The sequence below is a fragment of the Clinocottus analis genome, unplaced genomic scaffold (assembly GCF_023055335.1).
Source record: "Clinocottus analis isolate CAN_PGR_092001 unplaced genomic scaffold, fCliAna1.0.p SCAF_14, whole genome shotgun sequence".
Taxonomy (NCBI): Eukaryota; Metazoa; Chordata; class Actinopteri; order Perciformes; family Cottidae; genus Clinocottus; species Clinocottus analis.
The window spans coordinates 16,143,570-16,287,748 of record NW_027175865.1 but is presented as its reverse complement, the minus strand read 5'-3'; the positions used below and the strand labels follow the sequence as shown (position 1 = coordinate 16,287,748).

Genomic DNA, 144,179 nt, shown 5'->3' with positions numbered 1-144,179 from the left:
AAAGAAGCAGCCTGTGTATATTGTGACCTTATTCCAGCTGTTTTTATTTGTCCAGTACAGCTGTGTCCATCTTCATTCTCTGCCTGCTGAGATGACCTTTATCACATTTTTGGGAAGTTCAAGTCTGACATTCACATGCACAGAAATCCATAAATACTGATTACCAGAAAAACATCGCTGACTAATAATCATTTTTTAGCATTTATTTCGGGTGACCGAGCAACAGCGCCGCGGTGAAACCTCGCAGCTCTCCAACACGTTGAGTTGTGTTTTACTGGCTTTGACATTTTGAAAGAACGATGCATCGAATGCAGCCACAGCAAAGTCCAAGACCTCACCATGGAGTCAACTTATTGTCATTGCACATAGAACAAGCACTGTGACATTGATATGTAGTTTGCATCTATCCAGAGTGCAAAAGAAGCAGTGAAGGTGTTTGTGTTGTGTTGCTGTCACCGTGCTGCAGAGTTAAGGTTGACAGCTGAGTGACAGAAGCTACATGTGGACCTTCTTGAGTTTCCTCTGAAAGAAGAGACGCTGGTGTGTCTTCTTGATCAGGGCTGAGGTGTTAAGGCTCCCCGAGTTCATCATTCTGTGGTTTTTCTGATCCACTGGGAGCGAACCAGTGAAGCCACAGCACCACTAATGTACTGCTGGGAACTCATTATCCACCTGGGAACCTGAATCAGTCAGTAACACTCGTGCTTCTCCAACCTCTCTGGAGTCCCACAGGCTCCAGAGCAGCAGCTAATAAATACAGTACGAGTGGTGTAAGCTGTCACTGCGGGCTCTTCCTCCACCCCCTCCATGGTGGACCACACGTGAACTGGGTGGTGAGGAGATGCCGGGGGAAGATTAGCCTTGTCGAAAGGCTAAAATGCCTTCAGGGGAGAAGGAGGAAGGTTTCATTTGTATTTTAAAAAGGTTTATCCGTGAGCAAAAAGGAGACCAGCCTCCTATAACAACCGGTGAAATGAGTGTTAGGAAAATGTACTCCACACCGGGTGCTAAAGATATTGATCAGGACATTTATTTAGGGAAGGAGACGGAGTCAGACAGACGTTAGGCTGAACTAGTCGCATATCCTCACACTCTGCTCTTCAAACAAGCGGAAAGTTGCCCCTTAAACACTTTCATCACACAATCAGAAGCTCTCATGGCGTCTTGCACCTGCTGTAAACATCCTGCCATCGTCCCCGAGACGAGTTTAAAACCATGAGAGCAACAATGATGACACAGCAGATCGCTCGACTCCCAGACTGAATTTTGTATAACGCAAAGTTCACACCAGAGTCATAAGGATAACTCGTACGGCACAGGCCATGAAACGTCACATATGATCATTAAACTAAACATATGACTATTAATATAACAATAAAACAGTATATGATTAAGAGGAAATACGTTTTTCTTCCAACAGAGAGCATGAGTGTGTAACGAGGACGAGATGATATTCACACTGACCACAAACCTTACACCAGGAATTCACTTTGTTTTGTAAAGCCCAAAATCACAAATACACATTTGTCTCCAGAGGCTTTACAATCTGTACACAAGACATCAGGACCTCACATCGGATCAGGAACAACTCCCCAAATAAAGATAGTAAAACCCTTTCACAGGAAAAAAAAAGGGAAGAAACCTTCATAGAGCAACAGAGGAGGATCTCTCTCCCCGGATGGACAGAAGCATCAGATGTCATGTGACCAGAATGAAGTAATACATACAAGACAATTAAATGTACTTTCAGAAACACATAGCTTCGTTCATCCATGGAAACGCACCAGAAAATGACAAATATCTCCTTTTTTTCTGGATCTCGTGACCTTTCCCCTGAAGGTCACATGAGCAGCTCAGTGATAAAAACACAGCGTTCCCGCTCGTTGTGAGTTCACATGTGTGAATAATACATCTGTGAATCCACACAGGTCACCAAACAACGCAAACAAATGCCAAAGTCGTTCCCTCCACGCTTATTCATTTGTTCATTTATTGGATTTGATTAAGAATAGCTGTGTGAAAGTGAGTTTGCTGGCTTTCAAAAGTTAGAAATTGAAGGCAGCGGAGTGCAACGATGGAGCGGGATTGTCTCGTCGATGTGAGTGTGTGTCGGCACACGGTTCAGTCTGCATGAACTCACTTCACATCTTCTGCACATCGTTCAGTGACCCTCATGACGGCCTTCTCCGGTAAAGATGACTTGATTTCATAAGCCTAAATTACAAAGCAGAGCAGCAATTACAAGTGTCTTTGTTTCACTTATCGAAGCTCAGATTCACCTGTACACACACCACTTCTACACACACATAGGTACACTCTAGAGGTCTGGCACAGACAAGCTGGAAGTGTAAGAAATGGAGCTGAACCATCTACAGACGGCTCTTTGTTAGCGTTTCATTTGCTTCTTGAATCATCGACTGATTGCCAGTACTCGAGTATTTCCCTCAAGCTCCTTTCACGCGTTACATTACTTGATGGTTTGAGTAATTAGTTGTCTCGCGGATTATGAGACGGCATCAATATTGGAGACAAAATAGGTGGGACAGAAGACGGTTTTGGGAAGAAACTTAGTTTGGGTTGGAGATGAAGAAAAAGAAAAGTCGGCCTGTACTGTGAGTGAGTTTTGCGGGTCTCTTTTGCGTGGTGTCAAGACGCCGAGAGCCAGCAGGCTGAGGCCGTGGGAGCGAGACCCGGCTGAGATGCTGGTCCCTACAGGTCTCATGATTAGATCTGGGTTTCCTGGATAGAGTCTTTTCCCTTTGACCTTCTCTGCTTCGTAAATGTGAATGCATGGGTGCTTTTTTGTGTGACGTCATTCCCACTGCGGGTCGTGCCAGCGATGGGCAGCCTCCATGTACGTACATTACATTTACACTTCCATCCATTATCAACCGCTTATCCTCATTAGGGGCGCTGGAGCCGATCCCAGCTGTCAAGGGGCGAAGGCAGCGTACACCCTGGACACACTGAGTATAATGCCAGTTCATCACAGGGCAGACATAGAGACAGACGACCATTCACGCTCACATTCACACCTACGGGCAATTTAGAGTCCAATTAACCTATGCAGCATGTCATTTACACTTGTAACCCTCAAATATTGTTTTTCCAATAATCCTTTTGAAAACCAAAAATTCGTTTTAATCCTTTTTTTTTAGCTTTTTGTCCAAAAAACATACAAACGCCTCTCAAATCATATTCACACTCATGTATTCAACAGCCTGTGTTCAGTCTGGCTGTGACTTTAGTATCCAGTATACATTAATGCTTCTTTTGTTCCACACTTCATTCTGACATTCATACATTGTGTTGCCTCCAAACACAGATAACGCAGATGACATCATCAGGGTTTACTGTAATTTCTGACAACAGCTCCCTCCCTCCAGGGCCTCAGAGGACCAGTGAAGTTCCCCTTCAAGGCTCATTTGTAATGTGAGACACTGAACCTTCCAGTACTTCTTCTACCACCTCAGAATACTTCAAGAGCAGCTTTAAAATCTTTGTGTCAGACGTTCATGAGTAATACAAATAGTGTTGCATGGAGAGCATCGGTGTGTGTGTGTGTGTGTGTGTGTGTGTGTGTCGCAGCTCTCCGTAAACTGACCCGAGTCTGAACGTCTTGTCTCGGGTTTAAATGAGGTTTCTTATCAGGACGTCGCCATCGTATTATGAGCCACCAACAGCCTCCGTCGCCTCGCAGCACACCTGTAATTCTGATCGCAATCGCCCTAACAATCGGCCATCAATCTGCGCTGATGCGTTTCCTCCCCCACCTGACGTGAGGGCACCACAGCGAGGAAAATGAGTTGTGTGAGAGCAAACAAGAGCCTTCCATCATGGAGCCACCCCCACAGGCCCGCGTGTCACTCTGCACGAACACATTCACGCAAATAAATCTCCTTTTGTGACCGAGTGGTGGGTCCATTCATACATATCTGCAACCTTGATGGAAATGACCTGGGGAGTGGAGAGATGTAGGGGTTGTTGGGATGGAGGAGGGGGAGGGGGGGGGGGGGGGTTAGGGTGTGTGCCAAATAAAGCCGGGTGGTTTGACACCTGCACTGCTCTCTCGCTGTCACGCGTGTGTTACCTGCAGGGAGACGCACAGCAACGCTCGTCCGCTGCGTGTTTCCTGATCCACGGTGACGCTGTGACTTCATCACTGCGCCGTCTGCAGCCGCACAAGAGCGGCTGGATGTGAAATGAACCCAAGCTGAACTTTCAAAACGTAACGTGCAGCTTGCAGTGTGCAGGGATTTCCGTTGAAGTCCCCGCGAAATGAAAACAATATTAATGAAATGTATCTTAATACAATCCCATTTATTAGGTTGTTCTTGTGCTTTCAGTGGCATCTCGAGCAGTGTTCTGCCTCTCTGTCTTTAGCAAACATACAAAATCAATCCTTTCTTTTAAAGTGATTGTTTTTCTTCATTATCTAATTACAACATCACTGTATGTCTAAGATTAAAGATATTTGTATTGTCATATGCACAGATAACAGTTACTCTGTGCCATGAAACGCTTATTCATCTGAGTCCTCCTAACACACATAATTACTATAAACTTAAGGTAAAAAAAAAAGTAAAATAAGGCCCAAATGCTAGAAAAGGCACCGTGGGAAAGCATGTTAATATGATGTAAAGCTTCAGTTATGTTGAATAATTTCTAATAAAGACGCTGATCGTCGTCTAAGGAATCACAAAAAAATATAGATTGTATGTTAAAGTAATAATCTTGAAGATTGTCGTTTAAGTACATGTTTGTTAAAAGCACACTGAGTATAATGTTTAGTCTCATGCAAAGATAATCCCTGTCGTCACTTATGACCCACTAGAAGAGTCTGTGTCTCTGTAATTTCTCTCTTCTTTTAATCCTGCTGTGTTTCACATGTTTCTGGGCCTCAATCCCGATTAAAAAATAAAAGAATAGCGGCCGGCCGCATCGTTAGCACGCGTCCAAGAGGAAGCTACAAAACATGGCTGACGCAGCTCCGAAAAAACTCAAACATCACGAAAAGTCAAGTCAAGACAAAGCTCGCTCCCAAAGCTCCACACGCTGCACATCCTGCCTTTAAAGTCACGTTCATGATGCCTCCACGTTCTGTTCAGCAAGATAATCTCACGTTCATGAGCGGGAGGCCGCCAGCGAACTACACGAGGGGGTGAGAACTCGGACGACGTCTCCGTTAGCCACTCGTTAGCGCCCGTCTCTTTTTAGGACAAGAACGAGCCTCGAAAGTCACGAGAGGCGTGTTTACTGACATCTTTTATATCGTAAAATCCAGCTTTAGTTCCCCAATTACCTCAATTCCAACATTTGAACCATGAACCGATCGATTGTAAGACGCGGGAACCGGAAGTGCACAAATGCTAACTCGCCTCCCTGGATTTTAGGACCCTTTCCTGCAGCCCTTTGCAACATTACGAGCTGACGAGTCCGAAATCAGGAGCGCTGACGAAACGACCTGCGTGCGGCTCCTCCGCTCATCTCGCTGCTCTTTCAAAACCACGAGAGGATCGTTGATTTCTGCGCGTGTCGATTCAGCCGATCGACGCGTGGATGATGTACAATTCCCCGCCTGCTGTTTCCTGCTGTGGTTTAGTGTCACACGTGGAGTCCTCCTACCTGCCAGAGAGCCTGTCTCTGCCCGCCTGACGAGCACCGCCGCCGTGCTGTAGGTTGGGTGTCATTACCATGGAGACTAATCTAAAGCAGTTGTTGCCATTATTAAACTTTTCTCTCTCCGAGCTTCTCCAGAAATGCATGAGGAGTTCTGCAGGTGGGCTGAGCGGGCGCTTGAGATGTGAGGAAAGGGGGGGAGCTAAATATAGAGCGAGTTCGCATCCAGACCATGTTGATTGGTGGAGCCGTTTCGACTCCTAAATTGCTGCATAATGGAAACGTCTCGGCTTCTGCGAGCACTCAACTCGCTCCTCGCTGAGGCCGCGAGTTCCTGTGTGTCGCTGCGTTGCGTGTTTTCATGGAGAATACGGACAATTTGCAGGGTTTCATTTGAAGCCTCTGAATTAAACTGAGGAGGAGGAGGAGAAAGAGGAGGAAGAGGAGGAGGGGGAGGAGGAGGGATCCCTTAAGTCCCTTTGAGGCGAACCTTTGAAAGCTTACCGAAGCGGACGTGCCATCAGTGTGTATGAGAACACAAACAACACAACACCCTACATTATGAATCACATGTTGATAAAAGCTTTTTAATTTGCTTTTCTGATCACTTCGTTCACTCTGGAAGGTTTCGTTTCCGTCCACACACATTGTGGTTGTGAAAAACTAAAAAAAAAAGCAGATATCATAAGGAGACCAGACCTCACTTTAATAACTCAACTATAACAACTTCTTTACACTTCATCTTCTTCATTCTCACGAGACGTCAACAATCCTCTTCATCAATATCGGCCTGGACGAGCATCGGTCCCAGGAAATGATTTCCAACATGAACTAAATAAATATAATAGAAAATGCATTTGAAAAAAAGTAGCTGTGCTTGAGGTTTGGACCCAGTCCAGGATATGATTTTATGGATTTATTCTTTAATTGTCTCCCAGTGGAAGTGAGGAAGGTAGCAGAGCATTTGCATCCGGTCAGAAGGGTCGAGGGCCGTGGAGTCTGGAACGTAGCGTGAGTTTAAGTATTCATTGGTACTTTATCTGAGTCGAGGAACTTTGGCTGTTTTCCCACAGTTCCCCATAACAATGTGCTTCTGTCTCTAGTCTGGACGTCACCACGTCTTGTGGACTCGTCTTCAGGTGCTTCACTGACGCTTCCTCCTAAAACTTCTGCAATGAGTCAAATTCAGGTTTGAAAATATCAATAATGAGACCAGAGTATGAATTTTTAGTTGAGGTGCATGAAGTATTCACTCTCTCTCAGTCAAGAGGACGTATGTACAGGTCGACTTTGAAGAGAAAGAAAGAAAGAAAGAACGAATGAAAGAAAGAAAGAGAGAGAAAGAAAGAGAGAAAGAAAGAGAGAAAGAAAGAGAGAAAGAGAGAAAGAGAGAGAGAAAGAGAGAAAGAAAGAAAGTAGGAGAGCACTCTTGCTTTTCATCCATGGATCATTTCAAGGATAGCTTCTTTTCTGATTTCAGGACTTTTTCTGCGTCATGTTAATAATCACACTTCCAGTGCTCTGGTAATTTCAGATCACTAATTATTAATGCTCAATTATCCCAATTATTAAGTCTTGGAAATAATATTCAGTCAACCCCTCCGTCTCCAACATGAATTCACATCACTCACAGTCGAACAACATCGTATCTTAACCACTGACTGTGCAACAATAATTGAATTGTGGGAACGCAGAACATTTCTGTTAATCACAGGAACACACGTGAAATAAGCCTCCTTCATCACTCCTCTGCTCCAATGCATGCTGGGAGCTTTCTTTCTGCCGTTGGCTGCTACTGCAATTAAAACTTACACAAACTCATTCCAGCAGCATGTCTGTAGTTACAGTGAAACGTGACACAAATGAAAGCCTTCACAGAGGAATCTGGTGCTTTTCCTTTTAGCGATCGTTATATAAAACTGTAAATCAAAGCTTGTTTTAAAAACCAGCTCAAAACTGCTGTATTTGAATGTATTGAACACCATAAGTAACATACAAGTGTTGATATATGGTTTACATGGAATTAAAATCTCACAGAGTTGTGTTCACATGTTGAATGTTCACTTGTTGTGTTACAGTTTGTTAGAGTTGGACTTTACAGCTGATTCATTTCAAACTAATAATCATCCTGAAAGGCTTTTTTTTTTGCAAGCGGACCTGAAACCTTTTTATTTCTTTCTGTGTGTCATCTTCATTTCCTCTTAACCAGAAACTAAACCTCATGTGTCCCTTTTATTACAACACCAACACTATGCAAACAGCCCTGGTGGGCACGAACTGCCTCTTTATATATATATATATATATATATATATATATATATATATATATATATATATATATATATATATATATATATATATATATATATATATATATATAATTGTATTAATAAGTGTTGGAATAAATGTTAAATATTTATCTGCAAAGTTACGCGTAATACCTCTTTTTGCATTGAATCATGGGGATGTTTGCTGAAATTGATTGACTGGCTCTATAAAAGAAAATCCACCAGCCGCCACTGGTGGTTGCAGAGACCAGAGACACACCTTTTAGTTTGGTGTGACATTTCCGGGGAAAGGGTCTAAAAATAGGATGTTGTTCTAAGAGGCCTCAAGATTAGATCACAACGTGCGTTACCACGAGGCCTTTATTGCTCCAGTTAGAGTTCACTGAATCAAACCACCACGAGGATGCCACGTCGTGGACCTGGACCCCTTGGGGGTCCTAAACTGTGTGCTTAGTGAAGAACTCTGTATATTCCTCCCTATAGTGCGTGCTTCGTCGGAGTTTATGTGCGCAATACCGTGGATCCCTTTGAGCGCAGCTGTGCGTCAGTCCGCCAGACTTCAGCACCATGGACAGCGCGAGCTGAGCCCGACCGCGAGCTCCGGTGAGAGGGACTAACGCGACCACCTGAGTAAACCCGGCGCGGTCCACATAACGAGTAGGAGTGGTCAATGTGGGAGGTCGCGCGGCGTGGAGACAAGAGGGTGTGAGGGTGTGTGTGTGTGTGTGTGTGTGTGTGTGCGTGTGTGTGTGTAGGGGAAGCAGTCATTTGTGCTCCAGCATATATATTTTTCCCCCCTCGAAGAGACAGTTTCCAAGAGTAAGCAGATACTCGGGCCAGAATTTGGATGAATCGTGACACTTGGACAGGGAGAGGAGCGCAGGACAGGCGGAGCAACGCCCACCGATTAGAGTCTGGAGTGCGTGGAGACATAAAATGTGGAGCCTTCAAAATACGAGCAGTTCGTGACACGCACGCTTCGCTCGGAGGGCCCCCGCACCACGGAGGGAAACACGCTTCTTCTTCTTTTATTTTTTTTGTTGTATTTCTTTTCTAAATCCGTTTGAACTGCTCGGCGGGCGGTGCACGGGAGAGGACGCGTGGATGTGCGCAACGGAGCATGTGTGCTACTCCGGACACGGAGCGCACTGGAGCCTTTTATTCCAGCTCTGAAGTCTTTCTGTGCTTTTCTACACCTCCTAAAAGAAAGAGAGAGAGAGAGAGACATCCATTTGGGGGAAACTCTTTGTGTGTGTGTGTGTGTGTGCGCCATGGAACCTGTTGTCGACGATGATTTGTTGCGTGCTTGGAATATTGTTATGTGCTTTGTTTTATTCCTCTAACAAGTGATGAGGAATAAAGCAGCTGGAGCGGGAGACACGTCCGTGAACATGATCCATCTGCACATTGTGAGAGAAAACATTCCCCAACTTCATGCCCCCTGAGATGCTCCGTGACCCTGCCGTCGAATCGGACGACTCAGCACATTTCTGATGAGGATGTCCGCTGTTTTGCGAGGAAGATTTCAGGATTTTCACAGCAACTGGATTGTTTTCTTCTTCTTTCTGGTATGTGGGGAATGGCTGCTAAAAATAGCCTCCGTGCTGATGAGGTTACAATGAACAGGTTGGTGTGTAGCTGAAACTTGGAGAGACATGAGGAAATATGTCTTGTTATAGAACATTTCAAAATCACTGCGAAGACTCAAAGTGAGTGCAACGAGGATCCGCCAGCGACACATCCATGTGATTGGACGAATTTATTCACATCTGTATAATTCACTTGAGGAGGGGAGAAAAAAAAGAGAGAGAACCAACAGGCGATATTGGACGCAGCTTGTTGATGGCACTGCGCACCGGGTGGACTTGGTTTGGGCAGGTCTTGCGCAGGGTCTTTCGGCTGCAGGGCTCCTGGTCCAGGCGATCGAGCAGTCTCTTGTGTCTCTCCGCGAACCAGGAGCAGGATCTGGGAGTCTGTCACCGGGATCACTACACGGTGGGGGATTTCCACCACCACCATCGCCACCACCACCACCACCACCACCACCAGTGCTGCTGCCACGACTCCGGCGCCCACCACTGCGTTCACCGTCCCCGGAGCGCACCTTTCTGCGCCTCCGCCTCCAGGCACTGTCCGCACGGCTTCCCCCACGCTTGCTGCGCCTTCCCGGGGAATCCGAGGGGACATGAGCCCCTCGGTCGCCGGTTCCTGTTGGCCATGAAGCGGCAAAACGTGCGGACCTTGTCCCTGATCATCTGCACGTTCACGTACCTGCTCGTCGGGGCCGCCGTCTTTGACGCCCTGGAGTCCGACTTCGAGATGCGGGAGAAGGAGCAGCTGGAAGCCGAGGAGAAGCGTCTCCAGGGGAAATATAACATCAGCGAGGCTGATTACCGCAAACTGGAGTCCATCATCATGGAGGCAGAGCCCCATAGAGCCGGGGTGCAGTGGAAATTCGCAGGGTCCTTTTACTTTGCCATCACGGTTATAACCACCATAGGTAAGTTTGGGGTTCATGTGGCGCATCCCAGTCTCTGAAACCAGTATAACCGAGCCACCCCCCATCATCATCATCATCAACATCATCATCATCATTCCAGGTGCCGCGTATGTGATCACTGTGGCGCAACAGGACGTGGTTTATTATGAGGACAAATACATCCCCAAGGCAATAACACGCGCACAGATATTGCTGTTATGTTTCATGTTGAGAGCAACCCGGTCTGCTCGCAACACATTTCCATTGCTGCAACGAGTCTTTAAGATAAAGTTTTTAAAGCAACATGTTGCAAAAGTCACTCGGGAGTTGCAGCCGCCGCGAGGATGGAGCTGCGTGTCACGGCGGCCAAACATATACACGCTATTTAGGATTGATGCTTCTTTTTTCTTCTTCAACAAATCACCTCTTGAGGATGACGTAGCGCTCTCAGGGGAGCGTTAACGCGCGCGCATATCACGGATCCGTTGCTTATGATTCAACTTTTGACGGTGAGATGCGGCTCAAAGTCTGACAGGGAAAAACGAGTTGAGGGGTGTTAGACACGCCGGGATTTACTCCCCCGAAAGCTCGCGGAGAGAAGGGAGGGGGCGGGAGAGGAGGGGGGGGGGGGGGGGGGGGGAGATAAGAGAGGGGAGATGAGAGAGGGGCGCGTGGAGCTGCGCGCGGAGGATGACGCGGCTCTGAGAGCGGAGCTGAGTCCTGAGCGCCCGCACGAGCAGCAGCAGCAGGCGGTGGTGGAGGTGTGGTGGTGGTGATGTGGTGGTGGTGGTGGTGGTGGTGGTGGTGGTGATGATGTGGTGGTGGTGGTGGTGGTGGTGGTGGTGGTGGTGGTGCTGAAACGGACAGCTCCTCTCAGTTCGGCTTGAGGCGGGATGAGTTGAGAGAGTTCAGCAAGTCAGACCCGAAGTCACTTCTACTGCTCCTGGTTCACTTGTGTCACATTTAAACGTGTCCATCTTTGGTTGGATCTGCTTTTAAGGGTCGTTGAGGTTGTTGTTGTTGTTGTTGTTGTTTGTTCACCTCGTTGCACACTCGCGAGATCAAACAGCTTTACTCCAAGTAAATGAAAATGAAAAAGATAACAGATGAAGAAGTATTAGAGCCATGAGGACTACAAACTCTGAGTCTGAGTCAGTCCAGGTTTCATAAACACATTCATTTTGTGTGATCCCCTGAAAGGAGACGTGTATTCCATCAGTAGACGTGATGATGCATTTGCGTCATTCAGATGTATTTCAAGCAGAGGGGTGCACTGAGTTTATCTTTGTTGACGTTTCACAAAGCGAGCCACATTCTTTCTAACATGTTATCACCTGATACGAAGCTCTGTGTCAAGCATTATGAAGCTTTAGCAAATGGAGCTGAAGTGAATTGAACTAATTCACACGTACACTATATACCCAAAAAACAACAACAAGTTGGCACTCGACCTTTCCATGAGATGAGCTGAGATTAGGTGACTCCCCCTCAGAGGTCACGGAGAGGTCTCCGTTCTTAAAGTCAGACGGTGTTAGTCGAGATGAGGGGAAAGTGATGCAGCGGGACTGTCCTCCGGTTTGCCAGGCAACACTTAAGAGGGGACGACCGCACAGAGCAGTGAAGGTGGACCCGCTGGTGTTTCCAGGCTGCAGCCACGAGCCATTGTAATATTCATGTTCTGTGAAGTGGTCACATTCACTGCAGGGGACTGTGTGTCCTCTGTGGGGAAACTTTATGTGCACCACCAGGCTCTGAACAGGAGTAAGACCGGTTCAGGGGACAGTCAGACAGGAATGAACCTGATGCCCATTACATTTCATCCAGCTGACGCTTTTATCCAGAGCAACAAACATTTGTGCAACGGGGCAGTGCGGGGTTAAGTGTCTTGCTCAAGGACGCAACGACATGGATTAGCAGAAGCTCGAACCACCGACCCTCTGAGTGAAAGACTGGGACGCTAACACTGAGCCACAGACCCCCCCCCCCCCCCCCCCCCGCCCGTGCATGTGCTTGAGTTAGAAGGAAACTGCAATTGTGTGGATGAAGTTGTTTAGATTAAAGGTGGACCGGACAGTTTTTACTACAGTGATGCAACAAAGAATCGCTGATTGCAAAATCTAAAATACAATGTTTTGAGCAGGAATGTGAGGGACTATTGTTTATAAACTTCCAGTGGAACTGTGTCGAGATCATACGGCCGTAGTGTTATCATTTTTCTAAATTTGCCGCCTAGATGAATGAGTTTGTGCGAAAACAAACGAGCTTCTGGGGGTGTTTGTTTGACACGTTTGCAGACTTGTTAACCATGAAAAACAACAGTGGAACACGTTCGTCCCATTGAACCTCCGTTGGTTATTTTAAGTGCCATCCTGCACACGTGTGACGCAATATTGTACAGATCAGAATGGGGAAAAAGAGCATTCCTCATCTGTGAGTGATGGTAACTCACACAGTTCAATGTAAATGTATTCTTTGCATTTCCCTCCTAGATACCGATACACACACACAGCACATGCATGCACTGCAGAGGGGTCGTGATGCAGGGTCAGCCATAGTGCGGCACCCTTGGAGCGGATCCAGGCTTCGGTTTCTTGCTCGGGGCGATCCTTCGGTTTTCAAGCCGGGTCCCCGTGGACGGAGCTGCTGCTGCTGCAGGAAACACTGTTACTATTGTTATTGACAAAATGTCCTCCGGTGAGGATCAAGAGAATCTCATGTAATCCTATTTCATCTCCAAGGAAGAGTCTGGTGATGTTATATACTTTCTTTTATTGGCACCGAGCTCCATGAAAAGACCATAAACCAACAATGAAATGATCCTTTTAAACCAAATACAAATACGGGAATATCTGTATTCCTCTGCCAGACAATCACCTTTGTTTGCCAGGTATGTGTGCACTTAAGAGTCATTTGATTTTTCCATCTCAAAAACTATTGAATATCTGAGATCTGCACCATTACACTAGTCCATAATACAATAAATAATAAAGTAGTAGTTTATAATAAGTCAATAGGTTTACTCATCTGCTGCTGTAAACACTAACTGCACCGATTGTGTCTCAACCCACAGAATAAAGTCTCCAGACAATATAATAATAATGCACATAATGTAATGCACATTATCCCCACGTTTGAGTGACATTCTCTAAAAACTACAGACCCCAGCTGGTTTAGGGAAGCATTTCATCTGTTTTGAAAATACAGGTGAACATCCATGAGATGCTTTTAAAAGACTTACTTCTTTAAGACGGGATGGGGAAGAAGGGATGCTGGTTTTGGTCTTTTCACAGGATTTGTTGACGATAACAAAAGTACAGAATATAATCCTTCACCCATATTTGTGTAGCTGTATTGTATACAACGGTCCCCACTGCAAAGGCCAGCAGTGTGTTTGAATGTATTTTACTGACAAAACCACAGGGAACTCTTTTTCTAGAACTCAAGGAAGTTAGTTTAATTTAACAAAATGGTCAAAGCCTCCATCATCAGATGAACCTGCACACAGTCCTCTGGCCGTATTCTTACTGGTACGATGTGTTCAGTACTGAAAGTGATTTCTGGGACAGATTTTCCTGATGCCTCAGACCATGAAGTTAAGTCAATCACAGGAAAGTGTCTTGATGTCAGTTTGATTTCCTCTTCTGTCCATCCAGACCTCCTCAGGCACAGTCATTTCATCTCGCGGGTTCAATCCATGTAGCTAAAAGTGACTCGCAGGTCGTGTTTGACCCGGCCGTCCGCGTCTCGAGACGGAGGAGTTTTGATTTGACGAGCTCGCTGGATGATTGGAAGATTGTACTCCAACATACTGTTCGTCTGACAGCGTGAGATTCACATTCATCGCCTTGTGCTCTCACCTGTTAATGCCTTTGAGGGACATTTTCCTCTTGGAAATAATGGAACGAGACTCATTCATCCGCACTGCCCCGTCAATAGATTATTCCCAATCATTATTTTGGCTGCTAAAAGTGAAAGAATTGAAATGAACTTCGTGCAAAATGAAACTCTGCTGCGAAGATAAGGGAAACAATTTGGCCTGAGTCAACAACGAGCCGTTTGTGGAAACTAATTAAATTCAGTCTCGTCACGTGGGACAGTAAAAATATGTGGTGGCTCACTGCCGGATGTGCACGTTTACAGAAGAGTGAATCCCTCAGGAGACGTGCAACGATACGACGCACCACAGAGAGCCGCACGGTCATCGTCTGCTCTACAAACCAGAGCAGTTTCTTTCCAACAAAAACTACTCCAACTACACAAAACCTCCAGAACGTCAGAACAGCGTTTTAAAGGAGAGTAAATAATATATTGTGAGAGAATTTGCAATAAAATCATATGAAAATCTCTCAAATTGAATTTTAAAATGGATTTAAAGGCTTAATTTTGCAAAATCTTCCGCGATGTTGTTGTTTATTCAACTAAAGCCTCATGAGCTGCATAATTTTGGAAAGTAATTGCAAGTTATGTTTTTTGTAACCATAATAGTAGTAGTAGTAGTAGTAGTAGTAGTAGTAGTAGTAGTAGTAGTAGTAGTAGTAGTAGTAGTAGTAGTGTGGCAATTACATCAGTTCTAACAGTACAATCAGTAGTAGCTGTATCAGCAGCAGTACAAATAGCAGTAGTAGTAGCAGTACTTAAGTAGCAGCAGTATCAGTAATAGGCTAGTAGTACTAGTATCAGCTCTGCCAGAAGCATTACTAGAAGCAGTATCAGTAGTCAAGTAGTAGCTGTTACAGCAGTTTTAACAGTACAATCAGTAGTAGTAGTAGTAGTAGTAGTAGTAGTAGTAGTAGTAGTAGTAGTAGTAGTAATGGTAGCTGTATCAGCAGCAGTATAATAAAAGTAGTAGAATTAACAGTAGTAGTAACAGTATTTAAATAGCAGTAGTAGTAGTAGTGGTGGTGGTAGTAGTAGTAGTACTGGTAGCTGTATCAGCAGCAGTATAATAACAGTAGTAGAATTAATAGTAGTAGTAACAGTATTTAAATAGCAGCAGTAGTAGTGGTAGTAGTAGTGGTGGTAGTAGTGGTAGTAGTAGTAGTAGTAGTAGTAGTAGTAGTAGTAGTAGTAGTAGTGGTAGTAGTATTAATAGTAGTAGTAGTAGTATCAGCTGTGGCAGAAGTAGTACCAGAAGGAGCAGAAGTAGCAATAGTAGTAGTAATGGTTGTAGTAGTTGCAGTAGAAGTACTAGTAGCAGTATTAGCAGTTGTCGTAGCAGCAGCTGTTGTAATAATTAGAGTAGTACTACTAGTAGTAGAAAGTCACTACCATAAATTTAGATTTTCAAATGACACAAAGTGAAAAAGTAAAAGAAACCAATGTAAATAGTTTTCATGTTCATATTTTAGACCTACAGGTCGAATCCTCAATATAACACAAATCATTATTATTATTACTATTACTAAATAGTCCAATCTTTACACAAAGTAAAACAAGTAAATCACATTTCAGATCATCTTATATTGCAACATTTTGTTGAGTCATTTCATAGGAGATTGAAACTCATAAATCCTCATGTACAGCCATGAAGAGACAAGTGGGACTCACTTTCTCCTCTTCCTGAATCACACAGCTCACACGGCCTGTTTTTACTGTCGGAGGCACATTCAGTATGATCCCGGCGCCGTTACAATGGGACAGTAGAAGGAACAGCGGCAGCAGGAGTAGTAGTAGTAGTAGTAGTAGTAGTAGTAGTAGTAGTAGTTACAATAAAAGTAGTGGCTGAAGTATGACAGACAGAATCTCAAGCACGTGTTTTAATCTGAGGATCTGAGCCTACACACGTACTCATGGAGGACACTATATATATATATATATATATATATATATATATATATATATATATATATATATATATATACAGCTGGAGGTCTGTCTGACTGCACTTAGAGGATAAACAACGTGAAATGTTCAGTTTTAGGGCAACTGCAGTTAATCCGTTGTTAGATGCTCCACATCATTCTCCTCATGCCTCCATAAACTGCTCCAAAAAAAGAAAAAGAAAAAGTCTGGAGATCTGAAACTGGAGCCCAGCTGTGCTCCTGTGAGCACATGTCAGAGCCGCTTTCTTGAGAGGCCGATCTCTGTCGCCGTGATGAGGCTGTAAGCCCCCCCCCCCCCTCCTCTCCATCCAGATTGACCCTGCAAGTTGACTATATTTATACCTGTGATCTAATTGCACCCGATGCGACACTTAGTCATGACAGCATGTGGCGAGCGCAAAGGAGTTCTCCCCCCCGAACTCGGCTTGGAGGGAGCAGGGCGACCGCGGCACGCAGCGGTGCGTATGAACACGGCCCTTTCTCACAGGGTCCAGGCCCTCGTGTTGCCGGGAGACTGAAGACAGCTTAAAAGGTGAAAGCCATCTCTGCCAAATGTGTGGAAACATCAACATGTGTGGCTGAGGCCGGTGATGCTAAGAATAATAACAAACATTGTACCAGAAGTCTTGTTTTACTGCTAGAAGTTTCATTTTTAACTTGCTAAAGAAAGAAAACCTCTGAAACAAGAAGTTGTGTCCAAAGCTTTACTGAAACACTTCTTGAAACTTAGACTAATGAAGGCGAGGAGCAATTTAAGATCGCATTAAGTAGCAGACAAAAACATAATTGCTTTTTCATGTGATATTTTTTTGGGGGTCATTTTTTCTATTTGTGTTCTGAGATTTGAAATTATTTGCATATTGTACAGACTTTTGTGGTTAGTACCTCCATGTCTGTGTTCAGGAAAAGATATGACCTATAATAAATCAATATAATAGTTATAATAATTCATAATAACGAATTAAAGTCAGATACAATATGTGCCTAGCTTCCTGGAAAAATTCTGATGTAACAAATTAGCAGAGCAGAGTTTACCTGAACAGTAACAGCCTGAACAGAAAGCTACACAAATATAATCTGAGTAAATTACATCTGCATTAAAAAAGCTGCAATAATGAATTGTCTTCAGCAGGACAGGCTGAAAACATATCTGACATGCTGAGCCACATTCACATTCAATCGGATAAAGTATTTCTGGCAAACTCACAAATCCAAGTTAAAAAAAAACATCCTCATTTTATTTATTTCATTTGTTTATTTTGCAGGGACGATGCACACCAATCAACAGTCAAACTGTAAGTGAGCCAGTGAGGCTCATTTTCATCTGCTGTCCCAGTTTTAGCTCTTTTGGTTTCCACCAACACTTCAGTACAATATTTGTCAGTTTAGCTTTCTACAAGCTCCACTTTCTTCCCCAGCTGGTTGCAAGCTAACTGTAGCATAAAGTCTGTTTTTCACCTTTTCACTGCTGGAAACAGTCTGGCGGAAAGTTTGTCTGCTGGAAAAAAAAAAAAAAAAAAGCAGGCTAAAAAGCCAAAAACAGCATAGCAGAGTTGATTACCGTAAAAGTTGGGTTAAAAGCGGCAACTACCTTCAGTTGTTTCCACTAGCTCCCAACTGTAGCTTGCTACTGCTTCTGCTAGCTCCCTGCTAGCTCCCTGCTGTAGCTTGCTACTGCTTCTGCTAGCTCCCTGCTAGCTCCCTGCTGTAGCTTGCTACTGCTTCTGCTAGCTCCCTGCTAGCTCCCTGCTGTAGCTTGCTACTGCTTCTGCTAGCTCCCTGCTAGCTCCCTGCTGTAGCTTGCTACTGCTTCTGCTAGCTCCCTGCTAGCTCCCTGCTGTAGCTTGCTACTGCTTCTGCTAGCTCCCTGCTAGCTCCCCGCTGTAGCTTGCTACTGCTTCTGCTAGCTCCCTGCTAGCTCCCTGCTGTAGCTTGCTACTGCTTCTGCTAGCTCCCTGCTAGATCCCCGCTTGTTCACCGACAACCACCGAAGGTCGCGGGACCGGCCCCGGCCAGACTCAAGCAGCGGGGAGCTAGCAGCAGCGCTAGCTGGCTACAGCAGGGAGCTAGTGAAGACAACCACTGAAGTAGTAGTGGCTTGTGACCTTTTTACGGTAGTGGATTTGTCACTATGAGTGATTCCTTTCAGATTACCAATACTAATCTCATCCATGCACTTTTACATCAAAATATGAATTAGTGAATTTTTAATGCAGTGGTTCTCGAACTGTGGGGTGCGACCCTCTAGTGGGGCGCGGAGGTATTACATGTGTGGCCGGGAGGTTATGCTGTTTTAAAAAATATATATATATATCATTATAATTTTATTTTTTCTGCATTTTCCTCATACTTAGTAATTCAGGGGCAGTGTGCTGCTATGAAGCTCTGGGGTTTCATTGTTTTGCTCAAGGACACTTCAACATGAGAACAGGGAGAACATAAAGACATGGCAAAATGCCTGTACTTTCCTGGAAATGTTTGCGTTATGCTGTTAACAGGTCATGCTTGCGCATGCACAACGCGATGATTCTTTTTTCGTTTTGCTAAACGCCTCCATGAGATCTCTGTGAGGTCTTTTCTGCTGTTGCATCTCTGAAACCTGATTATGGATCTCATCTCAACATTGAGCTTGACTTGAGAGCGGCCGTATCAAATCTACAACCCCGTTTAAAAACTATTTGTAGAGGAAAGCAGCTCACTGCAGCCACTAACACTGATACAACGTGATGCTCAAACATCTGAACACTTTTGTTTTGCACAGGTTGAACGTTATTGTTATTATCTTGAAAATATATTCAGTGCAAAACAGGTTATTTGCAGCCACAATAAGTATTTTTTTGCCAAATATTAGTTATTTTTTGTACAGATAGAACTTCATTGGCAATGTTCTCACAAAGTAATTGCAACTTCAAGATAAGTTTCCAACTGTGAAGGTAATTCTAATTTCACACGAGGCAATAGTTTGAAAAGAACATGATTATTTACATAATTGTACGGTTAAATGCGTCAACGCCGTAGTGCTTAACGAGTGGCTGCCATCGACCTCACCGATACATTCATCACACGTCCTTCTAATGAACGCGCTTTGTGAGGATGAGTCAGATGCCATTGGACCTATTGTGCCAGTCACAGTTTCCATTACGCTGCACAGCAAGTGCCACTTACAGCGCTCGCACACATTATATGCAGTTTATGTGCCGGTGGGACGAGTCCACTAAAAGAGAGTGTATCATGAATCAACCCATTCAATGAAGCCATTATAGAATTTAAGGCTCTTTATGAGTGATGGCTTTCGTATGTAAACTATAAATGACTGCCTGTTAGTGATTCATAATGTTAGATCGTACTGTACAAAAAGAAACAGCATGTTGTGCGTTCTCCTTAACCCTAGAACACTAACGTCGGGTGATTTATACCAGTGCGATTGGGGTTATGCCATTTTCATTAGGCCCGAAAGAGCTGCTGTCAAGTTGGACATTTTTCAGCTGCCTTCAAATATTACACAGGAAGTCACAGAACCAGTCACTTCCTGTTAATGCCGATCTGTACTTGTAGTTTACAGATCTCATTCTGTTTTATTCATGTGTTTATGAGTACATATTTATGTAGAAATGTGTGTGTAGCTGCATCCTTTGTTCTTTTTATGTCTATAATAACCACACAAGATATGCTTTTAAATAAAATCTGACACTAATAGTCAACAATTGAGCCTTAAGTATTGCAACTACACATAAAATAACCATTTTCTACAACACGTGGTGTTTGCTGTCAGATCTAAGAGCCAATTAGTTTTTTGATGTGGTGACAGCCAACGTTTCCCATCATGCACTGTGCCAGGCAGCCGGTGAATAGCTACTGCGGGTGCCTGGCTGTAATCTGCGGCTACCTCGCTCTCGTGAGATTATCGTTGACCACGTGTGCGTGATGTCAGAGCAGGTCGGGTATAAAGTCGGGCACAAATCTAACCGGCTTGCATCCTTGTGTAGCTTCATGCTGGTGGACTGAATCACAAGTTCATAGCTCTATTATCCATATTCTTTTCATCATTTTTCATCGACGATTCAATTTTTCACCCAATTTTGAGCCTTTTTTCAGGGTCCCTCCATGATAACTGTTTTTTTGTTTTATGATAAGTTCTATAGAGTAAAATAAAAGAAGAGTACTTCAATTTTCCTTTTATTGTTGTATTTGAATATATTTTGATGAATATATTTGATCAGGTACAATATATTGGGTTACATATACTCGACGTTAGTGATGGTTTTACTGTTTATAACGTTAGTGTTCTAGGGTTAGAGCACGGGAAAGTATTTTGTCTATGATGGAGATGTATAAGAAACATCTTTGGGTCCCTATATCGGGTTTGAGGGATTGAAATGTTTTCAAGGGCTCATTTGCATACAACAGCGTGCTGTCTGCCGCTCCACACGGGGCCACAGGCGGCTAAAAGCTGCACTTTGCTGGCACTCAGCTGTCATCGTCTGGATGATAGCGCCGCTGTCATCTTGATACGGGCGTGTGTTCATGTGTGTGGGAACACGAGGGATGTTGTGTATTGACGAGGACTGATTGGAGAGCAGTCACTTTACATTTGGGTGAAGTTTTCCCTGTTGCTTTTATTCTCAGAGAGAACCTGTTGACGGTACTCTCATTCCCGGCTCCACGAGGAGGTTCAACAAACCCGCCTGCTGATTTTCTTGATGACACATGAGCCGTAATAACCCAGGTTTCCCCATTTCTTATTATGGATTATGTAACTCTCCAATATATCAAGCGACCAGGATTTCAAGGCTGCTCTTGCTGGAGCTGCAGTTTATAAAATGATTGAACATATTTTAAATCCAGAAGATTTGTTCCTTCATTATACGCGTTTTAGAGATTCCCATCGGTTGTGATTATTGGTTTATATCATGTCTTTCTCTGAAGAAAAAAATGATGATGGAGGAAATCTTCATAATACAGGGGCAGTAGGGGTCCGAAATGTCCCAAATTATTTTTTCCAGATTAAATGTGGTTTTTGGCAATCTTTAGCCGCCATCAAAGCAAAAAAAGAAAGAAAAAGGAAGCACTCCAATCATCATATAAATAGTAATAAAAAATACATTCAGTTCACCGTCCTTTAATCAAACAGCAACCAGTCTGGCTGCAGCATCGGCTTCAGTCCTATTTTGGAGACACGTCTGGCTCCAAGGCATTTATGCAAATACACATTATGGTTATTCTTTAAGCATTGGCTCACCCAAATGTCCCAAAAAACAAGCAATACAGATAGATTTGAGATATCTGTCTCTGAGATTAAAGTACTTGTTTTGCATCAAGAAGTGACACGAAAGGGTGAAGCTCAGTACAAGCAAATATGAAATAGGACAGGCGATCAAAGATGTTACAGAAAAAAACACACTTTGATAAGCTGGACACCTAAATAATGATGTAATGTGTAAGTTATGTGAGAACATTCTTCACTTAATATGAAATATACTGTTCATTTCAGAGTGGTTGATGAATATCAACTGTGTGAGTGTGTTTCAGTATTATTTAAAACACTTATTTATGGAGATCAGCATTTGTCTCCATAATTTCTAATGTTGTTTTTGCACTTTTTTGCGGTTTGATTTCGTTTTTGTGACGAAGGAACATTGAATAAAACAAAGATTTCTGTGTTGTTATCCCCTGGACGCCGGTGTTACATTATCTGGACGACGCAGGATCCATCAATGATTAATGGAGTGTTTAGTGGTTTCGTTCACTTGAGATTTTACTTCCCTGTCCCCAATTTGTGAGATCAAATCTGTGCTGTAAATCAACACCCTGCTGCTGCTGCAGCGCCTCCCGATGCCGGCCTGAATGTGCGCTCGCCTTTCTTCTGGGAACAAAGTTGTTAATAGTGTCTGACTGCTTCTTATTGAAAAATGATTCCAGCTTCTCACCCGAGTTGCACTTTGTTGCCAGTAGATTCTTTCCACTTTGCTGAGGCGTCCTGCCGGGCGCTTGATGGAGGTCTCCACACAGATCGATGGGAATGTGTTCCTGTGGTGCTGATGCTCTCTGCGGGAGGCCCCGGGCTCTGGAGCCGGCTGGTCTGTTTAAACTGTGCACAAAAGATCCCGTTGTACCACACTGCGTGTGTGCCCGTTGCTTTATCCTAAAGAAAAGAAATGACGTGAGATATTAGTCTGAAAGAGAGTTTTAAATACAAAAAAATACTTAACTCGTGTTATTCTCATCTTGAAGCTCTTTTAGGTTTACACATCGACGTGTCATTGTCATAAGAAGTACTACTCACCTGGACGATGTCATCGGAGGTCACTATGTGATTAATGCCTTTGTTACATTCCCTTTGTCTGTTATGTGGACTATAAATGACACAGGAACATGAAAAGAGTACATCCGTGTGTATAGTAGTGTATTCATATATCTGTATAGTAGTATATCTGTATGGTATGAAGATGCTGCCATGGTGCATTGTGGGTAATATAGGATCCAAAGGTTTTGGAGTTTGCACTGGAGACTAAAAGTCTGGATTTCTTGGCCTCTCCTGCTTTGGTTTTAACATTTCTTGTGACTGTTCAGGCTTAGTGACGGCCGGTTTGTTTGGTCAGTCGATCTCTCTCCTTGGCTGGAACTAAAATATCTCATCAACTAGAAGATGGATTGTCATTGAGTTTCCGTACAGCCTTTCATGGTTCCCAGAGGATGCATCACTCTGCTTTGCCAGCAGCACGTTGAACCACACACAATTACCTGTCAAATGAAATGCAGCCGTCGAGCAAAATAGAAGTCTGATGGATTTAATGGAGCAAACTAATTTGGAAGAGAAGACAAAGCTGAATAATAAAACAGTTGTAAGCATCCATCACAGTTTTTACAGATTGACTTCCTGCAACATTCGCCATAGCTGCAGCTTTCCTATGCCATGAGGGATCTTTACAGACTCTTCAGGTGCAGTTACTTTAACTTTTAAGATGTAAGATTCACTTTAAAATGGTTTTATTTATTACATGCTCATAATATGTACAGTGAAATGTAGGGTCGTATGCTCTTAAAGGAACAGTGTAGCAATTAAGGGGATCTAGTGGCAGAAATGTAACATTAAGGACATTATATTTAGTCTATAATCACCTTTAAATAAGAGTCATTGGGGTTTACTTACCTTCTAATTAACCGTTTATCGATTCACGCAGCAAGTCCTCTTCAACGTTTAAGTGTGCAATGTGTAGGTCTATGCAATTATTATCCTACAAAACTATAAAGAATAACACAATCTATATTTCTTCTCCTATAAGTCAGGCATTACATTAAGCTGGAATAACATGTGAGAACTGTTGCAGCCGCGATAAGCCTCACATCTTACCTAGAGACAGAACCCTTAAAGCCGCTGTATCTCACTCCTCACCTTTGGGCAGAAGGTGCTGTGTAAATATAGCTGTACTCCTCTCGGCCTAATTCCTGGCTCAACACTTGTCAGTCATCTCAGAAAGCTGTCGACCTTGAAACGTCAACTACCCCGAAGAAGAAGCGCGCGGCGTCCACAGGGCGAGATGAAGCAACGGCTAGAAAACAAAGGTAATCTGAAAGAAGCAGGCTGAATAAATCATCCGTGGGATACTTCGCTGGACTGTTTTGCTCCTGGTTTGCTTTCCTCTCGTCTTATTGGCACTACTTCTCCGCTCTGTGTCACCGATTCCACCCGTCACGACAATGCCAGCGGCTTGTAGCCAGCATGCGTTGAGTGTCTCCTCCTCTGTGTAATGAGCGAGGCCTCCGCCGTACACACAGATGCGTCGAAAGGCCCGCGGGGCGCCGAGAGGCTTCCTCTCATCCTCCGAGCTTCTCGGAGGATTCGAGTGGGGGCGACTGGCTGTTCCACTCCAGCACGGACGGAGCAGCGCCCGGGGACGAGCGCGGTGGGCTCATCGAGGCTCGAGTGGGCCAGTGTGTGGAGTGGAGAGCGGGATTGGGGAGCGGCCGCTTGATGAACCGCGGCGCCTCTTTGTTGTCGGTGGGCGAGGTGGTGTCAGCTGTCGGAGAGGAGCCGTGCTGGCTGAACAATGGGGAAGAGAATGGAGGTAGACTGTGGCTGGAGAGAAGAGGGTAGAGGGATGAAGAGGGGCATATTCAAAAGGAAACAGGCCTAGCGTCCCGTTGCATATCCAGCATGGCGGCTAAAGCTGCTCTTTCAAAATCTATGCCCTTGTTGAAATTCCTCCTGCGCTCTGAAACAAGCACTCCTTTTAGCATCCCGGTACAATGCACAAGCACTGAATGAAAGTGTGGATGCAATATTTGATGGAGCCCATCATTTAGCTCCAGAAAAGTCTGAATCAATGACCTGCTGTCATCTATCGTGACTTGAACCTTGATGTGCAACAAACCGTGTTGAGCATGACTCTCTTGACCTTTCGTGACGGTAGAAATAACATATAGGACACCCGCTGCCAATGGGGTCTGCTTATTAATTATATAAACTCATGAATGTAGCTTACCCTTTAAATATTGATATTAAATCTAATGGCATGCATGCAAAATTATGATATGAGATTGCAAGATGGTCTCTGTATCAAATATTGAAATATGATTACGTTGAAGGATTTTTATTCATGTCTCAAATGTTGAATAATATATGAAGAAAGAAGCTAAATGGATTATTTTCCTTCATTACATTAAACATTTTACGACTTCATTTTGAAGGAAAACTTAAGTTTTACAGCGTGAGCCTCATTCTGACATCATGGCCATCACTATGATCGGGTGAAAATAGTTGGAAATGCGTACTTTCCTCCTGTTATATGACATTTTCTCAAAACTACAGTTCCCATCTGTTAGAAAGTCTGTAGAAAGTCATTCTGCCTTTTTATTTTTTTTTAGGAATGCTCTACTTTTGCTGACGTTAAACAGCTGATACCACTAACATTAGTCTGCGTCTTCGCAGTCTGGTCTCCTAAAAATAATGTTCCCGTGCAAAACAACGTGTTGGTCACGCTTTGAGTCCGCCTCAGACGGTCGGGCTGAACGCATCGATCTAACAAACACACGACTTTCACCCAGGACAAAACTCTGCGTGTCCCATGTGAAACAAAAAGGCACGTTCACTTTTTTAAATTCATGTTCGTTAACTATATAACATCACAAATGAACTAATAATAATCATAATATTTCGCGAAACTTTATAATTTTTTTTTGCCTGAACATGTTGCATCTTTGTTTAGTTTTGATTTGTTTAGCTTTGATTAAATGTACGAGGTGAATCAGGTGTTTAGAAACTGCCACCATTATTCTTGGATATGAAAGGTTTCCCTCATAACATAATCTGGAGTGGAGTTTAGTTGAATGCGATCGTAATATAGTCGGAGACAGGGTTGGCGTATGTGCCGGAAGCCAGGATGTAATTAGCGTAGCTTAGCATCATGGCTGGACGCAGAGGGAAACAACCAGTTCCTGGTCTGCTGGTTGCCAACAACAAAGACATCAAGATCACAACGAGACTCCAGGAAGTCATTGCGCTGCTGTTGTGAAACAGACGTTATGACGTTGGGTCGTCTACAGCCTCTGGCAGTATGGATATCGTGAACATACACAAACTACAGCTACCAGTAAAACTTGAATTGGTCCATTGTCTTTAGTTCAGAAGCAACAAATAGCTTTGATGTGAACCTGAAATCCTTCTAATTTTTTAATTTGCTGAGAGTGAGACAACCTAGAATAACACCATCATCTTCGTTTCACCTATAAGAGCTGTATCCCAGCAATGGGATTCAAGTGGACACTGCAATGCAACTCACATTGACGTCATCATTTGGCCGCTGGTTGCATTCAGAGCCACTCCGGTCGCCCCGGGCTGTGAGTCAGCGTGCCACAGAAAGCAGCTGCTAAACTGCTGTGTGTTCCTCCTCGCAGCTCAGGCACGAGACGGATTTGCATTTCATCTAATTACTATGCACACACACACATACTCATCTCATTTCCCTCTCTGACATACTCCCTTTAAGAACCTCCAGTTAAACTCCAGGGGATGTTATGTCGTTTGTCAGTGGGCATACAGCAAGAGAGCCCATGATCACCATAACCTGCTGTTAATTCTCCCTCGCTGGACCCTGACAATCATCTTCCCTCCGCACCTCCGCACTGTAATGCACTCCCACACGATCTTATCACAACCACTTTATTCCATCTGTAGGAAGAGTGGGAATGTGCGGTCTCCCGGGTGAGTTATTGCCACAGAAACAGCAGCATGAAATCAGCGTCGGCGGCCCCGCGCGCAGTGTGTGGTCTGCTGGCGTTTTCTGATACACGAGTAGTGTCTCTGTTCGTAAATGCGCCGCTCCCGGAGGGTGGAAGGCAAACAGAGTGTGATAGCGCAGTGACAGTGGAATTACATAGGTGGAAAGACAAACAAACAAACAAATAAAGCAGCGGGATTAGGCCTATAATTGTCACAGCATTATACCTTCACTCTGCTTGGCATCGCTCTGAGCACATGTTGACATTGGTTGCTCCAATTGTCTGATTCGGGATCAGTGAAAGGGATGTGATGTGCGGCTGAGTTGTTATCACGAAACACGATATGCAACATGTGCTCTTTGTGGCGGCTCCCTCGTGTGATTGCTGCAACATTATGCATGCAGCTGTTCGTTTCGTGCAAAGTAATTATTATATATATTTATATCATGATTTATAATTAGTTTCAAATCGCTGCTTGCACATTATACATGCTTATCTCCTGCAGCATGAATAGGACATGGAAAGCGATGTGAAGTGCACTGAACAATCCAGTTTGCCGTGTTGTGTTTGGCTTCGGTTCTGAGAGGCCGAACGAGCTGTAACGTGGAGCCGAGACGCGACCATAGCTGGATATTAATGCCGGCTGCTGTGGGTCAACATCCTCACAGACCTGCTGGCACGAACATCCCACGTCTTTGTCTCGCAAAGAAACCCCAGCGTGCGACATCAGTTTGACCTTCTGACTACATATCCCTGTTGCAAGTCTGTCGGCAGCAGGGCACGCCGGGCCAAGTGGTGTCAGTTTCTCTGTGGAGGTGATGAACAGCACGAGCGCCTGTTGCTTAGCAGCACTCAATGGCCATATTTCCAGACGCTGGGCAATGAGCTTCATTAGGTGAGGCCTAACCGGGGACATAGAGTGACACCTGGGACGGCTCAGAGTCCTGCAGGGAGCAGGCTGCAGGATGCGAATGCGGCTTGACTTCAAATGTCTGAAGAAATTGTGATGATTGCACATCGGGAGGATTCCAGCTGGAATGCGTTTAGTGTAAGGATCTCCGCTGAGGTTAAATTGACCTTTTTAAGAAAAGAAGTGCAAGATTATGCTTTGGAATTAATGACAGGTATTAACGCAGAGCAGAGCCGATGCTGATGCCGATGCTGTGCTCCTGGTTCCCCCTCATCCTCGAGCAGTGGAACAGAACGCTACGATTAATCTCGCCTGAATGCAATTTAGTTTTTTCGGGGGGTCATTTACCCCCGAAGAAAGATAATATGGACATGAATGGATAAAAAAAAAACAAATAAAATAAGAGACACAATGCTATGCTGGAAAAAAACAAGCCCAAGTTAAATGCAGGAAGATAAAACAACACAGTGAAAGTAGAACTCAGTAAAACGCAGCTCTCGGCCAGCTGCGTGTCCTTCCCCTTTCAAACAAAGAAGACTTGAATCTCCTCTCAATCGTCCCTCGGGGCTCCCTTACGGTCAAGATACGTATTCATCTCTCACTGTGCTTAGTGGATCATAAGATATCGGGTATGGTATTAATCTGAAGAAGCTCCGGTTCAAAACCCTCTCACGGATGTCAGTTTTTGAGCAACGAAAAAAGGCCAAAATGTAGCCTGCGACTCACTCGGTAAAGTCTGTTTATAGCCCGTTAATGCCTTTGAGCTACGAAGAAACAAGAGGAGTGAGGAGTCAGCAGTAAATGTGGGCGTGAAACAGTCAATTTAAAAAATAAAAAAAAATCTTTTCTTTTCCGAAATGTTGAATCACTGGAACCTCAAGAGGTCCTTGAGCATACAGTCATAAACATATACAACGTTCAGTAGTATGCAAGACACACACACACACACACACACACACACACACACACACACAACGCATGATCTCCCTCAGACTTACATCTGGCGGAGATAATAACCAGATAATCAACAATGCAATGATGATTTCTTGTTAAAATGTTAAAATGTGATCTTGGTATTCCAGCTGTGCACACCATCTCAGGGAGCTTCTGGATCAACTTCATTTACTTCCAAAGCAGCTGCAAGGAATGTGAATGTTGATGGTGATGATGGCACTCAATGTCTCGTCTGTGAAAGGGGTCAACATCACCTGACTCTGCAGATCCCCATCTTAGCATCTTTCAACTCATTGCAATCAGGATAAAACATCTACATCCACAGTGTGCAGGCCGTCAGATCTGCCCAGCACGAAACAGCAGACACATTTGGCGACGAGCCGGCGGACATAGTGGAGCATTTAGCAGCTAATGAGACACGTATTTCCCTCAGAGGCTGCTGGAGAAAAGAATGAATATTGGGCTTCATTAGGTGGGCAGATAGATGTTGCTCCATATGTTCTGGATATGTACATTGGCAACTCAACGGACAAGTTCAGCGCACACTGCCCGTTTCATCATTTTTCAAACGATGATATTAACAATTGAATGTGTGTCCATTTAGTAGTAGTAGTAGTAGTAGTAGTAGCAGTAGTAGTAGTAGTAGTTCTGTCCAGTAACATCTGATCCATGCCGAGGTGACGGATGCCAGGTATATGCTGAGAAGGGGTTCAGAGAAATAACCACAAATTGAGTTTCCAGCTGTTAAATGAGGTGCAGACTGTGCGGTGTGACGTGCTGGAGAACCGCTCTGTTCAGTGATGAAGCAGATATCCATTCGGCCGTGGCCCATCATTATCAGCTGAGAACAAGTAAGCCTCCACGGCACTAATGAATGGCCTTTACGTTATTGACAGCCCATCAGCATTTTCCTTCACTGTGTAGCGGCAGAATAACTTTTAAAGTACTCGTTTCTGGAAGTGGCTTTTTCTTTCGATCGCTTGTCAGAGTAATCTCGCTAAACGTCTTTTAGGAAGGCAATACGTTTTGTTAATAGGAGACTTGGCGGAGGAGTGTTGATGACATCACTGTAGAGAAAATGCTTGATGTGACCCGTGTAGCCTCAACTCCAGTATAAATACAGAGACAGCAAACAGATATCAGCCCTCCATTGAACTCTGGGTTTATCAATACACATGAGGAACTCAACTGACATGAGTTCCTCATGTAATTACTGAATTTTGAACTGTGATCCTTCGGCAATTGCAGTATTTCAACGCTTTAAGTAATTCGTCATCACCCCAACACTGGTTATTTTTCACAAAAGAGTTGATGTATATGAGACACGAGTTGTAATACGCTGAAATGATCCTTTAAAGCTGCATTTGACTACTTTACAGGTTGTAAAGGCAGCATGAATTAACCCTTTGAAAGGTGAAACGCTCCGTAATCCTGTAAATGGACATCAAAACTCCTCACAGCAGCACATTATATTTTACCAACCAGGCTTTTATACCAAAATATACATTTGTATAGCTTTATAACACGGCTTTCTTTGCTTAAATACCACTCTTATGTAGCCTTTTTGTTTTTATGAGTAATGTGGAAAGAGCCGTCACACAACCTCTTGTCAATCATGAAAGAACCCGCACCGTGTTGCTCATGGGTTCAGCTCCCCGAGGTTAATGCAGATTTCATTCATTAATTCACCCATCAAGACAAACCACATGTTTGATTCCCCCCCCCTCACAAAAAAACAGATCCTCTGGGTTCGGGTTGCATGCTTTAAGGCTCGCGTGCGGCTGACAGCTCAACATCTTGCAGTAAAGTCCTCCAGTCGTGTTTATCACTCCAGCAGCTCGCTCACAGCCGGAGATCACTGGCACGGACAGAAGGACATCACAAAACCGTCTTCAGAGGGGAGTCTTCAAAGACGGCTCCCAGCCTGCATTTAGAAAGGAGAAAATTAGTGAAACATCCTTTCAAATGAAATATGGAATTATGATTTGCTGTGAAGGTTGCAGAAGTATGAGTCACCTTTGGTAATCCTCGTCTCTCCCTTGTGGTGTTTTATCGCTGAAATTGCTCCCAGACAGCGTTGTGTAAAAACAGAAGCCTGGAGAGCGGTGCTAAACAATGGTGATCTGATAAAGTGTTGATTAGTCGTTTTTTAGGCGATAGGTAGGCCTCCAAGTCCCTTTTGTTCAAGGATGTGAAACATTGTGATGAATGTAGAATTATAAGGAGTCTGTCTGCAGCCACTATAATTTTAAATCATTTGTATTTTCCTCCATCGTCATCTTCATCAAGACGAGGACTTTTTTTTAAAATCTGCAACCTCAAACTAGATGTATCATGTCATTCATACACTGAAGGACAATAATCTCCTTGATGGAGGATGAAAGATTAAATTAGGAGTTGGTCCGGTGATCCTGAACTAATCGCTCCTGATCCTGTGGAAAGTGGAATTTGCCGCAGCAGTCAGTAATATTACGCCACATATATATTTCAAGGCAGTTGTCAAGTTTTTTTGGGGCCGTAGCGACAGCTCGGCTGACTCATTACTGTACCGGCAGAGAGAACAACGAAACACACACACACACACACACACACACACACACACACACACACACACACACACACACACACACAAAAGCAATGATGAATAATTCAGCAAAACGTGAAGCTGGACATGATCACTGAAACTTGTTCGAAGGGGAAATACTGGATGTAGTTTTTGTTATTGTGACTCTGTGGGTTCATGTTTCATTCTTCAATGAAACTGCAATCCAACATCTTGAAGTGTTGGCAGAAGTTCAGGCTGCAGTGAGGACGTAGTCTGCATTGATCTGCTGGTAATAATTCAGAGCATTCATAATGTGAGGGTCATGTTGATGAGGTGAAGTTCAGGCCGACCTTTAATCAGATGCTTTTAGCTGAAAACTATTTTGTAGAGGATGTATTAAATGTCATCATCGTCCGAGATATTGAGCACACACATGTTATATTTAGTGCTGGGCAAATATGACTTTATCCATTAATCGCATTATTCTTCTGTGATTAACATTAAAAACTAGTGTATTGCACACATTTATTTTAAAGTAAAGTTATCAGAACAATATAACAGGCACTCTGGAGCAACAGCAAGTTAACAGTATACAAATCAGAAGAAACATTTGTATTTTATCAGGGAACAACATAAACAGTCTGTTCAGTCGTAAGGGAATGAAATCAAACATTGAGCAAAACCAACCCCGACAAACCCCATTTCTTAATCATAGAGTATGTATTTATATATATATATATATATATATATACTCAAACTTGTGGTTGAAAACAGCCAACTGAAGGAACTTGTACCACAAGCTCTTTGGCTGTCTAGCAGTTTAGTTTAGTTTGTCCTGATGTTATTACAGACGTGTGAACTGACCACAGACACTTGCTTTGCTCATGAGCTCACGGCGGTGCTGCAGAATGAACACAGAGGAAACAGGTTTTGCGTTCTTTGGACCAAGTTTTTTTCGGCTTGCAGGTCGGGGTTTCCTTTCACATATTAGAGTAAAAAAAGCAGATATTGTCTTCACCTGCTTTGACTTAAGTACACATGCCAAGTGAGGTAATGAGAAAATACATTTCCCTCTGAAATATAGTGTAGCAGATGCATGAAGCCCAATCTCAACCTGACGCTGTAAGCCTCTGCCGTGTGGACTTCCTTCTCCGTGCGCCGTTCATTGTTTACAGTCGGATTAGTTGAGATGTGAGATTGCAGTCGGAGGAGACGTGTAGTACCTGTTTTTTTTTGGTTGTTTTTTTACAAGTTGCTGGTTTACAAGCTATTTTTCAAACATTAATGATATTTTCCTGTTGCATGCAGACTCTGCATATGAATGCATAATTCTGAATGCCTTTTCCTTAATTTGAGAACTAACAAGAGTCTACAGCCGTGGCAGGCAAATGTTGTTAGTTGTGTTTGGATCTAACTGCCAATATGAGCACGATAGCAGCTGTATTGTTTACCGTGTACACCATCTTATTGTTTTGTGCAAATTAGCATGCTAGCATAGCACTAAACAAGAACTAAAGCTGGTTGGATGGCCATACGTTTGCAGGCATTTGGTCATAAACCAAATTAATTCTGCGTGTTCTTACAAAATGTTCATGACAATCCATCTAATGCGCGTTTTTCAATAACCTTAAAAATGTGCCAGCGTGACTTTTGTCAACGGAAAGCTAGCTCGCACAGCTCAGTCGGAGTAAGAAGCGTTCAAGCTGAAACATAAGAGTTATGACACTTTTAGTGTTTTGCTTGGTGCAGTTTTTTAACACTCAATGGCTAAATGCCACTAGTGTGACTATAAAGACCAGATATTCAAACCTAAATCGACATACAAAAATCTGTTGTACCCAGAATGCAACTGATGTCCGTTACTTCTTGGAGTTATGTACTACACACTGCTCTCTGCGGCTGTTTTCAACTGACTCTCCCTCTGCCATCCCAGCTCCTTCTCTCTTCTCATTACCATACACGGCCATGGCATCTCTTGCCTCGTGCATCCTGTGTGTCCCACATCTCACTGATGTGTGTCTGTAGGCTTCTGTTCTTCATAGCCGTAGGGGGTTGTTTGTTGCGCTTCCCCACTGAATCTTGCGCTGCTGCTCGGATTCATCCGGGTGCACAATCACGAGAAGAGCCCGCTTTCACAATACGAGAATATACCCCATTCTTGGAATAAAATGGATCTGCATCCTCAGATTCAAGTGCCACCGACAGAATTACAGTCAGGATTGACTTAGTCATGAGATGGATTACATACACCTAGCATGCATTGGCTGTACCTCAAGATGTAAGGTATACCCAATTCTCTGAAGAGCAACAGGACCCATCTTCCACAGGCAATACTGAGGATTACCAGCTTCTCTGTACCGGCTGCTCAGCTTCTAGCTCAGACTCCCTTTTGTGTTCCCTCTACCTTGTCTCTCCAAGAGCAATGTGAGCTCTCCAGAGCAAACAGACAACTGAGGGACGACATATTTGAGGCTGCGCTGTCCTTCTTCTAGGTTGACTGTGCGAGGGCACACACGCACATTTCTTAGTCCAGCTGGTTCAAGATGAAGCCACACATATACAGAATCCTCCTGTTTATTTACCTGTTTAATTGCTGGTGCAGTGACCTTGAAACGTCTGACTGTGCAAATAATAAAAATGCAGGCAATGTGAGCTTTTAATGCAGCCGTATGTCAGTCGCTTCTTACATCCCTTCATTGCATTCTGACTAAATATGCATTCAAGGTTTAAGTTTGTCTAGTCACCCTCAGGCATACGCAAGTATTTTCAACCCTGGAAGGGGCTGTTTAGCATATTGTTATGTTTATTAGTAACCAGGGACAGACAATCCAAAATTGAACCCATAAAGGGAAAATCCCAGGTGGAGTTTGAGATGAAACGGAGACATTTACCTGACATATGTCCTCTTACAGGTGTTGTAAGACAGCTGAGATAGCAAATTAGCATTGCAAAAAGTACAAACGGCTCAGCACTACATTAGCAACAAGTGAATGTACATTTTGGACTTACCTTCAACAGGTGGACTGAATCATGACTCCAAATGAATGCTAACGTTGCTGCACGGCTGCTGAGGCAACTAAATGCTGTAATATCAAGTACAACAACTTCATAGGGTGATAATATGTGTGACATTATGGCAAGAAAAGTTGAATTAACTGTCTTTTTCAAACCACAATGAACACCAAGACACCCAGGACATCTTGAGATCAAAACTACTTGTGGAAAAATAGTTTTGACTTCATGCAGGAAGTTCGGTCTCTAAAGAAAGTCAGCGTGTCTTTCTGCTTCCAGCAGCTCGTTGCGATTAGCAGCGCAGCGTCTTCTGCTGCACTGCACTTCCAAAACTACACAAGGATTAATGAAATGAAAGGGGTTATGAAAACCCCTCTCATGTAAGTTTGTTCCTCGTTGTTTAAGATTTGGCACTCCCGGTGTGCGTTCCGACTAAACTCAAAACATTAAAGAAAATCTTCCCTGAGCCAGAGGACCTTAACACCGTACCACTGCCTTTAATGAAGAAACACTGGTAGCACTTTATAATAACTTCACACTATTTAGCATTAGAAAAGCATGAGTAAACAGTTACATCTTCTATATAGCATTGTTCCAACATGAACTCTCATTAATATGCAATTCATGAACACAGTTATACATATTTTATTCTTCATTAATAAGCTTGAATATTATCGTTTCATGATTGGGTTTTCATACTTTATGAATGATGGATTCCCCATTTGTAAATTAAGTAATATATATTACAAACTAATTATGAATGACTTGTAGATAATGCACTAAAGGTTAACATGTGCTTTACAAACAAGTTTTAATACTGAAATTCATGATTATTTCAGGTAGTTACTACTCGTTAGAAGTATTTAAGTATTTTGTGTGACCTCATCTAAAGTGAAGACTATTTTTGCTTTACAACGTATTGATAAATTACACATAGTCAAGCTTATTGATCAAGAATACAACATTTATGACTGTGTTTATGAATTACTAATGAGTGTTCATGTTAGAACAATGCTTAATAAATGATGGATTAAATGTTTACTCATGCTTTACTAATGCTAAATAGTGTGTAGGTATTATAAAGTGCTACCACAAAACTAGGGTTTGAGTCATGTTTGTGTTAAATATGTTGGTCCTTGAGAACAAAAAAACCCATCCACTCATTAATGAAACTATGTTGGATGATGACCTGAAGGTGAATCGTGTGCATGTGTTTCCTGTGTTTCTCCGTGTGACCCTGCACTTTGTTGTGCGTATCTGGATAAGAGCGTCAGACAAAAGCACTTAAAATGTAAATGTGATCTTTCTAAGCTGCTGTCAGGCATCTCAGATATCAGTGGAATTTAACGTTTGACATTTTTTTCCCCCTTAACAATAGAATTAAGTCTCAGAGCAGCTGCAAGTCCATGACCGTTGTGGTGCCATAACAAACTGTGGGCAGAGACGCCCGATCGCCAAAAGGTTCAGTGCCTGTGTACAGTAACCATGGTGCTCCCACTTCCCAGACACATTAAGCTCTCGACGGTGACGTAGTGGAGACACAGGCTGAGAGCTGGACAAGGTGTCCTCGCCTCTGTGCTCCCTGCTCTTTTTTGACCTTCATTAAAATGCCGTGGCCTGCCAGCAATTAATGCCACCGGGGCACCCGAAAGTAATACGAGGCCGATTAACCCGCGGATCAAACAAGTGGAAAGCGTTGGTTTAAGCAACTGCTCGACACTTGTAGAGTAACTACCTGGGCTGCGTGTATGTGTGGGTACTAATGAGTGTCTACCTCGGTTTGGTGTGATGAATAATGGATGATATAGATTATGCAACCAGCAACCTGTGAGGAGGAGGAAGCCGGTCTTCCACTGTATTCTCTAACAAATTGATATTTTTAGAAGTTCAAATGTTGGACATGTTTCTACTTTTAAAATGTGTTATATTCTGTATTCCACATGAGGTATTTCTACCCTCGAACCAATGAAAAATACACTTATTTCAGGTTTGATGCATCGTAAAAAAAGTCAGGTTACAACCTACTTCGGTGGGTGTCCCCGCTGTAGCAAGCAAACTAGCAGCAGCGCTAGTGGAGAGCTAGCAGCAGCGCTGGTGGAGAGCTAGCAGCAGCGCTAGTGGAGAGCTAGCAGCAGCGCTGGTGGAGAGCTAGCAGCAGCGCTAGTGGAGAGCTAGCAGCAGCGCTAGTGGAGAGCTAGCAGCAGTGCTAGTGGAGAGCTAGCAGCAGCGCTAGTGGAAAGCTAGCAGCAGCGCTAGTGGAAAGCTAGCAGCAGCGCTAGCTGGCTACGGCGGGGAGCTAGTGAGGACACCCACCGAAAGGTAGTAGCGGCTTGTAACCCGACTTTTACAGTAGTCATATTTATTTAAATAGGTTTCATTCATGTATTCAAGAGGGTTTTTTTGAAAGGCACTTCAGCCAGAACTCTTGTAGTTTAGTTATTCTTTAAGTGTAGTTTCAACCTGTTCTATTTTATAAGAAAATATAGATATTTGTCTTTTATTTTGAATAGATCAAACGTGTAACTTGAAAGAGGTCACTTGGTAGTGACGGATCTACAAAGAATAATCACTAACTGCAGATCCTCTCAGCTCTCAAGTGTCTCTTATCTCATTCATTTGGTTTTACGGCGCCAATTTTACTGTTTTGGTTCATCGACATTGTTTCCAGCCACAGCAGGAAGCTCAAACAGATCGACTGTGAGCCACCTGCTCAGCAACCAGCATTGATCTGCTGCGCAGGCAAATATTTCTGTCAGGGTAAAGTGAGCAGAGCTGAATTAAGGCGCTTGAATATTTAACCTAGATTCACCAGATGAACAAAACACAGGACTCACAATAATTGTTGCTTTGTGTCTGCTAGATATGCAAGTCAGCAACATTGGACCTATCGATTTCTTAATTAAAATGTCAATATTATATTTGTATCAATCTGCTTTTTATTAGCCCTACATTGAATGGTCAGTTTGTGTGTTTTGAAGTGGAGTTGCATGAGGTATCCATAATTAGTGTATTAGCTGCAGTGGACGAAGGTCATCACAGCAGCAGCGAAACATATTTTAGTGACGTAAAAGAACAGACTGACTTAAAAACACCAACGTGTATTCTGACAGCAATCAATAAATCAAGAGATCTCACAAAATTAAAAAAATATAAAATCTGGTCTTTCTGGCTGCTTCTGGACTCTAATAAGCCTGTTCAGTTGTTTCCCTCGGCCCGGATGTAATGATTGGACCAGCTATCTGCCCGTCTACCCTCCTTCCTGTTTGTACTCTGTCCATGCACTCCTTCAGAGTACAAACAATAGCCATGTTCGATGTTTACATACATTATGATAACTTTGGGGGCGGGGCTCAGGAGAGAGGCCTAAAGGGACGGCCGGTCAGACTTTCTTGCTGGATTGAGCGGCTTTTGGATTGATTTGATCCATTTTTTATATGGTGTACTCTTGCTAGTTTCTCAAGATTACTGACCCTGCCTTTAAACTGATATGTGTGGCGAGTGTGGCTCAGTGGTGAGCAGGGTCGTCTTTCAATCGGCGGTTTGATCCCCGGCGCCGCTAGCCCATGTCGATGTGTCCTTGAGCAAGACACTTAACCCTAAATTGCTCCTGTAGCTGTGTATACGAAGTATGAATGGTTGATAATCCTGATGTGGCACCTGGCATGGTGGCTCCTCTCATCAGTGTGTGAATGGGTGAATGATGTCATGTGGTGTTAAAGTGCGTTCGATGGTCGGAAGACTAGAAGAATAAGAAAAGCGCTATACAGGTCCATTTACCATATACATGTTGATGTTTCTTTAGTGGCTAAAATATGTTTTCGCTGCCGTCCCCTTCCACAGCAGTAAGTTGCTTTGCCCCTGTGTTATTACTTCTTTCACCGACTACAGATAACTGCCCATACATCCCATATTCAGATACTCTAAACTACCTCTTGAACATATTATTGTAAAACCAACATAGACACGTTTTGGTTATCAAGCATGAGGTTTCTGTATTTCAGGTTTGGTCTGTGCCTTCCTCACTGTTGGAAGTGATGTCACAGATTGCAGGTCACCAATCAGGATTAAGCGACATCAACATACATCTTTTTTTTTGTTTTCCTCTTCTACATAACACCCGATGATGCTTTGACTTTGATTGTCTCTTATTTAGTCATGAATATTTATTTTTGCGGAGTTATAAATAATGGATTCAGTTACTTGAAGGATTAATGTTAAGTCACGAGGCAGCAGATGAGCAGCAGCTGGAAGTTAACGCCTGAACTCACGGTTGTAGGCTGTTGATTCTTTTATTAATAAGCCATTACATGAGTGTGAGATGTTCTGTTTTTTTTGGTTTTGTGTACAGGATAAATTAAGTATTTCAGATATAATAATAGAATAATTGGATTTCCGTTTGCCAGCTGTGTCAATTTAGAGTTTAAGCAACAATGACTCACTCGCTCAGACCCGTAGAGCTCACATTGTGGGTGTGGGCAGACATTCAAAATAAGTCATAGTAAAGTGGATTGGAGCCAAACAAAGGTTGAGTCATGCGGTTCATGATGAGAGCTGCCTCGGTAGATTCATAAATGTGTCAAACATTCGAGGCACTTTGGTTGTGACGCTGTAGAGTCACAAGGGCTGTGATACAATTATAGATTATATTTAGTTGCAGCTGGAAAAGAGACTGCATTTAGGTTGAAAGAGGTTACGTACAGTTGTTTCTGTGGTTTGACGTACTGACACACATCTTCGTGCACAGCTGTATCCGTCTAATATTGCGCTCTGTTTTATTATCTTGCTCATGATTCAAATTATTTTAAGATGCATTTTAGCCACGCTACAGACTTTCCCATCCCAGAGGATGTCTCACAAAGAATCCCCTTACTTTTCTCCTCGCGGTTGATTTAAAAAAAAAATTAAATATTAATAATTAACTATCCGATAGAATTTCTATTATATGGTCCAACCATTTTTTAATCGTATACATCGACTTGATGTATTCATTTGGGAGAAGCCTTTCTCTCCAAAGTGACACATAATGAGGAACAATCCAAGCCACGAGCTCACACAGAAAGAAGCCTTTGAGAATAAGTGGCTCAACACTCAATTCCTCGGTGGAACTGAGCCGAGTAAATTACTTTTTTTGTGGGGGAGAAAGAGCTGAAGATGAAGAGATAGAGAGGGCGAGAGAGAAAGAGCACACTCGTGGATGAGGTTGGTCATTGAGCAATTTTTTTCCAGACAGAAAGGGATTCAGCTGACCGAATGGAGGCGGGTAACGAGGTGGAAGGTGAACATTAGTGACTTGAACTTGCAGCTGCAGAGCGATGGAGTGAAGTGACACCGTGCTTTTTGCTGGTTGAAGTCGCGCTGCTGCATTGTGGACAATTTACGCGGTAAGACCGATCCTCGGACTTTTCCTTCTCTGCCACCGTGAAGTCGACGTTTGTGGCTTTTGAATGAAACTTGCTCGACTATCGGTGTCACGCCCGGGTGTGGTGGGACATGGACTCAGCCGCAGAGGAAAACAGGAAGCAGGTTCAGGAAAAATCAAAAGGCACTTTACTTAAAGTTCACAAAAACAGACACAAAAAGGGCAGGCACCAAGCTGGAGCAGGGAAAGCAGGGAAAACACAGGTGTAGGACATTAACAATCAGGAGACACACACGCACCAGCAGGGACGAGGCAAACAGGGGACAGGAAGTGCAGAGAGACAAGAGACAAACTACAAAATAAAGGCAGCACACTGCTCCGTCATCACTAAGGATGGGTTAAGATGCAGAGACTAATTTCCCCGAGGGGATTAATAAAGAATAATTTCTTTCTTCTTAGTAGTTTGTTCATGTTTTCATCCTGGGCCATCGGGATGTTAAACCTTCAGTTAGTCCAGTACTTTGGTTCATGTCCGTCGACCTCAGCTGTACTTGTTTAGCGCTAGTTAGCAAATGTTGCTATGTTGACGCGCTAAATAAATGCTTGGAGAAATAAATTGTACACTCGAGTTTTTCCTTTGTGTCACCGTGTTATAACACTTCTCTGAATAATACCTAAAATGTAAAGAAGACATATTATTTGTTTGGACTATGTTTACACATTTTAATGTAACAAACAACAACACATCATAACACCAATCCTACTGCATGTCTGAATATACCTGCATTCACCATCCGTGTGAGAATACTGAATATATGCATTTATCCACAGACTGAGCATATTTATACTTTCAGGTATATATTTATAAGCACAAGACTTGCTTTATAATCAAAAAAGACATCTCAAAACATCTCTAAACTCACACTGAGGGGTACAGAGAATCCGGCTTTCACTATTTCTTTTGCAGTTTATTTTTTAGCAGACGGCCAGCAGATTTATTATTATCCCTACGTTTGAATGCCAAGCTTATGCAGTAGTGCTATAAAGGATATTTGTTTTTACAAAATCTGTTAGTTTATTAAAGCAATCAATTTTCACATTGTTTATTATAACCCCTCCTACTTAAATATTAAGATGCTCTATATAATTGCCAAGAAAGTTTTCTGTAGAAAGGAAAATCTGTCTCTGAGACACTTTGAACAAAGATTTCTTGTGAGCTTCCCCAGATCAGATTTACAACTTGGCAAACTCACAGCATCTCAATTTGAAGATTGTGCATTGCTTCTCTGTGTCTGCCTGATAAGACTGGTGTGCTTTTATTTCAACCAAATCCTGTCAGAGAATATGAATCGAAAACACGTCAAATGTTCTTCTCCTTCGGGTCGCCGGCGCTGGATGTCTGGAGCGCGACCCTCCAGACTCTCAACCTTAACATTAGAGAGACCGGGCCCTTTCCACCTGCTTTCACTGTTCATTAAAGGGTGTGATTCTCTTTCCGCTGCACTACATGCGTTCACCTGTGCACACATGAGCACAAAAGCACCTGTGCATGGCACGGCTCTGTGTGGCGGAGCAAATACGTCTGTTCCCAAGACAACAGGAGATAATAGAGTCATTATAACAGGACAAACAGATTACACAGCGCGGCGCTGCCGCTGAACACCAAACATCCCATCGACCACGCCAAAGAAATATTATAAGTCCAGACTGAATCGGAAAAAGTAGGCTTGTAATCCAAGACATCTTTTTCCTCTTTTACTTTTTTAGGTCCGAGCTGTATTTACGTTTCTTTTGTCTGTGTGAGTCCCCCGAAAGAAAAGCACAGTGAAAAACGTTCACGAACATATCTCCTCATTGTCTTTCATCCACCCTTGATGGACATTATTTGAAATAGAAATCCAAGTTAATATCTCACTGAGCCCTGTAAATCCCTGTTAATCATCCCTTACATATTGCCTTGGGACTGCATGGACACGAATGAATGCTGAAACATGAGCGCTCCAGCTGATTTGACGTCTCCGTGGGCGTGATTCCATCGCTCGTTATCCTTTTTAATATACCGCTCTCATGGCCTCCCGTGTTAGCGTTTGATCGCTTGAAGATCCAGACTTCAACACGGACACTTAGGCGCTCTCGTGTCTCAGGTTTACACTTAAAAACACAACGCCGGCTAATCTAATGGAGAATACATGCGACTGACCCTTCAGTTGGCAGCTGCTGAATCGATACCTAATACACTCCAGTCTGATTGCAGCGGGGAGAAGCTGTGGAGCGCGATGGTCGCACACCAACACCGCACAGACAAAAACAACCTTCACTTGGTGTAATGTCTCGATGTTGCGTGTTAAATGAGATTGTTTACGGACGAGATTTGTGGTTATCGGTCGCCGCGCAAATCAAACGAAAGTTGTCACTTCGTCACAGCTGCCACTGTAAGTCGTTACGTCCTAATTACTGCGCGAGAACAAATTCAAGCAATCAGAATCAATATCAATTAATTTGCTAATTTAGAGAAAGGAGGGAAGAAGACAGATGGCTGGGCACGAATACAAATGGGTCCTGAGATGTAATTAGAATCGACGGACACTTTTGGGACGCCACAATTATGTTTCACTGCGTTTAGCACGTGGTGTTTACTTTGACCCACATTGATTTTTTTCCCTAAGCAAATATGCAGAGGTTCTTAAAATGCTTCTTCCTCCCGCACGAAATAAAACAAAGTCCTAACAACGGAGAGAATATCACGATGAAGCCACTTGTTACAGAGTTGCATCACATTCGGCTCATCTTTCCAAGTTCCACGCCGTGCGTTGACATTCAGACTCTTTCCCCGCTGTACGGCAGAGCAGTGAAAAGTTTTTTAACAAGGTTGTTGCTATTGTCGAGGACTATGTGTGCATGTGGAAATAATGTGCACAGTGCTGCTCCTCGTCAAAGGCATTTTATCAGCTCATCTGTAGTCGGCACACACCAGCGAGCTGCCGCTGACCTGCAGATGCTCTTTCAGCTTCCTGCACAGACCTCAAACTTCAAGGTCCCGACCAGCGACCCTGCATGTTTTACTCATTTGTGTTGCGTTTCATATACACATATATTTTGGGGGTTTTATTCTGGCAGCTCACTGCTCACTGGGAGAGACTAAACCTCGCTTGACATATTGTACAACACTGGTTTGTTTTTGTGTGTTTTTTATTTTATTTATAGCTTTTTCTGGAGATTTCAGCCCCGTCTCACGGTCTTAATCAGCAAACGGAGTTTGTTCTGTTGCCAAAAAGTGACCCTCGTTTGGATTTTCAGTCGCGGGATGGCCGATAAAACCGTCTCAAAGATGTTCACGATGAGATCTGTCACGATAATAGTTCATACTTGTATGAGATTTATGGTTGATGGAGTTGTTCTTTAATCTTTTTCCTCGACCATGAAAAAAACCCACACAGTTAACTAATTTGTCATAGCGTCGCTTTTTTCTGTCACTGCTGTTGATCAGATATCTTGTGTATATCTTATTTTGAGCATCACATCCCTGCAAAAGAACCTGTTTTACTATCAGCGTTTGATGGATTCGGTCCAGTAACATTGCGAAAGTCTAGAAGAGCACCACAATTTAATTATTTCATCCCGATTTAAGTTAGCATTCGGGGCTAACTGGAGATGAGCTGACTCTCCAACACTGACCCTTTTGCTTTCTTTCTGGCCTCCAGCGAGTCCAGAGGGAGGTATCTGTCTCTTCAGCTGCTGAATGCTCCACTACGTTCAGCAGCGAGCCGCTCACGTCAACAGGAAGCTTACAGACGGTTTATCAGAGCTAGTCTGCTGAAAAACAGCTGACTTGGAAAAGAGGTTGACGAGAGAAAAGCAAAGCAAAGAGCTAAAAGAAGCTCAACAGGTTTGTAAATCAGCGAGAGACTGAAGACCGAAGACACTCTTTTCAATTTAAAGAAGAAAAAACTGAAAACGTTCACAATCAAACAAATACATACATACATGAAATGTTTAAATCTACCTTTCAAATCTTCAATATCGGTATAGAACGGTTCTTTAAATTGCACTAATGCTGATAACACACATATAAGTTGCCTTGTTGCTATAGTACAAATACGATTGCTGGAGTCTTTCTAAAGTGCTCAACTCAACACATGCTGGAGTGGGTGTGGAGCCATATGGGAAAACACAGAATCAATACGAGAGTGCAAAACTCAGAACTTGCTCAGGACGTATCGAGAATAAATAAATACATAAAAAACATGCCACACACCAAAAATATTATGGCAGTTGTTGAAGTGATACACATTCCAACCGATGGTGGGTGTTTCTTGGCCGGGATTTTCATGTTTAATACTCACATTTATGGGCTGTGGTAGAGCAGCGATAATCAATACGACTCTTTTTTTTTTTTTTTCCAGCGCTGCATATTCAACAGCAGTTGGCTTCATTCATACCGGTAATCGCACAGCAAATCGTTTGTGTTGCGTTTCAAAAATCTAAAGTACGAATCCTATTGTCGGCCCCACAGGTTTGTTTTCAAAAAAGTCTGTTTGTCTGTGAGTCAGCAGTTTGTGGTCTAAAGATAAAGTTTAATTAAGCTAAAAGCTTCATTGGCTCGGCCGTGACTCCTGTCCGATCCCTCCTCCATACTCTTCTACCTCGCCGGAAACTTCTGACTAATTGGACGCCCCCGCCCGCCATCATCTTTGAGCCCAAAATTAGATTAATGAGCGGACACATTTCTGTGGCATGCATCCATTCAATACCCCTTCTTTTGGCAGCGCTCGAAGACTCTGAGGAAGATTTCTTGCTTGGTCATGTTTGTAAACAAAAGCTGACCCCCGGGGGCTTTCGGGGTAGCGGGTCCAGCGCTCGTGACGCCGCGAAATACCGTCCTGCTTCACTAACCCTCTGCTGTCTGTCTGCTCTCTTCTCAGGCTACGGGCATGCAGCGCCGGGGACCGATGCGGGGAAGGCCTTTTGCATGTTTTATGCCGTGCTGGGAATCCCTTTGACTCTTGTCATGTTCCAAAGTCTGGGCGAGAGGATGAACACTTTTGTCAAGTACCTCCTGAAGCGCATCAAGAAGTGCTGCGGCATGAGCATCACCGACGTCTCCATGGAGAACATGGTGACGGTGGGGTTCTTCTCCTGCATCGGCACGCTGTGCATCGGAGCCGCCGCCTTTTCCCATTACGAGGACTGGAGCTTCTTCCAGTCGTACTATTACTGCTTCATCACATTAACAACTATAGGCTTTGGGGACTTCGTGGCCCTTCAAAAGAACCGGGCCCTCCAGAAGAAGCCCCTGTACGTGGCCTTTAGCTTCATGTATATCCTGGTGGGCCTGACGGTCATCGGGGCCTTCCTCAACCTGGTGGTGCTCCGGTTCCTGACTATGAACAGCGAGGACGAGCGGCGGGACGCCGAGGAGCGGGCCTCGCTCGCCGGCAACCGGAACAGCATGATCATCCACATCCAGGACGAGTCGCTGCAGCGGGGCCGGCGGCGGCGCGAGGTGCCGTACCGACCGGAGGTGACCGACTTGCAGTCGGTCTGCTCCTGTATGCACTACCACTCGCATGACTTCGGCAGCTCTGGGGGAGGGATGGGAGGACTCGGCTGTGCCTTCTCCCAGCAGAACTCGTTCAGCTCGCAGCTGAATCCCAATCAGTACTTTCGCTCGGTCTCCTACAGGATCGAGGAGATCTCGCCCAGCACCTTGAAAAACAGCTTTTTCCCTTCGCCCATCAGCTCGGTGTCTCCGGGCCTCCACAGCTTCACAGACGATCACCAGCTCATGAGGAGAAGGAAATCCATCTAAACCCTAACACACACACACACACACACACACACACACACACACAGACAGAGAGGACACATGAGGTGTCATGTTTTATACACAAGGTCAAACATTTCCAATGCTGCTCCTTACCAAATCTTATTTCAGCACTTTTTTTTTTCCTCCTCCGCCGTTTTGGTCGTGTGTAATATAAAAAGTATTCTTGGGGGACAGATGAAGAACACTGTGCAGAGCAGCGCGGACACAATGGGATGCAAAGCATGAAGCATGGATGTCTATTTTCTCAAGAGATTGCTCCATATACAAACACAAACGACGAGACCTTCCTTATTTCAGACTTACAGTACAGAATTGATATATTAACTTTGGTTACATGCCAAATGATGCACACTTGGGGAAATGCTATTTTTCAAAAGGGAGTTCGCTTGTTTCACCTTATTAACTTGAAGTTATGTACTATCCCATTGCCTCACTGCAGACAGAGATTTAAAAATGACTTAAAGCATCAGGTATTGTTTTCTATAAGCAATCATATATTTAAATGGTTTCACCATGCATCAAGCCAAAATATTGTTGCCAATATTAGCATGTGCATTAGATGTCATTTACTGAGTGTGCCATGGTTGTGTGACATTCGTTAGTCCTTTTGTAGAACAGCCAAATGAAGGTGTCCGTGTGTCTTGACTTCAGAGGATCATGCTGCTGTTATTAATGTGTGCCCTCATCAGGAATCAGATCCGGCCGCAGAAGCTTTAATTTCAACGACGGCCTTTTTTTTTTTTTTCGTAATTAGACGTCAAACTGACCTGAAGGAAAAACCACACCATCCCCACGACACTTTTAAAGAGATTTGCATTTCAGCACATTACATTCATGTTCTATTAAGTGCCCTCCTCAGTGCATTGATACTTTTAAAACCAAGCCTAACATCCATAAGAGTTAACGCCATCGCACAAGAGCAGAGAGACCAGCTTCTTCATTTACAGTCAGAAAAAGATACATAACGAAAGACTCATTCAGCAATTTAGTTTTCCACAAAGTTTGGGGACAAGAGAGGGAGATTTAGAAAAAACTGAGTAAACCAGTGGATGCTGAGATATTCAGAGTTTTAGACTCCTGTAACCATCGACCTCTAAAAACCTACATTGAAACCCTACACCTCCAGTTTGCAACGCAGGGTTTCATTTAAATATTTTAGGTATCAAGCTCAGGTGAGATACACCTGATGGCATCAATATGACATCATCAGGGTTATCGAGTCAAACCTTAAAAAGCTTTCCGATCAGTGACCCTCTGCACCATCTGCATGGCCAGGTCGCTCCACATATTCACTGTTGATTGGCTGCAACAATTTGGCATCATGGGAAAATGTAGTTGCAGCCGACCGATAAGTCGGGTTGAGGAGAGTGAACGTACAGGTTCTTGGAAAATGTCTCAAATGACTCAAATTAACAAAGTGATGATGGTGTGAGCCAGTGTAAAGAGGATCAGCAGGTTTTAACCTGCAGTGACCAAAGTGCAATTAAGTGACTCCAGCTGAATCCATAAGCAGTGATATTTGTAATCAAAGGACATGCATGATTGTGCTCCAAAGTCCTGAATAGTATACACAATGCATGCCTCCGTAGCAGCTGACCCCGGGTCTGCTGGTGAACCCTGCAGCACTAAGAAGCAGAACTGACGGAAAAGCATGCAGAGCTAAAGTGATGGCTCTTGAGGTTTTGATGCACTTTGGAGCCATTAAGGGAAACACACAACCTGAGAAACCCATCAGCACGGACACACGCAGAAATAGCGAGTGTGAGTTAATGTGAGGGGACAAGCTGAAGATTACAGATAAGAAAAATACTTAATAACATCAGTATGATCCTCTCACTTTCTGTAAAATATCAGCAGAAGATAAAGGAAAAGGGACGATTTCTTTATGTTTGACGGATCTGATAAGTGCATGAACTATGTATGATGAATTGGGAAATAATTTCACAATAACTATAATATTTTAATGGCAAATAGTCTTAAGAATGATTTACAATACGAGCTGTTTCCTTTGCCAAAGTCCAGCAGTTCTTAAATGGATACACTTTATTTACTGAATTCATTCTTCATTCAAACAAACTGTACACTAACGTTTTGTTCTCAGGTTTGACTGAATCACCCTTTTTTTTGTTGGTTTAATCTATAACGAACACGATCCCAGAAGTGCAAGCAAACGGCCAACTAATACAATGTATATATCAAACCCTCATTTCCAAATAGTAGGAATTTTCTGAGAAATACGACTGAGATGCATCATCTCGCTGTCTGTGCTGCGTCTGATGCAGATGTGAACACCAGGAGTCAGTTGGTATAAAAAAGGCCTAATTTGTGACAGGGCTGGGAAATATTTGAGCAATTCTTGATATTTCTTTTTGATTTTTTGCCTTTTTTTTTAAAGCCCAACGCTCCTTCCCTGTCACAACTTATGCTTGCTGTCAAACACAAAATATTCACTATAACTGAGCTCTTGAATTAGGCAGGATTAAAGCGCTACACGTGATTTCTAAAGGCCTTTTAAGCTGTAAATGTATATTTAAATATCAATTATTTGTAAAGACTAGAGTACAGGAGAGCTTTTTTTTAAGTTACACAGGGTCGGGAGCTATTCCCTCAGTCAAGTTACATCCTTCAAAATCAACCAATATTTCTGGAAACACACCAAACAACACCAAACACCAAATGTATGGCCCTTTCAAGAAGCGTTGCAATCAGTATTCTTTGCTGCCTCGTGTTTAACAGGCTTACATTCATTTTCTGGGGAGCTGAGCGTGCCTCACAAGGTAAATGCCACTCTGTTCGGGTAAATGGTGAAACGCCGTGAATCCTAGTCAGTCGTGACGAACATAACCAGGCGCGAAGCCCGCAGATAAGCCCGAAAAGCATTGTTTCATTATTGGAACTATACCGGCTTATCTAAATATCCTGTGTACAATATGTTTATAACAACCTTTGGAATAAAAAAAAAACAATGCCTTTTCACGGCTGAGATGCATATGTATTTTTACACATTAGCATATGTGCCTTGAAGAAACAGCAGTCAGTGTTTCTGTTGACGTGGGCACATTTAAATGTGGTCGATCTGTTTGTGCTTTAGCAAACCTAAACGGAAGGTTATAGGAGGTCTGAAGTGCAAAAAGTGGTTAATTTATAGACGGATCTTTCTGACAAACCAGTTCATATGAAGAGATGAAAATCAACTTCTAATCTTACCAACTCGCCCTCACTCCCAACACGTCAACTGCCAGTCAGTGGCCCCGTGTGTGTACGCGTGAATTCACCACTTTAATTAACCACGTGTGGACGTCTGTCGGACTCTCCTGCACATTGAAACATTCTGTTTAAGGCGTCCTTTCAGCTTTGTCTCTTCCAATGCCCCCCCAAACAACATGGCTCATTAGCTTCACGGTCACTAGCTAGTCACTAACTCTGCTTGCGGGCGAGTTGCGAGTGAGAACCTGGTGGATCTTACGCCGGTACCTTCTATAACCACGTACACACCCAGTGCCAAATCAGACTGAATCACTCTTTCCTTTCAAAAAGACATAATCATCCGCAAGCAGCTTAAAAGATAATTCCAGCATATCGCAAATTGTTGTTTTTTCTTCATAGTTTTGACTAACACTATCAGTAATAATCAGGCAGTGATGTACTGACAGAGGGGATCACTGAGATTTTGGGAATGCCACAACATTGCTACAAGGCGAGATGACACAAGAGACACAAGCGGCCAGATGGTTACACAGGTTTTAAGTTGATGCCAGCAATATTCCCTCAAAAAATCCCCCTAAAATGAAAAAAAACAACTCAATATTGTCCGTTTAACCACAAGGATTTCAATCAGATGAAGCAACAACATGTTGCACTGACTAACAAGTTCAGATATCGAGGTGAAAGCGGGCACTGCAGTCACTTCTGACTCTGAGTTGATCTCACACCTGATTGAAAATTGTCTCAATGAAATGCTTTTTGCTGCATTGATATTTCTTTGTTCATTTGGGTGCAGCAAAACAAGCTAATCACATATAGCTGACATATTATCAGAGTTTGCATCTACAATTCATTCACAGTCTTGTATCTGAGGACCTGATACATGTCAGTCCAATACTGATTTTCCCTTCAGCTTTGTTTCTCTTCCAATGCCCCCACAAACAACATGGCTCGTTAGCTTCACGGTCACTAGCTAGTTGCTAACTCTATCTGCCGGCTGTTTAGCGCTGAGCAGTGGCCTACAGGGAGTTTATCTGTTTATCTTTGCGTCCATAAACGTTCTTTATTCTGGCTTAACTATTCGATTCTCTTGTTAACACCTGCTTGATGTTGTGGCTGTTAAATACTTGCCTCACTAGACTTTCTTGTAGTGATGTTGCAGTTGTTCCCAGATCTCAGCTTTTATTTTGATGAAGATAATGTTCTCATGACCGTCACAAATGATGGCAGACGAGCAAAAATAAGATTTGTAATAAACTGGAATTATCCTTTATATGTTTCCAATACTGATAGGGTTGAGCACATTATCTACCTATAATAAGTGTCACTGACGTCTTACCTTCCATTCAGTTCACAGCCAAACTTTTCCATGAAGCATTTTGGGGAATGTATCAGCCATAATGGATCTTTTTCTTCTTCTTTTTCTGAAAAAAAGCAGCAAACAAATGAACTCATTTGCTTTTCTTTTTCTGCCAGTCAGATCGTTTTTCACACCCCTCCCAAGCGCGTGCATATTACTCAGATTTGTCTGCCATCACTTGATGCCGCATGTCATATTGATGGTCCTCGACTGAATGTTACTCTATAACACAGATGGCACGGAGCAACAGCCACATGTCTCACTCAGCGTTTTGCTTTCTCGAGCGTTTCCCTGCCACGTGGCATCAGACAACACAAAGGTGAATTGATTCCTGATGGTTATTGGTTCGTTTTGGGTTTTTTTCTCCGGTATTTCCCATACGTAGCCGTGTTTGGCTTCCAGGCGTCATTTATTGCGTGTGGCAGTACATGGAGGCCATTTCTCTGTCAACAGTGCCATGTTTTTTTTTTTCCGACAGGGATGAAGAGACACAAATTGCACTACAAACTGTGTAATACCATATATAATAGAACGGCTGTGTTCCATAACTTCTATTTGTGAAATATCCTTTGCAATAGGTTCTTCTGTAGGTCTGATGAACAAATAATACCATGTACCATATTCCTTACAGGAGATTATATCCCATCCATGTGGTTTTGCGGTCATGTTGAGCCGACCGACGTCTTCTGTCACAATTTTGAACCTGATGTCTGTACAGTACACTCCAGTGTGGGTCGCTTCTCTTTTCCACCACACGGAGAAGACATTGTTGGGAATTGTGCAGAGTGAAATGAACATTTTACATAACATTTTACATTTGTATGTTTTCCATTTTTTTTTCTTTTTTTTTTTTGGTGCGTGTGTGCATGATTTGGTGTGGATGACTCACTCAGTTACACAGCCTGAGTGAAGCCATAACACACTTGAATAAAAATGATGAGCCTCCTTCTAAAACCCTCTGTCTCGTTCTAACTGCCTAACATCTGAGAAGTTTCATTTGCACATGAGGTTTTACGTTGTTAAAAAAAGTTGTGGCATTATATATATTTATTAAATCAACGGTTTAAATGATTTGTAAATGTGCTTTGGGCCTTTTTTTTCAGTCTAAACTGATTTGAGGTCAATTTTTAACTCACTTGTTATTTAATAATTAATCTAAAATACCTCTTGAGTTTATTCAGAAAGCTGAAACTAATACTATTCTCACTATCACACCTTTTTAAAGTCAAGGTCTAGACAAGTGTGGCCTTCTATCAGTTTAAATGAGAGGAAACTGGCCTCCAGGAGTATCTGCAGACGAATACAAAGAAACACTGTGAGCTAAATTGAATAGTCTCCATCTAAAATATTCCGACATCTTACAGAAAATGATCGGATGAGAGTACAAAAATATGAGCTGCAAGAGAAAAGATAGATAATCCTTGATTAATCCTATAAAACTAATCACATTACCTCTGTTTTTTAGCCTAGCTTAGCATAAAGCCTGGAACCAGGGGGAGACAGCTAGCAATGGCTCTGTTCAAAGTTAACAAGCCAACACCGACCAACACCTTTAAAGTTCACTTCATAACACGTCATTTTTTTTAATCTAAAAAAAAAATCTAAGTGAAAACAACGGAGTAATAAAAACATGTAATTTAGTGAACTTTAGACGCTACTTTGCATCAGACTGTGCCATGCTAGCTGTCCCCCCCACTTTTCAGTGTGCTAAGCTAACTTTCTGTTTCACACTGAACAGACATATCAACACATTCTCACTCCCAGCCACTCAAATATTGATGCCTGGTCTGCGGCCAGCCCGCTCTCTTTCCCAGGGTGTTGAACAAACAACACTTTAAACCAGCAGGCTGGTGTTTGAGCCCGGCATCTGGTCCCAACGTGTGGTTCAGGCATGGTGACGTGTTGTGTCTTCAGTACTTATGCTACGTTGTTTACGTTTTACTGAGTTGACTTATTTGTTTTTTGCCCAGCGATGTTTTTCCTAGAGCTAACCTCTGGGATTGTGTTGCATAAACCGAAGCGGGCTCATCCAGCATTTGTACAAATACCTGAAAAACAATGGAAGAAAAACAGTGGCACAACTCTTTGAAATGTGCTGCTCTGAATACCCTTCCAGCGTCAGTCAGGAACGGCGTGTCAGTTCTCGAGTGTCTTTTCAAAATAAAACTTCCAGCGCAGGTGCACTATTGTTTTTTCTGAAACAAAACTACTTGGTCAGGTTCAAGAAAAGGCAATTTTCAATCGGGTGCTCTTGCAATTTTTCTACAACGGCAGAATTTATTACGTTTGTGTGTCGTTGCGTAACTGCTATTGGTTTAGTACGGAAGTTGCGCAACACAACTCATAAACCAAGTCAACATTGGTATAAAGACCAGCCTCCTCGCTGAAAGCCTTGTGGGTTTTCACTCTTTGTGCTCCGTCAGTTGCTCTGGCTGCGCATTACTTAGTTAAAAGCCAAACTGAAGCCCATGTGAGAGCAACATTATGGTATAAAAATGCTTCGTATCGTGAATTCTGGCAACATTTGACTGATAAAAGATCTCTGCAGTCCAGTCGACGCCTTCTTCTCCCCAAGTGGATCGTGCAGTGCAGCTGGATGTTCAGTAGGTGGGAGAACGAGCAGGCAACGTCCCTTTTTATCTCTTCCCACACCGCTGTAATTACATGTCAGCCGTGAACGTCAGGCAACGCAGAGGCCGACACAATGAGAACATGGCAGAGGGGCGTAAAGGCCATCTCTTGGCGTCAAGCCTGTAATTTTGCATCTTAAATGATCATGTAAGTGTAGCCAAGTTGTTCTGCAGAGGGTCCATCCCCACCATACCAATGATATGATGCAGCTTCGCAATAAGCAGCAGCTGACAAGCTCCTTTTTTCTCTTTTCTTCGGGCCCGAGGCGAGGGAACGAGACAACGGAGAGGAGGAGATTTTCAACGATGATTGAGTCTGTCTGCCTGATGAAAAATGGATCAACTGTAGGAGGCACAACTGGCCGCTAATACGAGTCTCATCCATCGCAGGAAAACTCTGCGACAGTCTGCCTCTGCATATAAAGAACATTAGGCTGACGGGGGAGCGATGGAGCCCAATTTCGAAAATAAACCGCTCTCTTGAAGTGATTAAGATCTGCAGATATTCCTGCAGGCAATACACATCACATCATTGTCTTATCTCGCCTGTCTGCAGATGTGTGTGCTGAAAACTATCACCCGGCTTGGAAGAGAAGAGAATTCAATCAAAGTTTAACTCCATGTGAATGCTGACGGTATTAAGGGCATCGCTCTGACATTGAGTTGCAGCACCTTTATCCACTATTTGGTCTCTTTAAAGGCTATAAATCCATCTGTAACACTTTTACTTCTCTATATATCACCTTCATGTGGCTGGTTGTGGGAGGGCAATATGATTAAGAGAAGATAAGATTTGAATCTGTGACGTCACGACAGGTGATTTGCTGCCAGGAGAAAATGTAAAGCCTGGATAACATCAATCAGTGGAACCTAAAGTCGTTTGTAAATGTTTTTCTTGTGACCCTGAAGGACAGATTATGGTTTAAGACAAACGACTTTTCCTTTTTGAAATATAAAGGATATGTATCAGCCTGAAAATGTGTGTATTCAGTATTTTGCTTGTATAAAAAAGAAAGAATTAGCGGAACTCACCAACCAAAAATCCATTGTTTAGAGGCGCACAATCATGTGAAGACTACAGACATTTTTCTTTGGCTTCTTTAGGGTTTCTGAGCCTCAGGTTGACAACCCAGAGTGCATTGTGATAATATATATATATATATATATATATATATATATATATATATATATATATATATATATATATATATATATATATATATGTATATATATATATATATATATATATATATATACATATATATATATATATATATATATGTATATATATATATATATATATATATGTATATATATATATATATATATATGATATGATGCAGCTATATATATATATATATATATATATATATATATATATATATATATATATATATATATATATATATATATATATATTGTGATTATATATATATATTCTTATAAATATTTGAGGAGAAGGATGTGTTCTGCTGATGTCCACCAGCTCCTTGACAGCTGGCTGTGTTCTCCACATAATGATGATGAGGTCACAAACCTCCACGTTGACGCTAATATGCAAAAGAGGTCTGTGGCCCCATCTAGTGGAGAGTGAAATGCAAAACAAATACATATATATCTGCTCCATGTGACTCCTTCATAATCACCTGAGCAGCAACTTTGCCGTTATTTCACGTCATTGTAAAGTTGCGTCGTGGACGCTGAAAGCAAAGCGGCCTGAACGTGAGTGTGCACGCTGGCTGCCGCTAAGCCAGAGATGATTAGAGATCTCTGTGCTGCACTGTGACCCAAATCTGCTTAATTACATTAAGGCAGCTAAAACCTTTTCCAACTGCAGCGTCCCTGCCGTGTGCCCAGGTGGCACAAAAGCAAGCGAGCACACGGACAGCAACAACATGGCTCACCTTCGCTGAAAGATTCCACTCCTGAAAGAGTTTGAGCGGGAGATGTCGGGCAAAGCTGTGAGTATACTGAAGCACCTGCAGTGAGCTGCTTCGACATGCTTGTCACTGCCAATGGACACAGCTGATGTTAGTGTGAGTGGCATGTAGTGAAAGTGAGGCAACATTATGCATACAGCGACCTCATCGACTGCATTATGAGACAATACAAGCAGAACATGCCCTATGCTCGTGCTTGGTTTTTCATTTCTGTATTCATCCAGTAGTAAATATGAGTTACTGGTTTTGAAGGTACTGCTGGTCAATTGGAGCGTTATGAAGTCTTTAGTTTGGCATTAAAGAAAGTCAAAGTGTCATAAAACATGTTATTGTATCACCTCCTCACAAAGGTTACTTTATAAAAAAGTGTATGAGTTGTAACAAATGACTTCAGCACTGGTTGATATATCATTTACATCATTTTCAAACAAGAGCAACTGGTTCCCTTTAGCTTGCGTCTGCAGACCTTGTTTTGTCTTTTCAGCTCGCTCATCACAAGCAGCGCGTCAGTTTTTAACCACTTGTGTATCTTCTACAATATTGGCCCCTTCAATAAGAAGTCTCTTTCTGAACTCTCATCACAGGTTGCACGTCTTAAGTTGTAAAAAGTTTAATCAAGGATTTTTTTCTCCTTCTCAGCTTCTTTATTTGAATCCTTTGACGGCCTGAAGTGCTAAAACCTGTTTGGTAGAATTAAAAGATTAGGGACAAGTTGGTGCTGGATCAACATTTTGAATTTGATTTCTAGCAAACGTCTCTTGATCATATTCATCTCATGACTATTCGTAGCGTTCTGCAGCCACAGTTTGGGAACCACTGTTCAATTTATTAAAGGTAACATCAAAGACTTGATGACTGATTGTAGAGAAATAACCATTTAATAATAAAATAATAATTAATATAATGGCAAAGTAGGAAACTGATGACTTCAGACTATGGCTATGTTCTGCAGTTATTCAAAAAAAGGAGCTATTAAGTTATTAAACAAAACAAAGCAGCTTAAGGGATTTTTCCTTCGCTGGCACTGGTACAATTCTTAGACTATGTCCCGTCAGGAAGTGCTACTGAGATGACTCATCTTCCTAAGAGTGCTGCACTCGTTACATTAGGTAAGTCGCATTATGCTTCGCGATCACGTGGTAAACAAAGACTTCTCGGTAGAGGCGGAGGCCACGTTATGGTTTCCGGTGATATTGATATGACGTCTCTTTTGTTCAGGGTGCGCTCCAGCGGGAAGAAATGTTGACCATCCAAGTTAAAAATACCATGTTGCATCTGAATGGTCAAAACCTCAGACTGGCGGCTAAAAATGGCCTCAATTCCAAAGCACCTGGCCTCCGTCTGTCAGCCACACAGGGGAAGGACACAGCGGGTCGGCTTACGGCGTGCTCGCCGACCCGGGAGGGCGCGGCACAGTCGGGCTTGTTGCAGCTGAAGTCGCCCGGGCCCGACTCGCAGAGGGAGGCCGAGAGCCGGCCGCTCAGACGGCCCCTGAAGCTCGCGCCACTGGAGCTGCCGGCGGAGGTGAGGGAGGCTCAGAGGCACCAGCTTACGTTCATCCAGCAAGAAGCCAAACCTCCCTCCTGTAAGCTGGATGCCAAGCTGACTGAGCCGCCTGCGGGGAAATTGAAATCCTGCGTGAGACAACGGCCGGTAAAAGCTGCAGGTTGCCCCCCTGCTTCCACCGAGACGCTCAAAGTCCAACAGCAGCACACATCTGCGAGGCCCCAGCTGACGCGCCGCGTCTCCACAGAGCCGCATGGAGACAAGCACCTGGGGGATGTGGTGTGTCGAGGTACCCCGGCTCCTCTGCGCTGCGAGCCGGCACCTCCTTTGCTTTCCCGGAGAGTTAAAGCTCAAGCCGCACGGGGCGCAGAGGTGGCGCGCAAAAACCACAGCACCCCTCTGCTGGAAGAGGGGAGGCAGCGGCTGAGGAGAGCACAATGCCCAGAGGAGGATCAGTGCAATTCCAGCACGTCAACAGGGGGATTACCTGCAGATAAAGGCAAGCCGGCCCAAGGTGTCCGAGGCAAAGGGCAGCGTCCGGCGGCGGAGAGGGCCCAGCCGCACGCTCGAAAAAGCATCACAGAGCACCACAGAGCATCCCCCTGGGAGCGCGGAAGTGCTATCAGGAAAAGCCATCAAGAGGATCGCAGTCAGCAATCTGCAAGATGCACTCTGACGGCGGGAGGTGGGAGCGGTGAAGACCCGCTCGACGGCGTGAAGCCAAGCCGTCCAACTGGAGATTAAAGGGGGAAAAAAAGCTTGATCACAAAGCATAGTGGTGCAGTCCCTCTGGACCGGCGCCAGCTGTAATGAAATTGGATCTTTCACTTACGCAGCTGAGGACTTTATGAAATGATGTCATGCTTTCGAGACGACCCACCAGAAACAGGCTTACGTCCCAGTTTGGAAGCTGATTCATAGTTTAATTATTTACCCGGCAGATGACACAACACGCAGGAACCCAAAAGGTGCTGCTGCGCTGTGCCATTATGAACTGCTGCACACACGGCAACATGAGCAAATAACGCAGATTGTTCAGCCGTTTAGTAATCTTGAGATACACTATTTGCACCAGATTATTTGCACTATATTTGCACAAAGCCAGACGGGTCTGAAGTTCCTTAAAGGTGCGGCAGACTTTCCCTTGTGAACCCAAACATGTCATAACATTTCAAGAAGTGTATGCAAGGCAGCTTTAAGGTTTGGATTTTCTTAATTCAAACAACTATTGCCCGGATCACGCAAAGTATGTCATGATGCAATCAGCCGGCGCTCAAAGCAAGGCGCATGGCACGCCACGCAGAGTTAAATCATGAAGGCAATGAAACAGCAGAGATGCTCTTCAGAGAAAATACGTTGGTGTGATGAGTTAAACAGCAGCAGGCAAGGACCTTACTCTCATGGGTTTGATCCTATGATGTATATATGAACATTTGCACATATGACCCGACAATAATAAAAGAGTTCATGTGACCATTCATTTCTATATGCAGTGTTTCTGATTGCCACGTTCATAATATGATATATGTCAGCGGTGGTTGCTGAATATCTTACTTTTTAAAGTGCAGGAGCAGCCATGTTTTGTTGTTGGATCCATTCCCACAATGCTCTGCACTCAGCACGATTTGGCTAATGCTCTAAGCCTCCCTCGACTCATGCTGGATCTGACCTTTTGGTCATTAGCCAGGTAATGTTGACAACTTAACTCAGACTTCAGTCGGCAACACTGTTTTTGTCATTAAACATCTTTATCAAATGTTTGCGCAATCATAATCGATGCAGCAGATGCAGGGACACATTATTCTCTACAGCACATGTTTTTTCATTTAAGTACGTTTTTATAGTTCGCTGACTCTGTCCCTTTTCCATCTCGTGTGCTGTCTCATCCACTGGGTGCCCTCAGCATCTCTTGCCAGTCTTGGTCACCTGACATCCCCTCCCACATGTTCACCTGCAGGTTATATTAGGCTCTTTTCCACAGACTCCTTGTTGCCCGTTGCTTCATTCCTTTTAGTCCAGCCCCTCCTGTAAGCTGGACAGGAGGGGCTGGATGTTGACCTGCTGCCTGTCGATCACCTTCCTGCCCCTCATTGGATGTGTTTGCCTGCTCGGGCTGACTTCCTGCTGTTGCTCTTAACCCACTAGTTTGTTCCACTGAACTATTTGAGAAGTCAACGTTTCAAACAGTTTGATAAAGGGCCGACACAAAGAAATACTCAGGTACCTGGATGAACCATCTGTCATTCAAAAGTTCTTCAAGAAGCCAATCTGGAGAAGAGCGACAACATTTTTTTGAGAAAAGCCTCCAGTGTTGATCCTTGCTCTTTAGTTAGGACGCAGCTGATGCTACAGTAGCAGTACGCCTTAGGAGCCAGCGATGTTATTTTGAAGGAACCAACACTCTCAGTGTCGTCTCACACACTTCGAACACACACACCTGTAGCCCCTCAGAGGATGTCGATTGGGCCGTGCAGGGACTTGCCGGACACAAACACATTTCCTGAAGGCTGACGAGATGAAGTTTCATGTAATATGTGATGCCAAGATTCCCGCCCGGTCTTGTACACTGTCATGTAAATTGACCCTTCCAGTTAAATTTCCCATAAGGCAACATGTGACCCATTGCTACAATATAACTCACAGGAGGGGGGCTTCAACCAACTAGTTGAAGAAGGCAAATCAAAGGCAACCTGCCACATCTTTGAATCTGCCATTTCAGCTCCGGAGCCATGAGAACAACGTCATCTCGCTGTCTGCATTGCAAAGCAGTGCCGCAGATTCCCCGCCAAGTTTAGTGAGCCGCTATTACCGTTGCATGAAAGTGCTAACAGTAACTCTCACAGGAATCTTTTGACATATTTTTGTTTTATTCTGACGTGGGAGGTTGAACGCTGGCTGTCAATCAGATGACAGATGGCTTTTCTTCACGACTGCGTGCTGCTCGCAGCCTCTCGCTCACCCAGCAAGCTGTTCACCTCTTTAGCCCTCTCACATAAGGCAACAGACGGTTGCTTAGACTGACAGCGTTGCTCATAACGTGCATCTGCCCCGTATCGTCAGCCCACTTCCCATCCACTTCTCACTGAGCCCATACATAGCCTGCCCGGCGCTCACTTCCCCTTGGCTACAAAGGCGTCGCAAATAGGGCCGGGATGTAATGGCTAACTTTTTTCGTTGCCCATGACGTTCAAATATTTGCACAGTTTTTTGAGAATGTTGTTGCCTCACCACCTCCACTGCATTTTGGATGTGTTTTCTAATACAGAAGTAAGAGGCGTTTTAAAGAGGCTGGTTCAACATGAGACTTGTGACGCAAAGGACTTTTGAGGTGAAGCACAGAACGTCTTCCAGGCAGAGAGAGTTGGCGTGTTTCACTGCAGCTTCCACTGCCGCCAGAGAGCATGACCGCACATGATAAGAGCATCAGTGTATACTGAAATGTGAGTTCATGTGGGGATTAATAGTTTTTTAATCTAATCTACAGTCATCCTCTAAATGTGCATATGAAAGCGAAGCTTGACAGGTCGGTAACCGGTACTGACATGTGACTACTCATCCAGGAGTGTGTCTGCTTGTTGTAAATAAATGATCAGCTCGACAAAGTGGATATTGTAGAATAAAGAATTCATCGTCTTCGAGGAAATCGGGATATGGCGAAATGTTCGGCTCAAGGACACCAATTATAAAGTAAAATAAGTGCAATAAAACTACTGAAGAAAGGAAATTAGAATATACATGTGTCATATTTTGTGCATGAAAATATACGTGTAAAATAAAAAGAGGGCTTAGTGGTCTGACGTGGTTGTAAACTTGTCAAAACAGCACGACGTGAGTGATACAGATCACAGAGCTTTGAGTCAGAGCGAGGACAGACATTTAACACAAAGCTGCGAGCGCAAGTGTTCTATAATCATTTCCCCAACTTAAGTACAGCCCTGCTTCATAAGTGTGTGGCTGGTTGAAGCCATCGCGGGCCCGGCCCACCACCGGCCCCAGGGCGGCTCCGCTGTGGCTATCGCAGCGGCGAAGGCCGGACCGTTGAGGCAGTGCCTTTTTTTTTTTTTTGGTTCCTTTTGAGGGCGACACTTCAGATGGGTGCAGCCATGAAGGAGAGAAAATAAAGGATAAAAATATCCAGAAAGTTGCGTCTATAATTGGCTGCGCCTCTCGGCCTTTTTTTATGTGAGCACAGGCCCAGCGGAGAACAGTAGAAGCCACTTCTTCCCCCAGTGAAACCCTACACTTTCACCCCCTCTCCCAGTGCCCTCCCACTCCGTCCACCCATCCACGAGCCTTCTGAAGCTCACCTCTCCTCACTTTCTAACAACACTGAACACTGGACTGTCACCCTGGATTAAATGATAATCTCATTTTGAGTTCTGGCGCGGGCAGACGGGGGGAGATATCTGGGATTATTATCACTTGATGATGATGCCGCTGCCTCGGTGCTGATTCAGGGTGTGACTGCTGGAGGCAGAGCGAGAGACACACCTCAGAACCGCTGACCAACAAGTGACAGGCCAGGTAAGGAGCAAGAATCCATCTGCCGCTGCTATCTTCCTCTAAAAACTGACTGTTTTTTAAATGTTCTTTATTAGTTTTGTGTTCACATGCTGTGATGCTCTATAAGGGAACAGGTTTTTTTTTCCCCGTTCTTCTTGGGTTGCACAACCGTTTCTGTTTTTGACATCTTGGCAATGACAGACGCGGTGCTTCTGTTATAGACATCTATTGCAGTCCCAGGTCTACCATTGAGAGAGGAAGTGGAAGCAGACCTGACGATACAGACCCACCGTTTGTAAGGAATCTGGCCTCATGGTTCAGATGTTGACAGAGAGGAACCAGCTTGTTTTTAGCTTTACCTCGGATACTGTATATCTGCTCGCATGACTGCAGATTGATTGGACACTGCACTGAGAGGGACATGCAGTGTTTAAATGTGATCAGAGATGAAAGGGAGAAAAATTAGAAAATGTTAGACTTGTGCAAAGTTGGGTAAGGAGGATTAGGAGCATGAATCTTACTGATGTGCAGCAGCTTTCATTGGGCTGGTGAGATTTTATTTTTTTTTCCCTTCGAAGTCTCGCTTGGCTGAATTGCTCAGATTTTAAATGCTCACTAATTGGGGCAATTAGAGTGATTCAGCTATAGCGTTCCTATTATACTCATTAATAGCCTCAGTAAAGCAGCCCAATTGAGTATCAGTTCAGGAAACGTGTATCTGGAGGCCAAAGCACTTTGCTTACACTGAATAAAGCACAATCTAGAATACAGGCCACAGTCAACAGGTTGCTGCTGGAAAAAATGACCATTTCCTGGAATAATGATCTGCTCTTTTACTCTAACATACTACTGCCACTTCATCTGAGGCCCCAGAGGTCCACTGACCTAAAAAGACTTGAATATGCTAAAAATGGTAACATATTTATCTTTAAACTATAAATACATCAGGTCATAACTATACAGGATAATTGAGTCATATAAGTTATTGGCTCTAATGTATGTAATTTATTTAATATCATATATATATATATATATATATATATATATATATATATATATATATATATATATATATATATATATATATATGTATATATATATATATATATATATATATATATATATATATATATATATATATATATATATATTTTGTTGTCAGGAATGGACTTCAAGGAATATTTTGAGTGAAAACAATTTTGGAAAAATTATTTCATATGCATTCTTGTCGAGCTGGAGATGAAAATATTGATACTATCCGCTCATTAAATATGAAGCTGGAGCTGGACTCAGAAGACTGTTAGCTTAGCTTAGCATATATATATTTATATATGCTTAGCATATATATAAATACTATTTATATATAAATATGTAAATACTTACTAACCGAAGAGTTCAAAGAAAAAAATGCATCATTTTGCATTTTGTTTATATATATATATATATATATATATATATATATATATATATATATATATATATATATATATATACACACATATATATAAATATATACATATATATATATATATATATATATATATATATATATATATATATATATATATATATATTTATATGTATGCTAAGCTAAGCTTAGCATACATATAAGTCCATTCCTGACAACAGCCTTGTAGGTTTGGATGCCATTCACCTCTGGAGAACAAGTACATTTACAGACTAATTCAATAGAAATGTCCGAGAGCACAGAATGGCGGTGAGGGATGGTAAAGCACTTCTCTCTTATTATTGCTTTCCAAGTTGTGCATATCGCTTTCCTCAACCTCCCCCACGCAGAGAGACACTCTCCCAGTCTCAGGAGGACTCCATGTTATGGCTACAGTCAGTCACAAAGGCCAGCATCGCAACCACTGGTGTACAATAAGAGCGAGAATAGTTTTGTGTTTATATGACAGGTTTCTGTCAGCGCCACCCAGGCACGACAGCCTCATGACACGATCCAACAGAGACGGACTGATCGCTCCTTCACAACCTGCTGGTTGATCACAGCTGCTCAACAAGAGATACCTCGTCAGTGTGTGGTGAAACCACCCAGTGCAACATTAGCACACTTCTAACTTTGTTCTTTTACTATTTTGTGAGTGGAGATTGCAAAAAAAATAAATAGTTTGGCAGCAAGTTCCAACAGTCTTTGGCGAGTCCAGTGTTTCCTCGCTGCTGTAGACGAATGTGTGTGTGTTTTGGTTTATTGCTCCAATCATCACATGTTGAGAATGGAGAACACATCTTGCGTGCTTTTACAGCGGAAACAATTTGAAACAAGAGACAATAGAAATACTGGACAATACGGGGGATGTGATAGAGATTTTTTTATACATATAAAGTGGCAAATGCAATCTGAACTCATCTTCCCACCAGTCCCCTTTTTCAATATAAGAGATGTGGCAGCAGCCATTGTAGGAGGCCTCTTTTACACCAATCACCCTGCACGACAGGAAGTACACCACCCACTTTGGTTTCACTGTTGGAGAGAAATGAACACAAATCCTCTTCGCCAATGAGCGCTTGGCTCACAGATTTAGATTTGAAAATATCTGAAAGGTCTGTTGTACACTTACGAAATAACTGACTGCCGTACCTGTGAGAAGAATAGTAAAGTGTTCATGTTTCCACCGACCTTTCCACAGACGGAACAGCTTGATGGTGGTAATAAGCTAAACGACACAGAACCAAACCAAGGCCGAGATGGAATTACGCCTGGGATTTAGGATCACTTTGGTCTTGTTCATCCTGGCTTTGACTCTTTCTGGCGAGAGGGTGGAAGCTCAGCGGGCAGGTAAAACGATTAGATGGAATATTCCATTATCTCAAGCTCATGTTGACTGTATGTGACTAATCTCTCTGTATTCTCTTGTGGCAGGATGTAAAAATGTCCACTACGACTTGGCGTTCATCCTGGATACGTCTTCCAGTGTTGGAAAGGAGAATTTTGAGAAAATCCGGCAATGGGTGGCCAACATTGTCGAGTCGTTCGACGTGGCACCGGACAAGACGAGAGTCGCCGTGGTTCGCTACAGCGACAACCCCACCACCGAGTTCACCCTGAGTAAACACAGGACCCTGGAGGACGTGAAACGAGCGGCCCGCAACATACGCTACCTGGGGGGAAATACAATGACCGGGGATGCAATCGGCTACACCACCGCCAACATCTTCACGGAGCGTAACGGAGCCAGGCCGACGGCCCGAGGCATTCAGAGGGTGGCCATCCTTCTCACAGATGGCCGAAGCCAGGATTATGTTCTGGAGCCTTCCAAGGCGGCCGCCAAAGCTGGCATCAGGATGTTTGCTGTGGGCATCGGGGAGGCGCTGAAGGTGGAGCTGGAGGAGATCGCGGCCGAGCCAAAGAATGCCCACGTCTTCCATGTGACGGACTTCAACGCCATTGACAAGATCAGAGGCAGGCTGAGGAGGAGGCTGTGCGAGAGTAAGTCAGCCATCGGGCTCGGGGCCAACACATCACTCGCACTGCACGCCCCGTGGCTTCTGTCTGAAGCCTCACTCTGAAAAGCCTGCCTCACCCTGAACGTGCACTTAATCAAATTGGACTCTTATTTTAACCTATAAGCGCTACATGGAGGAAAGACCCTGACCGCATAACCCCACCCCAAACCACCAAGGGCTGTGGCACATGCACACACCGTGCTATCATAGCTTCTTTCAGAGTATGAAGTGTGTTAGGGGGCTGTTGCAAACTGTGGCTTGAAGAGGACAGCTTTCTAACCAAAACATTTCTGTGGGTTAGCTGCCTATTTAACTGCTGCTATGGTGCAGAGGTGTTTAGCACTGGAAAGCCTGTCTTCAGCTAACCTCATTGGGGTTTTTTTCACTAGTTTTCCGAGACAATCCTTCAACACAGGCATGCAGGCTTAGGAGGTATCTTACATAGCCAAAGGAATTAGCTCAAATAAACTTAAAAATAGAGTTTAGAGTTGTCCGCTAGCTGTGAGGAGAAGCGGAGAAATATCTGTCGTTGAATGTTTTCACAGGGAAGATGAATACTTTGCACTCCAACACTAAAATTCCTGTCTAAAATTAGACAGACTGGAAAGAAAAGGATGCCATAACTCTTAGCCACAAACTAAATGCAAAAAAGGAGAAGACATGATTGCATGGTTTCGCGCACAGATGAGCAAAAACAAACTAGCAACTCTCACTTTAATCTAGCTCTAAATTGTCATGTTTTACAGTCAAAAGTAGAGATTATTCTGAAGGAAGTGTTGATTCAGACTCCGAAACGCCTTTATTTTTCTTCAAGGGCATACCACCTCACAGAGTGAAACTTGTGCTCGGGCAGCATGGACACTCATTTTGAAGCCAATGACATTTCACTTTGCTCCTTGACTCTATAGATTTTAAATCTAATAAATAATCTAAACTAATAATGTAGGTTATATATGTCATAAAACAGGCTGTGCATGCAACTCTGTAGAACTAACGCAGGGCTACATTTACACAGACAAAAAAGTTCCAATGTTTTCTTTCTGTAATCTCTAAACTCACCACAAGTGAGTCTCTAAATATATCAGTGGTCGGCTCAACTGGCTCAGCGAGCGACGCAAGTTATTTTCACCCAGAAAATTATAGCTCTAATGTTTTAATTGGGTCCAGGGCAGCCGCTCCGATGTCCATGTCGAATGTTTTCACCTTTTAATCCATGGGTTTTAAAAATGGACTCTACTTATTATGTTCTTCACTATTTCATTAGCGCGTGTGTGGCCTCGCTTACCAACGCATTGGATCACACACTTGACCTTACATGACCCCAGTGATGGAGGACTCTATTATCAAAGCTCCCGTCTAACACCTGCAGAGGGTTTAAAAAATTCAGCAGGCATAATGATGACAGGCGGCATGGGTAATAGTAAGGATTAAAAATGTATCAGATCCTGGCTGCAAAGGAAAATGGTGGTTGTTCGGTGTGAAATGCTCCAGCTCTTGCTTATGAATCTGTCTGAGACATTCATTTCCAAAGGCAGGTTTGACATTGCTTCCATTTAAACTCACAGACGGATTCCTAAATTATAGCTCCAGGGCCACGAGTTCAGGGAGTAGCTGCGCTTTAGCATGCTAAGTCGCGCACGGCTGTGCAACAACACCGCCTTGAAAAAAAGAGTGACGCACTTCCATTCATTCACAGAACAGTAATTTTTGGGAGACTTTCTGGCTTGAAAAACAAGACCAAGTCCCTTTTCTTCAATAATCACTTTAAAAACAACTTCAAGAAAGAAAGAAAGCCTCCTTTTAATTTCTCTGCTATGCAAACTGAAGACAGACACAAATGAGGACAAACTATACAGCTGGAGTTAGAAATACATGTGAAAGGAAGATAACGCCACTTGTAGAGTTTCTAACGAGTATGCAAGTGCTGACAGTTAAAATTAGCTGCTTGGAATTTGCCATTAGGCAACAGGCATGGTCTGGGATTTGTAAGGAACCGAAAAACAAACCATGTCAACAGAGCTGTGCTCATAAAGAACGCCGCAAAAGGTTAAAAGCCCCTCCGACAGGATGATCTTTATAGCTGTGATTTAAGAAAATTGCAGGGTTTGATGGCGGGTGTTTGACAGACACTCAATCTTTTAGGGAAGTTGGAGTGTCTCATTGTGATATTCTTGGCCACAGATAATATTTAGGGCTGACAGTCACGACACAGACAAAATGTTGGGCGGACATTAAGTTTAATGAGAATTTTCTTTGAACAGATTGATTTCAAACCAATGACAGGATGCTGTCATAGCTTCGTCTTCATGAGCGATTGGTGAGGGGGTTATATTTAATTCCCCTTGTCTGTTGTAAAATTGATGCAGGGGAATCAACGTTATTTCCAAACAGACTGGAGAGATTTGTCTCTTTTTTTTGTTGAAATACACCAATTAATTAACCTGGACAAGATGTGTTTTTCCTGTTTCATCCCTGCTTTTTGATTTAGATTCTTAAATCGAACGTATTCTCAAATAAAAGCCTGATATGATCCAGCTGTAAAGGGTTGTATCACAAACATGGCAAAAACATGATTGTCCCGTTCCCATGTTATGCAGACATGCAGCTGGTTTGGCTTTTATTTACCCAGATTGCAATTTAGCATGTTAGCATGCTAGCAGCTTGGGCTGATGGAGCGCCTTGTGTTGTGCAGGTATTTGGTCACACAACGAAGAATTGGAGTGAAACGTTGATCTGGTTATGATGCCAGAAAAAAAATAATAGTTATTCAAATTCATCCCGAGGGAGGTGTGGGTGTCGGTAGCAACATTTCACGACAATCCCTCCAATAGTTGTTGAGAAATTTCCATCTGGACCAAAGCGGGAAATCCACCAATTGACACTGCCATCCCTCCCAAACGCTGCCAACAAATCCAAGATTTCCGACAGCAACCTCAACTCACCACCCTTCAAGTGACAAAATAAGCTTGTTGTTTTTGTGTAATGTAGATGAACTGACCCTCATAAATCTCTCCAATGTTTACGTCTAATAAACTACACCACATATGCGCTCTTTAGCAGTGAAGCTGGCATCTTGACACAGATATAGAAAATACCCCTCCTGCCAATAAAAACGTAAACTGAGTGTATTGCCTTTCTCACTGTCGTCGCCACGTCTGAAATATATAGTGTGGGGAAATATAAAACTGTGACTGCCTCCCTGGGCCCATTGAGGTGCCTCGTGCGCTTGTAGAGCCACACCCTCCACTCCCCAAAATTCACACCGTTTCAGAAAGACTACTTCCTGTCACTTCCTCAGACTTTGCCCAACCGATGCCAGGAGTTCATGGTCTCCTGACTCACAGCGTGTCTAACTGAACTATTGTCCTCTCTCCTCAGATGTCTTGTGTCCGAACATGAAGGTCCAGCCTGATCAGTTTAAGCCCAACAGCACCAGCTACGGCCTAGAAGAGGTTCCAGGTATGTGCGAACTTCTGCTTTTTTACAATGTCGACATGCATCGCTGGCAATACTTGTCCACCTACAAAGACAGCTCTTTGTTTTTGAAAGCTCTACACTCCCACGTGCAGCTTTGTGAAGAGAAAACTATGCACTTATTTAGTTTATTATTCTATTTCTAACTGATGGGAAAACAAATTTGTTTTATTCATGATTTGAAAAGTACAACTTTGTTGCAACAGTCATTTTCTGTCAAAAAGGAAACAGTGGCAGACTAAATGTATGCACGTTTGTCCCCACTCCGTCACAGCTTATCATTTTACATACTAACGCTGCTGCGTTTTAGATGTATTTTGTGTACGTTCTACAGCATCTATTTACTTCCATCCATTTCCACAAGCTATGAAAATCAGTTTGCTTGAACTGTTTCGCCAATCACATCAAAATGTTGGTCCCAAAGTCCTTTGGAAATGTGAGTTTCCGCTTTCTTGCCGAGGAAAGCTCACTAATTAAATATCTTCCTGTTTAAAATCAGAAAATCATGTTTGAAAAGTTATGAAACATCCAGCTACTTGTCAACCGAGTGAAGCACATTACTAGTCATCCATCATTCGATGTTTTTGATTTCATAAATTCCAAGCTGCTGTGCAAAAAGGGTTTCTGAGAACTGGTGCATAGTGTTTCACCAGAAAGGTCGGATGTTGTTTTAAGCGTGTCTTTTGGGGGATCTGAGTTCCTGTCTGCGTCTCCCACCCACATCCATCACACTGAGGGAAAAAACAGATGCACTGGCATGTCTGTCTTGGACTCCTGCTCTGCTGAACTTCATGGAAAGAGAGATGTCAGAGTGATGAAAGCTGTGTTTTAGAAAGTTTGACTTTCACCTGATACTCTGGGAAAACTGTTGAGTTGTTTTTTTTATCGCAAATTACTGACATTTTGTGCCAGTATTTAGTTATTTTCCCCCACAAAAAATATTAGTTTGTGTAATCAGACTATAAAAGTCCCTATAAAACATTAAAAAACTCTGTGAAACCCAGACTTATACAAGTCATGAAGCATCATTATATTATGATGGTACCGCGCATTCCTGTGACGAATACAATATAACAAGGACTAATGAATATGTATCTACAAATAGAACAATCCATTTTGTTGTTTGCTTGGTTCATCATCATCATCATCATCATCTTCAGGGTCATTAGGGTTGGACCCTATCCCAGCATGCACTGGATGAGAGGCAGAGTCAGCAAACCCACGACCTGTTTGCTGTTTCTAATTTATATAACATGAATGTATTTATTTTGAGGGAGGAAACAAGAGCATTTGGAGGAAATCCATTTAGACGTAATGTGCAAACTCCACACAGATGTCAGATTAACTTCTTTTTTTCAATAAGCCTGCTGCACCAACCACTGAGCCAAAAACTAAAAAAGAATAAGAAAAGAGAATTTCGCAAGATAAAGAATCATCTTTGTATTGTATTGTGTCCATCTTTGCTATACATCCATTATATTGTATCATTGGACGTTTAAAACAGACGTAGTTTGGTGTAATAAAGCAGTGGTGGTGGTCCAAAGTGAGGTAGAATGGCATAAAGTACCAGGGAGCTCATAATGGAAATACTCAAGTACATCACTGTGTTTCAGTCGGTGTTTCCCATGATGAACGCTTCAAACTTGAAAAAGGTTGTTTCTAGTGGCTTCGTTGATCAAAGTTAAAGAACAGCTAATCATGTGGGACATTTTATCAGATGATGGCCATGATGCTAATTATGCTAATTAGGGCTTTTCCTCCAAACTGCAGAGGAATTAGAACAAACTTTAGATGAATCACAGGAAAAAAACCACTGAAGTCTCCTTACACAGATGTAACACTTTGTCAGATGCGCTGTTAGCTCTCTAATTGGAATATGTATTTCGGGCTGTGCCTTTGTTTGTCTTTCCTATCCAAAGTCTCGTTCCGCTGGTAAATTAGATGAGAAAATCTTTCCTCGAAACCAATAGCGAGCATGACTATACTGTGACGCTGCCTCAGCGCTTCTATCATCATTTTGAATCCAAAGTGGATTTATTTATGATAATGGTTCACCCAGGAGAACATGAAGAGGCCACAGCAGGTGCAGCAAAACATGATTTTTTAAAATGTTACTTTGGATGTTAGCACAGTGAGACAACGTACATGGATGATTATTGACGTTTATTGGCGATCGCACCTCGGAGCCTGAACCTGCATCGGGATTCGGCCGCTGTTGTCACACGGCGGTCTGAAGCTCCCTGACATGACAGAGATGTCCGGGGGTTTTCCCAAAACACTGTAGGTCTGTAACTGTGGCCTCGCTTGAAGACACACAATGTCAAACTTGTTTGAGCAAAGTGCTTTTCTCTCAAATTGCGGGTAAGCACATGGAGAATGTCTCAGAGACGTTACAAGACAGACTGAATTTTTTTTTTTCGTTGCAACAAGCAGCTGTGGGCTCCCGCTTATAATTACCCAGCAAATGTCCTCGACGAGTGTAACTCTCCGTGAGAGAGACTATTTTGCCGCTGATTATGATTTGACAGCCGTAGACACCTGCGGTTTGAGTCAGACTTGTGTTTATCACGGGCTTGTCTGGTCTGACCCCTCGAGGGCACCGAGCACACGAGCAGCGTCTTCGCGGCTCCAGCGCGCTCGCTATCTGCTGCACGCCCGCTGCCATCTGCTCTGATGAAAAGAGCGCTGTGTGTATGCGTTTTGCCTTTTCCCCGTCAGTGAACTCATCTGGTTTTTCCCGCAGATCACCCCATTGGTTTTTTCTTTTCTTTTTTTTGGGGCCGTCCAAAATAACTTTTTGGGTTGATTACATGCTATCCGCTGCCAGTCCAAATTACAGCTCTGCGCTGCGATGGCCCCGTGACGGCCACAGAAACGGAGCGGTGAGCGAATGTGCACGACGCGAGCAGGGTGACAAGGAGCCGAGGCTCACAGCTGCACGGCTTCCTCTGGCGAAACCCTTCAGCGAGTCCTGATACGAAGCAAAACATCCCTCAGTATCGCATCACCAAGGCTCAAGTGGTGTGGCCTTCTCACTGCTCAAGCCCTTCTGCACCAGGTTCCTCTCATGTATTTAGTTTGAGATGTCGTGTTCCTACAAGTATAAGTGTGTCGTTTTAGTTTAACATGTCCTTTCTGTGATCTCAAAAGTTTTCTTCATGTTCATTGACGATTGAAAAGTCGTATTCAAATACGTTTCTTTATTTTTTGGTTAAATAATGGCAAATTCTTGCCAGATTTTGCAAAAATAACTTAGCCAAAGGACATTTTCTGACACATTTATTGATTAATAAAGACCAAATTACAGATGTAAACGGGTTAAACGTAGCAACACTTTGAAAAACCTAAAGACTATACGGACCATTAGAGAAGCTACAATAATAGGTCTGACACTTTCAGATTATGCAAGTTCTCCGGGGTGAGATAGTCTTGATGGCTTTTGTCTTGCCAAAAAGTAGTTATGCTGCTGATGACATAAAAGAACTTGCAATAGAAATAAAAGTAACTGCACTTTTATTCAACAAATGACAAAAAAACAAAATTGAAAGACACAATTTACCATTAATTAGCTAAATGGATAACCAGGTTGACGTGCATTTGAGACAAACCATCTGGTCACGTGATGCAGCGAAGCTAGGTAGATGCAGACCCACAGGCTCTCAAACAAATCCATTTTAATTTATTTTAAAACAACCAAACTTAGTTCGAACATGGTCGGGTAGCTTTATTATGGTCCGAGACAAACCATCTACGGACCAAACGTAGAAACTATTAAAGATGCACGTGAATTATATGGCATCTAAAAATGAAGGATGGTGTATGGAAAAAGTACCCCCACCCCTCCCCCATCTACCATCTACCATGTACCACGTACAAACCGGAGGAACGGTTCCCTCCTGTGGTGAGTGCATGATGCTCTGTTATCCCTGACGGTTCATCTGAGACGCCGTACTGACAGAGTAGCTGCAGATGACGGACCCATTCAGTTATTTGGTCTGTTATGATGGCTCCTGTTTTTAAGGTTATTTATTACTCTGTTGCTAATGTCACAGGGGCAGCCTCTGGGGCTTACCACCTGTTTCGAGGCTATTTCTAATGACCTCCGCTGAGCTTTTGTCGGACTCTCACATTACCACCTTAATGTTCCTCTTTGGAAGATGAGTGTGCTGGCGTTAATATTCCCACCGGAAAAAACCTTACTTTTCACAGATGTCTGTTTCAGTGCCGAGGCCGTGCAGGACTACGTCGAGGCCGTCCTCATCCCTGTCTGCTCGCTAATGGCACAGTGCGCTGAACGCACAGCAGCATAACCGCTAGCTTCCAGTGAGACCTTCCCAACCAGCTGGCAGCATTACTGCTGCACAAGCTACCGTCCCGCTGGCATTGCCATAGCTACAGCGCTTGTTTGTTGAACAAGGGAGTGTCCTTTCCAAACCACCTAAATATGACCTGTGGTCACACCACTTCAAATCACATACTGCTGGGCAACACACACACACACACACACGTGCGCACACACACTAATACGTGGACCTAAACAGAAAGGATAAAAACATTTTTCCTTTGGCAGCAAATCAAAGAAATGTTGCGCGGCCAAACAAATGGTTCTATTTTCCAGCTATTCAGTGATTTTAATCTCCAAAATAGTTTCAAACAGTGGCGGCAGGGCGTGGTGGGACAGACCCAATTAAACCCCCAGTACCCAAGAAATCTGACAAAGCCATAACTCAACCTCAACACTTAAGAGCCCTGTGTGCCTATTTATTTGTGTGCGAGAGGCTGTCGTGAGTCCAACTGGGCTGTTTTACTGTGTTGCTGCAGGGTTCGACCTGATGGAGCACTTCAAAGTCAGAGATATTCTGGGAACCAGAGATGACGAAGGCCAAAGTTCTTACGTTCGCCTTGGCACCATGCCCATTGTGCAGCATACGGAGTAAGTGACATCCCTGTTTGACTGAAAAGAAGCTGCACAGTGTCTCCTTAACATCTGTGCAAAACACGTGTGCAAAATGTGTTACCAGCACAATAATGTTTGGATGACATTTTTGAATATCAAACGTTGAATTCACTTCAGAAGTTGTGAAATATTGACAAGTATCAGCACAAGTTGCAGCGGATGTTAAATAATAGTGCCATGGAAGGAAGAGTGTATATATAGAGACAAAGTGGTTACAGGTGAAACATAGACGCTACGTTTCATGATGAGTCTGTTCATTGAAGTCTAAACTGTGACTGTCGAAGGCAAATAGAGCAGCGTTTATACACGCTGTAACAATGTGCTTTTATTCTGCAGGCATGTGTTTCCTCAAGGCTTGCCAGATGAATATGCCTTTGTGACGACATTCAAATTCAGGAAAACCTCAAAACGGGAAGATTGGTACCTCTGGCAGGTTTATGACAAATATGGAATCCCACAGGTTGGTCAGCCGAACGTAAATAGTAATAAACGTGACTATTACTGCACGTGTGGCAGGATTTCACAAGAGGCTCAGCTCACAGACTATTCAGATCCTTCTTAAAATAAACATGAAAATATTGTATTTATCAAGCCACTCCTAATCATAGTTTTCAACTGCAATGTCAGTTTGCTGACCTACATGTAATGCTATGTTCTCCATGTTAAAGTGAAAACATTTTTTTTATAAATGTTGTGCTTGATTACCGTAAAAGTCGGGTTACAAGATGTTCCTACCTTCGGCGGGTGTCCCCGCCGTAGCAAGCTAGCGCTGCTTCCCGCTGCCCAAGTCCGGCGTCGAGCCGACGCTGGTCCTGCTACCTTCGGTGGTTGTCAGGAAGCGAGCAGGGAACTAGCAAGAAGCTAGCGGAGAGCTAGCAGCAGCGCTAGCTGGCTACAGCTGCGAGGTAGCTGGGACACCCACCGAAGGTAGTAGCGGCTTGTAACCCGACTTTTACGGTATTTACTTTCATAATTGTGTTCACTTAAACATGCTGATGGGTAGTTTGTGCATCGATAAAGTCTGATATTAAAGTATGCCAATACATATAATCCTCCCTGAACCTGTCTGATCTCATCTTTCTGCCTCTGTCGTTAACGTTTTCCCGCCTCGGTCTCGTCAGGTGTCCATCCGACTGGACGGCGAGAACAAGGGGGTGGAGTACAACGCTGTCGGCCTGACGAAAGACGCCGTCAGAGCCGTGTTCAAGAACCCAGAAGTTGACAACCTGTTTGACCGCAACTGGCACAAGATTGCCCTCAGCGTGGAGGCTAAGTCCGTGTCTCTGTACTTGGACTGCAAGCACATCCAGACTCTGCCCATCGGAGACAGGGAGGACATTGACATCCAGGGCAAGACAGTGATTGGAAAGAGACTGTACGACAGCGTGCCAATTGATGTGAGTCTTTGTGTGTTTGTTGACTACACTCCTGTCATGAAATGAAGCATCACGAGAGGCTGGAATAGATTTTAAAATTTCCCAATATCCTCCACGTTGATATGTTCATCAATTGTCTGTCTGGTTTCCGCGCAGTTCGACCTCCAGAGGATGATGGTGTACTGCGATGCCAAGCATGCAGAGCTGGAAACCTGCTGCGATCTACCCAATGGACCTGTGAGTAGCTGCAGTGACTCCAGTACAGATTTAACAAAGCCAGCTGCCTCTTCATGTCACGCTACTTTCCAATTTAAAGCACTTCGATTTTTAAACTTGAATAAAAACAGACAGGTTGACAGGAACTTTCCTTTTCTGGCTTCTTCTTTTCTTTTTTTTTTTACCTTCTGTCGCTGACACACAACCAGGCTCATTTTTAGTAAATTAACTTTCCAGTACGAACATTTGAATAGACCTTATTCAAAGCATTAGGTCCTATTTTTTCTCCTACGTTCATGTGAATGAGCACCAGATCGAGACATCTAACGCTTGGCAAGAAAGTGAGTGAGCACATTTTAAAACTATTTTAACCTTAAAAAACAATCAGCCCCTCAGATACACTGCCGACTTCCAAAATGGCCGCTACAAGTTCACTAACATCACGTGAAAGCAATTTTGTGCTGGTCCCATGCTCACCAAATAGTCCTGGCACAAATTGTTGCTTCATCTCTTCTGGTTTGACCATTACATTTAAATTTCAGTGCCCCAAGAAAGTTGTCACGGAGGCCCCTCCTGTGGAAATCCCCACTCCAACACCTACTACTGTGGAGCAACAAAGAGGCCCTCAAGTGAACTGCTCCTCCTGCTCTGCAGGAGATAAGGTAAAGCCCCCTCCTTCTACCAGATTTAATCCCTATCTATTATTTCCACAGATGAGTGGGAATCCTTTCTAAAATGGCTTTCGAAAGACTTCTGTGTTTTCATTTTTCACAGGGAGCGATTGGTGCGCCCGGTGTTGCAGGTCCTAAGGGTGCAAAGGTCATCTACAATTGCTTTTAAGTACAAGTTTGTGTCTAACAAAAGCTTACACCCCCCTCCCTCCCACCCGAGTATGTTTGTTCATTTTGTGAACTCACGTTTTTTTTTAGGGTGACACTGGCCTTAAGGGCGCCGGCGGAGCTCCAGGAATCAGAGGAGAAAAAGGAGAAACTGTATGAAAACTTAAAGTGTGCTCATTTACAAGCTTGATTTCCTTTGAAAGGAGAGATAATAGCGAGTTGATTGTATTTTCAGAACATCACGTTCAATGTTTTTATGAGTTTCTGTAGATATATACCGTGATACAAATTTAATTTGTTTCACGTTGCATGCCTTCCAGCTGTTATCTCATCTGCTTTTCTTCCCGCCTCGAGAATAATTGATCCTTATTGATGAATTATTTGCAGGGCAAAGTAATCTCTGTCAAAGGTGACAGAGGTGCGAAGGTAAGTACACCTGCTCTTCCTGACGCCGCATGCTTGTCTCCGTGCATATTTTATATGCATGTACATCACAGACACCATTTTCTAAGTTCTCCCTTTCTTTCTTTCCTTTGGTATTTCATATGTACCTTTATTACTTTATCTTTTTTTTTGTCGGGGAGTGGGTAGGAAACTGCTCAAACAGCTGTGATTGTCAGAATTAGAGGACGAGTTACCACAGAGGATGTGTGGAAGAGAGGGCAGGCCTACGCAGATGCCCACCAAGTCTGTTCAAATCACAGCCTCTGAGCTGCCTGGTGCTGCCAGCTGGGAGTCTCACAGTGTAATTTATTCCTTGAGACAAAATCCTGGGCATGCATCATTCAAGCTGTCCAGAGAGGGACACTTAAAATGGCCCCAAGAGGTCTGGAAGACGAGACGTGGTCTTTTCACTTGTGTTATCTACTTTGGTTGTGATAAAAAAAAAAAAAAAAACGCATCTGTAATTCTTTTGAATAATACAGGTTTATGTGCAGTGTTTAAAGTGTTATTTTAACGCCAGCAAAGCAGTCAGGCAGAAAGCAGAACTAATTTTGCGATAAATTTATTTCCATCTTGTTGTTCTCGCGGCGGAAAACCTTTCCGGTTTGATGAAACTGCATTAAATCAAATCTTTAATGCAGCACATCCCTGTCGCTTTCCAATTTCTAACTTTCTGCTGGAGCATCTGTCTTCACTTCCTCCCAGAGAAGGCTGCAACTTGTTGTCGCAAACTTTTCTTCTTTGTTTTATTTTTATTTGTTTAAAGACGATACGAAAAACATGACGTAAGCCGACTCCAGGCAGCGGTTAAAAGCGTCTATGTCGGTCATGGAGTCGCACAGGGTGAAAGTGGATTCATGCGGCTTTGATTGCTTCTAATTGCATCTTTAGCCGACAATAACGGGCGATTCCCAGAGTAGCAGTGATGTCGCGGATAATGTCTTCTTCGTTATAGGGCGCAGCGGGGCGGCAGGAGGGGGTGGGGGGGGCTTTCTCCTAATCTCTGTGATGAATGAAATGACGTGCGTTACAAATTATATAAGCTCCGAAAATAATTAAAGGGGCGACCTGCTGTGCCTGCTGTGACTCATAAAGTGGTTTATGAAGCAGAGGCAAGTCTTGCGGTGGGCAGGACCTTCGTGGTACTGTGCAATTTAACTGCTATTACTTTTCACTCGGTCCGGCTTTCAAATTCCAAGGGATTCCTCGGCATATAGCTTATGACATCAGTGTTCGACCCAAAAGTGCAACACTGGGAAGCCGTTGTTCCTTTGAGTCTTTGGTTGGACGCGTGACTCGACCACGGTGGGTCTCGATGAAGGCGATAACAGCTGTTGGCACATTCCAGCTCCCAAACGTTTCTATGTGTATCTTGTCGTGTGTGACTTTGTGTTCTGTGTGACATTAACGCCTGTCTTTTGTCCAAATGTATGTATTACTGTTCAAATAATCAAATCCATCAATTCCTCCGACATTAACCCTCCGACCACCGTGCACTAAACCACGTTCTGTGACGCTACCAGGTTGATGTTCTGACAGCACGCCATCGTCTCCTGTGCCGCCAGCCATCCTGCATGCTCATGTACGACGCAACAGTCAAAGTAAACGCTTGCCTTCTGTTCACAGGGTGATTCAGGCAGGATAGGGTTGACAGGTGCTCCTGGACAAAAAGGAGAGAAGGTGTGGCCCGCGTGAACCCGAACATGTGGCGGTTTTCTTTGATATGTCGAATCTAAAGAGTTCACACCCTCTTCCGGTGTTCATTTTGTGTTTCTCATCACCTGACAGGGACTGGGTGGTGTGCCAGGCATCGATGGCCTATCTGGAGACAAAGGAGACAGAGTAAGTCAGGACTGTTTTGATATTTCGGTCAGAGTTTGCAAAAATGTGTGCTAATATGCGTGTTTTCATCTTCTGTGAATAGGGTGAAGCAGGACCGCCTGGTGGTTCTGGGCTGTCAGGTCTAGCTGGACAAAAGGTGTGTGAATGTGGTCTTACCATTTTTTTCAAAACGATATCACGAGCCAGTTCACGTACATTCATGCTCATCATGATGTTTATGCGTGGAAGAAGAAAAAAACTAGGATATCTTTAGTCATTTTGTTATTGGCACTGATATGAGAGACGCACTTGTTCTGTTTAACGGCCGTACATTCATTTTTCTGGACAATTACCCCTCAGCCCGTTATCGATTTTCTGTGTAAAAGGGGGCAGTTTGGTTGACTTTCCCTTGGATGAAGCAGCAGCTGGGGAAAGAGCCGGGAGGGGAGGAAGCAGGGTGTTGGCTCAGGTTCGGCCAATGGACCGTGACAGGATGCTCGGCCCGGGACTGAGCACAGGAATACTTAATTAGTTAAATGCTACCATCAACTTAAATACATATATATACATATATAAAAGAGATAAGATGATCCTTTATTCGTCCCTCAGTGGGAAAATTACCGGATTACAGCAGCATTGCTCACAAGTAAATACAGATTAAAAAAAAAAAAGTAATATACATAAACAATAGAACTGTATTAAAACAAAAATAAGAAATTAACAGAGGAATATTAAATATACAAATAGAATAAAAATGTGTATAAAGTACTTAAACAAGCATAATGGATATTGCACGCGGACATGAATTAAAGTATTTATGGCTCATGGAGGCTACTGTATGGTTCAACGTTTTTGCTGCGACATCATTAAGTCTGTGGTGAGTCCGCTAACTCCGTAGCACAAACAGAAAATGCTAGCTAGTCAAACATCAAGATCGCAACTGATGTTATTCTCAGGAATTCGAAAAGCCGAAACATTAAAGTAAATATTGGACATAGATTCATCATTAGAGACGCTGAATGCATGCTAACGTTTGATCCATAAGCTAGACGCCTACGCTAGCAATTGCTGCCCCGTTAGCCATCACAACTGTTGTAAGGTAACTTAAGCCAGCATGGCGTTTGAAGTGTTTCTGCTCCAACATTTTTTTTGAAAGAATAATAATAGTGCTCATAAATCTTTTAAGTTCAGCAGTGTTGACAAATTATTTTTGCCGGCAGGCTTTTAGCCTAAAGTTGGAAGACAGCTGACATCCACACACCGTGTTACAGCATAATAGGCCCATTCCACGGCAGCATAGTAATATTATTGATGGCTCAGATGTATTCAAGTTTCCCAGTGAGCTATTACGGTGTGACAGTGAGCCATTGTTAATTTTATTATTTACACCTGTGCTTTTTCTCTGACATTTTGAAATGTCCCTCTTCAAGAAGGCCTCTTGAATCCATTATTCACGTCACATTAGTTATCTGATGAGAACTGTGAAGAGGCCAAATTACACAGAAATAGCATCTTTGTTTCCCCTGAAGTCATACGCTTTCAAAATCAAACTGACAATATAATGATTCATTGAATAATGTAGCCGATGTCAAGTGTGGTAGACCTGATTAAGAAGGAGACAGAAGAATACTTTTTTTTAAACAGTAGAGTTAGAAAAGAAAGATACCTTACAAATGGATATCAGAAGACATGCCTTTCTCTCTTTGTATACGAAAAGAAGTGTCAAGGTTCATCCATAGGGAGTCGTGCCACTGACAACTGCTGTTTCCTCTGAGGGGTGAGAGGGCGAGGTTCAGGTTTCTAGTTGGTCAGTTACATTTCCTACATTGATTTACCTCTGACTCAGCAGTCCCCCCCTACCCAGTTGGCCTTAAAGTATGTCATTGCAACACTATTAAACAGAGTGCCAAGTCTAAAAAAAACAAAAAACCTCCCACTAATAAAATGTTGCTCAATCTCGTTTAGGGAATTCAAGGGGATGAAGGAAAGCCTGGCTCCCCAGGTCCGAAAGGTGTCACTGTGAGTATGATCTTTACCGAGTGATCGGTTAAGATCTGACATTGATAGATGCTCAAACATTTCTTTTAATGAATTATATTAGAATGTTGCTGTGTTTTGCCGTAGGGTGAATCAGGTGGGAAAGGTGAAAAAGGAACGTCGGGAGACAGGGTAAGTCATACTGCGCCCATTCATTGACATTCGACTTATGTAATATGAACCGATTGCTTGTCCTGCATCAGAAAGGGGTTCAGCATCTTGCTCAAAAGGCACTTAAACAAAATAGTAGTTGCTGAGGGACAAGTCAAGGTCACACATTTAGTTTCCCCGGCCATGTTTTCCCAGCATGTCCCCGGATTTGAACCGTGCATGTTCGATTGAACCTGCGCAGCTCAAGAGTTCAAACTGCACAAATGACGGGCGTTCAGACCACAGGGTTAACTTCAGAGCCAGACAATTCTTCTCAGAAGGAACCGAGAACTGAGAGGCGTAATCGTGCAAACAGATGTGGCTTCCTTGATTCACTCTCCACACTTCCTGTCTGGGATCCTGTGGGGGCGTTTGGCCGTAACGCAGCTCTTTCAGGCCTACCGAAGCTCTGTTGACGTCTGAAGTTGCCTCCGAGCTGCTAACACCTCCCATTCTCTAGCCATCACAATGATGTTAGCATGCAGGTCGGACCTCTAATAAATGAGTGAAAGCTTCTTTCCCAGCGTCAGTGGTCTCCAACTGAATCAAGATGTTTTTGTGATCATGATTTGAGGGATTCTGGGCTACAAGTAACAGATCGACTCGACGGATATGAGAGAGTTGAATTACTTTTGCATCATGCTGAGATGTCAACTTGAATTTAAAATGTAAACAACTTTAAACAAGGGGCCCGTATAAAGCACTAAACATGGAATCATTACACTGATTACTTTGCCATATGGCACGCGGATGTGCAGCAGGTTCTCGGCATACCCAAGCTTCATTCAATCATGCTGATGCCAGGTTTAAAGCTGTCTGTCAGCCGGCCAGTCAGTCAGCAATTTCCTGTATAGGTGACAACTGGAAAAGTACTTGTCTCAGTAAAGCGATTAGGGGAATAGGTGGTTTAGAGGAGGCATCTGGGGTTGAAGTCAGGGCAATGTTTGCTGACTGAAAACTCAACACACGGCGCTGTTTAAAGGTCTGTTATCATCTTCCGTATGGTTTTGGTTACCACTTTGTTCCAGACAGAAATATCTCCACTGCATGGATTGCCATGGACTTTGGTAGAGATGTAATGGGGCCCTTTGTGGTGGCGATCTGCTGACTTGCAACACCAGGAGGTCGAGGTTTTCACATATCCAATATCCACTGGAATGGACAGATACTCAGGCGTCAACCCTCGTGTCTGAGAAGTGAATCCTCTTCTCTCTCCTCTAGTGGCAAAAATAAGCCAAATTTTTTAGAAGTCTATGAGAAAATGACTCAAATTCTCACGTGATTTGTCACTTCAGTGAACGTTGTAAACATTATGGTCTCAAGCTCTAGTTTCAAGTCTTCTTCAATACAGCACGATGTTCATTTTGTAAATTGTCGTCCCATTTAGAGTCAACTAGACCATAAAGCTGAGTATGCTCTAGGGCGGGCTCTATTGTGATTGACAGGTTGCTGCCACAGAGTTGTCTGAGTGGGCGTTAGTGTGCGTGTTCGTCTTACAGCGTTTCAAACTGAGTTTTCAGTTCATAGAAGTTATTTTAGAGCTGCAGCTTATGCAGCATTTGCTAATACTTTGATTGTAATATGTTAACATCTACTGGATAGGTTATCATCACACGTTGGTATCGTCATTCATGTGGATGACCTCTAAAAACTGCTTCCTTGCTGCACATGCTAATTATGTTTTGGGTTTCTTTGTAAATGTAACGTAACGTAAATCACTTCCTGAGTCGACAGTTCTTCACAAAATACTTAGCGGGCATTGAGTGTTTATGAGCAAATATGTTTTATTTCTGCAATTATAGACGCTTTAAGACACTTATAAGTGGAGTACATGAAACTGGCCTTTACTTGTTATATTATATATATTATTAACCAGTTATATTATTATATTATTTATAACAAGAATTATTTATTAATTCCTCTATCGTCTTCAACAGTTATCAAAACTTTCTAAATGCTTTCCTCGACTCCATTTTAGGGCCAGGCAGGTTTTGATGGATTACCTGGCAAACCTGGTGTTCATGGCAAAGACGTAAGCTCTAATCCTCTATTTAAAATCCCACAGTCACAAACAGACCACGGATATTTAATCTGTGGCATATTTGGTGAGTCACCTTCTGTATTAATGAAGCTTTTGTCTAAAATGTATCAGGGTTTGAGAGGACTGGTCGGGGCGTCGGGTCCCAGCGGAGTTAAAGGCATCAAGGTAGGTTCCTCCTCCTGTATGCACAACACCCTGCTCACTCGATTAGAAACAATTCAAGCGAGGTATTGTAATAAGCAGACTGATATCACGCTGCGCTGATGGAAGTCATCTCCAGGCTGTTCTCTGCAGACATTCCTCAGTCTCCTCATTGCCCACTCGTTTGTCTGAGAATATGAAATGCAGAGTTCATTTGTCTCTAATTACTGACTGTGATGAATCTTCCAGTCGTGCACACTCTCATACCACACCCATATGCACGCACACGGATACACACACACACACACACAGAGACACACACGCAGCAAATTCCCATGGCTCTTTACCCACAAGTTTCACTTTCCTTGAGGCCGACAATAAGTACACACGTGTCATCTCATAAATTATGGCTGCTGCCGTATCATTACCATATTGCCAGAGGTGCTTTTTTTCCTTCTTCTAATGACGGGGTTTTTCATCTTTGTTGTGTGAACTACGTCACAGGGGGAGAGAGGCCTGGCCGGATTACCTGGGGATGTGGTAAGTGCCAAAAATAGACGAAAGGGGAAAAGAATTACAGGCTTTTTTAGTGATGGAGAACATGACGGAGTGATGGAGTTATAAAGACGAAGCGGCAGATGATTATTAAAGCTAACAAGGTCATCTTGGACGAGATTAACCTGCTGATTTGCCTTTGAACTGTAAGCACACATCTAGAGGGACCACCGGCCGACAGAAGTTAAACAACTCATTATTTTAGCTTTTAAGTAGATTGACATGCAGCTCTTTGTCATTAGATTACATTTAGCTGATGCTTTTGTCCAAAGCCACTTACAATAAGTGCATTCAACCACGAGTACAAACTCAGAACAACAAGAATCAGGAAAGTACAATTTCTTCAATAAAGTCAAACTACAAAGTGCGATCAGTAAAGGCTGATTCATACTCGGGTTTTACGCAGAGACGCAAGCGCGCAAGACACGCAAGGACCAACTTGCGTCGTCCCGTCAGCCTTCTTGTGTGCGTCACCCCAAATTTCTGACTATCCGTCAAAGCTACGCGAGCCGTTCGCAGCCCGCAAGGCTGTGATTGGTCCGCTAACCACATCCTGTCTGAGTCTCGCATTTCCGGTTTCATAGCATAATACTGCTGTCATAGCAGAAACACGATCAATGCATCCCGTTGAAGATCTTCCAGTAGCTCACTCCTTCGGGTTCCCCACACCAAGCTCCGCACCATGGGCGACCGGGCCTTTTGCTCAGCAGCGCCCCCGCCTGTGGAACGGTCTCTCTGCCCATCTGAGGGCAACACAGACCCTGGATTTTTTTAAGACTGGCCTAAAAACCTTTTTATTCAAAAAGGCGTTTTTTACTTTAAGTTGACTTTTATGACTTTTATGACCTTAATTTTATGACTTTGATTTTAGCTATGTGGCACTCAGAGATTCTCGGAGGAAGAGTGCCTTACAAATAAAATGTATTTTTATTATTATTATTGTTATTATTATTAAGAACGTTTGGCTGAAGAGGTCCATAAATATGAGCATTTATAAAACCCGTCTGACGGAGTATCAGGACACGCAGATGGAGGTGAACTCCTGGAGGGAGATATCGGTGAACGTCGGTGTGCAGGTGGACTCTACGGTCGTTGCGCCACCTGCTGGTCTGGAGCACCTGACCCATAAACCAAAACGAGTCCGTCGATCGGACTGCGTGGCCAGCCGGAGTTGTAGTTGCAAGAGTGTATATCACCCTTAAGAGACATTATTAGTGATGCTACTGTGCTACGACTGCGCTAGCTTCCTTATTCAAGGTGTAGTCGAAAAAGATGTTTTTAGTTTGCGACGGAAGATGCAAATACGACAGAAACGTGCTGGTCCCAGCTTCTTCAATAAAATGCCTTTCTTGACTTTATGATAGTACAAAGAATTACTCAGCGTTTTCGACTTTTGGTCAGATAAAACAACCAGTTTTAATACTTCTTGTTGTGCAGGAAAAGCGATCAGCCATTTTCCTTTTTTTTTAACCAGACCGTACCACCGTGTGTGTTAAGGGGGTTGCCAGTTATACTGTGCATGGCCTCCGTTCTTCTTCTAGTCGCACAATCACATCTGTTAATGATTTTACCAATTAAAAAATAACTCACAATGATTATTTGTTTGTCTTATCTTTTTATTTCAGTTTCAAAAAGAAGGCTTACGAGGTGAAAAGGTGAGTTATTGTTACAAAACATGTATCATGTTATTTAACAGGAATGTAAAGATTTAAAGACTACCACAAAACCATTAACTACACAAATAAACACACTCCCATTGTGTAGCACGTTGTAAAGGAGTTATCTGAAAATGTTCAACCATAATCTCAAAGAGCCAAATAACTTATGTCATGTAACGTGTGTCATGTGTACGACTTGTTTCAGGGAGATGCTGGACCTCCTGGGCCTTCAGGGGCCATGGGCCCCCAGGGGCCTCAAGTAAGGATCATGATTTATTACTTCCTTTCTCCTGCTGTTTAGGGTCCAGTATTTTGGTATTTTGCAGTGCTGCAAAAGCCGCCTGTTCAGATGTAGTGCCCAGCCGCTCATGAACATGACGGTCGTGTTGTGTGAAATGTATCCGATCATTTTATCTTCCAGGGTCCTCCGGGTCTGCAGGGTGAACCGGGGGTATCGGGAGAGTCCGGCCAGAGGGTAAGACTTTCACTTTGATGTTAGGGTTAGCGTTAGCGTTGCTTTCTTTCTGTTGTTTCTGGCTCCAGCGTGCGTTCATCTCTTCATTTCTCAGTAAAACTGTTCTGGAGGTGGAGGGAATCTTATTGGTTGTGCTATTTCACAGGCCGAGAGGAGTGCGATCGGCGATCCATCCTTCTTCCGTTTTATTTATGCACCTCGCAGTCACGATTAAAGCAAATTGCGGCAAATCTGAACTTTTGACGGAACAATTAACTTTGCAAGAAGACTCCATCGGGGACTTTCCTCGACGCGACTCTGTCTGCATACAAATCAGACGGCAGGCCGTCACACCCGCCACGGCTCGCTCCCATGTTCTTGTGAAGCAGACAGAGTCTGTCTCAAAACCTGACAGGATGATCCGCCAAGGAGGCTCAGTTCCTCACAAGGAAGTTCCCTCCCCTAAATTTAAAGTAGCTTCCTCCTCTTTTATGTCCTGTCTTTTTGTATGCAAGGCCAAATAGGGCGTCATCACATGATCACGGTTTGTTTCATTATTTTACGATCACATTAAAGGTAACCTGTCTCCTAAATGTACAATTACGTAAGAGTAAATTATTCAATTTCCAAGACAACAAACATGATGAAGAAGCATGATGCGTATGGATTTTTTTGTGTACACGATAGGGAAACATTATTAATGAATTCGCAGATATTTAAGGAGAATGTTTGTATAAAAGCACCTGAGGCACAATATGCAATGTGTTTTATTCACATGTAAATGTATCCTCGATCTTTTAATAACCTTAAAGGTGTGCAGGTGTTGACGCCACCTGGTGGTGAGTTCGCAGATTGCAAACAACTGAAGCGTCTCCTGCGTGCCAAGCATGTATCAAACTAAGCCGGAGAACGTCGAAAATGTGTTTAAGAAACACCCAAAAGATCTTCTTTCCAGGGGATTATACAAACAAACATACATATTCATATTTTATTCCATTTCTACCTATGGAACCTCCTGCACGCTGTTCTTTAGCCAAAAGGCCTGCGCTGCCTGAACTGAACCACAACAGGACTCAGGACGCGAGCACATGTCTCCGCGAGCAATTCTTTCCCATTAAAATATAATTAACAAGCATCTAGTATACACGTGTAATTCAATAGAGACGGGTTTGCATCGCAAGGGAATTTCTTTGTAATCTTGAGAAAATAGAAGTTTCATTTCCCGCTGACTGTTTTTGTGATCACAAGAAACGAAACCGTATGATGTTTAAACAAAACAATAATCCTATGACAAGGAGATAAACAAAAAAAAATGATGGAAATGTTATCATGCATTGCATCTTATAAAGATTATGCTTTAGTCCACTGAGTTTGGACTAAAATTAGATTACTTTGCCTCCAGAGAAGCTCTTGTGTCTCTAATCTACAGTAATTGGAAGTTTACACTATGCTCCCATGATATTCATCATATTCCAATGGGATTAGTTAAAATAAAGAAAACGGATATTTACTTCCTCATGTTAATGAGAGCTGTTACTGTAGCTGTTATCAGTGCTTGTAGAATTATCTAGAAAGAGTACTGCTGGTCTCTTATATTCATTTTACGCTGTCTCTCGTCCACGTTGGTCCAATCACGTGGCAGGCTGTTATTAACACAGGCACAGTGGTTCTTTGTGATTTGTTCTTTCAAAACAATAACAAAGATAGTGACCTCCATTCCCCCGTCTCCACCGGGAGCAATTAACTTCTCATTAGAAATATGTTGGAATCCACATTAGCAGCTGCTCAGCTAGGCAGCAGCGAGGAGGCAAACGTCCTCTGGACCTGAGTGAAACACTTTTTCTACTTCCAGAATGCACTTTGTCCTCAGCCAGCCGAGCTTATTCGAGAGCTCTGGGTTTACAGTTCATCGATATGAATAAAGTGATCACATTGGGTTCATTTTGTACAATATGTGAGAAATCTCTCTCTGTGCAGCTCTGCTTTTATTTTGTAGTATCATTGGAGATCTTGCTGAAGCATGTTTTTTTTACAGCCCCATAGGATGCTTCACAAGTGAATCCTAAAAAACAAACAATCTGAAATAAAAACTACAGATGGTGAGGAGCTTGACCTGTTTTCTTGTCGTTGTTATACCTCATCTGAAGATGCACCGGGAGAGAGTGTGAGTAGGGTGAAGGTAGGCTGGCGGCTGTGATAATAGGGTGCTCTCCACTGCTGCAACACTGATAGAGTTGGCTGTATGGTTGAGTTGGTGTAGATTGAGCCACTCTCACCTCCACTGCAGCAAAGCTCTCATCAGTCGTGTGTGTCACTGCCACTAAGGCCTTTATAACCCCTCCTCCATCCTGATACGACAGCCGAGGGCAGCCTGAGCTGGAATGTGAATGTGAAGGACAGCACAAAGAAATAGTATGAATACAAAAATTATTCCAGAGAGCAGGTGCCAGGATTTTACTGTGAACATTTCTTGCGGAAATGTGACAGGAATGCACGGAGAAAACCTTCACTGACAGAATTTGTTCATGTAGTTACTGTTAATTTGTTCATATACTTATTCATGTGTTCATATAGTTACTGACATTAAGTACATTGTTTAATTAAATACATAGTTTGTGCTAGTTCTCTGAGAGCCTGCAGTTTATAATGATTAAGTGCTAAGTTTTGCAGTGAGTGTTTACTATTTTTTTCTATATTGAAATCAACATACACACCAATTTTACAACGCATGGGCAACACAACGGAAACTGTTTTCAGGGGACGCTAAAAAGTGAAGCACACGCCTGAAACTTAAAATACGTCTATTTAAATCGAGTTGAATTTCCAGGTTTTAAACTAAAGGCTAAAGATTGATTAACAGCAGCTATCTATACAAAACCACGATGAGAAAAACTAAGTAACTACATCGACCGTCACTTTCTAACGGCATTGAAGGATTACCGACTGCAATAACTTTATAAACTAAGCGCGATGGCGGCAACGATCGTGGGCCAGCCACGTGTGTTACACTCTATAGTGTCCCCCTGAAACTGCTTGAGAGCGTTTCTGTATTTGCAGCGTATGAGCATGTGTTGGCAAATTGGTGAAGATGTTTTGTTGATTTGCTTATGTTTTGTTTGTTTGTTTGTGTTTTTGAGGGCTCCAGTGTTAAATACGATTAAAAACACACACAAATTGATTGAAGCAGTCCAAAAGTGAGAAGGAATGTAATGCTAGCTACTCTCTTAAGCTAGTTAAATTAACTCAATCAGGTGTTTCGAGACTTTTTTTCTCCTCCATTATGACTTTAATGAATGTATGTATGAATTAAACTGCTAGCCCACTCAGTTATCATGTGGAATAACTTCATCAATTTGAATATTTGTGACATTTGCAGTCAACATCTTGATGAAATGCTAATGTAACTTAGCTGTCTGTGTCTTGTGACAGAATGTAAGTTGAAATCGTACAATTGTATGGCACAATATATATTTTTTAATGTATTTAAATGAATCCAAATATGTTTTTCATTCCTTATTCAGATATAGTTATTGTGTTTTGACTAAACACAGCTCCATGTAACGCGCATGTATGTTCTGTGTGCCGACTTTGAGGTCTAAATGTTTTTCAAAGCTCTCTCCTCCCTCCAAACTCTGTTGGAGGCCCGATTTAGTTGAGTAATGTTGGGTTTTAAAAATACAGGAATTGGCCAAAGACAATGAAACTATGGGAGAGTTTAAAAGTTTAGTTTTTTGAAACCCTTTCATTGCTAAAATTCCCAAAATGGAACAAAGAAAAATACATTGGTCATCATGACCCCAGCAACCTCGGTCGTATTGGCTCTGGAAACAGCTCACGTTGTGCATTGAATGTCTTTTAATTCACTTTTTAATTGAATTTAAATGTCTTTCAGGGGAAAAAAGGTGAAAGTGGATTACCTGGAGTGGATGGCCTCCCTGGATCCCCAGTAAGAACAACTTCAGTGTCTTGATGTACACGTGTATATGCATGTAAGACCTCCTCAGAGTAAATTGAGGAGATTTTAATGTGGCATTTAAATTGCGTAGGTGGCTCAATATTTGACGTGAGCCACAAAGCACAGAACTGCAGCTCTCCCGAAGGCGTCTTTGCTGTTTTGCTTTGACAGCCAGGAGAAAAACAAACTAGATTCAAGCCAGCGTTTTGCGTCAATTACTTCTCCAAACTTCTGCCTGGAGAAATAGAAATACAGTACACCTGTCGTGGTACTCAAGGTTGAATGAGCTGCAAACAGTGCTGCAATACCTCCCTCTAGTGGCGGCTCACTGGTACTGATGCACACTGCTTCTCTTGTACACATGAATTCATTGGGGAAATCTGAATATTTGATTTGTACATACTTATCAAGAAAACAATGGAAACATATTGCTTGACAAAAGATAACCTTGAAAAACCCAAATTCATTTAGTATCATGATATGGTCATCAAATTATATACATTTTTACTTATATTGCATTTTATTTCACAGGGTCCTGTGGGTCCACCTGGGTCGACAGGAAACCAAGGACACACCGGACCTCCTGTAAGTCACCATACGCACACATCCGGACACACAATATTTTCCGAAAAATTATATTTTGCTTTGGGCAACAATTGAATGAATCTCTGTTATTTCTTTATGAAGGGTCTACCTGGTGAAATCGGATTTTCAGGCAAACACGGAGAGCCTGGAAAGGCTGTGAGTCGGCCTTTTTTAAATTCTCAAATAAAGCCAGATGTTGTTGACGATAGCTTCAGCTCACATCACTTAATGTCAACCTTTCGTCTCTTGATCTTCAAAAGGGTCTTCCTGGGAAAGACGGTCTGGACGGCCTTCCTGGAAATGATGGCAGTTTGGTCAGTGTGACATTAAGAATAATCTTTCTTTTCTTTCTTTCTTTTTGCGGCGACGGCTTACTGTGTCCGTTTAAAACTGTGCCAAAAAATAACTCATGTGAACATTTGTAATGTGAATGGAGGCTTTTTAGAGAGACAAAACCACAGAATTATCACCCAAATATGTACTTCTGAAAGCTCTACTTAGTTTATTGGTAACTTTTAGCTCATTTTTTTTTGTTTTTTAGGGTCTGTGACTGTCCTGTCACACTTCAACATGTTGTTTCCAGCTGCAACTGACAGCTCTTTTCAGTGAAAAAGATTTTTTAAAAACAGCCGATAACAAATTCAAAAACAGGAAAAGTGAGACAAAACAATGAATGGATGCCAATGTTGCTCTGTGTGTCGTCTTGATGCATAAAAACATGTTCGCCATGTCATCTTTTAGAGGCCAGAATACGTCAAATCTGTGTCGTTCAGCAAGGAAACACAAGAAAAAGATGCTATATATGTAGCCTATGTGAGCACTGCAGGGTTAATGACTTCCAAGTCTCTCAGCTACAATTCATGAGGGACAAATATGGACAATAGCTATATTAGCTTTTACAGTTTGCTCGGTATTTCAATTGCACGTACACTGCGACAGGGTGTAGACTGTTGAAGCAACTAAATGCATCAGCAAAGGCCATTTTGATGGAAAATTTCAAGTAAGTGTGTTTCTGTTTCCAGCCCTCTGAATCACCGCCTACATTAGTTTTCATGGATAATTCAAGTCGGTCAAAAGGGTCATTCCCTCTCATTGTCAGGCTACTACGACTAGCATATAGAAGCAAACAATGGAAACACAGCTCGTGGGATATTTAATTGACACAATGAAATGTATACAATGGCTTCACCTTCATGGCAACGCCGGCGGCAAATAGAAGAATTCTTTTGAGCGGCAACATTGTGACATGAAAATGTGAATCTTGTGTCCCCGAAGGGGCCCAGAGGAGAGCGCGGAGCCGATGGGTTCGCGGGCAAACCCGGAACTAAGGTACCAGCGTGACGTCATTACGAACCCAGAAACACTCGGGACAAGATGCTTATGTGTGTTTCCCATCATGCCAATCTGACATGTCGACTGGCCCGCGGGTCTTTCTCTCCAGGGGGACGACGGGCCTCCCGGACCAAGAGGACCTCCAGGGGATAGAGTGAGCTCCCTCGCTTATTTGTTTAATGTATTTTTATGTGATACGTCGTTCATCAAGTCACACTTGTTATATTTTCCGTTTCGCAGGGCGAGCCTGGTTCCCCTGGTCAAACAGGTGGTGACGGAGTACGAGGGGACAGGGGGGTCCCGGTACGTGTGATGAAGCAACACAGTGCTCATACACCCCGCTTCACAGGATCCTCCCATGTTGTTGATTTAGGGTTGAAATTGTGTACACATTTCCCAACGGGGACCTGTGACGAGTTTGTGCCGGGTAACCTCCTGAGACGCCTTCAGGTTCTGCTGGGATTCCCCAAAAGCCTGCTCTCAACTTCCACTTAATAAAGTTCCCATATTCCTGCATTAAAGCGCAAACATGGTCTGTGATGTATCATCAAATCTTGATTTTTATATACATTTATTGTTGTTATCTCTTCTACAGGGAGAGAGAGGACAGGACGGACCACTTGGACCAAAAGGGGACAAGGGAGACAAGGTAACGAAGGAACCAGTTTACATGATGTAGAAGGATGAATTTAAATTAGGATTGAGTTACAAACAACAGACTGAGTTGCAGTCGGCCCCTTCTGTCTCAGTAATGTTCACCCTGTTGGTGTTAGCTGTGATGAGGTCATCAGTAACCGTATTGTCTGTGGCCTCAGGGTGACGCGGGAGTCCGGGGACTGCCTGGCATCCCGGGAAATGTAAGTATAATTTCTGCTTTTGCTTCTTTGCACTTTATCAAACTGAAATCACGAGTGTGCGATGTTATAAATAAAAATAAAAAATAAATATACATCCGTCTGGTTGGTTAAAGTCAAACGATATTGCTTCAGACAATTTTTATACTGCGTTTTTCTTTTCCTTCTCAGGTGGCCAACGTCATCCCCGAGCCCGGTGAACCTGTGAGTCCACTTGTTTCATCACACAGACTCAACCTTCTCGTGCGACGGATCATTTTTGGTTTTAGTCGATAAAAAAAGTTGATGCCAAAAGTTTAAGAGTCAAATCGTCTGTTCTTTCTCTTGTCTTGCCCTTTTCTTCTTCTTTTTTTTGATATTACAACTTGTAATTGTTCGGAGTTGTTTGTTTCTACTTCCAGGGAATGACTGGAGAGAAAGGAGCGAAGGGCGATCAAGGGAACCCGGGAGAGATTGTGAGTTTTATCTCAAAGTCTTCTTATTTTGCCGTCTTGTTTTCTTTCTCTTTACTAAAGGAACAAAACTATTTCTTGCGATGTGCAAAAGTGTCCACTAGAGGTGAGTAGAGCTCCGGTATGCGCTACAACATGGACCCTTAACTGTGCTAATTAAATACAACGACAACAGGTGATGCACTGACCTGATTCTCTCTGCATTGCAGTTTAAAGAAGTACAGAAAATATTAGCTGGAACAGAATAGCACAGATAATGTGTATGTTTACTTATAATGCAACAATTAACACACACACACACACACACTTGCAAATGCTTGAATCAATTTCCATTATCTCTGACTTTCTCAAGCATCATATGAAGGTGATGGTGTTCAGTTAATATTTATTTGCCTTCATGAATCATGAATGTCGTTATTATCTACAATCTTCATCACCCTCATTAATGTCATATCGTCATCCTTCGAGAAACATGACGTAATAATTTGGACACGGAATATGTGAGAGTGAAATCCTACGGGCATCTATTCTTCCACTCATTTTCACATGCCTTCTCCTGAAGGGTAAGAGAGGGTTACCTGGGGAACAAGGCTTCAAGGGACCAGCTGGACTACCGGTGAGATGCTCGTAGTCTTCCTCATCAGATTGCAGAGCGATTTGACGCTGAACACAACTAATTTGCCATTTCTTTGAATTCCAGGGTTCAAAAGGCGACGCTGGACAAACGGGAGAGACGGGACGTGTTGGACACCCAGTACGTTGTCTAGTATTTGTATTTGTACATATATATATATATATATATATATATACATACATACATACATACATACATACATACATACATACATACATACATACATACATACATACATACATACATACATACATACATCAGCGTCACAGATTGGACTTTTCTCACTGTGGAAGAAAAACTGAACTGAAAACATGAAAAGCACTTATTGCTTTTGTATAAAGTGAATCAATTGCTGGTCTTTAAGCTCATCTTTAAGCTAAGCTATATATGTATATATATATATATATACACACACACCTTTCGCTCACCAATTGGGGCGATGTGCTGCAGTGTTCCAACTGTAACGGCTGGTGTGTGTTTCTCCCAAGGGTCCACCCGGCATAGCTGGTCCTCAAGGTGCTCGTGGGTTACCGGGGAATGTGGTAAGTCTGTTCTAAACTTCCTGAGATGAATTTGAAGTGAAAGTCATGGATGACCTCCTTGTTGTTTTCTGTGACTGTACAACGAGCATGGACCTACCAGTTGTCTGTCTTCTAGGGCATCCCGGGGGCGCTCGGGCCTCCGGGTCCGGTCGGACAGAGAGGAGACAAGGTCAGTCTGGTGTTTTTAAAAAAAAAAAAAAAGCTGTCTGTAAAAGCTGGATGTTCTTTTTGAAAAGCATTTAGACTGTGTTGCAAAGGGAGTTTGGCAATGCGGAGTGAAAATAAGTCTGCAGAGAGGAGAGTGTGACCTTGTATGTGACCTTGTATGTCCTCCATTACTGTTTCAGCAGAGAAGCCTTTGAAGCATTTGAATCCTGCAGCTACACGTCTCTTTCTACTGTCTCTCAAGGCTTTTTCACTTTCTTTGTTCTCTCCTTTTGTTTAGTTTTTTTCTTTGACTTTTTCCACAAGTTACTGATGAAAAAAAAGAAGGAAAAAAAAGTGATTTGATCCTGTACAAGTATCACACATTGAGGGACAATTTGCCATTAAAAGGTAGAAGTTAATAGAACGCAGTAAAGGTTTCAGCTCTGAGTTTATGAGCCTCCTGCAGCTCTACCTGTTGTAGCCCCGAGAGACAATAAAGTCCTTCACTTCCATGTAACGTTTATTTTAGGGCGAAGCAGGTAAACCAGGACAATCGGGTCCCACGGGCCCACCCGGAGATGGCGGTTTGACTGGACCCCCCGGACCACCGGGAAAGGGCAAAGATGGGCAAACTGTAAGATGAAGTTATTTCTGTCACACTGTATTTATAACTTCTGTTCAAACGTATTGTTTTTGCAGAATAATGTTTTAAACTACTTTTTGGCGACTTTTCAGTTGTGTATGTGTAAGTAATGTGCAGTTCAGGCATTTAAAGGGAAAGAAACAAATGAAAGTATTAGGAAACATTTGCATTGTGTTTTAAGATACTAGCTTCCTCTTCTTTGCACCCAACACCAGTACTTTGAATCAGAGCCGCTGAGAATTGCACGTAGAACTAGAGGTCCACACTGCTGAAGGTGTTTTGTGTAGTCAAATAAGCTTTTATTGCTGAGTTTTAATTGTGCACCTATTTCGTCATCACACAGCACGTTCTAATGCGCACACAGACAAGTTCTGAGGTTTTTTAGTAAGTACAATGATTGTAATTAAAGACCTACATATGTAGATGTTGTTTCCAGTGACTCATTAAGATCGTTTAGTCCAGTAAAGTCAGTTAAAATCCAGCTGCTCCTTTTTGTTTTCCTCTAAGTAGCTTCAAGGCTGGAAAAAAAAAGATCAACAATACATCAAATGCAAATATTGTAGATGTCATTTCCTGATTTATTTTGTATCTTTTGGAAACATTTGCATCTGCACTCTGCATTTCTATGTCACACAAAGTGTGTAAGGTCTGGTCCTCCAGCAGGTCAGAGGTAAACTCAGAATTTGAGGCGGTATCAAAGTAGCATGGATTATGAGTACCGTAGAAGTCGGGTTACAAGCCGCTCCTACCAAGCCAGCGCTGCTGCTAGCTCCCTGCTGCTGCTAGCTCCCTGCTGCTGCTGCTGCTGCTGCTGCTACTACTGCCCGCGTCCTCGCTGCCCGCGTCGGGTGTCGAGCTGGGTCGATGCCCGACTCGTTGGTCGCTGGGGAGCTAGCGGAGAGCTAGCGGAGAGCTAGCTGAGAGCTAGAAGCAGCGCTGGCAGAGAGATAGCAGCCGCTGCAGCAGCAGCTAGCTAACTAGCTATAGCGAGGCGCTAGCGGGGACACCCACCAAAGGTAGTAGTGGCTTGTAACACGACTTTTACGGGACTGTTTAAATCACGGGAACTTTTTTAAACCCTAGAAGTGCATGTCTGTGAGTCCACGTTGGACAGAAACCTCATGAATGTCGCTCCACACGCGTTCTGCTTGCGAGGCGTCTCCCGCCTGCAATGCACGTCGAAACCACAGCGACACGCGCGGCCGCGCGGCGGGAAGACGAGCCTGAGTCGGCACATTCTCTCTGCAGCCCGGCACGTTTCTTCATCCTTTCTTTCCGACGTGTGTTCTTTTCGTGCTGCTGACGAGGCAGCAGCACACAGGGACAACATTGTTAAGACATATCGCGTTAAAGCAACACAGGAGCACAGCAGAGTTGGCTCAAAGCGGCGCTGTTTTTTTATTTAATTTTTAATTTTTACAGCTGCCAGGTGTGGCCCCGAGGCCTCGCTACTCTTAAGAACGGCAACTTGTACCCACTTTCAGCTCTAAAAAGAGGATGAAGTCTTGTATTTGATTGGCGAGCTTTGTTTTTATTGCTGTAATTTGTTTTATTACAGGGGGCTCCAGGACCACAAGGAATTCAAGGACCCCCAGGACCAAAGGTAAATCTAGAGGTAGCGAGGTGTGTGTGTGTGTGTGTGTGTGTGTGTGTGCGCTTGTGTGCATGCGTGTGTGGTGTGTGTGTGAGCTTTGCAGGTTGTCTGAGGTTTGTGTGTAAAATTCTGTTGCGGACGACAAAAACAATCCATTTCTGTTGAAAGCAACAACAGCAATTTGTGCGTCCACTGCACTGTGACCGCCGCTCTGGTGATGAGCGGCTCTTTGCCTTGAAGAGCAAGGCGTCAGGTGGCACAGACCGCAGACGGTCGTTTGCCGGATTTATGGTGTCAAGTCGCTCGCCCTCATCACCCACGCTGCTTCTCTTTTTTAACCAGCAAAATGTCCACTGCTTGAAAACATTTATAGGTATTTTTCTTCATCACAGATTGAAAACAAGGTGGTATTTGTGGTGGTAAATGTTTTATTTTTTCTTCTTTCCTCTCAGGGCCAAACCGGGTCGCAGGGAGAACAAGGTTCACCCGGGGATCGGGGTCTCGCAGGAGAAGGCAAAGTGGGACAACCGGTACGAGCAACGAAGTCAACCAGCGTCACGTCATCTTCCTCCACTGCATTTATTATTCTTGGAAATGTGCAACGTTTCTTCTTCTTTTCTTTTCTAGGGGCCTTCGGGAAATAATGGAGACCCTGGACCTTCGGTAAATATTTTCTAAAGTGAATACTTTTGACACAAAAGGAGCTTCTCTGATATCTGTTCTTCTGGGCTGCAGGGCATCAGAGGTGTACCGGGAGTCGCCGGTCCTCAGGGTCCACCAGGACATAATGTGAGTCAAGAATGAATGAATACATCATCAGATACAGTTGCATTACTGTAATATTCATGCTTCTTTACCTATTTGTATATGAAGCGCTTTACGACTCCATAATCTATTTATTTTTTTTGCCTTTGCACCAAACACAGGGTTTACCAGGAAGGCCGGGAGACAAGGGGGCTCAGGGAGATCCTGTAAGTACACAAATTGGAGAACAACCCGTATTATCTGAGGGGCCAGTTGGTGTTCAGATGTCAATTTGAGCTACAATATTTCACTTTATGTCCAGTACGTCCTATACGGAGAGAATAATCAAGCCCAAATCACACAAATTCTATTTTTTAGGCAAAACTAAACTAAAAGATGATCATTTAGTGGACGCTTTGAATCCGTTTTGACTTGCATGATTACATTTATTAGATCATACATGCATATACAGGTGTAGACCGCAATTATTGCTATTTTCATCAACATTCATTTGCAATTCTTTATGATGTGTCATTATCAAAAGCTCAGTCCTTCCTTCCTGCTGCTGTCAGGCTGCACAACCAGCTGAGCTCCCAGTACACCACAAACACACTTCAATCACTTATTTTTAAATACATTTTCTTCTGTCTGTATATATACTATTGCTATTGTGGATTCTTTACAGTTTTATTATTGTTTTAATGTTTGTTTATGTTTTTTTATTTTGCTGTGTGTCTCTTGTGTGCACTTTACCTGTCTGCTGCTGTAATCCTGCAATTACCCCACTGTGGGACTAATAAAGGAATATCTTATCTTAAAACAATATTTTAAATAGGCTGTCTACATTTCCTGGTTTTAAAAGCTGTGTCCTTACATAACTCTGGCTTTCCTCTCTTCATTCCCCGTCTCTCAGGGAAAGGCAGCCGACCTCTCTGACCTCAACCTGAAGGTAAGGAGCCTCCCCGCGCCCCTCCAGTGAGAAACCACTTCCTGTTTGGATCCAGAGAGCGACCGCCTCACCACAAACACGTCTCTGCCTTCTTACAGGACGTCTGCTCCGACTGCCCCGCGGGTCCGCCGGGCCTGCCCGGCCTCCCGGGAGTCCCCGGGGACAAAGGACACCTGGGGCCTCCGGGGAAGAGCGGTCAAGACGGTTACCAAGTAGGACATGCACGCTCAACCATGACCTCACCTCTTCTTGTGATGTAAAGACCACGGCTCGTCTAGGACAGTGATTTTCAACCACTGTGCACACCAGTGTGCCGTGAGAGAGAGAGAGAGTCGGGTGTGCCGTGTGAAAATGTCCAATTTCACTTAATCGGTCCAAAATAATATGATTTAGTTGCCGCAAATCATTTTTCCATTGTCGAGCGTCAGAGTCTGCAGTGTAGTGGCTGGCCGAGTAATGAAATATTCTAACATGCCAGTAGGTAGCGCACTCATTAGCTACCGTATATGCTGTTCTATGCTACAATGGGACAGTTTTTTGTTGTAGAAAATGTGCCGCGGCTCAAAAAAGGTTGAAAAACACTAATCTAGGATATAAAGTGTGTGTGTGTGTGTGTGTGTGTGTCCGCCATATTGGCCCTAAGTGAAGCGCGAGGGCCGCGTGCCGCGTTTGGCATCGTCGGCCTCAGTTGGTGTGACGGATGTGGAGACTCTCTCTCGGCGTCATTAGCCGGGCCCTCCTCTCGGGGCCAGCGGTGAACGATTAGGTCCTGGGTGCTCGAGACTGATGCTCCGCTGTGTCGTTACAGGGCCCGCCGGGAACAGCCGGGACTCAGGGGCCCCCCGGAGCCGACGGAGCAAAGGCAAGTTTGTGCACTTTAGCTGCCCCCTCATTCCTCCCGAAGGGCCAACTGCTCATTAGTTTCCTTTCGCAGCTTCACCAGGTTCAGATAATCGGGTGGATTTAAAAACACCACAAAACAAAAGAAAAGGGATGGAGTTGTTTTTTCCACAAACATCGCTTTTACCGCCTCTTTTGTAATAGTTTTGAGTGTCTTTGAGATGAACGCTTTCCTCTTTGAAGTGTGGCGTTTCTTATGGTCTCGCTTTCTTTTTCACCACAGGGTCTTAAAGGTGATCGAGGACCCCAAGGAGGCCCTGGAGAGAAAGGAGAAAAGGTGTATTGGTCGTGATGCGTCTTTTCCTCTGTTCTCTTTCGTGTTTAAAACAAAAGGTTCAGTGCAATATAGTTTAGTATGAGTCGCATGCAGCGCTGGAGAAAGTACTGAAGTTTAGTACTTCAGTAAAGGTACAAGTACCTAGGAAAATAAAAGTAAAAGTACTACATCAACAATCCTACTTAAGTAAAAAGTATTTACTTTTAAATTTACTTTAAGTATTAAGTCAAAGTACTATGTGCAATGGGTTGTCTCTCAATGTCTAGGCCTGTACCATTTTGATAAAGATGCAGATATAGCTGCTGGTAATGCTTATGCCCCTACAGAAGTCACTATTAGTAATAATTATAAGCAACAACATGTGTTTATTGCAAGCTTGGTGTACTTATTGTGCTTACCCTTTGTAATACTTTTCACACTTTATCTTACAATTCTGCGGATGACAAGTTACCTACCAGGGATTTTTTTGGCGAAACTGTGTCCAAAAAATGTAATAACGACGCATATTGTACAAATGTAGTGGAGTAAAAGTAAAGATAAAAGCTGCAAAATGTAACGGAGTAAAAGTGAAAAGTATGCACTATTATTTTTACTTAAAGTACAAATACGTAAAAATCTACTTAAGTACACTAACAAAGTAAAAATACTTTGTTCCATTCCACCACTGCATAATGTTATGTATATATGTTCTTCTGCATCCACAGGGTCCTTCAGGACCCCCTGGTCATCCAGGTACCGCTGGCTTAATGGGCTCACCTGTAAGTAATGATTCTGGGCTGTTTGCTCTCAAAATGGTATAAATACTTTGTAAACAGGGTAATTTGTACTGGATTTTGTTCCCACCCTCATTCTTCTCTACTTCGCTTGACCTCCCCTGACACTGTCTCTTTTCCTCTTCAGGGTAACGACGGACAGCCCGGCCCCGCCGGCCCCTCGGGGCCCCCCGGAGAAAAGGTCAGGTTGCGCTCCATGTGCTTTTCCCTCGCAGAAAACATATCACCCACATGTCACTACTGTACAAAACCTCTTCCCTCTAGCATGTAGGTCGGCCAGCTCGTGTGCTAATAGCGGCCATTTATCATGTATTTTTCCCCCGGTGACATTGACCTGTTTGTGTTTGTTTGTTTGTTTTTAGGGCAAAGAGGGTCTCAAAGGAATCCAGGGACCACCAGGTCTTCCCGGCTTGATCGTGAGTAAAATGAATGGATGTGCGGCATCATGAATATGCGCACCGTTCCTGCAGTGTGGCGTGAATACTCTGTCATTTTGTTGTAAGTGTTGTAAGTAGGTCTAAACAAGATTCAATTGATCTGCAGGGACAGCTTGGGAAAATGGGAAAAGATGGCCGACCAGGTGAACCAGGAGAGCCTGTAAGTAGATGAAGATGTGTGTCAGTGATTCAAAGACGATATCCAGGGTTCATACGGTCATGGAATACCTGGAAAAGTCCTGGAATGTTAAAATGGTTATTTCCAGGCACTGGAAAAGTCATTGAAGAAAAAAAAAAACATCCCAAAAGTGTCGTAAAAGTCCTGTAAATGTGTTATATTCATGTGTTCATGACGGTCATTTACGCTGAGTTTGAAATACTGAATCTGCTTTTAAAAGAAAGAGCCTCAAAATATAAGCAGGCGTACATACAGGCATCTATTTGAATGTTTATTCTCTTCATCAAACTATTGTCACTATCCCATTAAAGTCGTGGAAACCCACATGTCAGAATGTGAACCCTGTCGAGCTGGAGCTACACAACATGATGATGGCATAACACGGACAGACAATGATGCCGTCACTGTTTCTGGTTTCATCTCAGGGCAAGCAAGGCGAGCCAGGACCGCTAGGAAACCCGGGGCTCAGGGGACTCCCGGTAAGTAACCGGAAGTAACCGGATCTGATGAAGCCAGCTGGCGGAGCAAACGGCTGTGACTGATTCACGGCTGTTGTTTGTTTTTTTTCCTACGCAGGGCTTTAAGGGCCACAGAGGAGAAGCTGGTGAAACGGGACCTAAGGTTAGTCGAACTTTTAGTTTTCAGTTTAGTTTTCATTTCGGGCAGTTAGCAAGAACCACAATGTTGCAATTATTAATCTCTATCGCTGTGATCCTGCCGAAGGCAACTCTAAAAAACGCTTCGCTAGCTAAACCATTGTTTTCCTACGGTACGGCCTTTCATGCGTCTTTTAAACGCTGCGCGTCACGTTTTTTCAACGCGCTTAAGTGTTAAAATATTCTCAACTTTTAAGAGCAAGGCGCAGAGTCGCACAGCTCATCACTGTCACACTCGGCCCGGGCAGCCAATCGGATCAAGCAGGAGGCGGGCTTTATTCCTTCCTGTCTTCGTGTGGTGTGAACAGCGGGGAATTCAAAAGAAAATGACCTCCGACGAGGCGCTAATATCAGCGGTATTTAATTACGAAGAGCTTTACAATTGTAGATGAAAACACGACTCTTCTGCTCAGAAGAGGCTCCAACTGACTCCTGCTCAGCGAAAGTACAACTGAAAGCTCTCGTCTTCCAGACACAAGTCACGGATAGTTATTCACCGTACTCTCTTTAAAATAAAAAAAATAAAAACGCCCGGAAAGTTTTTGTCAAGGCGTTTTTTTAAGCGGCTGCGTTAATAAAAGTCGCGTCTTGTGTGATCGGCCCCTGTTGAGCGTCACCATATGTCAGTGAATTGCTCAACTATTGCCCTAAAAAAAAACATGGGAGAAAGAGAACTATCAATGGTTACTAAAAATGTTCAACAGAATAGTGTTGGACTCGTGTTTATAAGACTTGAAACTGCTTACTGTTGCAACCCAGCGTGTCTGATTGACCTCAAGGCATATTCAACACGATATATAGCTTTATGGTGTAATTCAGCCCGACCAGGTCACGTTACATCCATCAGAGCAATCGGTTGAAACACAAACAAAGCACATCCGGCTTTCCAACTATGGTATCTTCTTTTGGTGTGACCTGCACCAAAAGAACTTCTTTTTTTTTACACCTTTGACAGAACACACAATTCATGTCGGGGAAATGTGTTTACTCGACCCACATTTCATGACACAGAACGCGTCATTGTCAACTTCATACTTTCTAGGAACTGTTTATGAAACAAGATGTGTTCAACAAAACAAGTTATATATTGTGATTCCTTGTGATTCCAAATGTAAGGTGTCCAAACTATTTTGTATGATGGTTTTCTGCAACATCACTCTCATCAAAGTCAGTACATTTCACTTATTGGTGCGTTGCAAATCCAGTGTTTCAATGCCATGATTAATAATGGAATAGGATTTCAAAGCAGCTGGCTTTTTTCCATTGACTTTTCCTTTGACACGGCCGAGCAGTGAAAGTGTCCACTTCCTGCGGACAGCAGTGTTAAATTTACACACCCCACCCTCAAAATGTGAGCTACACATGTTTGTATGGGAAAGCAGAAAAACTCTTCCCCCGGTGCAGGTCAGTATATGAAAGGTGACATACACGTCTTCGCAAAATGTATCACACAATTGGAATTTAGCCAATTATTTTGATCAAATGACACACACACACACACACACACACACACACACACACACACACACACACACACACACACACACACACACACAAGACAGAGGCATGCGATCAGAGTGGGATACATTTGGCAGAACATTCTCTGCTTGTATTAAAAAAACTGGCACCTTCACAAAATAACACAGGAACATAAAAGTACGGGAGGTAGAGTATACAGATTATGAGTTTGCAAAGATAACGGCCTCTGCTCATGAGCCATAACTTGAACTATTAACTGCAGTTGGACGAGCTCATAGTCAGCGTTCGGCGTGCCGCACTGCGATTTTTAGATGCGTCGGACACTCTCACTTTCTTTTGTTGAAAACACCTTCTCCGAGAGAACCGCTGCACCTGCTGCTTTTGACTCACACACACACACACACACACACACACACGCACACCACAGAGAAAAGGTTCTGCCATGGCAGCGTGACCAATAGCACGGCTCATTACAGACAAACTCTGGCTGAGCCGCGGTGTGGCGGGCCGGCAGCCGCACAGACGTTCAGAGAACCGGAGGAGCCGTCAGGTGTTTCCATCGCCGCGCTGAAAAAAATTGCCTTCCACCGCTCGAAGTTATTGTCTTTTAAATATCATGTCATACAGAAAGGATGGTCACTATTATTGAGGAAATTGAAAGTTGACGTCCACAATTAGAGGTACGGATTCAGCAGTGCGCCTCAGGACAGTGCAGAGGTGTCATGGATCCTCATGAGTGGATCCCAAGTCTGCGTAAGCTGTTATTTATTGTCATTTGGAAAGCAATTATAACAATTACAGAGCTGCTCTCAAAACTGCAGGCTCCCTCCAACGATTCCTGTATGAAAATGTGAAAAGAAACAGCGACAAAAGTGATAATCTAAGACATAAGATAGCGCAGCTAAAATATAAGGATAACAATGCATGCACGTATGCATCCATACAGAGACTATGTCATGCTTTGGAGCGGCAAAACCAAAAAAAAGAAGCAATTTAAGGATTTCGGATGAGGCTAAAATATAACCAAACGCATAGAACAGCTAAATAATTGAAATGTCTTAAAAGAAAACATAATATTTGTTTTGTTACTGCTTGTATGTTATTGATGAGAGCTGTGAGGACCGTTTGGCCGGCTGGCTTACATGGAAACATGGAAGCACGATTTCAGCAAGCTATATAAATACACCTGTAAGATGACATCATCTGCAGGTCATGTGACTCGATCATGCGCTGCTGAAGTTACACTGTATACGCTCTTGTAATAGCAGCTAACACAGGAACGTTTGAGCGAGTTAGCCCTCCACAAACACACTCCTTTTCTCCATAATGTCCTCTTGCATTAGCTTTAGTGATTGAAAACAGAAAAGAAACATACACTTTTATTAATACTATAACTATCCAACAGTTTCTAGCTTAATTTGTCCTTTAAGGTTTCTCTTATTTAGTCTAATTATTAGTTTTCTTCTGTGCCAAACAGGGAGAAGATGGGAAGCCTGGATCATCTGGGCGGGATGGCAAACCTGGGAAAGAGGTATGTAATAACAGGATAATGAAATAAACATATTATTGAAAACCTCTGTATTCTAACCTTACGTAGACTATTGTTGGTTTCCTTCCTACATACCTGCTACTTTCTGAGAGCTCTGTGCTGCAAACACGTCACAATTGTGAATTTCTAAAGGAAAAATTCAATGTGCGGCGCCATCATCTCATTTTTGCCATCTTTATCTCTTCTACACACACACACACACACACAGACAGACACAAAAGCTGCAGTAAAAGGACTGCATTATGTGTACTACAATACATAACTAACTTTAAAACGCCTCCCTTAGCTTGCGCTCATGTATTTTCAGTGTAACAGTAATATACAGCGCATGCCCCCGCATGCACAACATATTTGTCTTCCCTATTAAAATCCTACGTGCCATTCTTCTCTATGCAGCATCCCTTTCTGGCTGCGTCTCAGTGGGAATAATCAATATTGCTGCCTGGAACCAGTCCTCCATTGATCGAGGGGATGCAGTCAGAACGCCTGAGATTAAAAAAAAAAAACGGTTTTGGACCTCATGCAAAGTTTCCAGCGGAGCAAAGAATATTTAATCACGTCTCTGTAATACTGGAGCTTCATTACCAGCAGCTTCGTATCCTCTGTCACTGTTTTATTCCATTAATCTTCACCAAATGACAAACTGGAATTCATTTCATAGACCCATTTTTGAAGGCTGCAGAGCTTTTATTCCCCCATTTGTCTGGAAGCAGGATGTAACCCTTCACAGGAAGAATGAAATAACTTTTTAACTCGTCCTCTGGCTGTGCAGCTCGGAGACGGATCGTTCTCACGGTGTGCCTCCTAAAGTTAGAATCTTTTCCTCACCTACGTACTCCTTCCACTAAAAAAAAAAAAAGGAAGCTCCTCAGATGTACCTCCCTGCTACTGCGGAGGCTGTTTTCCAATAAAGATTAAAGTGATGCTCAGCGTGCCCTCGAGATGAGATATGGTTCTGTTCCCTTTTTTCTTTCAGCATGTAAAAGCCATAATAAAACAAGTCTATTTTTTTGTGTGCTCCTGGCAGGGCTCTATGGGACCTCCAGGCAGAGAAGGCCTTAGTGGACCAAGAGGAGAGTCGGTGAGTCTTTTTCAATCACGGAAGACGTGAAGAGACGCACGGAAGACGGACGCAGCCCGGTGTCGAGCAGACGGAGCGATGTGGACATAAAGTGGCACTCGGGTCGTTCCTCTCGCTGTCTTTTCCCATCAAATTTCTCATCCTGTGTTTTTTTTTTTCCGCTTCTTTCTTTTTCTCCTTTGCATCGCAGGGCAAGCAAGGTGAACCGGGGCCATCAGGAAAAGCTGGTCTCCCTGGAACGCCAGTGAGTCACCGATTTTTGTACATTTTCTCCAAAAATGGGACGACTAACAAAGTGCAAACAAACAATAGTGGCACCGAAACACTTCACCTCAATACAAACAAAGTGCACATTTACCCGAGAAGTGCAGTGAGAAGCGTTTTCATTGCTAAGTGTGCACGCGGGGATGTAACTGGTGGCAAGAGGAGGCTGTAAAGTATTTCTAGAAGAGATGATCTGTCAGATTGTGATGGAGGGTTTGAGTAAATGTTGCCCTGACCAGGGCGGGGACATCTCTTTCCCTTGGGGTTGCGTTTAAGGGGAGGTGAGCCGGTTGACACCAGAAAACTGATTGCAGAGTAATATCAGAGCACAGAGAACAGGGAATAGGTCGGAGTGAAGCATATCCTGGTTGTGGGCCACGCAAAGGTTTTATTAGTGCAACCGAGGTTATGTGGGGGATGGGAAGGCCGTCGTGCATCAGGTGCATGTGTAACGTCTGGTAGAAAAAGAAGAAAATATATTTCAGGCGCCTTCACACAACGTTCAACACGTGTGATTCAATTTATGGGAAAAAATGAACCAAATCCAATTAAAGTTTAATACAATAACCAACTGTAAGAGTGTCATTTTCTCTCTTTGTTGGAAATGTATATGAGGACATGAATCTGTATTTTGCTTGAGAAAAATTAACTCTGCGTTCAATTTTTATACCAGCGTTTCATTTTAATTATAAATGTGAATTGGAGCGTAATTATCATAACTTAGTTAGAAAGTAATCCACCAACTGTTTGTTGAGAGATCTTGAGAGCGGCTACTGAACATGTGAAAAACATCATTTAAAGCCTTCTGTGTCTATTTATTTTACGAGGAAGAATAATGTAAGGAATTGAAAAAGATGAAATTATTTCTGCTGCATTGATTTTGATCTAATTGTGAATACTGTCTGCGGAGGAGTGAGTCTGTGTAACGCACAGTATTGTCCACACGTGTTCAAACCCTGAAAATCCCTCCGTAATAACGAACACGTGAGGCCCATCTCTTGCAATGGGCTCGGATCCCATCTCAGGTAGAGATGGAGCGATCGAAGCCAGATATGGAAGAATCCTCAGGAGGAGCAACTAAAGGAGCAACTCGTCTCCCAGGAGGGACAGACGTGAAATATGTTGTGCACAGAATAGACCAACATCATAAAACCACAGTTCAGACGCAATTATATGTAGCATGTGAACATATTGGGGGGGAAAATGTATTTATTTTTCTAATTAATAATTTGAATTGTATGTTTTTTTAGTAAAGGCATCACATGTTGATTGTTTTACAGTGTACTCTGCCTTTCAGATGGTTGAAAATAGTTTTTAAAACAGTGGTAAAACAAAAAAAAGCTTTAGTCTGCAGCCTTGCTGTCACTTTTGGATCTTAGAAAACAGAAAGAAAAATCTGAATTGGCAGGTCAGACTTATAAGAAACGATAAAAAAAAAATTCAATCGGTGCATTTCTATAGGTTTAACCCCAAAAGCAGACACACAGAAGTGGCAGGATGGAGGAGCAGTTTACCTTGTCAGCATCGATCAGGTGACTGGGTGAGAGAGTCAGGAGGAAGGAACCCCAAAGTATGCAACTAGTGAGCGAGTGAAGCGGCATCTGGATATTAATCTTCTTAAAGTTCAGGACTGTACACCTTTTGAAATGAACGAGTGCTCAAGTCCCCACAGTTCATGATAAGCAACTTAATTTAATTTTCAAGCTCAGTCCTCGTGAAGCTTCCAGAGCCCTTGTACAGTTTGTCTGAGCGCGAGGATGAGGTTAATTAAAGTCAGCGAGGCCTCGGTGATTATTTGGGCCTGGAGAAAAAGAGGCAGGCAGAGGTCATCATAACACATATGTCACGGATATAAAATGTGGATGGAGATAACGAAACCTGTGAGTGAGGAGAATTCTTAATTGGATGTTTTGCTGCCTGTCCATCGCAACAACAACCCAAAAAAAAATCGCATTTTTGGACAGAAATAGATGGAGCTGCACATCGGTGGTCCGTGGGCTGGAGGCCGGTTCCTCAGGAGGAGGAGGAGGAGTAACCGTTGCTAACTGGAGGGCAGACGATCTGCAGCCAGCCGCCAGAGAGGAGAGGAGGATATCAGTCAGCAGGGGGAGCAGAGCACCAGAAATAGCCTGCAGGAGGGAGGAGGGCAGGAGCCAGACGCAGCACAGGGTTGGGAGAGGAGGCGCAGAGGGATTTCAGTGCTGGGTGAAGCTATTTAAAAGGCAGGATCGGATATTTGAAAGAAAATGTTATCAGATGGACAATTTTAGCACATGGAGGGAGGATGATGCAGCAAGAGGAAAGAGGCAGAGGAGATGGTGGGTCCGTTCAAGATTGATAGGAGATGTGGAATTGGATAAAAGAGAAAAGTTAAACATCAGATGAAAAAGATGCTTTCCCGCAGTGGGGACATTGCAGGATTGCAACAGCAAGAAACACGTAGTACAACAAAAAACAAGTAAGATAAATGAACTAAACAGTCCTGAAACAGTCAACAATCTACAATAGCAGTATTTTACATACAGGTAGAATACAAAATGTATTTAAAAATGTATTTAAAAAGTATTTATATTATTAATTAAAGTGACCAAAGTGATTGAAATGTTAAGTGTCCCAATTCTGAAATCATTAATAAATTCCTTCGAGACGATTTAAGTAAAAATGTTATCTGTAAAGCTCTTTTCATAACACATTTACCTCAGGTCTTTACCAGCGGTGCATCTTACATCACCATCTGTCCTCCAGTCGAGGACCCCCACGCTTCAGACAAGAAAACGCTCTCGACAAACCCTTTGAGAGGGAAATATGGACGAAACCTCAGGGTTAGCAACTGAGGAGGGATCCCTTTTTGTCGTGTATAAAAATAGACCAACAGAATAAATTACAGTGCAGGCAATCCTTTTGAAACGAATGGATCCAGGAGGACGTCGAGCAGCCTTCAGGTGTCGCTACAGAGCAACGGCCTGAGGCACACGACCGCCTCTCAAGCAGGAAACCTGGACAGAGGGCAGCGTAAGGTCACAGGAGAGCAGATAGATAGGAAGTGTCACGTTCATTTACCATGTTGAGCATCAAAATCAGCTTAAAGTCTGATCCGACGTGGACCTGTAGCCAATGAAGAGGAAGCTGAAACTGTTGCAATGTTGCCAGATTCTCTAGTTTAATTATACTCACTCTGTGTAAGTTAAAATCACTCCGTGGTTGTCGTAACCTGCTGTTCTGCAGGCCTACATGTCGCCTGTAAATATGGATATTAATCTCTTCAAGCTGGCATGTCTCACCGCAAGATTGGTTTATGAGATTTTTTTTTTTCTCTGTTGATCCGGGGCACTGCTGCATGTCGATAAGAAGTGCAGCTAAATATTAATCCCTCGCTTGAATCCTCGGTAATGAGCGAAGCTTTTAGAGCACAAGTACAGTGCGCCATGTGTGTGCCATGTGTGTGTGTGCCATGTGATGAGCGGCTATGTCTCTGCAGGGTCTTAGAGGAGACAAGGGAGAGGCCGGCAACCCGGGATTACCAGGCTTTAGCGGGCCCAAGGGCCCCGCGGTGAGTGCTGGATTGTAGTATTTTCATTCCAAGATTATTCCTAGCGGCCAAAATTGACCGTCTGTGAGTTGTGTTGAGTTTGATCTTGATTTCCAGGGTCCACATGGTCCAATCGGCCCAGAAGGTAAACAGGTAAGGGCTTCATAGAAACAACGTTGACAAACTATGACGCAATATATCCCGATTTCATGCTCACAGCCACTGTTTTTGGTGTTTTCTTTAGGGGATGCCAGGCAGAGTCGGTGACCGTGGCCTCAGAGGAGACAAGGCGAGTACTTGAGATGCAAATAACATAGACGTCGTACACACACTGCTGCAATCCGTGGAATTCAAATCTCTCGTCCATTCAGGAGAAATGTCCACAAATCGTCTTTATAATTTCAGAATGATCACATTCTGACTTTTTGGAGAAGATGCTTAATGTTTACAATATATACAAGGAGTTAAAATGACAGTAAAGACACAATTCATCACAGAATGATGCAATCGAGATGATTTCTAACAATGAATCCAGTGGTTTTGGAGATTCTTCATGTCTTAAAATGTACAACTGGCTGTCATCTGATCCAGGGAGATTCAGGTGTGAAGGGAGATAAAGGACAATCGGGAGATTCAGGTATACCTGGAAACCCCGGGCCCCCTGGCAGGAAGGGCCACACGGGGATGATGGGCATGTCTGGACCGCCTGGAGAATTAGGAGCTCCAGGGCCTCAAGGACCTTCAGGAAACCCCGGCATCCCAGGCCAAAGAGTGAGTCACGCGCCTGAAAAACCTCGTTGTTGAACTTGAGATATCAATAATTGAGTTAATGATTATAATGTTTGACGTCTCAGGGAGAGTCGGTGTCACTGGAGCAGATGAGGCGACTCATCCAGGAGGAGCTGGCGAAACAATTAGATGGTGAGGAGGCCGTTTATTTTATGTTTCTCATCTTTCCCGTCCACCTTGCAGAGACAACCTTCACAGAGTTGTTTAAAATTTAAATAATAATATTATTAACCTTATTTGTGTTGCACATTTCATGCAAAGATGGGCATTGATCGTATCATTTAGTTTTTTTAAATAGTATTTTGTGTGTAATTATGATAACATAAGTCTACGATCCAAGAGGGGAGTTTTCCATAGTATAGGGCCATAAAAACAAAAGCTTCACCAGATGTATTGTTGGGTCACAACATAATTATTTTATTTATTATATTAATCCCGGCTGCGGCTTCTGAATTAATTGTGGGGTTTTTTTTAGAGACCTTTCAAGGAGATCAGTGTTGTGTTATAATAATATAAGCGGCTGTTAATAAAAGTATGAATTAGTATTTCAACAACCACAAGGTTATGAAAACATCATACTTTCATTTAAGAAAATAAGATCAGGGTTTAAAATAACGCCCAGAGCAGTTTTCTGCTCATTACTTTAAAATGATATATTACTCTTCTGAATGTGCATCCAGTCAAGAGAACTGGTGTTTCCCCACGAAACAGGTGTGTGTCGTCAGCATATTAGTGATATTTGCCTTTATGGTCACTACTTATGTTGCCTCGAGGGACCAAAACACTTCCTTGCGGAGCACCATGGTCACTGTCAAATGTGTGTGACATTAAGTTGCCTTAGCTAACAAAACATGTTATACATTTTATTTGTAGTAAGAGGAAATCGTGTCAAAACACTGTGCCACAGCTGCCCATTTCTCAAGTCATTAAAATGCCACGATCAATAGAATCAAATGCAGCGCTCAAATCTAAGACAACGAGGACATCCACTTTGTTTGAGTGGATCAAAACATCCTCGGGTCATTTACCACCTTTTTAATCAAGCAGTTTAAGGAATGTATTTGGGCTTCACCCAACGGGTGGATGCTAAATAGTTGGTGAATCTGTATTTCTAAAACTTAATATAATGATGTCATTTTTTCCTCTTTTTAAAATGGATCTAAAATCCTGACACTTAAGAATTAAAGTGTGATCAAATCACTTTGCTTTTGTGTTTTCCAGCCAAAATGGCGTACCTCATGGCTCAGATGCAGCCGGCCCACGTGAAGAGTACAGCTGGCCGTCCGGGACCTCCGGGCCCTTCAGGTAAAGACGGCAATTCTGGACGACCTGGCCCCGCCGGAGAGCCTGGTATGCCCGGACAAAATGGCGGAGAAGGATCCAGGGGACCCCCGGGCCCTAAAGGTAAAGACTTTTAACTGTCTTTATATTCCATCCTTTTTCATGTTTTGTTTCTTTTACTTTTACTTTCCAATTGTCAGATTGGTCCAACGTAATGTCTCCAATATAATTCTGTCAATGAAATAATTTCCTGTATTGGCAGTAAAAAATGTACTTCTTAAAAAGGCTGACGAAGAAAGATCCACGTCAGAAACAAGAGGAAAGAGAGAAAGTTTCTGCCAACATTTTAATAGAAAAATGAAGAATACCCTCTTAACTTATGTAAGATAGCTGATGGATGTTTGAGATACACCTGAAGGAATAGTTTGACATTTTGGAGTTATATGAGAAGATTGATACCATTCTCATGTCTTAAATCTAAATGTGCCAGACTTGGTCTCGAGCCTGCCGCAGTGGTTTCTTTCAATCTGTTGTGACCGTGAGGTTGCCAGACAACCAGCGGAGACTCCAGGAAGTGGCTGTGCCTGGCAAAGAAATGCTCTGCGACAAAATCCCCATGAAACTGAAACATATTGCTATTACACTGTAGTTTTTGTACAGATTATGAACCCAACAAACCGTTGTTTGTTTTGCATCAATTCCAGTCATGAATGTCAACGTACAGTAGTGGTCAAAGGTTGTTAAACCCTTGAACACTGACGTTAAAAATAGTAACACCATAACGTTGGGTATTTTTTACCCGATATAATGTACCAAAATATATTAAAATACAACAATACAAGGCAAGTTGAAGTACTCTTCTTTTTTTTTAACCTATAGAACATTGAAAAAAAAGCCTCAAAATTGGGTGAAAAATTACGGAATCGTCAATAAAACATGATTAAATATATAAATAATGGCGATATAAATTTGTTCTTTGGTCCATCCATACCTGGGTTATGTGAGCTTTCTCCTGTGAAGAAACCGTCTCCCTGTAATGTTAAAACCCGTCCAAAAATGTTTAACCCTCTATCACTTACGTCGGGTGAAAATCACCCGAACACGTGCCTGTTGAAAGAAGCAGGGATTGGAGCAGAGAGGCACGCCCACCTTCAATAAGACACGCCCACCTTCAATAAGACACGCCCACCTTCAATAAGACACATCTACCTTCAATAAGACACACGCACCTTCAATAAGACACGTCTGCCTTTAATAAGACACACCTACCTTCAATAAGACACACCTACCTTCAATAAGACACACCCACCTTCAATAAGACACGTCTGCCTTTAATAAGACACACCTACCTTCAATAAGACACACCTACCTTCAATAAGACACGCCCACCTTCAATAAGACACATCTACCTTCAATAAGACACACGCACCTTCAATAAGACACGTCTGCCTTTAATAAGACACACCTACCTTCAATAAGACACACCTACCTTCAATAAGACACACCCACCTTCAATAAGACACGTCTGCCTTTAATAAGACACACCTACCTTCAATAAGACACACCTACCTTTAATAAGACACACCTACCTTTAATAAGACACGCCTACCTTCAATAAGACACGCCCATGTCCAATTAGACACGCCTACCTTCAATAAGACACGTCTACCTTCAATAAAACACACCTACCTTCAATTAGACACGCCCATGTCCAATTAGACACGCCTACCTTCAATATGACACGTCTACCTTCAATAAGACACACCTACCTTCAATTAGACACGCCTACCTTCAATAAGACACACCTACCTTCAATAAGACACACCTACCTTCAATAAGACACGCCCACCTTCAATAAGACACGCCTACCTTCAATAAGACACACCTACCTTCAATAAGACACGCCCACCTTTAATAAGACACACCTACCTTTAATAAGACACACCTACCTTTAATAAGACACATCTATCTTCAATAAGACACGCCCACCTTCAATAAGACACACCTACCTTCAATAAGACACACCTACCTTTAATAAAACACGCCTACCTTCAATAAGACACACCTACCTTCAATAAGACACACCTACCTTTAATAAGACACATCTATCTTCAATAAGACACGCCCACCTTCAATAAGACACGCCTACCTTCAATAAGACACGCCTACCTTCAATAAGACACATCTACCTTCAATAAGACACACCTACCTTCAATAAGACACGCCCACCTTCAATAAGACACGCCCACCTTCAATAAGACACGCCTACCTTCAATAAGACACGCCTACCTTCAATAAGACACGCCTACCTTCAATAAGACACATCTACCTTCAATAAGACACACCTACCTTCAATAAGACACACCTACCTTCAATAAGACACGCCCACCTTCAATAAGACACGCCTACCTTCAATACGACACGCCTACCTTCAATAAGACACGCTCAGCAGCATGAAGCTACACAAGGACCCACACAACTCAGATAAAAGCAACACAATGAAAATAACGTCACCACAATCGCCCGGGTGAAAATTACCCGTCGTTAGTGTTCTAGGGTTCAAATGTGTTGACTAATACATATAACATCTTATAATGTGCAAACATCAAGGTGACTTTTGTTTTCTGGATTCCCAGGTGACAAAGGAACGAGAGGAGAAAAGGGAGAACCCGGTGTGGGCGAAAGAGGAGAGCAAGGACCCACCGGCCCGATAGGTAACGACCCGCCTCTTGTGTGCTGTATTACTTCTCAGGTGGCTTCCACCTCATCTGGAGTCTCACATTGTCGGTCTTCCCGCTGTCTAGGTCCAGCTGGTCTGCCCGGATATGGTAAAGACGGAGGCCCGGGACAAGCCGGAGCCCAGGGAGAGCCGGGAAACCCCGGCCCCCACGGTCCAGCTGGCCCTCCGGGTGCGACTGGCCAATGTGACCCCTCCCAGTGTGCCTACTATGCCAGCCTGGCACAAAGACCCCACACCAAAAATGTCAAGGGGACCTAAGGAAGAAGGGACACACAAAGCTTGAAGTCCAGCTGTATTTATGAACTTGGTCTGAATCAAGAACTTTTCTTTTTTTTTAACCTCAGTATGGAGGGCTGAAGCGACACATGCTGCCGGTCAGAGTCTTTGTTCTGTTTGTTTTTTGGTGAAGAAGCTTTGGAAGGATGGGGATTAAGCATCCAGGGACTTTTTCAGATTAAATATGGGGTAGAGAGAGCAGCTCACCTGTTGTATTTTTGTTTATTTTTTTCCTCACTTGCTTGCTTCCTGTAAAATATATAAGGAGGTATCAAGGACTCCTCTTGAACCGCCCCATCTGTGGGGAAGATCTTGGAGTCGACATTGTATCGTTTCATCAGTAATTATCTCAAAAGTCCGACTCTGCGTTTTCTTGCAGGAATTCTTTCTGCAACACAGGCTTTTTTTTTTCTTTCTCTTTCTTCTGCCTCACAACGTTTTGCATCATTTACCGTACACAGTCAACACTGTCCTGTGCCAAGCAATAGATGTCAGCTACTGCTCACTAACTTGCTGGGGATCCTCCCGCGAGATAATTACCTAGTCTGGGCAATTATCTGTTTAATTGTAATTGATGGGAAGGCGTCAGGACAGACAGTGTGAGGCACAATCTGAAATACCAATAGTGATTTTGTGTAGCAGGAGTGTTAATGAGTGTGCAGAGTGATAAATGACCACTTTTTGTGCACTTATAGCCCCCAAGCTGGTAGCAGTGTTCTTATGTAGCCCTTTTTGTTTCAGATATTATTGGCACCCCAAAACAGGCATAAAGGTAAAATCCCCACCCCTTAAACAAATTGGAAATTTGCTCAATTTCTAAACTGATTTATTTGGACATAAACAAAACAGGTATTTATTTTGGGAATAAACTGGAGGCAGAAGATATTACCTCTCTGTCACAGCTCATACATTGGAGCCAGCCTTGGCAATGTGGATTCCAGCTTTTGGAGAGGTTTGCAGACTTTCCGTCCAAAATGATGTTTATTCGCCTGAGAGAATGCAACGCAGAACATACATGGCATGGTATCATTTGCAAGTGTCTTTAAATTTAGAAATAAATTAATTTGAAAATCTGTCCCAAACAGCAATGACACAACGTGCATACACTTAATTCATGTATGTTGTGATTTGTGCTAAGCTAACCCTCAGGATGATTATTTAAACAAATCTGAGTTTTAAAGATAGAAGTCGAGACAGAAAGAAATGTTTGATTTGTACTTTTGTGTTTCATGAAGTGGCTCTGGTCATTGTCTTTTCGAGGGTATGCAAAGACTTGAGCAGTAAACAGCTTTGAGGAGGTGGTTTTAATCGTGTTTATTTTTCTTAAAAAGCTGCACCTCTTTCTCTAAACGTGTCACTTCCTTTCTGTTTGCCGAGGCCTTTTTAAAGTGTCAGCGTCCGGGCAGCTCGGCCCTGCTCTGAAAAGACATCCCTTCTCTTATTTGTCCCCCTGAACCTAAAATTGGAGACTTGCTCCCTTGCATCTCGATGACCATCCAGGCCATTGGACCAAGTGCACCTCTCCCAAACCTCAGAGGTGCTGGTCATCTTGAACTTATTTAATAGCATCCACAATAAGGTATCACATGTGGCTTCCTTTCACAAACATGAAGAAACGCATCGACGCACGACAGCAAACAGGAAGTGGGGGAGTAATGTTCAAGAAGAGAAAATAAAAATGTTATGAGAGCTTGCCAAGACCTCAGCTCAAAATTCCAAATTGAAGAGGTAAAGTGGCTCTGACCCAACTTTAGTTTTGAAGATGTTGAGATAAACAGGCCGATGTTTCTCGGCGGCTCTGGAGGCAGGAGGCGTTTTATTTGTAGAGTTAAAGCAATGCTTTGTCATTTTTGAACTTCTTTCAAAAATTAAGTTGACTTCAAAAGCAATACGATGCACCTTCGCTAAATTCCGTACAATTGGGGGTTTTGTTGCTACAGCCTCACTTTGTCTGGTACAACCATTAGTTTGTGTTGGGTAATGTTTGCAAAAGGTTTAATTTATATGGTCCAATATACGCAATTCATATACGCATATTGTACGTGAGCAGGTACAATATGCTCTGGCTAGCTTAACGCCACCGCTGCACTGCGCTCATACCGCAGTTACACTTGGTGGCGGCATGGCAGCACCCAACCTCCGGTAAACATCGTTGCTGTTGTTTAGACCGTTAGCATTCTTGGCACCGTTAGCGCTCTTGGTACCGTTATCGCTCTTGGTACGTTAGCGCTCTTGACACCGTTATCACTCTTGGTACGTTAGCGCTCTTGACACCGTTATCACTCTTGGTACCGTTAGCGCTCTTGGTACCGTTAGCGCTCTTGGCACCGTTAGCTGCGAGCCATCGGCTCAGCCTCCCACTTATTAGAGAGCCAATGGACATGCTCCCAAACTCGTACATGGCACGTGTTCTAACATTTGACATTGACACACTTGACATTTGACCTGCAACTTTCACATTTTGACCCATGGGGACAACAGCCTTGTCACGTAGGCTCTCTTCAAACTACAGAAGTTGTTATTACAACATGCTATAAGTTTTTTTTTAAGAAAGCTGTCAATCTAGTAGTATATGCTAAAGGAAAAAAGAAATGACTGAGGTGAGGTATTCAGCAAGCTAGTAAATCCAGCCTGAATACTAATCTTCTGTCGTTAAAATTAATAGTTTAAAATTACGTGTTCTCGGCTCGCAAACTATTTTTGTTTTGTTAACCATACGACAGTTACAGCAACTCTGAGATTTAACTCGACCAATTACATTTTCATCGCTTTCAGATCAGCTCTGCCTTTGAAAAATCATCAAACTTTGGCCAATATTTTTAGTTGCTTCATCACATTATGTCTCCTTTTCATAAAATTGTTAAAGCGCAGCTGGAAATGCAATATGTTAAAATTCATAGTAAGTTTAGAATAAAATTTGACCCTAAATGTGTAATTGTAATAAATCACCAGATTTTTCAATGGTATACAATTTAATACATCTGTTTGCTGTTTCATTGTCAATACATTATTATTTAACAATTGAACCATATCAGTATTGCCTTTCCTTGGCTTTTATTTCATTATTCAAATAGCTGTTTTTGCTAATAGATTTTTTTTTTTAAAGTTATACTGCTAAATTATTCATGATTTGAACCATTACAAATGCATTTCAACCCATTAACTAAAATGTATTAAGCTGTTTTCCCTTTTTTTTTCGTCATGAATTGGTGCTAAGATATTTTTAATTAGTAGCATATTGTAAGTATTGCAAAGACAACGTACTGTATAATAAAGACTGGAAGGGATTCATTTTATAAAACACGCTTTGCTTTGTTTCCTTTAAACAGGTTATGCTTGCCTCACAATATTTAGAAAAATACTGCTCTGTACCGTCACTATACATCAAAAGCTACCATGTGTGATATCCACAAGCTAAATATGTAAACCAATCTTTTGCTGAATCAAATTTTATGGCCCTTGCGTGGTAGCCTTTCACTTATGCACACAACTTAAAACCCGCTGGCTCGAAGCCTCAATACGATCTTTTAAATCAAAGGGATGTCCTTGGCATGGTCGCAATGCTAACTCTTCCCAGCAGCTTGGTAAGTAAAGGTCATATTTGATCTGTGACTGTATTTGTGCTGTGCAGACAGAGGTAGGGAGGATGTTGACCGTCCTCTGTAACCAGACAACAGTGATATGCCCTCCTGAGTACAGATTATATCCATAACAACCCAGGGACCTTGTTTTCAATATAAAACCATTTTACTGTAGAGGGGCTGTGATGCATCACTCTGTGTAATAATAATGATAATAATAATAATAATGTGAGCTTTGTGTCACTTGAATATCTTTGAAATTGTAACGCTAGTAGCCGCAGCTGCTCCAAGATGGATCTAATGCTCCAATTAAATGTGCAACACTTTCCAAAACGCATCACTTTATTCCATTGTTTGAAAAAGAACAAATCAATGTGACGAAATCAGACAAAACAAATGTGCGATCCAAGATGAAAAAAAAAAAAAAAAGGCCCACATTGTTGGAGATGTCGCTTCAGGTCTGCACTGTCTGGTGAATTGTCAACGTTAATTTTTTTACATTTCTGGAAGTTTTTGTCTCGGAAGCAAATGCCTCAAAAAACGTAATTCCTCTTTTCCCAAATTATGTTTGTAACTGGCTCATGACTGCAGAGAGGAATCAGCGGCTCAAAATGGCACCGCCATTATGCTGTAGGCTTGACATGCGTTGGAAAGGAGAAGAAGCAATGTTTTCAGGGAGCTTATTCAAAGAAAGAAAAAAGTACATGCATAAGAGGAAGTCAGAGAGATGTACTTTTATATTACTTTACAGCTTGCTCATAATAGTTTTTTTTTCTGGCGATAATGATTCAGCAGTAACTCTCGGGTGTGTGTGGGACGACTCAGGCGTCAGTCGTCGGCTGGAAGAAGTTGCTTTGGCATCAGTGGCAGCCATCCTGTTAGATAAGCTCTCACAGACAAGGTAAAAAGGTCTATACAGTATTCTACAAGTGTGCCTTGTCCCTGTTTCTCTTTTCGCGTCTCTTAGCTCCGTGGTTCAGATGGACGTTTTGAGGACTCCCAAAGATCACGACGTCCAGACTTCTGAGGAGCTCTGAAACTTGGTCACCGCGGGATGCAATCTGGAAAGTGTGTTAATGAGCTCTGGCGTCCCATTAGTTTTTGTAGCTGGCGGACTTCTTTCCGCTGACCATGTAGAAAGGAGGAAGTCTGCCTATACAGGTCGAGGGATCACAGAGGCCGGGCGACCCCGAGGGGCCCCGCGGACCGGCTGCTCCCGGCACACCGGGGGTTCCCGTCTCGCCCCGTTGGCCGTTTTTGCCATCTGCCCCAACGCCGGCAGCACCTGGTGCACCTGAGGTGGAGGTACAGAAGTATGTGTAAAGGTGGAGTCCGAATGGAAATAACATGGCTTGAGCAAAGAAATGAGGATAAACGTAAAAGATATATTTATGACTGAAAGGTGAATTGTTGAAGTTGGTGCTGTCATTTGATTGGTGATACGTCTTCTATAATAATAGTTCTATATAAAGTGCTCAAAATATAATAATATTAATATGTATATGAATATTGTAAGCCAACCTGGAAGTTAACATCACTTTTTTAATTGTCATGACTTTTTTATAATAAAATATGCTTTTGGATTTGTTTGAGGTATTTACGGTAAACAATACTTTTTAAATTACTTTTTTATGACATACTGTACTCTTTTTTTTCCACATACTATTCTATGATTGATAGATTTTTCTTTTAACGACATTACATATTTTCATGACAGTCGAAGAAATACACACAGTATTTTTATGGTATATTTATATCATACTATAGTGAGATATCTCTACAGTATAATATGCGATTTAAATGACAATGTATTGTATACTCTGACATATTTCACGTTGTTTCTATATTATACTGAACTATGAAATGTGTATCACATTTGTAAGGCATATGCCTTTTTTATTTCTTTATTATATACTACACTGTCACAAGTATATGTATTTTTATGATGTAGTATACAATCATATTAAATGACATTCATGGAAAACTGAACAATTGCATATCTTACGATAGTTTTATGACAATTCTATAGCATGATTGACAGATAATGTTTTGTTAATACTATTTATGTATGGGATACACTACTATGACGTAATTTATGACATTATTTTTTTGCCATTTTTAGATATACAAAAGAACATGACATTTTACAAGATTTCATATTTTCTTTCAACAAGTTATATCGTGGCTCTATTTATATGGCATACTATATGATAACAATTATATAATATTTCCTTACACACAGAGTGAGGAGAATTACATTTCAGTTACAGTTAATAAAGAGGAACATCCTTATCAGTGCTATTATTATTATTATTATTATTATTATTATGACTAAAACGTTGCCTTACCCGGTGCACCTGGAGCGCCTGAGCTTCCCTTGGTTCCCACACCGTCCTCTCCCTTGTCTCCCTTGTCTCCCTTGTCCCCAGCATCACCTGTAGAGCAGAAGACGACACACACACACACACACACACACACACACACACACACACACACACACACACACACACACACATTAACGCTGACATGAACTGGAGGGGCAGACTGTTCTCACACTACTGGAATGTAAGTTAGCAACTTAATGACTCTAATTCAGCCTTGTTTAGTGAATCCTTGAATGCAAAATGTTACGCAAGAGTGAATCCCTTCTCTGCTTTACGATACTTCTTTCAGTGAGTTGAGGCTTATTTTCTTTTTGGGTTTTCTTTAAAGGCTTTACTTCATTTCCTGCCACTACGTCCACTGTATGAGCTGTGGATGCCCTGCAGGAATATAAAGGAATAGCATGAAGGAGCTAACGCAGCTTAGCTAACGCAGTTTAGCTAACGCAGCTTAGCTAACGCAGTTTAGCTAACGCAGCTTAGCTAACGCAGCTTATCTAGATCGGCGCTGGTGAAACGCATATTATTTGCAAACCAATTAAGGCTTTTCAGAAGGCAGCAGCTTCGGTTGCCTTGGGACTGTCTTTGTTGTAGTTCAGCCTCGGTATTAGTTTAAAGCAGTGGTTTTCAAACTTTTTCCGTCACGCAACACTTAGGATGAAGCAAAATGTTCGGGGCCCACCGCCCCAACAACATTGGAACAAAATGGTCTCCAAAATCCTCTCATGTTTTTTTAATTAATAGATTAAAGAAAATGTAAAGTAAACAGATTGCTCCATCTGACAAAACTTAATAACATGTGCAATCATTTTGTTAAAACAATGCAAATAAAGTTATAAATGTGCAAAAAAATAACTCATATTTGGCAAAAAAGATTACCAAGGAAGCCGGTTGGATCCCTGTTTTCTCCCCTTAGTTTCATGTTGAAGTGCCTTTGAGCAAGACACTGAAGCCCCAGAGCTTCACAGCAGCACAAAGCTCCTTAATTACTAAGGATGGTGACATGCAGAGAATAATTTCCCCACTGTGGGATAATAAAGGATTCTTACATTTTATTTTATTTTTTAAGAATATGCATCTCCCCCCGCGGCCCACCTGTAATACCTCCACGCCCCACTAGAGGGTCACGCCCCACAGTTTGAGAATCACTGATTTAGAGAAAGTTTACTGACCTTTTTTGCCCGGTGCACCTGGAAGTCCGTAAAAGCCGGGATGGCCTTTGACTCCGTTCATCCCGGGAGCGCCTGCTGCTCCTGCAGCTCCGGCCGGTCCGGCGGGACCGGGAAGTCCCACCGGACCGGGAATACCGGGGGAACCGATAGCTGCCGGCTTCTTCAGAAACTCTTTCATGAACTCTGCCAATTGTTCTACAAGCAGAAAGAATGAATCAGCTTAAAACAGGAAGTAGCCGGGATTCATCGTGGCATGGGTTAATTATAAGTGCAGATACGAATGATGCCAAATCAACGTGAACAAACTGCACCTTCAACAACGCCGGAACACATTTCCCGAAGCTTCTCGTCATTCACTTTTGGGCCCTGTGAATGAGTGAATAAACATTAGCACAGCGTGCTTTAGCAGAGCACAAAACTGAATCATGACTGCTTAAAAGAAACATATGAATGAAGTCACACATGGGCACAATTTTGGAACTTGTTTTTTTTAATTTGCCTGTCTTTAAGTAGACATTTGTGTGTAGCGCCTTTCTAGTCTTCAGGCCACTCAAAGTGCTTAACAGTAGATGTTATCATTCACTTGTTCAAACATTCATACACTGTTCAATCTGCCCATCAGGACTATACTAATTCACACTAAGTCATGGGCCGACGCCTTAGGGAGCAGTTTATGGTTAAGGTTCTTGCACAAAGACACATAGTCATGGACTGGAGGAGCCTGCACCACCATTTTATCATGCTAACATTAGCGAGTTAGCACAAATTGCATCTGAATCTGAATCAGTTACAGGGCTCTCAAGTGTCACGCATTGAGCGTGACTGTCACTCATTTCGGTCCTAAGTCCCGTCCTCCCACCACACATCATATTTCTCACGCTGAAAACAAACTCCAGGCTATTTAACGTGCCGCTGCGCGCAGACATGACCTGGTCGCGCTGCCCTCACCACAGACGAATCAAGCACGTCTCCCCCGAATCACCTGGAGTTCTGCTGTGAGGTGCCACTCATCAGCCAATCAAAAAAAAGAATTGTGCTACACGGATAGCCAATCAGAAAAACTCATCTCTCGTATCTGTTGTGTCTGGTTAAGACGTAATGACAGGCGGGACTGGCGCATATTTGTCAACATCGTCACAATTGGTCTTAAACCAACGTAAAGTAGGTAATGTATGTATTTATGTACTTACTGGTAGCCCTCTGGGGCCCGATGCTCCAGGAAGGCCTGGTTCACCATCCAGCCCTCGAGCTCCCATCGGACCAGCCAAACCCTCGTGGCCGGTCTGGCCCGGTCTGCCCTCGGCTCCTGTAGCTCCTCGTAGGCCCTTCTCACCACGCTGCAGGTAAAAACATAATTTAAAAAAAGTAATGACCATCCCATTCTGACAAGGCTACAAATCCGTCCATTCCTTTTTTTCTTGTGTCTTTTCTGTGTGTGGAAGTTTGGGTACATTCAGTTGATATTTTACATATCAGGCGTTACGGCACAGTGGTGGGATTATCAATGTCTCTGTGACCCGACGCTCGGACACGATGTCATACCTCTCCTTTGACTCCAGTAACACCAGGTGGGCCCTGAAAACACACAAAGATTAGTTGACTTGACACGAGTCGTCAGCAAAAACTAAACATTTAGCTTCACATACCTGGTCTCCCTTGACCCCCGAGTCTCCCATTATACCTGTGTCCCCCTGTACGCAGAAGTAAGAAGTATGTTACTCTTGGGACTCTTGGACTGGTGAACTGGCTGTGAACGTGTCAATAACATAATCACTGAGATTATAATAGTTCTCACCAGACTTCCTTTTGGCCCCATTGGTCCCATAGGGCCCTACACACGAGACAGGAGCAATTTCACTGAAGCTACTTTAAAACATCAACTGTTTTGCGATCATTATGGATGTTGAAAGTAACATTGTTAAAATGAGATTTGTCTGACCTGGTCACCTTTGAGTCCAGTATGACCCTTCAGTCCAGTGGCACCAGTATAACCTTTATCTCCTTTCTCACCCTGGAAATGCAACATTTTATCTACATTTATCCAACACATTGTTAATATTGTGTCCAATGTATTGTTTCTAGGATTTATCTTCATCATTTGCGTTAACTAGTGATTAAGCATGTTGGTATGTTGCTCTGTTAATGGGCGTTCTTATGGTTTAGTAATCAAAATGGCCGCATTTCTTAAGGACTTAAGAAGGCTCATAAGAAGGGTTCGACTAAAAAGGAGCGCTAAGATAAGGTGTTCCCAGACGCGTTCTTAAGTGCCTTCTGCTGTTAAGAGTGGGTCAGGCTGATCTTACATTTTCTTCTTCGTGAAAGATCTTCTTAAGCTAAGAACGACTCTGGGAAACACGTCCTTTTTTCACAGCGCTCTTAAGAATGCTCTAAGAAGCTCTTAGCGCTTAAGAGCTTCTTAACAAATCTGGGAAACGCGGCCAATATCAGTTTATGGAACTTTATATCAATAATCAATAAGTCTCACATGGATGCCTTGAGGACCCTCAGCCCCCACTGGCCCTTGTTTTCCCGTTTCGCCCTGGAAATTGAATAAAGATAAGAGTTAACACAATATCTACAGTTTACATATCAACTTGGTAAAATGAATGTACCTGAAACTAAAATCCATTAAACACCAAACAGAGATAGATGTGAAACCACAAAATGGCCCAAATACAACTAAAAAAAGGAAATGTATCCTTACGGTCGCTCCTTTATCTCCTTGTTTCCCATCTTCTCCATCTTTTCCAGACTCACCCTACATGAAAACAGAAGTCGCGTTTCACAATTTAGCCGCGCAACAAGCGTCAAAGTAACAGATGCCCTGAGCGGTGCAGGCGGCTCCTTGGGAGAATCTCACCGTCTTCCCAGGAAGTCCAACAGGCCCGACGGGTCCCTCCTCTCCACCATCACCCTGAACCCAAAACAGGGATTGTGTTTTAAAATGTGCATTTCTACTACTTCAGTCTGGCTGAGTCAGTTCTGTTGACTCTCAGGCCGGCAGTAACATTTGGATGCCTCATTGAAAAGGAGATGATCCATTTACCTTTGGACCAGTGGGCCCAACGAGTCCCTGCTTTCCTGGGAGTCCCTGGAAACCACAGCACAGCAGGTGAAAACAGGAAATCATTTGTGACTGAAGAACTTAGAATGTATTGACAACAAAAGAGTCAATAAAGTAACATAACAAATATATATTACATTTTTTCTAATTACTATGAAATCAGGCTCTGAGTCTTTACTTGTGTTGTGCTAATGAGTTTCCTCACTGGGGGTTAATACAGTTTTCTATCTATCTATTTATCCATCCATCCATCCATCCATCCATAAATAACCAGTGGTTATGTAATTAAGAGCTGTCAGAAATGTTTCTGAAAGCTCCATTATGTCCGGTTTGAGGCTTTCTAGCACCACAACCAGCTCTTTACTTCCACAACCCTCTTGATGACCAGGCCCATATGACGTGAACGCAGCATTATACACTGCAATGCTTTGAGCTAAATAAATGCTCGCTGCACGCCGACATGCAGCAAGGTGGCGGGCAATTTATTACAGCAAAATGTCAAAAAAGTATTTAGTATTTTAAAGTATAGTATAGTATATAGATTATAGTATATTATATGTTTAAAGAAGTCATTGTATAGTATATAAAACTGTCAATAGTTTAGTAGGTTGAGATATATATATATATATATATATATATATATATATATATATATATATATATATATATATATATATATATATATATATATATATATATATAGTATGGTAATAAAGAATCCAATGAATTAATGAAAATGAAGTTGAACTTACTGGAATACCCACAATCCCCCTCACACCAACAGCTCCAGCAACACCAGCCTCTCCCTGTTGAGTAGAGGATTATGCATACAAAGATTATCACCAATAAAATATTTGACACTAAATACTGGAACAAAAAAGAAAATGCTTTTAAAAGAGAGAAGTCACCTTCGCTCCATCGATTCCAGGGAGTCCATCTAAGCCGTCTTTCCCAGACGCTCCCTGTAATGTCACACAGTTATAACGCAGTCACACAAAGAGAATACATCATTTCATCCAACCGCATCAGCGTACTCACAGCGTCTCCTTTTTCCCCTGTAGCACCTTGCTCCCCTTGAGGTCCCATCGCTCCCTGATTGATTTAAAGCAGTCTTTAAGATAATGCTTGAATACGCATAATTGCTAAATAATCCAGGTGTTGAATTGAAGAACTCACCTCGTCACCCATGGGCCCTTCCAAACCTTGACGTCCACGGATTCCCTCCACACCCTGAGACGAGATACACGACGCACATCAGAGCGTTAGCTTTCAACCACATCCTGTGCGAGAGCTCGGAGAGTAAATACCAGAGAGCAGATCAAAACTAAGAGTGCTTACGGGAGCTCCAGGGGGGCCGGTCGGCCCGGGGACCCCATTGAAACCAGGAGGACCCTGGGAACAGAGAGGAGGAAGCATGTGTTACACACATGTCAAGGGAGCAAAACATGCGATGACACTTCAGATAGAAATAGATATGTTTTATTGTCATATCCACAGTGAACAGAGTTACTGCGTACAATAAAAAGCTTATTTTGCCAGGTCCTCCTTCCACACAGAAGTACAATAACTTCACACTTAAGGTAACATTTTTCATTAAAATTAAGAATGCAGTGCTATGAACGCTAATAATATAAGAAAATATATCAAATATATGTGAAACTTTGCTGTAACTTACTCTGTCACCCTTTTCTCCCAGAGTTCCAGGGAATCCAATCGGCCCTCTTTGCCCCTGAAATGACAAAACCACAATATTTATATGTATATATTGTTATACATACATACGTCTTATTGAATAATGTACAGCTCTAAAAAAACTAATTATGTCTGATGAATAAGTTTCCTCACGTCGTCTCCCATGCGTCCTGTTGGCCCCTGAGGACCTGGCTCTCCAGCTTCTCCCTGGAGGTAAAGAAAGAATGAATCAATATGTGAGAACAGAGTTAATCATATTAAGCCCTTTGCAGGCTGCGATCAAATCACGCACGTGCACGTTGGTCTCCATCTCTTTCCACACATGTAATCTGTTACTGGAAATGGGAATTCTCTCAGGAGTGTATTAGTGCAGAGGAACCTTGTCAAGAGGGAACGGATGTGTTTCAGTACCTTTGCTCCGGACTCTCCGTCTTTTCCGGGTTCACCGGGTAAACCCGCATGTCCCTGAAGGCAACAATAACTCATATTAACAATTCTGTATAACTTGATCTTCCTACTGTCAAAGCTCGAGGTTCCTGCATATTCATTCCTGATTTAAAGGTCTAATTGTGTCCCAGACTTTCTTTTCCTTGTAAAGCTGATTTAACAATTGAGAAAATATATTTTTCCAAAGCAATTTTGGGGTTTCCTACTCAATCTCCCTCACTAGACTAAAACAGCTTCACTTTTGTGAGGCTGTACAGCCGTGTTTTTATGTACATGCTAAAGTCAGCGTGCTAAAATCTCCAAAGGACAACGTTAGCATGATGATGTTCAACCAAAGACAAAGCGGAGACTCATGGAAACTACTTTAGTTTTGCAGGTATTTGGTCATGAACTATAAAGTATTGGACAAAGTGACATGTTTAACCGGATAATCTGTTCAATAAAAGGTTTTGGGATCAACAAAGTTTTTACAATTTATCTGCAGGGAACTATGAATGTGTGCGCAAGCGTTCATATATTGAAATACATTTTTAATGTGTTGTCAAAGTGTTGCATCAAGCAATAAAATACAGAGTAAGAAATTACTTTGTTGTTCTTAAGATACTGAATTCACATGTTGTCTTTCTTTACATGACGTCTAAGTTAGCTTTTTGTCGATACGTTTGGCTTTTAGCTTGAATTAAACACTGAAAGTCATCCGATCTGACTTGTGAATCCCACAGAGGGAACCGTTCCCAACACTGTCTCACTCACCACTAAATTAAACTAAATGTAAAATGTAATAGTGTTACCTTCATCCCCGGCAGCCCAGCCAGGCCCTGGCGGCCAGCAGGGCAGGCAGCAGGACACTAGAGGAACGAGAGACCAAACAGACTCAACCATCATAGCATGCAGCAGAGCCTTGTGACTTTAATGACTCAATGTGATTAGAAACCCACTGCCACAACCAAACCACATGCCATGCATCCAGGAAACCAACTTGGGAGTGTGAAAGACAGTAAAACAAAAAACACTCACAGGTTCCCCACTTCCCTCAATGCTGGCACCAGGCGGTCCCTAAAACACAGCAGAGTGACATCTAAAAACAACGGCGGTTTAGATGTCCTCACAAAACCACCAGAGGAAAATCCCCCAGAGAGAAAAAGAGACCCGCAGCGGTGCGATGACACAACGCACACACATGCTTTCACATGGAAATATGAGTTTGAGAAGAAATGTTTGGAGATGACAGATAAATAGTATGTTGTTGGTTAATATACAGTACAGTATACACAGTATACTGAGATTGAGTTGAAATGAATAGGCATGCAGATAATGATGGTTTATTTATTTTTTGTCAAATTTGGCATGAACCAATCAGCTGCCTTGCTTTAGACTTGACCACCACTACAATGGTCTGGTTTTGGCACGTGTCCAATTCAAAGCACAGTGATGAATATCAGTACCTGCATGCCATAAAAGTCGTGTTACAAGCCGCTCCTACCTTCCATGGGTGTCCCCGCTGTAGCAAGCTAGCGCTGCTGCTAGCTCCCCGCTGTAGCAAGCTAACGCTGCTGCTAGCTCCCCGCTGTAGCAAGCTAGCACTGCTGCTAGCTTCCCGCTGTAGCCAGCTAGCACTGCTGCTAGCTCCCTACTGCTGCTAGCTTCCCGCTGTCGCAAGCTAGCGCTGCTGCTATCTCCCCACTGTTGCTGCTACTGCCCACATCCCCGCTGCCTGAGTCGGGAGTCGAGCCGGGGCTGGTCCCGCTACCTGTGGTGGTTGTCGGGGAGCTAGCCGGGAGCTAGCAGGGAGTTAGCAAGGAGCTAGTGAGGGTCACGTACCAAAGGTAGCGGTTTATAACCTGACTTTTACGGTATGTGCCCTCAGGTATTATTTTATCTCAAATTAAATTAATTGAAAATAAAATCAGGCCAACACAAAAGGGAGACACGACACATGTTGTAACGTGTATTGTGTGAAAATGTATAATAAAAGGATATGCTTGTAGATGTTAATTAGTGTTATTTGTGTTCGTTACCGCAGGCCCTGGTGGACCAGGAGGACCAGCAGCCCCCGCGGTGCCGGCGACCCCTCTGGGTCCAGGTTGACCCTGCAAGTACCGGAAGTATGAATTATATAAAAGCAAACTTTGATATATAACCGTAACTTCAACTTGGCAAACCGTTTTATAGCGCTTTAAAACTCTTAAACTGGTCTAGAACTATTTTCTGTGGAGGAAGTGCTTGGGTCTGCAGAGGAATAATACACCAACGTAAAAATACTCCATGATAGGTAAGTGGTATCACTAGAAGTACATAAGTATTATCAGATACATTTAAATAAAGTATTCACAGAAAAAGTACTCAGGGTTTCCCATGTTACAAATATTGCCTTTTTTTGTGATCCCATTTTTTATTGATTTTCTAGATATGCGTATAAAGAAAGATGAGCACACTTCATGTGCATTAAGATACACATAACTATACAATTAAAAATCGATACATAACAGTTATTACATAATGACATTATCAGATGCAGAAATGTGGAAGCAGCATTTTACTGATGTTATTTGCTGCAGTTAGTTTGAATTGCTTCACACAGTTCAGTTTAATGATGTATTATGTTGGATTTGCAAAAGTAAAATCTTAATGGAAGTAGACTATAACATTAAATTACATACAGTGGAGTAAAGAGTACAATATTTCCCTCTGAAATGTAGTGTAGAAGTATAGCATTAAATGGAAATGCTTAAAAAAGCGTTACCTAAATACCTGAATAAGTGTACTTTCCACCACATACTATTTTCACAGTGGTTTACGTCAAAATGTACTCAAACTTTTAATATGTGTGTTTCTGACCTCTGGCCCGATGTTTCCTTCGTCTCCTGGGATTCCTGGTTTCCCTGCTGGTCCCTGTAAGAGACACGGCGGTTAATATGGCAGCATATATATATATATATATATATATATATATATATATATATATATATATATATATATATATATATATATATATATATATATATAATAAAGGATTTATTAGTGTTATTATATGAGCTTGTGAGCCGCGTTAGCGCATTTCTACGATGTTTTACAAGATAAAACAGAAGATGTTGCAAACACGTACAGCAGGTCCTTCGCTCGCGGGGCCCTGTGAGACAACAGACATGAAATGTGTGTTAGTATCAGCGTCTCAGTGTCATTTCATGTTGCTTTAATGAGAGATGTTTCCACTTACAGGAGGACCTGGGGGTCCAGGGAAGCCAGGAAGTCCCTGCAGTCAGGAGGCAAACCACTCTGTTAATTTACTATATGACATAATAAGTTATGACATTTTTATTCAAATGTTATGACATACTATAATATGACTTATTAAGACTTTTACGTGACACTTTGACTTTTTCTTACTCATTTTTACTCTTTTATTATTCATTTTCATGACATACCATACTGTACCTTTTTATGACATCCTTAATTATTACTTGTGTAATGATGACATAAATACAACTTATTTTACAACATTTTGAATGGCATGTGTATAAAATTAAATACCATGAGCCATGTGCCATTTTATAGTACACTAGAATATGCATTTTAATGTAATTTATGACATATTATTACTTTACTTTTATGATGTACTACATTATGACTTTGTATGGATTTTATTGTCAATTAATTAATATCATGACTTAATGATATTTAGGATTTTTTATGGCATACTATACTATTTGTCTGACATACCATTTATAATTTTTTCATACTATAATATGGTATTTTTGTGATATTAATTACTTTATTATTATGATTTTTTAAGAGTTTTTTAGAGATGTGTCTGTAAATAATGACAGTTCGTTTAACTGGATGATTTCGGTGTAAATAGTTACTCACTCTCTCCCCTACCGGCCCTCTGGGGCCCATCGGACCAGAAGAACCCTGCAGACAATAAACACACCGTCACACACAGACCGTAGTGGCAGACATTAGAAAGAGTGTGTGTGTGTGTGTGTGTGTGTGTGTGTGTGTGTGTGTGTGTGTGTGTGTGTGTGTGTGCGTGTGTGTGTTAGTGCATGAGGTGATTTTTCCTACACCAGATCCTTGAAGGCCGGGCAGGCCTCTCTGTCCAGGAAGACCGATCTCGCCCGGCTCTCCTTTGCTGCCCTGGGAACCAGACACAAGGAGAATAAAACAGCTTCATCTTCTTCCTGCATGTCTGTGCAATGTTGCTGAGAGAACTGGATGCAGTGACAGTTAACATTTAAAAAGGTAGAGGGCTCTTCTGTAAGGCCATGCAGATAAGTGGGTTGGAAGGGGAAAAGGCAGCGAGTCATGTAAATGTGTTGCCTCCACTTAACACTTAAGTACAATCAGGAACAATCGTTAAAATGCATCTGATCGGTTATGCGTCGCTGCAAATGCATTTTGCGGCATTTTTTATATTATGAGTAAATCGACTAACTTTTAAGAAAACCATAAAGGGATCAAATTCACCAGTGTTGCCAAAAATAAAGAACATAACCATTTAATAAGGACATAATTTAATCTTGAGATGTTCATATCGATAATCAATTTTAAATTATATTCTAAGTCCAACTGCAGAGTCAAACTGGATAATGTCAACATCGTCACTTTATAACTATAAAGTTTAATTTACAGTATACAGCATGTTCTTATGCAACATGGTAATGAATGTATATTCCATTAGTGATAACAGCAGACTCAGACCACACGTCTGAATCTCATACATTTTGTTCTTATCAAGGAGAAAATTCAAAATACGGGAACAATCGTGAAATGTGGCAATCTCTCTTAAAATCATAACTACAAGCGATTTAAGAACAAATCTGTTAGTACATATACATGTTAAACTTAAAACAATTGAACAATAGTATCAATGGTACATTAGCCACGCCTTTCCCTTTTAAAACTTTAAAGCAGTAACGTTTACCCCAACTGACCTGCTTTTGACTGCTTTCAACAAGAACGTCACTTTAAAATTAAGACCTTTGTCTGACTGCGGGTCCTTTGTGCCCATGTGTGTAATGTGTTCCTAATAGATGTGCAATGCCCAGTGGGAAGAAGGCAGAAGATTAAGTAATGGATAAAGTAAAGCAAATGAAAGGGCTTTGGTTCTGTGGTGGCTAATAAGCCCCTGCAGCTTTTTACTGGTTTAAAAACCTGTTGATTTGTTGAATTTAGCTTGATTACCAAATGTCAGACTGTCAAAAGCCACTGAATGTGACGTACATTAAACCTCTTGCTTGAACACAGAAGTAAAGTGAAGTATATCCTCTGAGGGAGCACACAGGAAAGAGGGAGAACGGATGTTTTGTCAGCGCATCATTTCACATTTTACACTTACAGGACTGCCTGGACTGCCAGTAGAACCTGGAAGACCCTGGAGAGAGGAATGAAACAACATAGATAAACACATACAAAGGAAAATAGTTGCTTTGTGTTCCTGGAAATTACTCTGACAATAGAGGACTCCAAGAGAAAACACTTACATCTCTTCCATCTCTGCCATTTTCTCCTGCGGGCCCTCGGGGGCCCTCTGTGCCGGGGACTCCTGGGGGGCCTTGGACTGATTTGTCAGGCTGAGAGTAGAGACAACCAGTCAGCAAATCACATCGAAATAACTGAGGAAAAAAACTATGAATATAGCTTTTAATGAAACAAATGATGAAACTTACACCTTCAGGGCTGCACTCGGAAAATCATTTATCCACAACAGTTGAATATATTTCATTATCTCAAATGCTTTTTGTATATTACAGAAATATTTCACAAATGCTTGTGCTCAGCAGATCCATTTAATTTAGCACAAATAGGTTAATGTAACTTTGTTAAAGTGTATGTGTCTTTTTACAGCCTGCGGGCCCGTTTCTAAATTGGTGATTTCAGACACAATGCATATTATGTATGTACACATCTCCGTGTGCTCTAAAAAAAAAAGAAACCAAGCAAAAACAACCACCATGAATTCGGCTGTGAACAAAGCATTGAGGTAATTAGGCAATCGAAGCACTGAAGTAGATTATTGGCTTAAAAATGTCAAAGCAAACAGGAAGTAGAGTAGGTTGATAGATAAATACCTCAGCATTGGCATACATCTGAAGAAGCAAGAGAAATCAGATAAAAGGGAGAGTTAGTGAAAGTAGTCACACCACCATCACCAAAAGTGTCAGCAGAAGCCTGTTCATGTTCTTAGTAGTGAGTATATCATGCTGTCATTTGAATAAACAGCCCATAGTACCAACGCTCCCCATGTACAAGAACCACCTCACAGCTCGATGCAGGAATGTTAGCCTGAAATTGAATAGAGTGCACCAGGCCAGGAAATATTTCTGTCGACAGTGCAAAGGATTTGCATTTTTATGTACCGTATAAATAGGCTCCAGCTTATTTGCATTCACATTTCTACAAAATGAAATTGTGAGACAGCAGAGTGGCATTTTCATTAGAGGCTACAAGTATTCCTCTCAGGCCCAACTCTCATTAGTTGTGGTAAAGCCACACGGAAATACAGAGCGTTGGGAATGTAAAACTATATCAAGTAAATTTGGGTGTCATAACTGATTACGTTGATTCTGGGGGTTTGGCTGGAGTTGAACATCCAAATTGTGTTTACCTTTCGGGCGCTACCATACCACTGAGCGTTAAGTTGTTACATAAATGCAGCAGAATCAGGTTTAATCAGACAATTATTTTACATAGGCGATATTGTGTACATATGCCCATGGATGTGCAAAGTATTTGCAATTTTGAAAATTTTCAACCGGGCAAATGCAATTGAGCTAACGTCTACAATTAGCATACTGGCTGTTGCATATAAATCGTCCAGCGGTCAAACTCATGAGAATGAGGGTAAAACTTGATTTGCTTTCTGTTTGAATGTACGTAGAGAAGACCATTTCCCACTTTGAACTTCAATGTTGAAGATAAAACTAACTTATGAAGCCTATTCCTCATGGAAGTGCACGCTAAAGTAAGCTGTCTTTGTTAGCTAGTTAATCTCGCTTCATCCAAGCAAAATGGGATTCAATTCCACAGCTAGTTGTTTTTCTTAAACTTCACTCTGTTTGGAGTTGCCAGGTTGCTCCACCCTCGCTCCTTATGCAACATGGGTGGAGAAAGCCACTTTTAATGGTTTTAACCACCAGGTGGCAGGTGTTACACTGCATTCCTGGCAGCTGATCATCAAGTAGCAGCAGGTAGTGTGCATCTATTTGGAAAGTTATTTCAGGTTGGGCAACATGTGTAACCTCTTAAAGTGTTTTTCTATTATAGGCCTCACACATTTTATGTACCCATCGCAACACCTTTAATTCATTTCAACCCAATTTCCGCAAAAGCAAAGTCAGTTCCATTTTCAGACGTAACCGTGTTGTTATTGGGCCTCATGTTGTTTCCATGTTGCAAGCGGCCAACTAACATTAAGACAATTAGCACATGCTGTATTCTTTGCTGACTTTATCTGAAATGGTAACCACAAAAATTGTTCACTGTGCACACGATGCAAGTTGTGTCTCTGATCTCCCATTTTTAATTTGATCAAACTTCGTCTTTGTTATTAAAGTTAACAAAGAAGCCAAGCGTTTATGGTCTAACACAGCCAATGAGATCATGTCGGCCTTTGCCTTTAAGAGCTCTGCCTCCCAGAAATGTTTGAAGGGCTACAACTCCAATCTGCTGTTGTCCAACTTGCAAATTGTTCTGGATGAACTGCAACCTCTGGGTGTAGGAAAGAAAACCGCTAGGCAGTATGTTCGACACTTCCGCAACTCCATCTTAGCATTCCTGCCCTTGTTCCCTCTCGGCATGCATGGATTCGCCATCAGCCAGATTAAAAACCACAAACCACAGCAGATGCTGAGCAGATCCAAGTCCTTGTTACTGTACCTCGGTGGCAGGCAGCTCGTTGCAGCTCTCTCTCTGAGCCCTCTTCGGGTCGCAGTGAATCAACATCCATTGGAGTTCAAACTGAAAAGAGATGTCAAAGTTACTGAAAATGCAATGCTTTGCAGTCATTTTCAGACACTGACAGCAGCACGTTGAACTGCTTCTTCATGGTGCAATTGTTTCTTTGTAGTCTTGAATCAGTTCCCTCCATGGGTTGTTGAGCTGGATGTTCCATCAAGGCTATTTTGTGCAAGGATTAGGTTTTTCTTTTTTTCCACTGGAACCCAGCTGAGCAGCTTTGCTGTGACAGCAGCGCTTTAGAATTATAGCAGAGCTCAGCAAACACATAAACCTGAATGTGTTTGTTTGCAGAGAGCGCCCTTTCACCGACCGTACCTGTAAGTTGAGTCAGGGAACATGATTAAATGCAGCAGGCAATTCTCCATCCTCGCTTACCACCACGGAGGCTTCGGGGTCAGCATCCAGCCTGCCAATAAGGGTGTCTCCCTCTGTGTTGATGGGGCCTTTGCCCTTGATGGGTTTCTGGTCCACAGGCTGGCAGTCCACGTACAGAGTGACTTGGTCGCGCTCCACGCCGATCATCACCTTGTGCCATTTGGTGTTGAAGAGCACCGAAAGGCCGGGGAAGGTGACGGTCTGCAGGTTGCCGTCTGCGCCCATCAGGAAGTACTCCAGAGCCTGCTGGTCCCCGTTGAGCCTCAGTCCGGCTTGTTTGTAGCCGTCTTCGTCCACTATTTGCCAGACGTTCCACACCTTGTTCACCGTGTTCTTGATCATACGGAAGGTCACCATGACGGAGTACTCGTCAGGGAAGCCGCGAGGAAAGTTCAGCCTTGGAGAGAAATTGAGCACATGGGTTCAAATTAGCTAAAGGTCTCATGGGACAACTTGGCTTTTACCGTAGGAAGAGCTCACTGGCATCTATCATCCAGCTGTGTGACGATGCTCGAAATATCTTTTTATGTGAAAGTTAATCCATGATCAGAAAATAAACACCACTCAGCTAAAGCTATCATCGAATCAAGCACAAGACATGGATAGAAATAACTTGAAAGCCTCGCCATCACTGTCTTTGATTGTCCGATACAAATATATTAAAGCCACATGCTTCAAAGAAATACGGCGTGCTATTATATTAAAAATGAGATACTGTGAAAGAGGCTGCCTCAGTGCATAAATCACTGCTGGTTAGCATCCACAGTCTGTGCTTTCTGTGCTTTTAACAAGCCAGATTCTCAGTAGGTGGTGCCTTCATAGACGGGCGCTGAAACCGGACTTTTAGCATCTTGTAAACGATCAAGGTGAGGTAATGAAAAACAAGAGTTTCCTGTTAGCCAATAAAACAAATGAAGACCACTCTATAGCGTTGCCTGAGGTGAGAATGTCTCAAGTTCGTGCTGCTTTTGTCCTGCAAAAAAAAAAAAGAGGGGAAGGAGTGCAGCGTGAAGCCTGCTGGCAAGGACAGACTTCAAAGCGCAGTCTGTGCCACAGGACTTGTGGGAGAAATAAACATGTATTTACATTCAGTGCGACAGGCCCGTTGTGGCGTAGATGCAGGGTGCCAGCGAGTTACATAACAGCTTAAGGAAAGCTGGCCTGCAGGAAAAGATTAGCCACAACAGACTGCAGCGGGCCCACTGGGGGAAAAGGAGACATCTTTATGGAAAGTGGTGAAGCCATTAACATGCACCCTCGAAATCCGGTTTTGTAAAATATTGTCCTGAACACTATGCCCTTCACTTGCCAAATAAAGTGCAAAAAGAAATAAAGTGCAACACAGTGCTGCATTATAGATAGGGCAAAGTGGGAAGTCGCCCGAGGACCAAAGAACCTCAAAAGGAAACTCCCTGGTTCACGAGGGTTACTGGATTATGTGAATAGTAGGGGAACTCTAACCATTGTACACAGAATTACTCCCTTTGTGTCTCTTGGAAGCTTTTCAATGTTTGAAAGAAATAACCCTGGTGATGTCATCTCTACAAATGTTCAATTTTGACCAGAGGTTTTGTGAAAAGAAAAAGAAAAAAGACCGAGCATTGACCTGGCGTTGAGGGTCTATTGCAGGACACTTTTTAGATTATTAGATTTTAGGATTATGGGAAAGTTGGGTGCTTTGACCAAAAAGCTGCCGCTTCGACCAGATACGTCTTTTGCACTAAAGTCCCCAAACTATATGGAAATGCAAAACAAATTAGCTGTTGTTTTTTTTACTATAGCATATTATAATCTCAGTGGTAAAACGACTGCCTCGATAGTTCTTGTTTTTGAAGCTTGATTGAGACTCAGGATAGCATATCTCAGCCGCCGCTGGTGGGCGTCTCAATAGGGGCCCACATCTGATTTTTTGCCGCGGGGTCCCCAAGCAAGGTAATCCGGCCATGTTGGTTGTTTCAACTAACCTTTAATTAAAAACTCGGGGAAATCTTAACAGGAAGTCGTTGCCCTTTGTTCAGTCCAAAAAAATGTAAAGGAGTATGTACATCAGCAGATAAATCACTACACAAAGGCATAGTGATATATGCCTCTTCACTGTACACTTCCTTTAGATACAGAGGGTTTCAAAACATGCTTTTCCAATCCCTCCCATCACTCACACACATAAAAAATGCCTCTCCTCTGCCTTTTCGTCTGCCAAATAGGTTCAGACATGTTTTTCTCTACCAATTACATGCTGCTTGCAATTCGGTAACATCTGTGGAGGACCTGTAATAATGCAACACCTGCATCAAGCGGACCACTGCTGCTTCTCAGCATGTATGTGTTCGCTTTTATCGCTTTTCCTTTCAAACCGTCTTTACTGTACTTACATGGTTGGAATTTGGAAGTTGGCCTCCTTGTCGAGGCGGTAGGCCACCTGCAGGGCCGTGGAGCCGTCCACCTTCCTCACACCTTTCAGAGGGATCACATCCAGCTGGAACTGTGTGATCAGATCAAAACCTACAGAGGATAGTGCGTGTAGTAAATCATTTGACTTATTACAGTCAGTAGAGGTAACGGCAGTAGTAGCTCTTATTGTTAGACGTGAAAGCAACAATATTAGTGCGGCTAGCTACACACCACTATTAGTAATACTATGCAGATCCTATAAAGTTTAGATCAGTGGTTCTCAACCTTTTTTCAGTAATGTACCCCCTGCCATGTGAAATATTTACCCCCTTACTAGCGCGAAACATATTTTGTTGAAAAGAATATGTAATGCACAGCGCTGTGCCATCAGTGTCCGATTGAATATGAAATATATACAATTCAGTTGATGAACTTACACTTATATTTCATTTTCAAAGGATATTTGAATGGATGCTACATTTAAATACATTTTTTGTAATCTCACGTAGCCCCTAGAGTGCCTTTATGTACCCCCATTTGAGAACCACTGTTCAATGCTTTTATTTTTGTGAATAACACATTTTCAAGTCGTTTTCTGGTATCAAATCATAAGTATGAATCAATTGATAATATCACAATAAAGCAGTCAAACGTTTGACCTCACTTGAGAACAAGGCTGACAGGAACTAAGCGTTCGAGCATTCCTCACGGCAAACGTTTTATTAGTTCGGTAATGCATAATGAAGCTGATGATGAGAAACACGATGGTAATGAATCACATGTGAAATAATGAACTTTTCTCCAACAATGCGTTACTTCTTCAGACCACAGAGCAGCATGAGCACAGATGTGTTTGGAGCAGGGCCGCAGCGAGCAATTACAATCTTGCTGAGTTCGGATTGTTCCAACACAAATTGTGTAAAGCTCAAGTGGAACATTTTATTTGCCTCGTTTAAAATCTAACGGCGTTTTGAGGCATCGGGTGGCCCACCCTGTTCAACTAATTAAAACTCACCACCGTCCTTTGGATGGTTTATTTTCTTTCTCATGGATTTTGGAAGCCTCGTGGTTTTTAACGACGACTTCAACCTTAACTTTTATTTACCTGGAAGGTCGTCTTGTCCACTTCTCATGGGTGGGCAGACGGTATCGCCATCCAATCGATTGAGGTCTAGTTCTGATAGGACAAAAGAAAACACAACACTCACCTCGTTGTCTTTGTAATCCAGTCTAAGCTGAATTTAATGAATGCAATACATTACCGCCCCGATTAATTCAGTTGGCTTTGCAGGGAGACAAACACAAGTGAAAAGCAAAGTCTTTGACGTCAGAGGGGCTTAACATCACAATGCACACCGTGCTGCATTATTAACTACACTGACAGTATTTCACACATTCACATAAACCAACTTAGTGTTTGGCATTTACAATGCAGACAACCTTTGTGATCCCGATACGTCCCCAGAGATGGAAACATAATGTTGATAAATATGGCAGCCAGTGTTTCCTGACTGTAGCCATATGTCATCAGACATATTTATAAAGGCCATTGTGTCAGGTCAGGAACTTTTTTTTTTGTTTATGTGTATGATTTATCAGGATGGAAGTCTCCTTTGCTGGGAACTGAAAGCTGTAATCCATCAAGCTGCCATGTCAGTGGAGCTTTTATCATGAAATCTATACTTGCAGTTTTTCTTTCTTTTAGTTAATCTACAAAATTGAATACTGGCCTAGTTTTTCATTGTCTGTTGGTAATATAAATGAGTGAAATAAGAAAAGTTCATACTCATTCAGTTTAGATAAAACACCCTTTTAGTACCAAAGGCATGCTTTTTAAACAAACACCCCTATTACATACAGTGGAAAATCAATTTCTTGGATGTGTCAGAAGAGGGGGCTATCCCTGAGTCACTGCACTGCAGTTAGGAGTGTGTATGTGTGTGTGTGTGTGTGTGTGTGTGTGGCGGGGGCTCTCAAAAACCCTCCATGAAACGAGGATGGTGACAGCCGCAGGGCCTCTACCTGAGTCAGCTCATTTACAGAGAGCCGAGTGAACACAACACATCTGGAAGCCGTTCCCAGATCCCACATAAACTGCTGAGAAATGAGATAAAGTGGTGAGACGGTATTTATAATCCCATCTTTACTACCACTAAACACTTATCTGACTGCATGTGGGCCTCAAGTTGTTAAAGTTACTGCCTGCCGCAGCATTACGCTCAGAAAGCAAGTCATTAGTGCAATGAGCGGGAGATGAACCACAATTAAGATGTCACATGCAGTTGCATGTGTGTGTGTGTGTGTGCACCGTAGTGATGAGCACTACACCTACTGTATCTGGCACTCAATGTTAGATTTACTGTGTCCCCGAACAACTGCAGAGAACGGACTTGTTGCGATTATCAGAGGGGACATTTAATCTGATTTAATCCGACCGGCACAGTGCGGCTGCTATTTCTGGCCTTTGCTTTGTGAATTCTGATAAAGAGCCTGACCTGGCAATAGTCAACATTCAACCTGAGTCCTCTTGGTCTGTGCGTACTGGACAAACGCTTTCAGAGGTGGCAACGATGCTGCAATGCATTGTGGGTGACTTACGTCCGAATGCAGGAGCGAGGAGGAGGGACAGCAGAGCCACGCAGACGGGCGAGCAGGCCGACATCGATGGACGCCGCGGCTGCTTTCTGTTCAGGAACAATGGAGGAAATCACTATTCAGTCAGGCGTCTAACTCTCTTTGACAGTTCCTTTGTGTCGGAATCGATAAAACACTTCACATGCAGCACTTTGCCGGTGTCCTCCGCGCTCTTCCCGAGCACATAAATAGAAAGTAAAAGTTTACACAGCTTCAGCACACTGTGTTTCGCTTTCCAGTGAAGATAAAACTGTAATGGGATGAGACAGTAAATACACTTTGGAGGAATTGGAGCTGCATCACTGATCTAATGTGGTGATCTCATATTGCTTGCAATGAATTACACTTCAAATATTAAAGCTATGATATATATATTTTGTATTATAACATTGGAGAAATAACTTATGTATGTTGTTTATAGTGATAGACAATCATCACCCGACTGTTGAGTAGATTTAATGTAGATGTCTATATAGCTAGATGTAGTTATGAATCATATTTTTGAATTCTTACATTGCTAAAGCATTCATATGCTACGTTTGTGATTTCCTGACCCCGCCTATTCAGGTCTAACTTAACCAATCAGATCATTTCACTATTAAACACTGGAGAAGGAGGACGACAGATGACAGAAAGAGTCACGCAGGGTGATGTGACAGAGAAGTCTCTCAGCGGTGGAGAGCGCTGTCCACGTTCAGCGGCACCAGCGCACTCTCCCCTAAAGCGATCACAACACACACAACCATGTGTGTCCGGAGTTGTGACAGCTTCCCACAGCATCCTAAATCCATCATCAACATGACTGATGCAGATATGAGGACTTTTTTCGAAGAAAAAAAAAAAAGCAAAAGGTTGGAGCTCATCAATCCAACAAACTAATGAGGTCGGGGTGGCGGTACCGAGGGCGTAACCCATCTCCGGTGTGTGAACTCTCTTGTAAGTGTGTGTGTGTGTTTGCTTGTGGAGTGAGTTTGTGTGTGTGTGTGTGTGTGTGTGTGTGTGTGTGTGTGTGAGAGAGAGAGTGCACTGTCAGAGAAATGACTAATGGCTAAAGCAACCAAGGTCTGGGCTCTAACATTCTGCCCTTCGCATTAAAGGAGCATCTTCTGAGTCCCAGTGGGATCGGCTGTCGGCCTTTCACGCGGATCCATCTGCAGTCTAGACAGGTGCAGCTGCACGTCACTGATGAAATGTGACAAGAGGGAAGCTTTCAGTGTTTCACCCTTCAAATTCATCAACCCGGAGTTATTTAGGAAGAGTGTGACGTTTTTGGGAAACACACTTGTTTGTTTTTTTTGATGAGAAGTTAGAAGAAAGAGGATTGATCGGCCTCAAATGTTGAATATAAAGACGTAGCCGGGAGACAGTTAGCTTAGCGGAGCGGAAACTACGGATTGTTTCTTTTTCCCCGTACTTAAGCTTTTGTATGTATTAAACCAATATGATCTAAGGGTGTTAATTTGTGAGTTTTGCTGAGTGAAGAAATATGCAAATATGCATATTTCTTTCCTCAGCCTTTAGCTAGCTTTTTCCTTTAGGCTAAGCTAAGCTAACCATGCGTGGAACCGGTTCCATCATTTGTGTAATATTCCCCCATTATTTGTGGTTTGCTAATTCAGGCAACAGTTTTCAGCAGTTACAGATAGAAATCTTGAAGTGATGTACAGAGGTGAGCACATCGTTAATCAATTTGGATTGGATGCTGTCCTCGGCCGGATGATGACTCAGCAGAGCTTTAGGGAGCAACAGCCTCTCAGCTCGGCAATGTGTTCAGATTTTATGTGAATGAAGATTTATTTTGGTGTTTTATTGTAAAATTACCTCGTAACTCTTAAACTCTTCCAGAAGGCAAACGTTTTCTGGAGTTGAGTGGTTTGACCTGTTCAGACCTGTTTTTTAAAGTTTGAAAAAAAGTTATAATGGATTCAGAATTCATATCAGATGATGTTTCTATTTAGTTAGAGTCAAAGTCACCATTTATCTCAGTGATAGCACTTTTCCCCTCATGGGAATCATAATCATACAACAAGCTCCTCACTTCTCATAATGTAGAGTCACACACCTGGAAAGGAAAGAGTGGAAAGACTAAAGGGAATCATAATCAACAAAAGTGTGGATTGTTCCTTCGGTAAGCAATCAAAAGGCAAATATAGCGACAACCTCGCAAAAACAATTGCTTACTTGAATGTGTTGCTTTGATAGATCCTCAGGGGGAAGTTTTCACTGTAAGTAATGACGTGGAAACCATTTGAAGACTGAAGGAGTTAGAGATTTGACAGCTTCAGACTGCACACACGGCTACTTACATTTTAACTACGAACACAAACTGCTGTCAAACATGCACCGACATTTGCTGTTATTATAAATGTGTGTGTTCTGCATACTGCCAGATCAAAAGGTTGCGTTTGATGGTTTCGGTTTCCCACAGTTGTGGTTTAATGTGCTGCCGGAGTTGAAAAGTGAAAGAAATCCCCAAATATATTCCAGTATATATTCCAGTAAATATCAGTCAAAGTCAATTAGGGTAATGACATGTCATCTTCTTCAATACCTGACATTCATCAACATTCGATGGGCCTTTCCCTTCGCTGCCACCCATGCTGTGATGTTTCTTTCAGTGCTCCCAGAATCCTGAGAGTGAGCCAGCGCTCCTGGCATGATTTATGCACTCTCATTTGTCTTAATTACCTCAAAATGGACCGCCGTTGTGAATGAAGCAATCGGCTGTACAATTAAGTTATTTGTTGCAGAAAAGGTGCAGACTCAGACTTTGGCCAATATGTATGTGAAAAATGTCTTCCCGGATGATGATGCTGTCGGTGTTATAGACATGTAAATTCAATCATTTGAGCCATTTCCCATGGAACCGAATTAAAAAATACCCTTTTACTTTTTTAAATGTTACATGGTAGAAGTTTATATGCTGCTTACGTTTATGTCTCGGCCAGTTTAAAAAACAATTACAATTCTTTTGTAATCTATGCTGAACTACACGTCTCAATTGTGGAAAATGTGAAAGAGACCATTAGTGAACACCCAGTCTGAAAAGTGTCTTCAGTGTCATGTAGAGCTCAAAGACATACGTCCAACAGGTAATATTTACCTCTTCAAAGCAGAGCTGGGGAAGGCCATGTTTCACTCCCTTCCTTGACGGGAGACGGTCGGGCTCAGCAACGAGGAGCAGCGGTGAGATGCAGGAGCAGAAGGAACCACGGACATGAAATCCCGAGAAGTCGGTCCTACCTGCGCATGTTAAGGACTGACAAGAGAGGATTGGCACAGGGGGAGCTCAAGCATTTTCTGAGGACACATAAAAATGTCTTCAATGGGTTCCCATTGGCCAGGAGCTCTTCAGGAGGTGGTGACTACGTTTTATTACCAACACTTAAAAAAAGATGCTGAAGCCCACGGGCCTCTTGTGCGTAACCCCTCCTCCTCGCTTCTTTGCTTGACGGTGCCTCCTAATGACACGTATGCCTGTGTGCGATTCCCTTAATAATTACCGTCGGGATCGGGAAGAAGCAGCAAAGCCAGTGATGACATTCCCATTTCATAATCGTGTGTGCTCATCAGTGCAGGTGAAGAAAAAAAAGCACGTTAGCCTGTAGTGTTGACATGAGGAAAGCCTTGTTATTAACAGGAGGGCCTCAGGCAGACATGCTGCTTGTATCCTGCGTGTTCTGTAATTGATTACATGGCGTTTGATCTGTTGATTTTCGCTGCTCGAAGATCTGAGAGCCCAAAGGGAGCTGCGACGGGTTGGTTTCTCGCAGGAGTATCGCATTAACCCAAATCTGAAAATTTGCCGTGGCATTCTTCATCGCTACCGCTTTATTTACCTTTGACATTTCTTACAGGTACGACTGTCTCATCCAAAAAAGATCCCTCAGGTCTGATGTATACGCAACCATTTTGATGTGGCAGGAACCAATTTGCCCGTGGGTACGGAGCTCTCTGAAGCAAATGTCATTTGGGTTTTAAAAGCATGAATGTGCTACAGATTTTTGCAACACCTGCTTTAAAGGAAAGCCAATTGTAATCTGAAAAAAATAGATAACCACTGCTGTCCAAGAGCATAAAGACCACTTTGACTAACTTTTATGAGGGTGCATGCCACAGCGTAAAACTTCAGTATTATTTATAGTTCATACCTAAAACTGTTTTCCTGTGTGCATATCTTGAGTTATTTGTTCATTGATGCTGGCAGTTTAGATCAATAACCTCACAGTTACCTGATATTCTGCAATTTACTACAACCAATAATGCATAAAAGTCAAGGATAAAACATTTGTTACAGCATCACATTGCATGAATTGATTGAAAGCCGTCTGAGAGAGCTGTAAGGGAAACAGGATACGGTCACTGGGCCTCCTCACAGATCTGGCGGGGAGATCATGTGTCCAGTCCGGATAATTGAGAGCTCATGCTCTCAATGGAGAGAGCGGGCACAGGCGGTGCGAGCAGAGGGAGAGAGCTGTGATTATTCATCCACGCGGCAGGCCCCATGACTATCACACTGGTAACCTGGAGTCGCATACGCCGAGGACCTCCAGTCAGCAGACTCGAAGCTCGATTCTGTTGTGGAAACGTAAAAAAACAAGAGCGTCTCGCTCACAAAGCCACTGTATCAAGTTGCGGTCCATTTTAAACTATGTGGATGCAACAACTACTACCTGGTAAAAGCTGTGCAGTGTCCAGCGTGGTGGATGGAGATCTATTTTGGAGGTTATACGGAAACGTGTGCAAGCGTCCTTAGCTCTTTCTGCTAGCTTTTACATATCAGGTGACCTGGACAAACAGCTGCCAGCGCGACATTAAGGTGCAGCGAAGCACGGGCTATGTAAATGCTAAGTAGCCGCGCTGTGGGCGGTATGCCACAAAGGAGGACATAACGCAGACACACGAGTGGCTAACAAGCCTACAGTAGTTATTGAACTTTGAAAATACTCATTTGGGCGAGAGCCCTTGTTGAATGCCAACACACTTACAAGCAAACTACTTTCTTACGTTAGCTAGCTTAAATTCTGCTGAACAGTGGCCACAAGTAACATTGTTAAAAGTACATTTGAGAAGATAGTGTACGTATTAGCTAGCGCAGAAATATCTTTCTAGCTTGCTTAATTTAGCTGACATTAGCCATCATAAGCCCCTGGTCTAACCAGAGCCCTTAATGCATTAAGAGGTCATATATTAACATGAAATGTAAACTTTCATTTGTAAGATGATAGCATTAGATTTTGTCTTTCGAAAGATGAAGTCACATTGCGTTTAGCTTAGCTTAGCATGGAGGGGGTAGGGCGGGGGAAGGGGGGGGGGGGTAGTCGCATCTCTGTATACATTTGTTTTTCATAGTTAGTAAAAAGATCTGAGTTGAGGCAGAGGCTGTGTGTCTGATTCTATCCTCTTTAAGTTACATTACACACTTTTTTGCTGTTATCCTACATGGTCTTCCTTTATTAAACCAGTTATAATAGATTGGACTGTGTACAAATGAGAGTCCTTGCTGTGCAACCTCTTTGAAATTCCCAAACTATGGTAATCTGGGCTCTGGCAACGGTCGGAGAAAAAAAAAGAGAAAAAAATCGATAGCGTTTCTCTCTTAATCAAGAGTGCTTGGAGCTTATGGCAGAGCGCCATGAGAGAAAAGCATCAATTGACTTTGGTGTTTCTTTTTTAAAGAGGAAGGTGAAGCTGGGAACAGAAGAGGGAAACAGCCATCCTGCACCGGTTCACTTCGGCCGTCAGACACACAAAGACACGGATTGAGGAAAGTCACTTCTTATCATCAAACACGCACTTACCGACACCAACAGCTTATGCGCAGCAGCATTTTTATTCATTTGCAGTTACATAATCCTCCCCTCCCCCTTATCTGACAAGCGATTAGTCGGTGAAGAGTTGTTTAACCAGGACAGATGGCATTTTAATTGCAGTACCTGACTGTCAGGAACAAACAAGAGAGTGGCCGTTGTAACTCATATGCTGTTTCTCAGAACAACGATCAGCACAGTGTGTACCAGTTTCACTCCTTAGATCCTT

General features: G+C 42.8%; 4 protein-coding genes across 5 annotated transcripts in view; 3 read left to right on the top strand and 1 right to left on the bottom strand.

Annotated features, from left to right (window-relative positions):
• Window position 1, top strand: part of trappc9 (trafficking protein particle complex subunit 9) — a 167,097-nt gene extending 167,096 nt beyond the window's left edge. For both annotated transcript variants that reach the window (XM_068576081.1, XM_068576080.1), the window contains one exon: window position 1. This exon is cut by the window's left edge and continues 1,327 nt beyond it. The gene's annotated coding sequence lies outside the window, so the exon portion shown is untranslated.
• A 9,532-nt stretch (window positions 2-9,533) lies between these two features.
• Window positions 9,534-50,534, top strand: kcnk9 (potassium channel, subfamily K, member 9). Its single transcript, XM_068574930.1, has 2 exons — window positions 9,534-10,407; window positions 44,129-50,534. The coding sequence occupies exons 1-2, from the start codon at window positions 9,750-9,752 to the stop codon at window positions 45,013-45,015; spliced, it is 1,545 nt and encodes a 514-aa protein (XP_068431031.1). The 5' UTR covers window positions 9,534-9,749; the 3' UTR covers window positions 45,016-50,534.
• A 12,333-nt stretch (window positions 50,535-62,867) lies between these two features.
• col22a1 (collagen, type XXII, alpha 1) lies at window positions 62,868-115,721 on the top strand. The gene is made up of 64 exons (XM_068575973.1): window positions 62,868-62,973; window positions 63,058-63,624; window positions 67,020-67,100; window positions 71,937-72,048; window positions 72,409-72,532; window positions 73,194-73,469; window positions 73,605-73,685; window positions 74,207-74,326; window positions 74,439-74,483; window positions 74,594-74,656; window positions 74,891-74,929; window positions 76,574-76,627; window positions 76,736-76,789; window positions 76,872-76,925; window positions 78,734-78,787; window positions 78,893-78,937; window positions 80,934-80,987; window positions 81,108-81,161; window positions 81,642-81,677; window positions 83,318-83,347; window positions 83,556-83,609; window positions 83,772-83,825; window positions 87,697-87,750; window positions 88,291-88,344; window positions 88,447-88,500; window positions 88,605-88,658; window positions 89,620-89,673; window positions 89,786-89,830; window positions 89,917-89,979; window positions 90,272-90,325; window positions 90,492-90,533; window positions 90,702-90,734; window positions 90,932-90,985; window positions 91,545-91,598; window positions 91,683-91,736; window positions 92,105-92,158; window positions 92,274-92,327; window positions 92,835-92,939; window positions 94,507-94,551; window positions 94,995-95,072; window positions 95,170-95,205; window positions 95,278-95,331; window positions 95,469-95,513; window positions 96,200-96,235; window positions 96,334-96,447; window positions 97,044-97,097; window positions 97,359-97,412; window positions 98,117-98,170; window positions 98,313-98,366; window positions 98,548-98,601; window positions 98,729-98,782; window positions 99,226-99,279; window positions 99,377-99,421; window positions 102,413-102,466; window positions 103,512-103,565; window positions 103,756-103,809; window positions 107,308-107,379; window positions 107,476-107,511; window positions 107,603-107,647; window positions 107,950-108,129; window positions 108,213-108,279; window positions 109,369-109,551; window positions 112,065-112,142; window positions 112,233-115,721. Exons 1-64 carry the CDS (start codon window positions 62,883-62,885, stop codon window positions 112,424-112,426), a joined length of 4,872 nt encoding a protein of 1,623 aa, XP_068432074.1. The 5' UTR covers window positions 62,868-62,882; the 3' UTR covers window positions 112,427-115,721.
• Window positions 115,722-116,463: 742 nt separating this feature from the next.
• LOC137784890 (collagen alpha-1(IX) chain-like) lies at window positions 116,464-141,370 on the bottom strand. The gene is made up of 38 exons (XM_068575863.1): window positions 141,244-141,370; window positions 138,105-138,190; window positions 136,612-136,683; window positions 135,488-135,617; window positions 133,116-133,512; window positions 132,660-132,740; window positions 130,853-130,870; window positions 130,265-130,354; window positions 130,120-130,155; window positions 128,847-128,918; window positions 128,649-128,693; window positions 127,999-128,034; window positions 127,888-127,911; window positions 127,620-127,673; window positions 126,800-126,871; window positions 125,799-125,837; window positions 125,573-125,629; window positions 124,746-124,799; window positions 124,488-124,541; window positions 124,318-124,371; window positions 123,981-124,034; window positions 123,819-123,872; window positions 123,681-123,734; window positions 123,551-123,604; window positions 123,395-123,448; window positions 122,625-122,669; window positions 122,439-122,492; window positions 122,283-122,336; window positions 122,064-122,117; window positions 121,518-121,589; window positions 121,374-121,409; window positions 121,225-121,269; window positions 121,121-121,153; window positions 120,769-120,915; window positions 119,890-119,944; window positions 119,579-119,773; window positions 118,374-118,460; window positions 116,464-117,319 (listed from the first exon to the last, which is right to left on the bottom strand). The coding sequence occupies exons 1-38, from the start codon at window positions 141,270-141,272 to the stop codon at window positions 117,120-117,122; spliced, it is 2,847 nt and encodes a 948-aa protein (XP_068431964.1). The 5' UTR covers window positions 141,273-141,370; the 3' UTR covers window positions 116,464-117,119.
• Window positions 141,371-144,179: the final 2,809 nt, after the last annotated feature.

Coding starts and splice junctions, on each gene's coding strand:
- kcnk9 (XM_068574930.1), top strand. CDS start 9,750: ATGGCACTGCGCACCGGGTGGACTTGGTTTGGGCAGGTCTTGCGCAGG. Junction 10,408..44,128: donor CACGGTTATAACCACCATAG/GTAAGTTTGGGG, acceptor CTCTCTTCTCAG/GCTACGGGCATGCAGCGCCG.
- col22a1 (XM_068575973.1), top strand. CDS start 62,883: ATGGAATTACGCCTGGGATTTAGGATCACTTTGGTCTTGTTCATCCTG. Junction 88,659..89,619: donor CTGGAAATGATGGCAGTTTG/GTCAGTGTGACA, acceptor GTGTCCCCGAAG/GGGCCCAGAGGAGAGCGCGG. Junction 90,735..90,931: donor TCCCCGAGCCCGGTGAACCT/GTGAGTCCACTT, acceptor TTCTACTTCCAG/GGAATGACTGGAGAGAAAGG.
- LOC137784890 (XM_068575863.1), bottom strand. CDS start 141,272: ATGGCCTTCCCCAGCTCTGCTTTGAAGAG. Junction 126,872..127,619: donor AAGGAAACATCGGGCCAGAG/GTCAGAAACACA, acceptor CGGTACTTGCAG/GGTCAACCTGGACCCAGAGG. Junction 118,461..119,578: donor AGGTGCACCGGGCAAAAAAG/GTCAGTAAACTT, acceptor TCTGCTCTACAG/GTGATGCTGGGGACAAGGGA.